The sequence below is a fragment of the Antechinus flavipes genome, chromosome 4 (genome assembly GCF_016432865.1).
Source record: "Antechinus flavipes isolate AdamAnt ecotype Samford, QLD, Australia chromosome 4, AdamAnt_v2, whole genome shotgun sequence".
Taxonomy (NCBI): domain Eukaryota; kingdom Metazoa; phylum Chordata; class Mammalia; order Dasyuromorphia; family Dasyuridae; genus Antechinus; species Antechinus flavipes.
The window spans coordinates 18,499,682-18,613,598 of record NC_067401.1 but is presented as its reverse complement, the minus strand read 5'-3'; the positions used below and the strand labels follow the sequence as shown (position 1 = coordinate 18,613,598).

At 42.8% G+C, this 113,917-nt stretch overlaps 1 protein-coding gene across 18 annotated transcripts; it reads right to left on the bottom strand.

Moving 5' to 3' along the window:
- Positions 1 to 17,277: 17,277 nt before the first annotated feature.
- GTF2I (general transcription factor IIi) lies at positions 17,278 to 103,713 on the bottom strand. Of its 18 annotated transcripts, none has more exons than XM_051991978.1 (36): positions 103,188 to 103,712; positions 80,353 to 80,456; positions 78,204 to 78,342; positions 75,044 to 75,178; positions 73,938 to 74,121; positions 73,752 to 73,780; positions 72,651 to 72,702; positions 72,310 to 72,350; positions 64,615 to 64,692; positions 56,471 to 56,530; positions 54,496 to 54,552; positions 52,441 to 52,503; positions 42,367 to 42,465; positions 40,689 to 40,754; positions 39,381 to 39,564; positions 38,029 to 38,087; positions 36,330 to 36,401; positions 35,236 to 35,419; positions 33,862 to 33,920; positions 33,549 to 33,620; positions 32,753 to 32,936; positions 31,760 to 31,818; positions 31,321 to 31,395; positions 29,515 to 29,613; positions 29,009 to 29,074; positions 28,592 to 28,775; positions 27,866 to 27,918; positions 26,925 to 27,062; positions 24,495 to 24,572; positions 24,134 to 24,217; positions 23,421 to 23,604; positions 21,386 to 21,414; positions 20,556 to 20,597; positions 19,876 to 19,917; positions 19,287 to 19,362; positions 17,278 to 18,165 (listed from the first exon to the last, which is right to left on the bottom strand). In XM_051991978.1, exons 2-35 carry the CDS (start codon positions 80,449 to 80,451, stop codon positions 19,304 to 19,306), a joined length of 3,108 nt encoding a protein of 1,035 aa, XP_051847938.1. In that variant the 5' UTR covers positions 80,452 to 80,456; positions 103,188 to 103,712; the 3' UTR covers positions 17,278 to 18,165; positions 19,287 to 19,303. The 18 variants fall into 18 exon arrangements, with proteins under 18 accessions (XP_051847938.1, XP_051847935.1, XP_051847934.1 ...); XM_051991975.1 differs by having other exon boundaries at positions 17,278 to 18,170; positions 103,188 to 103,711; XM_051991974.1 differs by having other exon boundaries at positions 19,287 to 19,365; positions 103,188 to 103,710.
- Between the last annotated feature and the right edge of the window lie 10,204 nt (positions 103,714 to 113,917).

Below are 113,917 nucleotides of genomic sequence, written 5' to 3'. Positions count from 1 at the left end.
ATTGGGATGTGGGGGGTTAGAAGGAGGGACCAGTTATTGGACAAAGTTTCTGTAGCTAATATTTTTGCTTAATTGCTTTTTGTTATCACAAGGTAGGATTTGGTCTGAGAAATGAAGTGAAGAAAAAAAGGCAGCAATAAAAAAGATAAAAGGATCCTCAATATCTTCTCCCACCATGTTGGAAAACATGGTTCCAAAACATTCTAGGGTATTCTTGAATTTTTCTGAGACATCCTGAGATGAAAGAAGAGTTAGGGAAGGGGGTCAGGATGAGCCGTCCTGTGGGACGGCTGAATGGTTATAACTTGTGGACTTTAACTGCTACCTTGCTCACGCTGTACTCCACTCCATCCTCCTTTGTGGTCTGGGGGGTCATGTTAGGTCCTTGACTAGTTTGGCTAAGGGAGGGATGAGAGATGAGGACATCCTTCTGCCAATGCAGGTTACAATCTTAGGGAAACTGAGTCTGTAAGTGATAGAGCAGAGTCCTAGAGCCAGTATGTGTCAGAGGCAGGCCTTGAATCCAGATCTGGCTGGCCTTTCCTAAACATCCTGGTAATCAAGTGTAAAGAGGGGGGCAGAGGAACCCTCCTTCCCTCCCAGCCACTTTTTAAAAATTTTTTATAACTTTTTATTGTCAGAACCCATGCCAGGGTAATTTTTTACAGCATTACCCCTTGCACTCACTTCTGTTCCGATTTTTCCCCTCCCCCAGATAGCAAGCAGTCCTTTACATGTTAAATAGGTTACAGTATATCCTAGATACAATATATGTTTGCAGAACCGAACAGTTCTCTTGTTGCACAGGGAGAATTGGATTCAGAAGGTAGAAATAACCCGGGAAGAAAAACCAAAATGCAAGCAGTTTATATTCATTTCCCAGTGTTCTTTCTTTGGGTGTAGCTGCTTCTGTCCATCTTTGATCAATTAAAGCTCTCTTTATCGAAGAGATCCACTTCCATCAGAATACATCCTCAAACAGTATCCTTGTTGAGGTATATAATGATCTCCTGGTTCTGCTCATTTCACTCAGCATCAGTTCCTGTAAGTCTCACCAGGATCTCTGTATTCCTCCTCCTGGTCATTCCTTACAGAACAATAATATTCCATCACATTCATATACCACAATTTACCCAGCCATTCTCCAATTGATGGGCATCCATTCATTTTTCAGTTTCTAGCCACTACAAACAGGGCTGCCACAAACATTTTGGCACATACAGGTCCCTTTCCCTTCTTTAGTATCTCTTTGCCTCCCAGTCACTTTTGGCCAACTCCTGTTGCTTGTCACTTAAATGAAAAGTCAATGACTGAAACTTGGATTCTGAGATTCAGCTCAATGAAGAATGGTGGCCTTCCTCCCGGGCACTGTGGAACCAGTGGAGAAGGGCTTTCAGAATAGAAATAGAATAGTCCCTTGGTTCTAGATGATCATATCCTAGATCTAGAACTGGAAGGATCACTGCTCTAGAACTTGAATGAAGCATCTAGTCCCACCTAGCATTTTACAGATAAGGAAACTGAGCTCAAGTTATCTGTCCTTGGTCACTCAGGTGATAAGTGAAAGAGGGGGATTCCACCTGAGATTCTGGAATCTTAGGGTCAGACATCCCCTCCCTTTAAATATCTGACCTCTCTCCTAAACACTTCTTGCTCGCCCCGGCCAAAGAAACTTCTTCCGGCATGCCTGCACTGGTCTGCTGTAGCCTGCCTTATGGGAGATTGGGTTTCAAATTCTCATGACTGACAAGCCACTAGGAAATTCCCCAGGGCCAGGCAGGTGATGGTGAGGGGAGGGAGATTTTCAGCCACTTCTGAGAGCCTGAGGTCCACTTGGGGAACAGGCTTGTGAACAGGGCAGGAGAGCAGTGGGGACCCAGGGAACAGCCATGCTCATTGTGGGAGAGAGGTGGGCTTAGCCTGGGCCGCCACAGAGTCCTATAGTCCCAGACCTGAGGGGCTCTCTATGGAATTAATAATGCCTCCAAGCTCTCTGCAAAGCCTTCTACCTTCCCTCCTCTAAGCCTTTTCTAAATGACCCATTTGGCTAGACGCGCATCTCCTTCCTACCCAGCTCCCATTTCTTTCTTTCTTTCTTTCTTTCTTTCTTTCTTTCTTTCTTTCTTTCTTTCTTTCTTTCTTTCTTTCTTTCTTTCTTTCTTTCTTTCCCTTCTTTCTTTCCCTTCTTTTCTTTCTTTCCTTCTTTCTTTCTTTCTTTCTTCTTTCCCTTCTTTCTTTCTTTCTTTCCTTTCTTTCCTTCTTTCTTTCTTTCTTTCCTTCTTTCTTTCTTTCTTTCTTTCACTTCTTTCTTTCTTTCTTTCTCTTTCCTTATTTTTTAATTTTTAAAAATTTTGATAATAGCTTTTTGTTTTCAAAATTCATGCAAAGATAGCTTTCAACGTTCACCCTTGCAAAACCTTATGTTTTAAATTTTTCTTCCTCCCTTCCTTCCCCCTCCAATAGATAGCAAGTAATCCAATATAGGTTAAACATGTGCAATTCTTCTAAACATATTTCCACATTTCTCATTCTGCACAGTTACTTCCTTCTTTTATTTGCCTTCTTTACATGATGCTTCAGTAGCTGCAGAGAGATGGTTAAAGAGCATGGTCCAAGCTTGCAGAACAGGAGGAAAATGGAACGGGGGGCATAGAGTTGGGGTGAATCGATCTATCCAATCAATAATCATTTCTGAAGCACCTAACATATGCCAGACACCTCACCAGGTTTTAGAAGATTCAGAGACAAAAATGAAAAAACCCTCAGGGAGTTTACATTCTGCTCGGGAATAGAGATGGGCATCTGGCTGGAGCAGTGGATAGAATGCTGGGCTCAGCTTTGTGAGTTCAGATCTGGCCTCCGACACATACTAGAACCCAGAGAAGTCACTTTATTCTGTCTGCCTCAGTTTCCCCTCTGTAAAATGAGCTGGAGAAGGAAATGGCAAAATGCTCCAGTGTCTGTGCCAAGAAAACCCCAAATGGGATCAGGAAGAGTCTGACATGACTGAAAGGACTAAATAACAGCGTGAATATGGATATGAATATGGGGAGATGAGAAGTTGGGGGACAAAGAGAAATGGGAGCAAAAAGGCCTTTGGGCCTAGGGCTTAAGCGTAGAGGAGATAAGAAATGGGGAATTAACCTGAAGGCCAAAGAGGAAGAGACTGAGCAAATAGAGAGGGTCAAATGCTGAATGGAGGCTGCAGTCTCTCTTCAGAATGTTGGTGTCCTGAGTCTACCCAAGGTAAAGGCTTCTCTGATTTTATTTTGGTGGCTGGAGAAGGGAGGAGGACCCGAGGGCATGGGTCTGCTGGATATATGGCCAACCATTCAAAGCCGCCATAAGGAAAGTGCTGCCATCTTGTTTCCATAAGTGTCTTATCTGCAGCCAGCCCAGGGGATGAGTGTGAGCACTCGGGGGTGAGGAGAGGAGGAAGGGGAACTGAATAATCACCCCCACAACCCATCTCCCCTCATCCCCTAGTAAAATCCATCTGGCTAGCTTCCCCAAGGGGCAAACACTCAAGCTCTAAACCTCTGATCAAGAGAAATTCTTCATTTATCAGTTAGTCACCCGAAAGTCCTCAATAACCTTCCAAAGAGAAGCACTGGCCGGCCTCCTGCGGCCTCTCCAATTGGCCAACTCCTTTATTATTTTTATGGCATCTTCTGCTCTTACATCACTATCATTGCTCACTACCTCTCTGCCCAAGCAACTGAATCATTCCTTGGAACAAAGGACAAAAACCAAGCAAATCTTAGCAAGACGAAGTTAACATGTCTGTTGAATCTGACACTACGCGCACTATCCCACACCCACAGTCCCCGCCTCTGCAGAGATCACAGGGAAGGACGTTATTTCTTTGTTCTTCAGAAGTTTGCATAAGAACCCCGAGGATCATGAGTTTAGAGCCAGAAGGGACCTCAGAGGTCATTTAGTCTAATGCCTTCATTTTTCTTTTGAGGAAATCATCTACAATCTTGACTTTTTTAAACCTCCAGAGCTCAGCACATAGTGCCTGGAACACAGTAAGTACTTTATAAAAGTTTCCACCCACTCCCTCCCTTCATTTATTCTTCTTATGTTATACTAGCCACCTAATTGTAGTGGTCTTAACAGAACTAAGTGGACAGTTTTTCTCTCCCATTTCAAATTAAAGACCCTTTGGGGACACACTAGATAGACCTGGAGTCAGGAACACCCAAGTTCAAGTTTTGTCTGACACTCTTAGTTGACGGACCCTGGGTAAAAGTCACTTACCCTCTGTCTGCCTCAGTTTCCTCAAATGGAAAAATGAAGACAATAAGAGTACCTACCTCCTAGAGTTATTATGAGGGTCAAATGAGAAAAAGGTGCTTTGTAAATACAAATCTTGAAGGGATATATGGATGCTGACTGTGTCACTGCAAATGTGAAGGGTGTGAATATGGCAAAGTGCTCATCCTGCCTTTATTTTAAGGCAAATCTTGGTCTTGGATGCCATCTTCTTGATTCTTCATTTCCCTTTCTCTTCTGAATTCCTTAATGTCAATCATCAGAGTAATGAAAATAATCACTGCTCCCCAAACTACTTCCTCTCCCTCCCATCTCCCTTAACAATGCTCTCAAGCTTCCTTCTGGTGGGAGCCTTTGTTCCAGCATGAATCACCAGATTCGTGGGTAGTGGTCAGGAGGGGCGATGCTCCTGTCCTTTCACGTCGGAAGGCCAGCAGACCGCTGTTTATACTGGGTCAGCCAATGGCTGCTCAGCAGTGAATCACAAACTCCCACTGTCCTGCTCATCTTCCTTTAATCATAATTTAGAAAATAGACAGGTCATTCCTAGCCGCTGTGTAGTATTGTTTATATGCTTGTGGGTATGGATGTATATATGTGTATATGTAGACATGATTTAGATTATCATTGATAGATTGTGTTCCTACAGCAACTCTGTTTAAAAAAACCCAGCTCTTTCCCTGTCCTTCCTTCTTCTCCCCAGGGAATCATCTCTTAGAATCATTTTAAAAAGAGAGGAGGGACAATTCAGCAAATAGACAAGTCTGAGAGTATATTTACTGCTTTTCATCCAGAGTCCCCCTCCTCTGCAAAAAAAAAAAAAAAAAAAAAAAAGAAAAATAAAAGAAAAGAAATAGGTTTCTCTTCTTCTCTTAGGTCATTTTAATTATGGAATGATCACTTTAGGTTTTTTTTCCTCCTTATCCCCCATCCACACTGAGCACAGGAAGCTAATTCCTCTAGAAATGGTCCAACTTCCTCCTCTATGGAAAAAAGACTCATGCCTTAACTCCAAAAATGTTCATTCAGTAACCTTTCTTTCTCTTCCATGAGATCAGCAATTCATGCAGACTTTATCCAAGATAGGAATAAGATCTATGGTCTATCTATCTATATCATGTATATCTATGGTCTATCTCTATCATGTATGTCTATGTCTATATAGCTACATTTACATCTATATCCATATCTATACCCATATCCATGTCTATATCTAGCTCACATCTCTCTATATAAATCAACGTCTGTGTCTCTATGGCCAAGTTGATATCTCTATCTATAGCCATATTCATTTCTACATCCACATCTATAAGTAGAAGTATGAGTTAAAAACAAGTGAACTAGAAATCATGACGTAAGAAAACAAATTTGATATTAGTGAGAGTTGGCAGGATGGGACCCTGGAATGGAATATAGTTCTAACAGAGAACGTTTCGTTTGAAAAGGAGAGAATAAATAAAAGAAATGGTAGATTAGCGTTGTATAATAGGAAAAAAAATGCTTTCTTATGAGCCAAGAAAGGAAATGGGATAGGCAGGATTTATTTGAACATCAAGGAGGCAAAAAAAAAAAAAAGGGGGGAGGAAGAATGTTGTGGAGGTATTGTTTGCGTTATGATGGGTATCATGTCCATTGTTCTGTTTACTATGCATAAGTTGTAGACATCTTCCCATATATCTCTGAATTTTCCATTCATCTCTTCCAGCCTTACTAACTGCTCTGGGACTTTAACTTTCCTCCCCTTTTCCTTACTCTAGTTTCAGAATTATAAACTATGATCAACTCAATTCTGCCACTGTTCCTGGACTGGGTGTGTCAATCTACTTCCCTGTGACCCAATTTACCATTCTTTAACTTTCCAAAAGAAAATACCTTTCCCTAGTCAGTTGTCCACATCTTATCTTCTCATAGTTCTCTGAATTTTCCTTTCATCTCTGCCATAGCCTTACGAACTGTGCTGGGGCTATAACTTTCCTCCTCCTTTCCCTACTTCACTTCCAGAATCATAAACTATGATCAAATCAATTCTGCCACTGTTCCTGGACTGGGTGTGTCAATCTACTTCCCTGTGACCCAATTTGCCATTCTTTAACTTTCCAAAATAAAATACCTTTCCCTAGTCAGCTGTACACATCTTATCTTCCCTTATTTCTCTGAATTTTCCATTCATCTCTTCCACAGCCTTACTAACTGCTCTGAGGCTTTAACTTTCCTCCCCCTTTCCCTATTCCCGCAATGGAATCATAGACTATGATCAAATCAATTCTGCCACTGTTCCTGGACTGGGTGTGTCAATCTACTTCCCCATGACCCAATTGACCATTCTTTAATTTTCCAAAATAAAATATCTTTCCCTAGTCACCACTTCCCTATGTATATTGACTAATATATTAAAAATATGATCTACAAAATACCCCTCCACCCCATTTGTGTTAACTAGATCATTAGAACATAAGCTCATTGACATCAGGGACTATCTTTGCTTTTGCATTTGTTATCCCCAGAATTTAGCATTGAGCTTGGCATACAGTAAGCACTTAATCAATGCTTTTCCCATGTTTTTTTCACAATAATACTCCATTACATTCCTATAATCTTGTTCTTTTAACCATTTCATCATGGATGAGCACCCATTTTATCGTCAGCTTTTTGCTAACCCACAGAATGGTGGTATGAATATTTTGATATGCTTTATATTTTGTTTCTGTCTTTAACTTCTTTGGGATTGCTGAATTAATGGGTATGAACAGTTCAGTCACTTTTCATGTAGAGTTCCAAATTAAAATCCAGGGTGATCAGTGCCAGGTTATACCAAACTAATCTCATTCCTTCCCCGCCCTCCCCCGGCCAAAGGGTAATCAGACTAGTGGGTCAGGGGATACTCTGTAAACAAACTATGCTTTGATTTCAGCAACACATCTGGCAAAGTCTTTCATACTAATCTAAGATAAAGAAACATGGACTAGAAAATATCCAGTAAAAGAAAAAATAGTAAAGTTCTTCTAGAAGAAAAGTCAAGAATTTCAAGGGAATTAATGGAAAAATACTAATGAAGATGATCTAGCTGTGCCAGATCTAAAACTGTTTTATAAAGCAATCAGAGAAATGCAAATTAAGACAACTCTGAGATACCACTACATATCTTTCAGATTGGCTAAGATGACAGGGAAAGATAATGTGGAATGTTGGAGGGGATGTGGGAAAACTGGGACACTGATACATTATTGGTGGAGTTGTAGACAGATCTAACCATTCTGGAGAGCAATTTTAAACTATGCTCAAAAAGTTATCGAACTGTGCATATCCTTTGATCTAGCAGTGTTTGGGCTTATATCCCAAAGAGATCTTAAAGAGGGAAAGGGACCCACATGTTTATGGCAGCCCTTTTTGTGGTGGCAAGAAATTGGAAACTGCTGGAAAATGGATGAATAAGTTATGGTATATGAATGTTATGGAATAGTATTGTTCTATTAAAAAATGATCAGGGGGCAGTTAGGTGGTACAGTGAATAGAACACCAGCCCTGAAATCAGGAGGACCTGAGTTCAAATCATAGCTGTGTGATGCTGGACAAGTCACTTAACCCCAATTGCCTCAGCAAAAATAAATAAATAAATAAAGATCAGCAAGCTGATTTCAGGGAAACCTGGAGAGACATAAACTAACGTGAAGTGAAATGAGCACAACCAGGAGATCATTGTACATGACAACATCAATATTATGCAATGATTAATTTTGATGGATGTGACTCTTTCCAACAATGAGATGATTGATGCCAGTTCCAATGATCTTGTGATGAAGAGAGCCATCTATACCCAGAGAGAGGATTGTGGGAACTGAGTGTGAATCACAACATATTATTTTTACACTTTTTGTTGTTTGCTTGAATTTTATTTTTTTTCTTTTTCTTTTACTTTTTGATCTGATTTTTCTCGTGCAGCAAGATAATTGTATAAATATGTATGCCTATTTTGGATTTAACATATATTTTTACCATGTTTAACATATGCTATCTAGGGAAAGGGGTAGAGGGAAGGGAAAAATTGGGACGCAAGGTTTTTCAATTTAAAATATATTTTGAAAATAAAAAGCTTCAATAACTAAAAAAAATTAATTGTGGGGAGGCGGGGGGAAGAAAATATCTAGTAGAGAGTTTGGATCTGCCAAATAATCCTCGAAGGTTCCATGCCAATTTGGAAGAAAATTCCTACTGGACTGCCACAGGGATCAGCCTTTGACCTTTTGCTGTTCAACATTTTGTTTAATCAATAAATAGAAAAAAGACATAGAAGGAGTACTTGTCAAATTTCCAAGTGACCCAAAGCTGAGAGAGATAGAAAATCTGTTGTGTTTCAGAGGCAGGATCCCCACGGATTTTGATAGATTTTTTTTCTTTATAGAAATCCACTAGTGGGGGCTCTCCTTCCAGGGGAACACATTGGATCTCGTTTTTGTTTTCTCCTCCTGTATGACTCTCATCCGTAGGGTTCTGTAGATGCTCCATGGAGGCCCGGCTCATCTGCTAGGTGGGCCCTTCCCCTACATCTTTGATCTAGGATCCATATACTCATGTCCCAATGTAAGGCACCCATGAAGGATGTGCCTTATTTCTTATATGACTGGTCCTCCTTTCTTGGCTATCTATCTCCTTGATGGCATCTTTCCTGAAGTTGTTCCCAAGAACTTTTTCCTTGATAATAAATTCCTGCTTACCTCATCTTACTTTAATAAACTCTCCCCTACCCCACACCATTTTACTGCATTTGCACGACTTGCCTCATCAAAACAAACAAACAAAAATGATAGATGACAAAGGCAGGGATGCTTGGTGGCTAGCTCTCTGTGAGGATCTAAAAAGTTGTCAGATGGTAGATGGAGTACATTTGTTCTAATTGTCCCCAGAGGAAAGATAATTCAATGGTTTCAAAGAGACCAATTTAGGTTTGATTTTGGGGAAAAACATGTTATAATTAGAATTATCCCCAAATGGAACAGGCTGCCTTGGGAGATCATGGCTTCTCCCTCATTAAAGGTGATAGGATGACAAGAGCAGAGATTTAAATCTAAAAGGAAACTTTGAGGTCTGTTAGCACAACAAATGGGGAAATTGAGGCCCAGGGAGGTTCAAGTGAAGATCTGTTAATCATGATGGGTATGTTGTTTGGTGATTCTGAGAATCCCCAGTTGTCTCCCAGCCGGCTTCGAGTTTCTAAATGTTTACAGATCAATGTGTAAAATATCTTTTTGGTTCTGTGGTCTCATCCAGAATATCTCCCATACTTTAAACAGAGACATTGCTTAACAGAAGGGATCGTTCTCACGCATCTCCTTACCTTCCTCCTCATCATCAGAGGCAAAACACAGAGAGCTCCAAGATTTGCAAAATAGATTTTTGCAATGGGTATAATAATAATGAGTAGATTTGCAATGGGTATAATAATACCCATTATACAGATGAAAAAAATTAGGCAGACAGCTCCATGGACATTGTTGGCTGCTATGATCCACAGAGTGATAAAGAGTCAGAAATGACTGAATGACTAAACACCAAGGGTGGCTAATGCTGGAAATGTGCCCGTGGGAAAACCATGGGGGTCTCGTCTCACTAGTGCCCCCCTCCTGAAGTCTGGCTTTCCCTACTGCCACACACTGACTGCCATTTCCCACCTCCTCCTTTCCCCGCCTTCCCCAAGTGCCAAAATTCCTAGTTATGGCTCTAAGACCACACCGTGACACTGTGACAGCAAGGGGACAAAAGGGACCGCCCTTCATGCTTCTCAGCAGACTCTTAGCAAAAGTGATTTGGTCAGCAAAGATCCCTCCTCTAGGACAGCCTGAACAACTGAATGAAGGATGGAAAAACCATTTATTAAGGTGCTGTATATGCTGAAAATAAAGCTATAAACGTACAGACAGTCCTGGTCTCAAGGAGCTTCTATTCTAGTGGGAGGTGTATGTGAGCTTAGACACATATATCAGCATGTGGGGTGGGGGTTAGGGGAGTATAAGGAGAGTGCTTTGATTTGGAAAGTTATAGGGATGATGAGGGAAGGCACAAGGAAACAAGATGCTGACACTCACTCCAGGAGCAAAAGTCGCGCTGATGTGACTATGGTTCCAGAATTCAAAGCCTGGAGGTTCTTGGAGGACAAAGCCAGATGAAACGACTGGGGAATCGAGGGGAAAAATCGAGGGGAAACTTGGTCGATCTCTCTAGAAATTATCAGAACCTGGAACACAATAGATGTTTAATAAGTGTCTATTGAATTAAGTTGGATGGACTTTACTCTTTGGTCAACTGAGTGATGAGTTTGTTGAATTAACTTATGTTGGTCCCTAGACATTAGACACACACAGTCCTGATGTTCTCAATGGAGCCTTTCCAGTTTCAGCCATAATTTGTACCAAAAAATGTTAGAATGGCAGCAACTTCAGAGGTCCATCAGTCCAACACTTTCATTTGACAGATGGGGAACCTGAGGCCCAGGGAGGTTTAGTGATCACAAATGGAAGAAATGAAAGAAGTGAGATTTGAAGCCCAGGTCCTCTGACTCCCAATCTCTTGCTCTTTCCACTTTATCCACGTTCTTCTGGCCAGGGACCTAACGTGACCCTAGACCACAAGGAGGACGGAGTGGAATACAGGGTAAGCAAGATAGCATTTAAAGCCCACGGGTTATAACCATTTAGCCGTCTCACAGGACCACAAATAGCCCAGCGAGCAATTGTTGTCAGCTTCCCTCTGCCCCAACTTGATGACTTCAGGCCCTGAGGATGTATTGTAGCACCCCAAACAAAGCCTGGAAAATCCCCAGGAGTAGGTAAGACATGCTCAGACCTATGGGCTGGTCAGGCTTAAGGCCGTAGGCTGATGATTAACATCTGGCAGACTGTTTATTTCTCCTGACTTTTCGGCCCCTCATAGGAACGGTGACATAAGTCCGGAAACCACAGATTTCTATTTCAGACTCAAAAGTCTTTGGGCGAAGAGGGAGGGAAACTCCTGCTGGGCTTGAGGGAGAAAGGCTCCGGTCTCAGGCCCAGCCGGCTCTGACCCATAATCGCTTGGTCCCCGCTCCTCTCTGAGGCCTTCGGTTCTCTGGAGATGGTTTCCATTTATGTGTCATCCCTGGTATACGGATGGTATCATTCCCTGGAATACTGCAGAGCTCAATACTTAAAACCCATAATCACGTCCCAAAGGTCCGTCCAGCTATCCACAGGATAATTAAGCAGGGCAGAGGATAAACCGCCACCTCTCGGTCAAAAGGTGGGAAGCATGTTTCATGATCAGTCTCACAGAGTGGTGGTCAGCCATTCCATTCATGGGAATTCTTAAATTTCTCCGCCATTTTTCTTTCTACTGTTGCCGTCGCTGTATAAACTTCCTTCTGAATCAGACTTGTAAGGACTTCTTCATTTTCTTTTAGCTAATCCTTTTCAACACTTTTTACAACATGATTACATTCATATATCACATTTTGTCCAGACGTTCTCTAGTGGAGCCCTCCCCTTAGTTTCCATGTCTTTCCTACAACTTCCAAGATTTGCAAAATAGATTTTTGCAATGGGTATAATAATGTAGATTTGCAATGGGTATAATAATACCCATTATACAGATGAAAAAAATTAGGCAGACAGCTCCATGGACATTGTTGGCTGCTATGATCCACAGAGTGATAAAGAGTCACTAAAGAACTATTATGAACGTTGTTGTAAATATGGTTCCTTTTCTTCTTCTTCTTCTTCTTCTTTTTAATCTCTTACGGGTATTTTAGCTGGCTCAAAGGTTAATCACAGTTTAAGGAACTTGAATATAGTTCCAACTAGCTTTCCAGAATGGTTGGACCTATTCACAGCTCTATCAACAATGAATTCTTTCTGTCTTCTCATATCTGTGCCAATAGTTGTTTTTATTTTCATTATCTTTGCCAATATGACAGGTATGAGGTAGAATCTCAGAGTTCTTTTTAATTTGTCTTTCCCAATTATTAGTAGAACATTTTTTTTCATGACTATTGATAACTTCAGTTTCTTTTCTTTACAATTTCCTGTTTCTGTCCTTTGATCATTAACCTATTGGGAATGGTTCTTGTTCTTATATATTTGTATTAGTTCCCTATATATCTTGAATATAGGATTCTTATCAGGTATGGAATTTGCAAAGATTTTTTTTCCCAATCAGTTGTTGCTCTTCAGATGTTCATTTCATTGATTTTGTTTGTTCAAAAGCTTTTCTACTTAATGAAATCAACACTATCTATTTTTTCTTCTGTGATCATCATAATCTCTCTCTCTCTCTCTCTCTCAAACACACACACACATTCTCTCTCTCTTTTCTTGGTAAGAAATCCCTATCATCTATACTTGCAAAAGATATCTTCTCTATTCTTTTAATTCAGGATTTCTTAATCTGAAACCTACAAATCCTTAAAAGATTCATAGATAAATTTTAGAGTGTTTATGAACTTATATGGGAAAAACAATTACATCTTTATTTTCATTGACTTCCAAGTAAAATTTAGCATTTCCTTCAATGATTAATTTTCTTTTTTCTTTTTCTTTCTTTCTTTTTTCTTTTTGATTAAGGCAATTGGGGTTAAGTGACTTGCCCAGGGTCACACAGCCAGGAAGCATTAAGTATCTGAGTCACATTTGAACTCAGGCTCCTGACTTCAGGGCTGACACTCTACCCACTGCGCCACCTAGCTGCCCCTTTCTCCATATCTTTGTAATACACTTTATCCCCTTTCTTCTTATTCCTCTGACCAATCCTTCTCTGTTATTTTCTTGGCTGGATCTTTAGCCACCCAACATTATTGTTTCATGCCTACTAAACGTGGGGGTCCTTAAGGCCCAGTCCTGGGCCCTCTTCTATTCTCTCTCTATACTTTCTTCCACGGATTCGATTATCTTCTCAATGATGATGACTAAAGCCTATTTACCCAACCTCAGCCTTTCCTGCTATCTCCAGACTGGCGCCTCTCAGTTGCCCATTGATCACCTTAAAGGGGATGTCCATCGGCATCTTAAACTGAACTCACCTGTGTGCCCCCAAGCCACCCTCCTTCCGGATTTCCTTCTTCCTGTTGAGGGCACGGCCATTTTCCCAGTCACCCAGGCTGACAACCTCATCCTGGCCCCTCGTACCCATTCACTGCCAAGTCTGGTCCATTTTGCCAGCTTAATGCCCTCTTACCTTCTCGGACACTGCCGTTACCTGGTGCAGATCTTATTACCTCACGAGTCTGCTGCTCAGACTGATTTCCTTCCCCACCTTCTCCCAGAAACCTCTGCCAATTCTATTTGCCTTCATTCTATTGCCTTTCCTCTGTTAATTATCTCCAACTTATTCTAGATTTAGCTTACTTGAACACTCTTATTTTCATGTTGTCTTCACCATTAAACCGTGAGTTCCTCAAAGTCTAGGACTGTCTTTTGGCTTAGTCCTAATAAATGCTTGTTGCTTGACTGACATAATTCAGTTCTAATGCACTTCTCCATCATTATTCCCACTCCTCCCCTTCAGATATCCCACTCTGTCGGACCGCTCCTTGTCCTATCCTGAACACTTCAGCCCCACACGCCCTCCTCCAGGAAACCAGAAAGCCTTCCCTCGAGACCCAACGTGAGACCCAACTGGCCTCCATGATGACCGCTCTCATCTTCCTTTCCTCAAATTCTCTCTCCTGGATCCCTACCACATATGACTCTGTATCTCTGGGTGTGCTTCTACATTGTGTCCTACCGGTTTATTTTTATTTTTGCATTTACAGGGACTCGCAGTGTCTGGACAGAGGAGGTACTTCATAAATGCGTGTTCATTATGGTCTTTTCATTTCCCCCACCCCTTTGGCCCTCTTTAAAAAGCTGCATCAGTCTGTCCTTCTGGCTCGTCATACGTCACTCCTCTTCCCACGCGTGACTATCCAACCTCTCGGTACCCAGCGCTCCATTTCCCACCCATCTTTGTGCCATCTTGGCTCTCCGACATTCTCCCTTCTTCCTTTCGGCTCCCTTCCTTCAAAGTACACGAAACCCCCTTCCCTGATTCCACCTGCCAAGGCCCCCCAGCTACCTCTCATTCAGTTTTTATTATGTATTTATTAATTCATGCTTTGTTTTCAGAGAACCAAGGTCATCACAGGGCGGTACCTTGACTTGCAAGAGAATCGGAGTTAAGAGAGGCGGTTGCACAAACCCGTCAGCCCCTTCCTCCTCCCAAACTCCAGCCCAGTTAGCAGGGGATGACCCTGGCATCCTGGACACCCGCCAAGCTCTGAGGCCCCCCAGCTCGGCCTTCGTGGCTGGTGGGATAAGGTGTCCTCAGCGCCCCAGAAGCAGCCCTTTCATGCTTTGGGGTAGGCCGCGCCCTCACTCACTCCGGACTGGAAGCCTGCTGGTCCCCTCACGGGGTAGCCCATGGCTGAGGCCCCCGCCCAGGTGACGGCTTCTCGGAGCTGCAGGTGAGAGGTGGGCGGCAGAGGACCACCAAAGGTGGAAGAGCGTCCTTGAAAGGGAACCGATGCTGAGCAAAGGGAGCAGAACCAGGGGAACCTCGGACCGGCAACAAGATCACGTGATGCTCACCTGGGATGGATGGGGCTCCTTTCAGTAATGGGGTGATTCAAGGCAATTCCAATAGACTTTTTTTTTGCTGAGATAATTGGGGTTCAGTGACTTGCCCAGGGTCACACAACTAGAATCTTGGCTTTTGACCATCAGATGTCATATTGATATAGCACAACCACAAACAATTGGCCAGTGCTCACAGGCACTAAAATATCCATTGGCCCGATTAAAGAAGGTGTTTGGGGGCGGTTCGTTGGTGGCAGTGGAAGAGCCCAAGCCCTGAAGTCAGGAGGACCCGAGTTCAAATCTGGCCTCAGACACTTAACACTTCCCAGCTGTGTGACCCTGGGCAAGTCACTGAACCCCGACTACCTCAGGAAAAAAAGGTGGCTGACAAGAATGTAAGCAACGGCTTGTCTAGGAGGCAGACTGAGGTTGAGAAGACCCCCTTTCCTGGAGGACTGTTACCCACCCCGGTGCAAATGGCCCCAGCACTAACTTCCCCTTAAGAAACCCCCTTCAGGAAGTTCTGGTCTGCGAATGTTGTGGAACGTGATTGTTCTGTGAGAAATGACCAGCAGGAGGATGTCCGAGAGGCCGGAGAGGCTGACAGGGGCTGATGCCGAGGGACGTGGCAGAACCAGGGCATGACACACGGCCAGAGTGACCCGTTCTGATGGACGCGGCCCTTTCCGAGGCGATTCCTGGCAATTCCAACAGACTTGGGACGGACAGAGCCAACGGAACCCAGAGAAAGGCCCGTGGGGACCGAATGGGGCCACAACCCAGCAGTTCCTCCTTCTTTGTTGCCCTTTGCGTGCTTTTAATGTCTTTCCCTTTTAATGGGATTTTTCTTGGGCAGCGAGATGTGTAACCGCGTACAGAATTGCGCGCGTATATCGGGTTACTTGCCCTCTAGGGAGGGGGAGGGGGAGGGAGGAGAAAAAGTTGACCCCAAGGTTAGCGAGGGGGGGGGCGCTGCTCACCGAGGTGCCCATCACCGCCCGTCTGCCAGGGGGCAGGGAGTCCGATAAAAAATAAAAGGCCCCGCCCTCGGGGAGTCCGTAAAAGGGACCTGACGGGTTGGATTTGTGGATCCCGAGGGAATGTACGTGAAGGGCTTGAAAACTCTCCGGTGGCCGGAAAGTCCATTTCCTGAAAACAGCCCGGGGGGGGGGGGGGGGGGGGGGGAGTGGCTCTTCCTCTTTCTGAATCAGCCGCACGACTTCCTCCTCCCCTCTGAGAGCTGGGCAGTGCCCCCCCCCCTTCCCCCCCACTCACGCTGCCATTCAGAGGAGCCCGACCTGTGCGTGCCCGGGGCCCGTTCCCCGCTCCTGCTGGGGGCCCCGCCCTGGCCTCCCCTTTGCCCAGTGGGCCGGGCGGCACAGCGACCCCTGGCGGTGCACGTGCCCGGCCTCTGGGTTAGGCCCCGGAGCCTCAGCTCCTCGGACTTGGTCTCGTTCCGCCGCCGCCGACTCGGGGTCTCACCGCGCCCCGGCTCCCAGCCTTCCGTCTGCAAACTGGGGGCAGGGCCTTTCCCGGGGCGCGCGCGAGCGGCCGCACACGTGGGCCTCTTCCAGGACCCCTTCCCCCCTCCCCCGGGCCTGTGTAACCGGGAGCCTTCCGCAAGGAGCCCCCCTGCTTCCCGCAGCCATGACAGCGGTTAGAGGGGCGCCCAGAGAACCGAGCTCCTCCGGACAGCGGGGCTCACGAACTGGCCAGTTTGCCATTCCCGCCGTTTTCTGGGCCAGGGACCGGGGCTCCGGGGGGCTGGGTCTTGCCTGGGTCACGGGGCTCGTGAGGTTGGGTCCCCCCCCCCGCAGAAAGTAACCAGTGCATTCAGTGGAAGCTTGGGCCACTTCCAATAACGGCCATCGGCAACGTGACAGCTCCCTGACGGCCGGGCTCATGGGGGGCACCGGGGCTTCCTGGCCCGAAGGCCATTCTCTGCTCGCTCCCCCCTCCCCGGAGCGCCCGTCTAACACCTGGAGGACAAGTCACCAGGTCCTGACCCCAATCATTCTAGCGCTGCCCCGGGTGGTCGGTAGGGCAGCCATCTGGGGTCTCCCCATCTCTGACAATGGCCTGGCTCGTCCCCAGCTGTTGTCTAGGCTCCAGGAGAGCTTCCCCTCCTCCCCACCCTCAGCTTTTCTACTCATGGGGCTGGGGGGGGGGGCGCTCCCAATTTATCTGGCAAAGGTTGATGCTGAAATTCCCGCCTCTTCTCTGAAGGCCCCTCCCCCTCCGCCCCCAGAGGTGGACAAGGCCGGGTGCAACAGGAAGTGCCCTCCCTCACCCCCCCCCACACACACTAGGTGGGGAACAGCTGACCACACCTGCCCCCAGAACATGCTCACATACACTCCCCCCGGTGTCTGTCCCCCAACCCCAACCAGAGAATCATGAACACACTTTCGGAAAAAACGAGTTAGTGTGTGAAAGGCATGGATGAATTTTATTTATTACCCTATATCTACAATTTAATTTGAGGTAAAATATAAGCAACACATTAAAAGGTCTATTCTGCTACCATGTCATATAATTTTCCATTGTGAATATTGTGGCAAAGCTAATGAAAACTCTAAACCATCACATTTTCTAGCTTTTCATAGAGCTGGTATCATACAATTTTTGTTTGTGAAATTTCAACACATTTAAAGTTTCTCCTACAAAGTGTGGGGAAGGTATCAGAGGATGCGTAATTAGCTTCTAAACCTCTTAGACATGACACTGAAGCCCCTCTTTAACGCTGCTTCGGCGGCAACCTTTGGGAGAAGACAGCAAGGCGGGCGAGCTGGTTCTCATGGGGCTCCCGAGGGCGAGACCCCACCCAAGCTGAACAGCCCTCCCCCCACGCCACTCAATCCCAGCCGTAGCAGGTCACGCTCCAGGGAGGCTCCAGCGCTTAACTTAGCTTGCCCAAATTTCCATACCTGATTTAACTGTGCTACTATTCGGATACATCATGCACTCTTTATTTGGACAAAAATAAGTAAAATGGGAAGAGGGCTCATTGTTATCCACACACTGAGATACTGACCTCTCACTAACTGTCAGGTGAACCAGATGGCTTTATTTATGAAAAACATGAACCGTGATAGATAGCGTAGGAAAAAGTCCAGTCAAATATACATATACTATTGTCCACTCAGCCGTTAAAGGAGAAATGGGAACCAAAAATCAGTGAAATGATTTTTCAAATAGAAAAACTAAAGAACTGAACGATCGTCGGAAGGCGTTTTCTTCACTGCAAAGCGGAGATGGATCCAGCTGGAGAGATCTTCCCGTGGCTGGAAAACGACACCATTTCTCAAGTCTGTGCTGATTACGTAAAAAAAAAACAAAAACAAAACAAAAAAAAAAAACAAAAACAAAAACAAAAACAAAAACAAAAAACAAACAAAAAAAAAAAACCGATGAGATTCTTCCGGTCCTTTTTCCAGCACTGCTGCAAAATCCTTAGAATAGATTCCAAAGTAAACCAGCCATTCCAAATCTACAGTCACTCTGCTCTTTAATTCAATTCACAGAACTGCTGAAAAAGTAGACATTTCTATCTAAAAGTAGAAAAAAAGGTTTGTATAGAAGGTAATTCTGTTATACAATTATATTACACAGCTTCGGCTGTAACAGTTCCGGCAAGCTCTTCTCAACCACTGATACTTTTAAGCTAGAGAGGGAATAAAAAAAAATCTATTAACTTAATTTCAGGAATTTCACCTTCATCAAGATGACAGTTTGAAGCGAGCCTGAGACTGTCTTGTTTATCACGGCCATTTCAAGCTTAAATCGGGTCCGAGACACAGATAGATGCTCGGCAAATGCCAACTAAATCCCTAAATCACTTTTTATTAATTACACCAAGGCCCAATACTTTCAAGAACCATCCCCCAAAATAATTAAAACTACAGGATAAAACACCGGCCTCCTGTGTTCCTAGCCAGCACTGATGGGGAGGGTGGACCCAGGCCATCCTAGCTCTGAATATGACTTATCATCTTGTGGAGTCGTTGAACTTTTATTTGGGAAGGGGAGAAGATGCGGTTACATTTCTGTAAGCACTCGCCAACTTAGCGGAATCCAAGCAGAGTCCACTGTGACTCCCCAATCATTTATTGGAAAAGCCACAATTATTCCTTTCATCCCAGAAAAGCAGCTTCCCCAGAACTGCATTACCGGTGTTTTGGCTTAGCCATTCGACCTACTTAGGCCTACCTACCTCTCCCTTCTTTCCATCTCCCTTACAAGGGGAAGCGGTCAACCCTGCCCTGGGGTCCAGCCACATACAGACACCGTAAGGCCACGTGTCTGTGTTTCAGGCACGTTCTAAGTGAGACTCCAGCTGTACTGGACCGGTCTCCAAAAGGCCATGGGCACGCCCTCTGAGAGCACCCCCAGCCAAAGGCTTTTTCATCCCACACATAACAAGTCATTTACCCTAGGAATGAAGAGGTCTACCACGTTGGATCTGGTTCCTGTTTGATCTGAGAACTTCCTTCCGTTTCCTTTATATCTACTAAAAGAAGAAAACTATAGTTACTTGAATAATGTCAGGAAAAGACAGTGTAATAAATCAGCCCACCCAACACAATAAGCACTTAATTTCAAGATATAACATAAAAAATGTCAATATGCTCAAAAGTCGTATCATCATCAAGGAAATAACTGCATTTCTGTGGCAATACAATCAACTTATCTTGCTTTGAATGTTTATTTATAGAAAAAATGTTCTGGATATAGAAATTCACTGTCCAACTAGTGCCAGAGTTTTTTGCTTTTACAGCTCATTTAGGATCCCTAAAATTTTTCAAAGATAAAAGGGCCCAAATGAAATTACACAACCCTCCAGGAATCTTAGAAAATTTTATAAAATGTAATTTGTACAAACAAATAATCTTCATGCAGAAACAAGAGAACAACGCAGTCATTTGATTCTACTTAAATATCTCTCCCCCAAAGACAACACCCAATCCTCTTTTACTAATTAAGAGAGGGCACAAATTCCCTTCCTTATAACCCTGAATACCTTCTGTCACAGGAACCTCCAATTGGGCTGGATCAGCTGATTCTACATGGAAAAAAGAAACAATTTTTTTCCTAATGTCTTTAAAGGTGATTTTACAATAGCTATTGGATAAGAAGTCATGCATGATACAGCAGATTGTAGTGCCTTTACAAAGATGCACTCATAGCTAAAAACAGGCGGGACAGAGCACCCTTCTCTCCTTCATAAGAACTTCTCAGCATCATAATGTACCATATAACCACCAAGCCCTACATGGAAACCTCACTGCATTGGTCACCACTGAGAAAGCAATGGGGAGCATGGAGAAAATGTGACCAACTGGTTTGTTTCCAACACTCGGTCCCAATCTGCACGTAGCCCCACCACTGCCTGTCCTAATGGACACTAAAAAACATGCACCCCACTCAGTCCTGTCCCTTTCCCACCACATCTCCCCCACGTTTTGCAGCTTCTCGCTGGGGACCCCCACGCCGCGACTGCTACAACTTTAGGCCAGTTCACTAGCATACAAGTGTCTGAAAAAGTCTCTCCTGGACACCCAGACTAACACCCAAACTTTGGGAGCTGATTTCAAGAAGCAAACTGACACCATCTGCTCTCGGCTGGGGCGGAGAGGAGGAGGGGAGGGCTGGATTTCAGACGGTCTTGGCAGATATAATGGCTTATGTTGCTGCACATACCTTGTATTACTGGGCCTTCGGATTCGGTTTGATCAACCAACTCTGAGAAAATAAGTGACACGGCTGGATGAGTTTAAAAGAGCAATCATCTTCAGGGCACAAAACCTGCTCCTAGCTAGTCTCACTTTTGACCTCTTTGGCAGAGGCGTGACATTTATGCAGGCATTCAATGAGCCAAAATGGAAGTGGGGCCCCTGTCCCCACACAGCTGCTTGAAGGCTCTAAGATCTACTGGGATCATTAGAGGTACCGACACGTTTAATGTGAACATGGCCAACTAAACGTTTCCTAAGTAACAACCAGCCACAGATTCAGAACGCACACAATGTCTAACAAATAAGCCACAGCTGTCCATTAGCTTACAAGTTTTTATGAGCTACTGTATTAATCCTAATCATACTGCAGCATTCCAGACTGGTAAGACAGGGCCCAGCATTTTCCATGTGGGTTTGTCTAATCAATTAGACTATTAAATGAGCATCTGATACAAGGAGCTGGCACTGCAGTGTAGATGGGCGGGGACTGCTGAGTCTCGCCCTTCATTCTCTTGCCCCACCCACCCAAGATGAATTTCTGCGTTTTCCCTAGGGTCTTTGCCTAAACTTTTCAGTGATGGTCAAGCTGTCAGACTGGTCTTACCAGTAAAACCCAAGCAATCGGAACACACACACCGTACAGAGGAGGAAGAACTGTTTGGGGGCTAGGGCTTTCAACATCCTAGGGCAGAGCCAGAGGAACCATGACCCAAGGGAAGCGCCCCCACAACGATCCGCTGAAGCCCCAACGCCAACCTCATTAGGATCCTTCCTAGGATCTCATGAAATACTCACGGTTATTAATGACAAGTCCTGGAAAAGGTCTGAAAAAGAGAGGCACGGTGCTTTAGGTTTCTTCCTGCAGGCTTGACCATATCCCAACTCCATTTACTCAAGCAGCAGCCATCACTGCCTGACACCGCTCCCTGCCTCCCCTCCACTACTGATCCCAATCCAAAGTCAGAGTCAGCCCCCTGATCGCTTCCGTCCCATGAGCACAACCATCGTTTATTTCTGGCACCCACAGGGAGTACCTCAAATCATCTTCCTCAAACCTGGGGGCTGACATCAGAGATTAGTAGGGAAGTTAGTGCACAAAGGCAGGCCCAACAATCAGAAGTCCCGGCTCCAGGCCTTACTCTGAGAGTCATTTTGAGGACAAAAGCCAAGTTACTACAGATCTAAGGGGAAAAGTAGGATAATGTGTGTGCTTCCCAGGGACAGGCCAGATGGAGGCAATTCAGCCATGGGTCTGGACAGCCTAGAAGAGGGTCAGAATGTGGTGGGGGGAATAAAACACAAAGATGGGAGCAGCCGGACGAAGGAATGAAGATTCAAACAGATTTTGCAGGGCTCAATCCCACAGAATGATAGATGTCTTTAAATATGTCAAGAACTATTCATGTGGAAGAGAGAGAAGGCCTAAGGTCGGACTGGGAATATTGGGGATGGAGAGGGAAAGTCGGGAAAAACCTGGTCATAATGAGAGCTGCCCCCAAATAGAACATGGGACCCATCTCATTGGAGATCACCAATCAGAATCTTAAAATCCATTTTGGGGGCAGATTGTAAAATAAAATTCTTTTCAGAATTGCCAAAATTCTTGGGAATAAATTAGGCCATGGCCAGTGATACTCCTTCCAACGTTCAATTCTGTGATTCTAGTCACTTCCCATTCCTCTTTCTTTAGATACTTAAGACAAGGAAGGACTTTGTGAGTTGATAATTACCCAAGACACTCATGAACAATCTAAAGCAAGTGGCTCCCTCAGGTCCCCCAGGTACAATAGGTGGAAGTAGGGAAAGGGTCGGTGGGTGGGGTTAAGGCCCATAGCCACTTATATTCCTGCCAATGGGTCAGGCTGGGCCAATACTGATGGTGTTCAGGAGAATCGGAGTAGGAAAAGGCACAGGATGGCACAGAGCACGCCAATTCTGAGGCCAGCAGACCAGAACGTGTCCCAAGATCTGAAGCCATTGAAACAAGACGCTGTGGCCATAGGGGTTGGGGAGGTTTACAGCCAGCCCTGGCGGCAGCAGCATTTTGCCATAAACCCTCGCCCACCCCCTCTCCCATTCTGCTCAGAGCACCAGATACGAGAGGCTCGCGACTCTTCCCCATAATCCAGATTTCCAGTCGATGCCCCACTAACCCTGTACTGTACTGGCGAGGACAGCTGGTTCAAATCTAGCCCCACTTACCAGCTGGGTGACCCTGGGCAAACCCCTTCTGTCTGTCTGTCTCAGTTTACTCCTTTGTAAAATGAACCGGAGAGGGGACTGGCAAACCATTCCAGTATCTTGCCAAGAAAACCCCAAATGGGGTCAGGAAGAGTCGGACACAAGTGAACAACAAATTATTTGCTGGTCCATCACTCTTCAAAGGCTCAGCTGGTCCCATTGGACCTTCAGAATTATCCTCCTCTCAAATGCTCCCTGCCCCATGAACCCTTGCCTCTCTAGCGAAGCCCCGTTCCCCTGAGGCCCTCTTAGACATTCCCAGGCACCTTCTCCCAGGAGCCCTTTCCTCCGCCACAGCAGGGGCTGCTTTGTGGAAGAGTCTCTTATCTGCCATATATTTCCCTGGACTAAAAGTTCCATGCGAAGGAGCCGACCCTAATCTGCATTTTCTATCTGCCTCAGGCTCTGCAATGAGGGGAGCAGAAAAAATTAACTTCATTAAAGCTTCTGCGCTTGGCGAAGATGCCCTGTGCCTTCCAAGGGGTCAGCTTCCCTCAACTTCCCTGAAGCAGAAAGTTTTGCTGGCAGAACTCACCACTCCCTGTGGATCCTCCTTAGGACAGTTACCAGAGTTCTCTAGGAAACTTACCTAATGACAGTGAATTTGATAAATTCTGCTGAATCTAGGATCCTTCTCATGGAGCTGATTTCCAGGTAGCTGGGGGCTTTGAAGGCAACCCCAGGAGGCATCCCATCGACAACCACACAGCCAGGATTGATGGTTATCTTCCTGTATGGGACTTTCACAGGAAAGCCCATGCCAATTGCTTCACCTGGGACAGAGCACACAGAAAGCTTTTACAATCTCAAAATAAATTTATCCAGCTTTTTCCATCAAGAAATCACCTTCAATTTTCAGTCAGATTTTTAAAGACCATGACATGTCACTGAAGTAAGACCCTCCAATTTGTATAGTTGTATATTTATATGCCAAAGACTTAACTGAGATATTACAGAGTGAAGCTTTGGTGACTAAAGAGAGGGTCTTGCTGGTGCAGTGGAGAGGACATGGGCCTGGAGGTCAAATCCAACCTCAAGTGGCCCTGAAAACCCCCCAACTCTGCCTGCTTTATTCCCCTCAATTACAAAATGGAGACAAGGGCTGCAACCACCTCCCAGGGTTACTGCTAGGATTAAATGAGGTGTTTGTAAATCAATGCTTTTGGAAGGAAAGAGTCACTAATCCCTCCCTTCATCCTCCCCAAGAGCAGCCTGGATTAGGGAAGACCCAGGAGCCTTGGGCCCATTAGATCAATCCCACAGGCACCCTCACCAACCTGGTTCCTTCTAGCAAAGACTCACCAAATTTGCGGCTAAAGAGATCATTCACTTGTTCCCGCAGCTGCCGGGCCTTTTCCACTTTTGATAGTCTTTCACTCTCATCATCTAGAAAGATTTTAAAGGAAAATTCAAAGCCATTAATGCACACTTCTTCACAGAAAGAGTTTGGGCCAGGGTGAGACGTTCCGATTCGCTCTCTACTTCACAGTCCACCCTGCTCCAGGACTCCACTAGTGGCAAGTCCAGCTGGGCATGAAGTATAAGTTATGCTGAACAGGCTACTTGAAAAGCCCTGTAGGCTGCAGCACTGCCCCCAACCGCGGGAGACCTAACAGCATAAATGAGTCTCACTAGGAGCTAACCGCTGCCCAAGCCATCATACCTGGAATTGTCACCTGGATGATGTTGAGGTCTTCCACCCCTGCAGCTGTGGTGGTGACATTGGCTGAATTCATTTTTCCTTAAAAGAGAGACTTCGCGTTAGACCAGGGCAGGGGCGGGCACCTTCACCCCAAGCTCCCCTCCTCGGGCCAGCTCTCCCTGTCCAGACCATTCAAGATGGCACAGAAGGAAAAAGGGCCTTCCTTTTTTGTCTCTCACTTGACCAAGAAGATCAGTGTGCATGGAAGTACTTACTGAAGTGATAGATGAAAATGACACTTTCCAATTCTAGAGAATGAGGATTTCTCATTTTGATTCCATCTCATTTTATCAAAGACTGAACCTCCACAAGGTCCCACCCTGAAGCCTCACCCTGCTCTGGAGGGGACCCTGGACTCCAGAAAGCCATATGAAGTTTTGGCAGCTTCTGCCCCACTGCCACAACTCAAGCCTTGGTCCAAGCAAACAGACTCTTGCCCCTTTTCCAAAGATCACGTGAGGGACACCTGGAGAAGCCCACTCATCCTCAGAAGGCCAGCCCCATGGCAATCCATGGAACAAACAAGATCCAAAGGTCCCTCGGTCCTGTGCAGCCCCTTCCCTAAGGCTTCTGCAGTAAGAATACTGAAAGCAGCAGAAAGAGGGAGGGGTTGCTAAGGCCCCTGGCGCTTTAAAACTGCAACAATTTAACATGACGGTTGGCGCCCTGATCTGTGCCCGGCGATGACAATTGACCACACTAGAGGAACTCAACCTAAGTCTTCGATGCCATTTCCTGATAAACCAAAACACAGAAGGAAGCTGCAGAAAAAGGCTGGCTCACAGGCTCTCCAGGGAAAGAAGAGAGGAAGTCAGCCTGATCCGGAGCCCCAAGATAACAGGAAACATCCCTTTGTGGAGCCCTGGCTCCTTTCCCACTGTCCTCGGGGCTCCTAAGCTCATGCTGATTTTTTTTAAAGAAGTCCACGGAAAACAAAATGGCCACCTGTGTACCCCACAGGGTAAAGAACCTGGTAAGTACCTCCAAATGAAATCACTAAGATCGCTGTTACTAGTGACATCTACGCAAATGGCAAAAGCAGACCAGGTGAGAGCAGTGAAAACTACAGAGCAGAAATGGAGCATGAGAGGCCAAGGAGGGTGGACCAGACAGACGCCTCACACGTGCTCATCAGGAAAGAGCCAGGAGGTACATGGACACTTCTGAATCAGTTTTTTTTTTTTTTTTTAATGACAGGATATGACTTCTTACTACTGTGGGAGTTTTTCCTTAATTAGCCGTACACATAATCAATCACCACTGTTAGAATAAAGATAAAAATATAGAGCAAAAAGAAATAAAAAAGGAGAAAAAGGAATTAAAAACCTCCAAGCTACTGACAATACAAAAACAGGAATGGTAGGAATGCCAAAGATATTATTACAACTGTGCCCACAAGCTTATCCAATATAAATCTACTGCTCTTAACAAGGCAGACCAAGTGAACCTTACAAAATCCCACACTTCAAACGGCAGCCGAGAAATAGGAGCAGCCAAAGGTGACGCTGTTTTTGCATGTGGACTTGATTATAAAACCTTACACAGAAGGAAAGTATCAAAGATCACGAGCAATAGATACTCATAAAACAGTGAGAAGCAGGAGAGGGAAAAACCAGTTTAGGGGGGAAAAAAAAAGACTGGGAAGAGACCAAACAAATAAGCAAAGCCATTTTAAGGGCATTTCAGGATGAAACTGGAAAGAGGACAAAAAAGAGACCAAAGACAGAAAATGGCTACAAAGATTTCTGTATAACAAACAAGGGAGAGCAAAGTCACCATGTTTGGACTGTTGAATACCACCCTTTTGGATGTGGTTTTAGAGGATGCATAAATGGCACTGAAGGAAGGAAAGAGAGAAGCCGCTGGATTAGGCCATATACACACAAAGGGGCTCCTGGCTGGAGGCCACATCATTCTGAAGGATCCCTTCTGGAATTATCTGAAGGTGGAGAAGATTCACTAAAGGTGTAGAAAAAAGCCCAAAAGACAATCTTTTTATCTATTCCCCCAACTCTATACAATGGCTGTGAGATTGATAATCTATGCACAAACATACATAGCAAGGGTGTGCCTGAAGAGAGAATTAAAAAGGGAATAATCAGAATTTTGCAGACAGTATTCTACAGCAGACCTTATTCCTACCATTACAAAATAAGCTAAAAAGAGATAAAGAATATTAAAAATCCCACTGGGCTATTTGCTGTCTAAAAAAGCATTTGTCTGAGTAGAGCAAAATGACACCTTAAAAGCTCTCCTCCAATAAGGCGACTCTCGTGTCAAAATTAGTCAAGATTCTTTAAAGGATAACAGAGATAACCCTGTTTGACCCCCTGATCCTTTTCTCAAGTGAAGCATGAAAGAGGGAGATGTATGCTCGCCAAAGGTGTTCACCAGTGTTATGGAGGAGATCCAGCGCAGAGTCCGAAGTCAAAGAGGGATTCCCTATAGATGGTGAAGTCCTCCAGATTGGTCCTTTTTGTGGGTGACATTGTGGAGATTTCATCAAGCCCGAGAACACTGCAGAGCCTCCTAAATGAGATCCAGAATCACTCGAAAGAATTTGGCCTAACCATCCACATAAGAAAAACCAAGTGGATGAAGAATTGACGATTATCTAAACTATATTATGCAGCTGAGTGGAGAACTGTTAGAACTCATCTCATACTTCTCTATTTTAGGAACACAGATATACATGGACATATATATTGGCAGACACCACAAATGGACATCGAGCTGGACTGAGAACCGAGTGACAGGAGAGCAGGCGGGATTGCCTTTGGAAAACTGCAGCTGTTTTAATGCAGCCATACTTCTCCTTGAAACAAAGGCCTGTGACTTTAATACCCATATTCTGTGGCATGGCTACACGTCGTGCAGAGAACATTACGGTCTCCCAAGAAGTGGAGCTGAGAATCCCTCCAAGGCAACGGAGAGGCCCTCGGGAGGCGTGAGCAGGCTGCAGGACACCCCAAACAAGGCATTGTGATGGAGAGGGGGCATACAGGATGTCAACAAAGAAACCCAAGACTCAGAGACAGGAGGGGCTGCTCATATGGCTGGAGCAAAGAATAGGGGACAGCCCATGTCTTTTACCCATATGCTCACCAAGTCAAAAGAGGCAGAGGAAGGCCCCAGAAGGGTGGGCAGAAACAGCCCTTGGGGGAAGGACCGCATGGAATGGGCAGACCCTAAGGAAGTGTGATCTGTTTCAAGGGAGGGAGTTCCCTGATCACTAGGATCACAGATCCATCCGAAAAGGACTTTTAATCAGAATCTCTGTAACCTGGATTGATAACAAACTCATCAAATGTTCTTCCTTGGATTATACTTACTTGGAGGGCTTTTGGAAGTGCTTTCTTTAATGGCAGTTTCAAACATCTCAGGCCTAGAGATGGAGGTAAGAGGCAATTTTCATTAGTAACATGACACTGAAATGACCCAAACAGCAGCAAATTTTAACCCAAGGAATTCCATGTTCCAAAGACTCAAAATACACACGACATCTTTCCCGCTGGTCATACAACTCAATTATCTCTAGTAGTGAAAGACTAGGGATATTATGCATAAGTGAAACCTAAAATTTAGTAGTTCAAATTTTCAATTCTTTCAAAGTCCTCTCTCCTCGATCACACAACCAACAAATTAGTTAAATAAGCATTATGATTTCTCTCCTATGTCCAATGTTAATGTACCTTCAAATCTTCAGCAAGAATTCTTGCAAAGGGGCACAATTAAAACAGACCTGACTGCCCAATCTGAATTCTAAATTGTTTAAGGACTGAAGAGATGTTTACCCAAATTAATTTTCCCAAGAAGCAGATACCCAAACTAGATGCCCACAAACAAGGGGCAAAGCCTATGGGAGGAGCCCTCGCCCGTCACTATGGGGAGGAACAACTTATGGGGTATTTAAAGAGTCTCAACCCATCGTTTCCCACTGTCTAAGCCCGACCTCTAGCATCCGACCTAATGTTTTAGAAAGCAGGCTGTATGCCCTACAGGAAGTTAGCCAGAGCACGCCCAGGGGAAGGGGGGCAGGACCAGCCTCACGCCCATACTTTTTAATGATGAACTTGATCTTGGCTTTATTTCTGAGAATCTTCTCCAGTCTTGGAATGCCGAAAGTTGATGGTCGTCGAAACGGCACGCCCTCCGGTAGGCCTTCGACGTAAAAGTCTTCGGGGAAAGATTCAAACAGCGCAAACGGCACCTTCACAGGGTGCTTCAGGCCAAGAGCCTCCCCTGAAAGACAACAGGAATTTGAGCCAAGCCTCGCCACACGGAGCCCAGGCCACCGGGTCACAGTACGTAGAAATGGGGAGAGGGCCTTCTAGACGTTCTGGGGTTACTGAGTAAAGGGCTTCTTTGGGTGGCTGCTCTCCTGAGGTAGTGGCACCTTAGGACATCCTAGGACATTCTACTACTGAAATTCTCAAAAGCCAGGAAAAGCTTACTTAGCTTGAAAACATACTTACCACACTTTTCATTAAAGAGATTTTCCACCTTCTGTTTGAGGTCTGTAATTTTAGCATTCCAGGCCTCTGCGAGAAGTAAAGAGAACAACAGCATCGTTAACACGGCAGCTTCGCTGACCACGGGCAAAAGAGTCAAAAGCATCCAAGAGAATAACAATGTCTTCCAAGGACATTTAGCATTTCTAAAAAAATCTCTGTGTGATACAATCTGGAGCTTTTTCTACTTTCAAGGGCAATAGCAACAAAAGCAGAGGCTTTAGCACAGTCTTCACATGCCATCTCAAACCTCTCAAAGAAAAGGCTATCGTGATACCTTTTATTTTGTGTGTGTGAAACAAGAACAAAAATGAGAAGACTGTCTAGTCCCAGAAGTACGTGGTGTGAATTTAGGTCAAACAGAATTTTTCTAAAGACAAAAGCCCAATTAAGTGATTCTTATTCAAATTTCCTTTCATTTCAGAATTAAAAATTATGAACTCCACAGAAATAACAGAAAAAAAGCTTACCAAATGAAAATTCTCTCCCTCGAGGCTTGAAGGGAGTATTGGAACCATTGGTCTGAGTCGGAGTTCGAACACCTGTAGTTTGTGGCTTATTATTAGGACCTAGAGATGTATAAAGATGATTCACCAAAGGAGTATGATACTAAGGAATAACTGTGAGAGGACGAGGACTAACATACATCATGAACTTTAATAGCACAGTAAAAATACATTTTAATATTGTACTTCTCTCACTGGGGCCTTTACTGCCACAGGCTGTCCTCCAATGTCCCGCTGCCCCCTTGAAGAGAAGGACCTTGCCTTGTCCTTCATCAAAGAGACTCCCTAGCTATGTGGCCCTGGGCAAATCTTGTCCTCTGCCTGCCTCAGTTTTCTCATCTGTAAAATGGGGGTACCAGAGGCCCCTCCTGCCAGCAAACACTCCCAACATGGGCTCGTGGCCCTCCTCCACTTGGCTGATATCACCCAGGAACCCCTCCCATGAACAAGAGGACTCTTTGACAAGGCAAATGGGCCCAAGTGGCTCCAATCCTCTCAGTCCATTCTTCCCTCATCCATCCCTTTATTTCGGAGGGCCCCAGAGTTTTCTGGCTGACTTCCTTCCCTGGCTCTGCTTGGTTCTTCCCCATTAGACTACAGAGGGCAGACAGGCACTTGCCCTTTCCCCGGCCTGTCTCCCCAGGAATAGCACCGTCCCAACATAGAGGAGCTTCTCCCCTGGCCAGCCATCACCTCCCACCTCTCCTCGCACCCGCTCCCTTCTGCCTTTAACGACCTCTAGGGTCAGCTACTGGCCTCAAATGCTAAACGCAGGGAACAGGGACTCAGGGCTTCTGCAAAATAGAAAGATGAGACGATTCCTGGACACTCTGAGGTCCAGTCCAGTAAAGGGCAGTTGGATGCATTAGGATGGAAGAGGCTGAAGGTGGGATCTCGGTGGGCAGCCAAGGACTGCGCACCTTGGGGAAGTATCCAAAGACAGGGGAAGGTCAGGCTGTGGGGGAAGAGGGATAAATGGGGGGCAGGGAAAAAAATGAATTTTCTTGGCAAACAAACTTCTCGACTTAAATTTAAACAAACATTTCTTTTTTTTTTTTTTTTTGCTCAACTACACCCACCACCACTTTCTGCCTAAGTAAGCTAAGTAACCAAAATTGTCCAACTCTTTCAAGTTCTTTTTTCTAAGCCTTTATCTGCTCCTCTTTCCCAATTCTCACTAGAAAAAAAAAAAAAATCACTGAATCACCACGGGTAGAGTTCTCTGAAAATAGCCCTGTACATGCTGGCCCGCTTCGGCCTAAACCCTAGGTCCCCCCCTTTCTCTCCCCAGCAACTTGCATTTCCAACTGAATTATGACCACCATCTAAGAGCAGAAACCCTGGCAGGTGATGGGGCACACTTCACCAACATGCTGGGGGGCATTTCTACAGCCCAGAGCTCCAGCAAGACTTCCTTTCAGCCTAGACTGACACAGTCCAGTCACTCTTGGACTGGCTTTCTCCAAGAGCTCCTCAAAGCCCTGACTTGCTAGGTATACAATTTAGGGAAAGATCACCACCCTCAGAGAGGTCAGCAGGCCTTGCCCCTGGAGGAGAAGAGCCCAGCACCCGGGGGGACAGCCATTCTGCCTCTGCCCTCACTCCCAACATTGCCCTCTCTCTAGGCCAGGTGAGCTGGGCTCAGCCATCCCCCCACCTTGCAGGAGATGTGGGCTCAAGCCCCTGCCCCATCCCCTATCTCTAGGAAGCTCCCAGAGCTCTTCCTAATCAGACACTGCCCAGAAAGGCTGGCCAGCAGCACGCCCTCACCTTCCACGGTCACCTCGATCTCCGGCACCTTGGAGTTGCTGCCAGGGCTCCTCGCTCTCTTGGAGCTCTGCAAGGCTGTAAAGTGGAAGAAGCAGACACTAAGCAGGATGTGACCCACCAGGGATGTGCAGAAAACAGCTTGTGACACCCCCCCCCCCCCCAGGGACATGGAGGAGGCAGCTTGTGACACCCCCCCCCCCCAGGGATGTGAAGGGGGCAGCTTGTGACCCCCCAGGGATGTGCAGAAAACAGCTTGTGACCCCCCCCCCCCAGGGATGTGGAGGAGGCAGCTTGTGACCCCCCCCAGGGATGCGGAGGGGGCGGGCTACTGCAAACAAGGCTTCAGCCGAAGACTGAAAGAAAAAGGGCCTGGTGCAGTCATTGGTCGGGGCCCCAATCCCTAAGGAGGCCTCGGAACCAAGGAGGGCCACTCCCTTACCTTTAGTATTGACTTTACTGGCCATTCCAGGAGGTAAATAGGAAAGAACCAGCTCTGGCCTACAAATGACAAGACAAGGTCAACTCCACCATCCCAACCCAAGCTCACGCCACCAGGGCCATGTCATGAGGCCCCAAGCTGGAACACATGACAGCATTAGGGACTTGCCCCCATTCACACACAGCCAACTGGTAGCCACCTGCACTCCCACTGGCACCTGGCTCCCAGGGCTCTCCCCGGAGCATGCTCACATCACTGAGGGCGGGCCTTCTAAAAGCCCATGTGCAGGCGCCTTCTCAGGGAAAAGCTCCCTTCCCCCCACTTCTCTCTATATGTCCCTGAGATTTCAGAAATGACCAAAATGTGATGTAAATGGAAAGTCTTCAGGGCTTTATATGTTGTAATTCATTTTTCCGCATCGTAATGAGTTTTTGGCCTTATTACTTGTAACAGGATCCATGAAAACACTCCTAGAATTTAGCTTCATACGCTCAAACCACCTACAAAGCATATACAACAAACATTTCTTCTAGCCAGGCCCAGAGCTATCAAGTTCAATGCCGATCACTGCTGAAATGTGAAGGAAGGCTACAATTTCCTAGAATTCTGACAAACAGCTTTCTTTCACCCTTAAAATTCAGAGACCCAGGGTTAAGTAAGCTCTCTCTGGGAATCATTAGTCAATCATTAAACCATCAAAGGCTACCAAGGATAATGGCAATCGTAACAATAATAAAGGTCTGGATTTGGATCATATCTTTCACTCAGTAATTCCAATGTATTCCTGAGAAATCTGTTAAGCTTTCTTGATTAAATAGATAATTCTGGGGAGACAAGGTGACCTCGTGCTCCAACGAGGACACCTGAACAAAGGCTGGATGTCAAGAGCGATGACAAAGGCCCCAGTGACAAGGCAGACCTTTCAGCGGTTATGGCGGCACAGTCTGGGCCTGGACACAGCACGCTTGGCAGAGCAGGCTGTCGGGCACTTACTTTTTAACCACAAACTTGATCTTGTTACTTCCACGGACAATCCTTTCGAGCCGCGGAATTCCAAACCAGGTGGGACTTCGGAAGGGGATTCCTTCTGGCAAGCCTTCCACGTAGAGGAACTCAGGATTGGATTCAAAGACTGGATATGGGACCTTGACGGCCTCAGTAAGTCCAAGAGCTTGAGCTACAAATCGTGGAAGAGAACAATATGCAATGTTTTAGTTCAAGCTTCCCCCCTGTTTTCTTGTACTCACAAATGTTCCTCCAAAATTCCTTATGGTCTATTTAACAAGACAGATATATGGGACCATTTTGCCTCCATTTTTTCTTCACACCAAAAACTATTACTTCTTTCATCTTCCCCTCCCCAAACATATCCAAGCTAGCAAAAATTCACTTTGTGCCCTGTTATTCCTTTGGAGATGTTTTTCTGCTTGCATACTGCAGACCAAACCCAAGCAAAAGCAGAAACATCAAATGAATTTGTTTTAAGTCAGAATTCGATTTTTTTACTTGCAAAACATGACAAAACTGGAAATATGTATAAAAGAATTGCACATATTTAACCCATATCACACTGCTTGCTGTCGTAGGAAAGGGGGAGGAAAGGAGAAAAATCTGAAACAAAAATCTTACTCAAGTGAATGTTGAAAACTAATCAGATATTTGGAAAAACAAAATACTATTGAGTAAAAAAAAAAAAAAGAAAGAAAGAAAGAAAGAAAGAAAATGAGAATCTGAACCTTGACTAAGAGTGGGGGCTTCTCATATTTGCTTAGTCATTATCTGAACGTACCAAATTTCAAATTAAAAATCTCTTCCACCTGCTTTCGTAGTTTAGTAATTCGCACATTCCAATCTTCTTTCACTAAAAAAGCAAAACAAAAAACTAGTTAATGATTTTTTTCTGCTTATTATTATCTTATAACCAAACACACATGGATTTCAAAAGGTCTGATGAGAACTATTTTCTGTGCCTAAAATAAATTTCTGATCATATACTTTGATCCAAAGATATCTGAAAATCAAAATAAGGACAAAACTGAAAGGGAGAAATTAAATAACTTGGGTGAACAACATACAAATACAACCCTCGTTAACGGTCTTACCTGGAGTATTAGTTCGAGGCTGAGTTATTTCCGGTGTGCTATGAGTCAGCAGCTCTGGTCTGTAATTTTAGACACATCAGTAAATTATTTGTGAAAAACAAGAATGAATTTTCAAGGAATACAGCTTCACTATAAAACCTCTTAATGCAACTATATATTAATCACTGACTACAGGGAACACAATGCTAATAAAATAGATCATTTGAAATTTAGGTTAAATTTCCCTTTTCAATCTAATACCCAAGGGCCTGGGAAAGGACAAGAGTTGGGGGCACCTCAAGCCAATAGATTATACATCAATGGAAATGGCCTGAGTATTATAAACAGAAACTCTAGATGCCCCAGCTGAGGCCAGCCTCAGAATGAACCTCTCCATCTCTACTGAGATAGTTCCAAGGTGCTGTGAAGATCACCTCGCTCAGTCCACTCATTTGATAAATGTAGTATCCATAGCTGCCAGCGCAGGAGGCCCATCCCACTACCTAACCCTAACCCTAACTTTGTGATCTGCCCAAGGCTGACCCAGGTCTTCTGATGTCAAAGGTTCTGCTCTTTCATTCAGACCACAATTACTCATCCATCTTTTAAGGGGCAGTCCCGTGCAGCCTTCTTTGAACACCCCTAACCCCTAGCTAAGGAGTTCCCTCCAACCCCATTTTCACAAATTGTATCCCCTCCTACCTTACACTTGGATATTAAACTTATGCCAAAACCTGTATGTACCTGACCTGATAGGCAACAACTTAATATCTGTCTTTGAGGCTCCAACAACTACCAAGACCTGGACACCTGACAAGATTTATTCCTTTGATGATCTCTCTTTTATGAGGGGGAGGGGATGAAGGCAGCTAGGGGTTGTCCAAGATCCCACAGCTACTAAGTGTCTTTGAACTCAGGTCCTGCTGACTCCAGGGCTGATGCTCTAATTCACAGGGCTCATTTTTCAAATGATTTTTCTTTCTAAAGAACTCATTGTTATGTGAAGGGTTTAATATTTGAGACTTTTTCTCATTTTATTGAGAATTTCTTGAGACTCTCTCAATCTCATTTTGATGCACTGCAGTGACACAGCCAGGAAGGACCACAGAGGATCTGAAGGGACTCCCAGCTCCCTTGCCTCAGCCACCACCAGAAGGGAACGCATTTCCTCCATTGGGCATCAGAGAGCAGCTTCCCTTCTGTGTCACATCTGTAACCGCAGCATGGACGTGGACAAGAGCTGGGACCAGCAGCCACTCAAAGTCCCAAAGTTTAAAACTCAAAGGAATGGCTGAGACAGAGCCCAGGGCCACAAACACAAATACACCAAGGGCCTCCCAAGGCCCACAAAATAAAGCTTTTTTTTTTTTTTTTTCCACCCCAGGATTAACTTACCGTTTGATTACAAATTTAATTCTGTTGCCCACTTGAATGATTTTTTCCAGTCTGGGGATCCCATACCAGGATGGGCTTCTAAAAGGAATGTTTTCCGGGAGCCCTTCCACATACAGATCATTAGGATGCGCCTCAAACTTCTGGTAAGGCACAGCCTTGGCTTCAGTACTTCCCAAGGCCTCAGCTGCACAAACAGAGAAAATCAAGAGCGTCTGTCATAAAACCCCTTTAGCAACAGGCAGAATATTCTCACAATGAAAACTAAGTCAATTTGGAAGCTAAGTCTAATGATCACAGTAGTCACCATGCAGACCCTGCAGGGGCATACGGCACCCAGAGACATACTACAAGGGGGACGGTGTTACTGGACTTTCTGTCCCCGGGCCCCCAAAGCTCTCCCTTTTCCACTGTGACCACTGACCTCTCTGGCTTCATCCAACCCGGGACAAGAAGCCTTCCCTGAGCCCTCTTTTAATCATCCATTGTCACGTCTATGCCTTGTCAGTATATGGTAGGTTTCATGTTGTGTCCTTCTCCCCCTCCCTCCACTAGACTAGACTAGAAGCAAAAAAATTCTGGAGAGAAGGATTCTTTTTTGCTGAGGCAACTGGGGTTAAGTGACTTGCCCAGGGTGACACAGCTAGGACGTATTCAGTGTTTGAGGTCAGATTTAAACTCAGGTCCTCCTGACTTCAGGGCTGGTGCTCTACCTACTGATTCCTTTTTGTCTTTCATAATATTCCTAATGTTTAGCATATGGCAGGAACTTGACCAACTCCTAAATCTGATGGAGTGCAGATACTGGAAAAGCCACTGTTTAATTCCCCAAACTTTCTCAATTTGTTGATTTAATCTGAACATGATTTTCAAGTTTCAAAAAAAAATTCAGACATTATATGAGAGGTATTGTTCTGTAACTAGTGTTTCTACAAAGCATTAAGGCAAAGAAACTAAATTAATAGAAATGACAGAAATGGATAGATTTCTCTCTCTCTCTCTCTCTTTTTTTTTTGGGGGGGGGGGGTTCACAAGATCGCTAACCCTTCCTATGAAATTCCTTTTAGGCAGAATCTAACCCACAGCTTCGTGCTTACCAAATTTTTTGCAGAACAGCTGATCTACCATCTTTCTTAATTTGGTGATTCTGGCGTACCATTCTTCTTTCACTACAACAGTAACAAGGACAAAAAGACAATCATGGAATTGTTTGTTTTTAAAAATGATGGAAACTTTATTTATTGGAGGCATCATTTTTAAGCTATCTCAGGCCACAACAATTTATCCTGGGTTATATGATGCTCTTAGAGTAAATATTCTTTAGAAAATGACACTTCACAACAACCACTGAAAACCCACCAAAGTGATACAACCCACAAAAATGATCATCTAATACTCCTGGAAAAGTCCTTCCAATTAACTGTATAGCTTAGAACCCAATGCTCATGAAACATCAGAGAGTAAACAACTCCAGGGTTGCTTATTTTCCCCAAAATGAGCACATTCCTTTGCCAGGCACTATCTTGCTGAAGCAACCAGGAAAGCTCTTCCAGGAGAGGGGGGGAGAGGGGTTCTTAATTCATTAAGCTGAAGAAAAGGGCTACTCCAAATGACTTCACTCCGCTCACTCATCAACTGATTCCTTTCACTTTTGTCAATTTTTACCTTCCTAAGAAACCAGTAACAACAATAATAAACAACCTTCTTCTTAATAAGAGCAGCTGAGGTGTCCACAGCACTTCATAGGTGACAGGTATTGCTCCTACATGGCATCTCACTGGAAATTCACCCCTACTTCCCCAAAGATAACACCATTACTCACAATTATAGCTAAAAACCGGAGGGTCAGAGCAGTGATCAGATCTGTCCCAGGTCATACAGACTGGGGAATGGGACAGAAATTTCTGACTGACTTGTGTCCTGTACTCTACTCCCTAACATGTGGCTTCCAGACACTGAACATCCATTTCACTCTGGAACAAGCAGATGCTAAAGCAACTCAACCAGGACGAGCTAGGAACTGGCATTGCCTAGATCCTAGAGATGGAAAAGATCAAGCTGAGACCCTTTCAAAGGACTCAGTTCCTAAGTAGTTAATCTTATTAGTCAATGAGTTAACCAGCTCAGCAACCACCTTTGGAAAAAACAATCAACTCCTTGAGTGCAGTTTCCAACAGGCAGAAGTACTGGCGGGATGAGGAGGCAGGGATGCTCCGCCAGCCACCTCCCTTACTCACTGGTCATGGCTCTCAAAGCTCAAAGAACGCCTTGCCTCTTGTTTGCCTCTTGTTCCCCTCTTCTTCATGGGAACCATCATTCTTTTACATTTGGGTGGCCACTCACTGCCCACTCACTTCACAGTACTAGGGCCAACCCTGCTGGAGGCACCATCTTGTCACTGTCACCAGAACCAACCAGGTCGTTTTCCTTTCCTCCTGCTCCACTTTCCCACAAGCAGCTGCCCTGAATCCCACCTACCCCTTCTATCTCACCCTCTATATGTGTGTCTGCTGTCTTCTCCCATTAGAACATAAGCTCCAATTTGAGACACTGTCTCATTTCCTATTTCTGGTATGCCTAGTGCTTTGTCCAGGACCTGACACAGAGTTTAATAAATGCTCAATACTTCTCTATCAAAATTTGGGTGGAAATGCAAGATATGAGAGACTACTATATTAGATGTACCCAGATTAGGATAAGAATAAAAGTGTTCCAAGTATTGGCTATTCATTAATTCATGAAAATCAAGGCTCAAAAATACTTTTTAATTTGGCTTAAGAAACATTAAATTCAGACCTCCTGAAGTTGGTTTTTCTAGCTGTAAGTCTTCTCGTGTTGAATTGAGAAGTTCATGTCTGAAAGGTAAAAGGAAATAACTAATGAACAAGGGAAATTCACAAAATTGATAAGGCTTCTCCTATACATAGTTATATATTAATCCAGGGTGAGTGTGCTATCTATTCGCTATGCCATCTAACTGCCCTTCAGCAATATGTTTAAGTCATATTCTAACTATCTACTTTTTAGCCTTGTTTATTTTCACTAAATACCCCCTTAAAATCAGTTTGTACCAAATCAATCTATTTAGGTCAGAATTTGGATCAACTAAAGACAGACTTGTATGCCACATTACTTGTATGAACTGAAAATGAGATTTCATAGAAAAATTCCACCAGATAGATGGCCTTTGCTCTTTATAACAAAGAGATGATTCAGGCCAATTCCAATGGTCTTGTAATGGAGAGAGCAGTCTTCATCCAGAGAGAGGACCATGGGGACAGAATGTAGATCAAAATATAGTATTTTCCTTTTTTGTTGTTGTTGTTGTTTGCTTGCTTCCCCTGTTTCAGATCTTTTTTTTTTTTTTTTTTTTTTTTTTTTGTGCAGCATGATAAATGTGGAAATACGTGTAGAAGAAGTGATGTTTAAACTATATTGGATTACTTGCCATTGGGGGGCAGGGGGGAGAGGAGAGGAGGAAGAGAAGGAAAAATTTAGAATCCAAGGTTTTATAGGGATGAAAACTATCTTTACATGTTTTTTTTTTTTTTTTAAAGGCTATTATTAAACAAAACAAATAAAAAACATTATTTTTTAAAAAAAGAAAATTCTATCAGACCTTTAATCATTTCCATTAGAGATCACCCTTAAGCACCACAGGGAAGTGGTAAGCTTAACAAACCTTAAAGATGGTGAAGAAAGAACAAAGCATGAGATACTACTAATAGGAACTGATGAGGTTCAAAATGGTTTAAGGAAAAAAATGGAGCAGACAAGATCTATATCTCCATCATTAATGTACAAAAATCAGCCTTTTAGGCAAGAAAAACACACAGATCCATCTTTGTCCCAAGGAACATCTAAGCAAGGACTGGATTCCTCTGTATAAGAGCTTGACTAAGAAAGCCCTTTATATACATTACCATCAGGTTCAAGAGACGACTCAATGAAGTGAAGTGTACAAATAGTTTGATCCCTATTTTGCTGATAAACTGAGGAGAAAGCTCTAAATACGCAAAAGGCCTGGGATTTGAATCCAAGCCCTTCTAAAATACAGATTTAATTTTTTTCAACAATGATTTCAATAATCAACTATAACATGCATGTTACTGATTAAAAAGAAATATACAATTCCAGACAATTCTTACTTCTTAATCACAAACCGAATCCTTTCTTTTGCAAGCAATATCCTCTCCAGACGAGGAATTCCATAAGTAGATGGTCTTCGAAAAGGAATTCCTTCAGGCAGGCCTTCCACATACAAGTCCTCAACATGGGACTGGAAGAGGGGGTAAGGGATGGCCACCGGGCCTTTGGCTTTTATAGCTTGAGCTTTAGAGAAAAAGAGAGTCGGGTCAGAAGGTATAAATGCACAGTTGTCTAAAATCATTAAGAAGGAAGACACAAGTCTTTTGAAAATCAATCACTGTTGGGAGAAGATAGGCAGGCTGAGCCTATTTAATGCCAAATTATCAGTTTTAGTGGCTTTTATGCAAAAATAAGTGGTGTTCTGGAGTCAAGCAGATAAAGTCAAAGTTTTCTGCTGAAAATAAAGCACCAAGTAAATAGTATAGTTACCAAATGTATTTAAAACAAATGTATTGTTTTAAATGTATTTAAAATGCCATTACACATGAAGTCAATATGTAAATATAAACATTCACTTTAATTTTTAGATTTTTCCTTATTTTTACTTAGTGGGACAAAAGCAATAACCAATAGGGAAAAATAAAGATTGGGAGGATTGTTGAAGAAATGACTTAGCTGTTCATTAATTCAGAGTTTCATTTCAGACATTCAAGTACTAACAGATTCCATTTTATTATGAGGCCTGCTTATGCAAATAATAGTAAGCAGATTTTCAAGCTGAAATTAATCTATTAATGGTATTTTACTTTTAGATAATGTTTATTGTCAACAGTCAAATGCAAAAGAAAGATTTCTCTGATTAAAAAATGCTAAAATAAAGAAGACTGGCTGTGGAAACCACCAGCTGAGGAAGACGGCAAAATTCTTTGTTGCAGATTAACTGTTTCTTAGGTGTGAAGAAGACCCATAAAAAGACAGTAAGATGTTTGCATCCCTTCTTCCTTCAAAGACTCTCTCATATGAGCTTTCCTCATCTTCACCAGTCTTGTAGCTAATACGGGAAGCAGCCCATTTGCCAGTGACTGTAATAAAGACTCATCCCAATTCTCAGTTTTCAGCCCTGGGTGAGAGTGGTCCCAGCGCAAGGTAAAAAGCAATGGCCCAGGGCTGCCAGACAAATTACAGAGCCTACATAAAAATCAGTCTGGGTGGCTCAGACCCTCTTAAACTTCTCCCACTTTTTTTACACAACCCCGGGAACACAGGTACATGAAACAGGTCTACAAAGCAACATTTACTGACAATAAACCTTAAATTCAAGATTCAGTTAAGTGACCACAGTTTAAGAAGCTTTGACTTCAACGTACCATATTTTCTTTCAAACAATTCTTCAACTTGTTTTCGTAGATCAGTAATTCGAGCGTTCCATTTCTCTGAAAATAGAGAAACGTTTCATCAGAACAAGAGAGAACGAACCCCTAACCAAGTCTAGGAGACTAAGATGGCATCTCGTCTCCCTCAGATGGAAGGGGAGCCTGTGTGCTAATCCTGAAGAAATCATGACACCTCCTCAGCCTACAGATTTCTGCAGCATTTTCATATGGCTTCTATTTTTCTATAGGTGAAAAATGCACACAGAAAGGACTACGGCATTTGTACAATGTTTCAAAAGTCCACTTTCATGTGGCAATTAGAATTAGATTCCAATTTCCAAACTCCCAGGCCAGGTTTCTTTGTAATTAAGCCATGTGTTTCTTCCTGTGTTAATGTACTTAAAAATAAAAAAACTGATATGGCCTACTTGGCTAATACATAACAATTTCCAGTAAGAAAAGTAACAGGAAATATTTAAAATATTCTTCCTAAACTTGTGAAAATGCCAAGATCGTTTTTTAAAAATGCAAAAACATGCTATGCTAAGTACATGAATGCTTTCCCTTCAGTCACTTCGACAGGAATGTCATTTATCAAGAAGCAAAGCATTTGTTATTTAAAAATTAGAGACACAAAAAGCAGAAATTGTTTTTAAGTTGAATGGGACGATTGACTCCATTTAGAACAGTAACTTCAAAAAGATTTAGCTGCATGTAACATACCCAGAAAGAACCATGACATTTTTTGGCCACCATTACGGGCCTTACAATGCAAAATATACAAATTTAACAGCTGATGCTAACTAGGAGAAACCAACAGACTTGAGAATGGCTGTATTTTTACAACTCCATAATGCCTTTCTTTCCTTCACTACTAAATTTAAGCTAAATTCAAGTCATATAGAATAGTAATCCTAATAAAGACTGGTAAAGAACTAACAAGAAAAACTCTTACAATTTATATGTAAAATGTGCTTTTTAATAAAAGCAGATTTAGGCCAAGAATAATACTGGATTTTCAACATTGCTTGGAGAATCTTTTCTTAAAACATATTTCACTTCAAAGATTTATGCAAAGGTTACTACTTTGGGGCTATGTGTGCCTAATAAGGCAAATTGTCCAAAGATTACCATTTGAATGGAACAGGACAAAAGCCAAACCATTCCGGTAAATCACCACAGCTCCAGGCCACATTAAAGGAGTGGGGTTTCATCCAAAAGGAGAAGGTGCAATTGGGCAAAATCACCCTCTCAGGCTTCTTCACAGTGGTCTCCAGAGAAAGGGCCAGCTCTGGTTGCCATCACTAAGACTGATCAAGAACAAGAGGCTCCTCAGCCTTCAATCCCTCTCCCAGGTCAGATGTACAAATGCCTACACTCATTTCTACCTTAGATTTTCAAGACCTAATTTTTACTAGGTTGGCAACTGCCTTTTGGAGATCCCCAAATGCTTACAAAGCTTTTGTTGCCAGCAAGTGTGCTCCGACACATGGGGACCTTCTCCAGCCTCTACTGTGAAGGAATCCCAAAGATTACTCTGCACCAATAGCTTATTTTGAGTGGGTGGTTCAGAGAATTCTACATATGCTAAATTCGCTTTTTTCCCCACAGCCCAAATAAAGGACAAGAAATTAAAAGGAAAATCACATTCTAGTTTTAATGTAAAACTTACCGAAATTGAATTCCCTCACTTTTCTTTTTCCAGCATTGGCCGCCTCATTGACTGGCTCAGTGTTCTTTGGTTTCTTACTAGGTGGTGAATAGTCATCATCTTAAAAGGAAAAGGGAATAGTCATTGCTGGAAATGTCCAGAAATTTAGAAATCCAAGGATAATAAAAAGGGGTCCACACTTTAAAAACTATCAATCCATGAGAAAACATGCTACTTTTGAAGGTGTTTCAATGCAGTTTTAATTGCATTTTTATTTTTTATATTTCATAGGAATTTTTAGAAGCCCCCCCTCCCCCAAGTCTCCAATTCTCCTGCATTGGGATTATGAACTTTCAATAGTCACACATGGTCAAATCTAGTTTCCTGACAGTGGGCCCAAAAAAGGGTTACAAAAACACTGGATGACAATGACGAGCAACTAAAGCTAACATCAGTATTTTTTAGTCATCAAATGGAGCGCTGATGTACTAATGATTATTGGAATTACTGTTTTCTGAACAGATGAATTTTCTGAAGAGGCAGACCATAAAAGAAACCTTCTGGGAGAATGACCGATCTCATAACTTTTGCAGAGTAGAGTAACTTTAATAATAATCTTATCTAAGTGAATATCAGCAATTATTTTACTATTTCTCCATCACTTTTTTCTCATTTTAAAAACCACAAATGTTTTCCTACCATGCCAACGAATGCTCTACTTCAATGTTTAAATAGCTGGAGCTAAGCCCTTGTCCTTTAGAAGGCTCCAGTTCCTGTCCTACTGAGATGGGGGTTCACAATTTTATGAACCCCTGGCACAGTTCCTCATCCAGGCCTCAGGGATCCCTTTGCACTGTGAGGTCTACGGTTCCCAAGTTTACTTCAAAAAAGTCCCCTTTTGTGGATGGAGTTGGGGAAAGGCCAAGTACTCAGGAGAACCCACTGAGCTTTATACCAAATGGAATTGAAATACTTGGCCACAGCAGGTATATAAAGTGATTGACAACAGTTCTATGTGCTTGTACATAAAACATAACTACAAAACCAAATTTTCACTTTTGCAGACAAATAGAAGCAAATCTGTTAACTAGACTATAGTGGTATTTAATTGACCAAGGAAGTGATGAATATGGACTAAACAGAATAGATGTAAAAGAAGTTAGAAAGGCGTTCGGGGCAACTCTGCTCCACCAGTACCAGGACAAAAATATCATCCACAAATAAATTAAAAAGCCTCCGATTGGGACCTTCGGAGATGGGGAAAGCTCTCCATCTCTCTAAAGGTAATATATTCATTTTTTGGAGAGCTCTTTTTCTTATATTAAGCCTACCCGACCCACCAACTTCCAACTCCTGCCCCGCCCTGGGGCCCAAATAAAATAAATCTAATCTCAAGATCTCTGGATAGCCTTTCAAATGGCTGCCAGAAGGCAGGCCTCACCAAGTCCTTTCCCCTTCAGGTTTCTTTCTCAATAAAAGTTTCCAACTTGAAAGATGAAATAAAAGATGACCTCTAACATCACAGCAAGAGTTTCTGAATAGTAATTTCCCAAAGGAAATGATTGACATCGGATAGTACTGTTAACTTCTAGGAGTAGGTCACCTGGGACCTGGGGGCAGGGTTGTCTCCCCTACCCCATCCTCACCCTTCACTCTTCCTCTGGCCTCCCCAACTCTGTAGCTTCCTCCTCTCCAGGCAACTACCACACTCCCACAGAAAGGAATTACATACATTCCTCCCTACTCCCTTGCCCCTCAGCAATCTCAGATGAACAAAAGAATTTTTTGTAAATTCCCAGTTTGGTGGGTAAAAGAAAAGTTCACAGGAATCATAAATTAGCCAGATATTTCTTAAAAATCAATGAGACAAATTTTAAAATCACAATTCATCTCAACATTTAAAAGGGTCTTTTTACCTAATCTAAAATTCCTCTCACCTCTAAACTGTTAAAAAAATTTATAATTTAATGGTAACAATCTAAATTTTTATAAATCTAAAGTAACTTGATAGGAACGGGGCTTAGAGAGAATTAAAAGACATAAAATGGCTTATAGAGGGTTTAGAACTCCCAAAATGGTGGACTCTTAAGAAACACAAAGGACAGGAGGATCATGAAATGACAGTGGCAGGACAGCCCAAGGTCACCACAGAACTCTCCATTCAGGTTTAAATTTGCCCCAATTTGAGGTCAAGAAATTGCTCTGTGGGGAAGGAGCAGAGGAAGAATCTGGTGAGGGTTCCTTTCAACTTCTCTGAAAAAGACACTGTTTACTGGCCACTGAGTAAAGCCAGAGAAAAAGCAGGGCATGAGAACAACCATCTCTTCTACTTAGAGCTGTCCCCAAGTCTACCCCGCAGTGACATACTTTATCTCATTTAAAATACCCTGGGGAGGAATATGAGCTAAAGCAGACAGATTGTATTGAAAACAAACATTCAAGGATGACCTCAGACAAGATTGTATAAGAGTAACAGACATTTTCTTGGAAAAGGACAAGAGACCCAAAGTTCACACATGCTAGAATGGGAAGAAGATCTAAAAGAATGTGATAATGAAATGCCAAATGACATTTGGGGTGTTTAGGGCTAGGAGACAGGTTCCACCCACTAATTCTGGGAGTCCCCCAAAAGTCTCCTCATCTTACTGTTTTTCTGGGTTTCATCAGCTCCCATGGATTTGATTGTCACCTCTATGCTGATGATTCTCAATCTACTTTTCCAACCCAACTTCTTTCCCAGGTACACATCTCCAAATGTTCATTGAACTACAAATCCTGGAAACTGAATATTATCTTTCCCCCCACAATGATGGAGCATCATCATCCTTCCCAGTTACCCAAACTCACAACCTCGCCATCATTCTCTCTCACTTCCCCAGACCGCTCCTAATCAATCTGTTGTCAAGAGTCTACATCTCTCATTTACATCTGTTCATCTTCTGACATTGCTGCCAGCCTGGCACACATCTTCACCACCTCAACCTGGACTGTGGTACTAGGGAGGAAATGAAACCCCTGCATCCAGTCTTTCCAAGCCCGATCCGAGCTCCATCCCCTAGGAAAGTGATCTAAAGCACTTCTGATCCCATTTTCTCTCCCATTCCCCTTTCAATAAACTCCAGCAGTTTACTATTTGCTTCCAAGATCAAATCTAAAAATCCTCTATTGGATGTTTAAAGCATTTTCTGCTGTACTGGAATCCTTTGCCCCCTCCTCTCTTTCTCCTGGTCTCTTTAGTTACTTTTAAGACTCAACAAAAATCAAGGTATTTCCCAATTTCCTTAATGCTAGTTCCTTTCCTCAGTTGATTTCCTCCAATTTCTTAGTTCTTTATACACAGTTGTTGACATGATATCTCTCCCATTAGACTGGGAGCTCCTGGAGAGGAAGAACTGGTTTTTACCTTTCTTTGTATTTCTAAAGTGTTTAGCACAAGGCCAGGTACATTGCTTTAAAAACCCTGAATGTTGATTATATGACTTTTATATGGACAGGTGATTCATCTATAATTATCTTCTTGGACAGCTGGGAGAAGGGGTACAGAGAATAGAAATGACTGGCCCCTGGTCCAAGAGCTAGAGTTATGTCAAAGATGGGCACTGAGGCCAGGCCTTCTTGACTCCTTGGACAGCTCTGTTCACTAAATATTACTGCTCCAATCAAAGAGCAATTGAGTCTTCACTTGAGCTGTAAGCATTAGTCCAAAGTGAGCTGTCTATATTAAAATATAAAAGGCCACAATTCCCTTGATTTGGTAGTAGGCACAATCCCAACTTTTCCCTTAGAATGCGCATCAGCATGTCAAAGCAGGAATTGTTCAGGAACAAGAGGCTATCAAGAGGGTCCGCTCTCACCACATAGGGGACTAAGAAAATTTCACAACCCTTTCAGAAAGTCAGAAGCTGCTGATTTCTCTCTTGTATAAGCTTTCTAATAATGTACCAAAGGCCTGCATGACCTTTGCAATAATCAGATTCAGGTGTTTTGGGGGGTTTTTGTTTTTAATGACATCTGTGCTATATCTCAGGGTTGAGAACAGCATTTTGAAATGAGAAAAAAAATTGCACATTGCCACAAATTCTTCTAAGTCAAAAATATACTATCTTTAACTCTTGAGTAATGAAAACCATGGGTTCGGTCACTACAAAGTATTTCTCAGAATCAATTTTTTACTTTCAAAAAGGTAAGGGACAACAACAAAATGAAAATATGTTCCAAACTCCAAGTTTTCAGGCATGCATTTTTTACATTTATCCATATTCACAGATGAATGTTAAGAGACAAATTAAAACAGACCCTTCTAGTTGTTCTAAACAGATTTTTAGCATATTTTTAACTCAAATTTTCTACTCATTTTTTGTAAACAGTCGAAAGAACATCTTCATATTCTCAGGCCCCTCAAAAACTGATAACTATCATTCTGAGGTAAAATGTTTCTTAAAATCTTATTTTCTCAGCTTGTTCTAATCAAAGCTTCCTAGAAAGCCCTTCATAATGTCATAGAAATTTGGAGATGGGAATGAAAGAAACCATTACAGAGAGCATCATACTTGAGGCCAACCAAAAGAAGGGCTGCAGCCACAACTGTAATCACATGAGAGACCTGGGAAGTAACCTGAATCTCCAGACTTCTTCTCCAATTCGATTTCACCAAATGTGAAGAGAAAAAAAACTTTCTGATGAATGATTGCTGATTTTAAGTGTCATTGAGTTTACTTTATAATTTAAGACAGGGGCACAGAGCTACCAGGAACAAGGTAGGACCAACAGTTCATAGAGAAGAGTCTCCACTGACACTTACTAAAATCCTTAGTTCCAATTACCTTCCTTTAAAAAAAAAAAAAAAAAGTAGAAAAATAGAGGGATGGAAATAAAGTTATCTCAAGAAACAACTTCCCTAATTTCAAGATTACTCCAATAAATCTATAATTGGATCACAGCCAGGAAAGACTCTAGACTGTGATTCCAAACAAACATGTCTGTTCTGCCTTTGAGTCCATTTCTCTCCATAATGAAACTTCTGTCACAATACACTCATATTAGTAGAGCAAAAGATTTTTTTTCCCTTCCCATCATGTTATTCATATAAATTCTTCAAGATCATCTCAATACTATGTGTGACATAGAAACATCAAGTTATAATTAAAATGAAATGCAAAATGTAACATATGGTAGTGAAATATATTTGACATTGTAATCATTACAAAAATCAGTCAATATTAGCTTGTTCATTCATACTTTTCCTGCATCTTTCAAAAAAAATGGAAGATTTTTTTTCCACTGTAATTGCTTTCAAAGTCTGAAATCCTCTGAAATTCTCATTTTAAAAAAACCAACTGGCTGTGTCTTTCCTTGATTGTTCAGCAGCTGTAGAAACGACAAACACAGAATTCTCAGCAACTAACAACGAAATTATATCCATCCTAACTATGAACTACCACAAAAACCTTTCAGGATGAGGGTTGCCATATCATAAATACAGCAAATATGCTATCACATGCATCCTGTTCACTTATCTTGTCTTCCGTAGCAGAAGGAATATGGATGGAAACTACAACCAAACTCAATTCCTTTTTGCACACTTCCACTATTCAGAGTAGGAACAATGGGACTCCAACTGTTACTAGCTCCAATGAATGTGACACGACATCCTCCTCTTCAAGTTTTAACCAAACGAGTGGCTTCTTTCTAGCTAATTTGAGAAAGTGTGCTCTTCAGTATGACTGCACAGCTCTGACATGCTTAAAACCAACTGGCAGACTCAATTTTGAGAAGCTTATGACAAGGTGACTGAAGAATGCAGTCACTTTCCCCCCTATTTTAGGCAAATGCACTCTAGAAAGGCTGACCAATCACTGCAGGACTGGTGTCAGAGGTCCTCAGGGAGACAAGTCAAGACTTCAGCACACATCTGTCCCCACTAATGGAAAAATAAATCAACGGACACATTTTACTGACAGTGGCTTTGCATAAAGACAGTATATTGTTGACATCAACATTAAATGCATCTGATGAAGTTTCCAAATAAAAATTGGTGAAATCTCCCAAAAGGGTTTTTTTAAATGTTGAACTTATGAAATTAATAAGCTATTAGACTAGGATTTCTTTCTGAAATGTAACAGGCTTTAAAACATTCTAAGATTTTAAAGAACCAAATATTTTATGTCTAGAGCTAGGGCAGACTTTGTCTAAACAGTGTCTCATGCTAACATCAGCTGTATTTGATGGCAAGTGTCCAGAACCATTTTGCTTAGGTCAGCAACTTGGTCTGGCTGGCCAACGCCAACTCAAGGCCAGCACTGGGCCTTGGAAGAGGTCATTTTTAAAGATCAGTGAAATTCAGAGCTGTCACTTGGGTCACTACTGGTACTAACTGGACGTGAGACTGAGTAAACAACACAAGTGTTCTCGCCCGCTCATGACCAGCTAATTCAGGATTCGGCTAGCTCCTTCGGCTAGCTCCCACGGCCAGCTCTCTGGAGATGGAGAGCCTGTCACCAAAGACCCAGCCAGGCCCGATGAGGACGGCCAGGAGCCGTTTGTGGCCAGCTTCTGGGGAGTTGCACCTCCAGGGATGAGATCCAGGTTCTCCTCACCTACAGGGAAAGGCCGACAACAACGAACACAAAAGCTGAGAAATCACGTCAGGGTATGGAACACGAAGGCGCATGCGCTTCCGGACAGGCACACCCCCATATGGAATATGCAGAGACAACCAGCTCCTAGGAGGCTCACAAACTGAGCTGATCTCATGGGACAACAAACTCAACTCGTGACATCAATCAGACTACATCATACAGATCATAAACACTTGGACACCCACATATACTGTTTCAATCTTTAAGCATATGAATGGGACTCAGAAAAGTTTTTGCTTTTGTCTTCTATATAAACTTGGAAATAAAAACAAACATGTTTTAGGTCTTTTATACCAATATATGCATTTATAACATCAGTATAACAACACATTGATAGCCCAGGAAGATGGCAGCCATCAGTTTAAAAAACAAAACAAAACAAAACCAACTACTTACAGAAACAATAGCACTGCCACAAATCTAAGAACTCACTAATAGCTGGTGCCGAATATTAAGTTCCATTCTGAACACACGTATACACAAAGTAAGGTTTCAGCAAGTTCTAACAAATTCCTTTCTGGAGGACCTCATCCTTTCCCCAAGTAAGAGTTTGCAGTCCTTCTGTGGACTGGATGGCATCCCAAAAAGCCAGCTGTTCTCTTACTTCAAGAAGCTGAGGTCACAGCTTCTATTGACAGCGGTGACAGGAACCTCCTTGACATGTCTGCCTCCTCTCAGGTCAGTCTCCACATAGTAAAAGAATTAGGTCAATGGAGTTGTGCCTTTACCACCATTAAACCCAAAAGGCTTACCGATGCCTCGGATTATTAAAACAATAAACTAAAATGCACTCTATTATTCACCCCCCCTTTTTAAAAAAGATCAATCAGAAATGAAAAGGAGAATATAATTCAGATTTATTTTAAGTCCTTTCTTTTTTAAAAATACTAAATCAGTTTGTGGAATTTAAGCTAGTAAATCAAAATATGTGCCACTTGTAGGACTAGTTCAGCAATTTTGAAGTTCAAAAACTTTAAACTTTAAAAACTAGCAACACACATGTTTAATTAACCTCTATCAGTTTGCTTGCTATCTAGGAACGAGAGGAAGAGGGAGAGAAAAATTTTGGACTGCAAAGTTTTGTAAAGTGAATGCTGAAAACTATCATTGCATGTATTTGGAAAAATAAAATATTGTTTAAAAGTTGGCAATAGATTCAATTGGTCATAAATTAAAATTTTTGACACTGTTAGAAGAGTGAAAAGAAGAGATTGATGTGACAAGTAAGAAAGTGCCCAGAGTTGTAGGTATTGTAGCCCACACTCTGGGAACGCCCTAACTTGACTTGGGATGATGGTCACAGCTTATGGACACAGGACTGGGTTTTCCCCACCTTCGGTACCTGCCCATGGAGCCCTTTCTTTATAATTTTAAACAGCTGCTGTCCCACAGGAGCAGGCTCTACATAATAGGTGATTTCTCTTCCCCTCTATTATTTTCAGGATTCTCCTTCTTGACTCTTCCCCAAACCCTGAGTTCAGAGTTCTGGAGGGATCTCCCTGGTAATGGAATACACTCTCAGCTTCGGATTCCAGTAAACAAGGATATTTGTTGTTAAAGATCAAACCAAATATTAGCTGGAGGCTGATCACTAAGTGATAAATATTTTGGACACGGCAACACGCCAGAGTAATTTTTTTAAAAAAAGGAATGCCTTTTGGGTTTTTCTGGGCAGGGGAGACTGGCCTAGGATCACATGCTACTAAGTATCTGAGGCTAAATTTGAACTCAGATCCTTTAAATTACCAGTGTTCAATTCACTGAGCCATCTAGCTGCCCCAATGACAATATTAAAACTTGCTCTTAAATATAGGTATTTGTCAATAACTGCTTACCAATGCTTAAAATTTGTCTTTTTAATTATGAACCAAAGAGCTAATGACAATCTTTGAGGGGTGGTTGTGGTGGGGAGGAGACCAGAGCTGGATCTGAGATCCCCTGGGGTACTGAATTTCTGAGGAGGGAAGGTCTTTCTCTCTAAGGTAGCTACCAACTGTTTACTCTACTTACAGTCTTGGGTAGGGCAAAAGGTGGATCACAGCTAACTCCAAGGAGCAGACCCTGAGAGGAAACCTCCTTAATTCTGGGGAGCAGGGAGGGCATTTTGAAAGGCAAGAGAGCCTGTCATTGTGTACCATAAAGAACAAGAATATATCTAAGGTTCTCTGATAATATAATGTTAATTATACATTTTTCTTAACTACTTGTTAAATAAAGCAAAGACCCCCATCTGGCTAAGTTCCAAAGTAATAAGACTGTTTTTAATGATGGCTGGCTAAAACTTTCATTCAGACTGGTCGCCTTGAATCTGTCTAGATGAAGTGCAGTTTCACAGAATGTTAGAAGCATGCAGAACACAAAGCTGAACAGGGAATTCTGAGACCAGGAACAGTGGGTGTTAGGGGGAAAAGGAGACACCGAGGGAAACAATGTCATTTGGAGACAAAGCGCCTCATTGGTCACTTCAAACTCATGCACTGGAGCCTAGTCTAGGCAAGCCCCTGCCATCTGAGTCCATCCTTCTGGAATGCCGAGCCTCCTCAGCTGAGAACACAAAGACCACACCGGGTTTCTGCAGGCCCCCGAGTTGGGCACTTTTTCCTCAAAAGGCTCTCTCTGCCCAGTCATCAAAGCGCATGTACATGCACAAGCCCAGCCATGGGGACAGCACAACTGTTGTCACAGCCTCAACCTCCGTCAATTTGGCTCCAGGAACCCTTAGAGACCATTTACCAAATTACACAAAGATAATCATCTGTGCCAGAAAATGATGCACTCAAAGTGACTAATTTTTTTTTTTTAAATCACAAATCTTTTAAAGGGTACAGTAAGGTTTTTGAAAACTTCTCTGAGCTACAGCTATGAGTAATATTGCTTTAAAAGAACAAACATGGGGATTCATCTTATGAAGTAGACTAAGGAAAATATTACAAAATGGAGTTTGAAAGAGATATACATATACATCTCTCTCTCTCCTCACTAATTTAAAAATACTTGAGGGGGGCAAGAAAATTTCGAGAAAATCCATAGAGATTTTGCGTCTGCTGCAGTATTTGCAAAGGTTGCATGCAATCATTTAGTGAACAACCAAAATTTCTTCTTAGAAAAAGATCTCGGATTTCCCCCTTTTTACGCTACATTAAGAGATGGAATGATTCGGTGAAGTATAACCTAGTCATGTTTTGGGTTGTGGTTAGGATTTTGGCTTGTTCAAGGGATGGTTTCTTTTAGGTCCAACCTGTGGGCCAATGCCAATTTGCATGGCGTAGATATGAAAATCCCACAGCATTGGAGTGCACTTATGGCAGCCTGTGCTTAATCACACATACACACTTACAGAGTTAATTTTTTCCAAACATCCTCTAAAAAGAATGAGATGCATATTTCACAATGTGAACGTGACAGGTCTTCTATGGCTAGAGTCAAATTGTTGAATTAAGGCTTTTAGACAACTAACCTTCAATAGTCACCTCAACTTCAGGGTCCTCACTTGTTTCTGAAGGGGCATGCTGGGTAGAATCTTGAAAAAAATAAAATTCTAAAATGACATTCATTATTAAGCATTCTCCACATTTCCCAACATTTTCCAGACTTGATAATTCAAACAGCAGCCTTGCCTGACATTTTCATGTATTTTGTGCACACTACTCATAAAGTTAAAAAAAAAAAAAAAAAAAAAAAAGCCTTTTTAGAGGAATAATGGGGGAAGACGGGAAGCAGAGATTTTCAGATTCTAATAAATGAAGAGATGCCTTCATTAAGTCAGCAAATTTTTATTATTGTTTATATAGGAAGGAGATAATCGTAAGTATTTTCCCATTGTCACCACATGAATACTAGGGCTATAAAAACAAATCTTTCTACCTTGTGACTTGTTATTTTCCCTCTAGTCTTTCTTTCATAAAATAAGAATGATTTAATGTTATTCAACTTTTTTTTTATGGCAACACATTATAATGTCAAGAAAGAAGAATTATGACAAATACATGTAGTGCCTCTAGGGGGAAAAAAAGGCTTAAATAAATGACAGTAAAATAAATAGCATCAAGCAAAATGTTTAAGGACCCTGTGGATATTCCAGAGCATGACTAGTTAAATTCAGATGTATACAACTGCACTCCTCCGAAGAGAACTAAATACAAGTCAAATTCCATTATAATGAAATCCTGCCTATGCATAATGAGAGAGAACCTTTCCAGAAAGCCTATAAATGACAGTGAATGACAACATTCCGACACAATGAAATAACTTCGGTCCCCCACTTTAAGTTGATTATAATGGTATCTGACCTGTATGTTTCCCCCTCTGGGTCTACACTGGCGCGGTTTCCCTCAGGGTCAAAGTCTAGATACTTTCATACATTTAAGAACTTAACTTCCCCTCCCATGACCTCACTTGGCCATGTCCTTCTCGTTAACATGAAAGCACGTCAACAGGAAGAGCCTCAAACTACTTGAAGAAGGCGCCTCTTCCAAGTGGGTTCTCCCTGCCAAGGAGTTGGGCACTTTCCCCCAGAGGGTTGAGGAGTGTTGGAAGAAAGAGAAAAGAAAAACAAGGAAGCAAAAAAAGGTGAGGATGTCAGAGCAAAACTGGCCTCTTTGTCCAAAAATGAGTGACCCCACAGGCCCCGTTTTCTGGTGAGAAAATGCTTAAGAAAAATTGCAGTGAGTCGGAGACGGCTGCCAGCAATTGAGAACGAGCCTGGACGCCGCCTCTGGGAGGGAGAGGACCCACGGATGTCCAAGAAGAAACTCTCTCGACCAAAAAATTAAAACATATCATGAAGAGACTATCAGCAGCCTTGGAAAAGGCTCATCACTACGTTGTAAGCTCAAGAAATCAAACCAACTAAAGGGCCAAGAGAAAAAAGTGAGTAATTGAACTGTTCTCAAAGTGGTAAACTTCTCAATTGTTTATCTGACAAAGGACTTTTATGTCTCTGATATGTTCTTAAAGGTTGGGAAATCTCCTTTAATCATTTTGTCACTTACATTCAGAAATCATTCTACGATTACAGGAAGATCTAAACATGATGCAAAAGGCTGAAATATGGGGGAAAGGGTTCTTTCATTTAAACTGTCTTTTTTCCAAGAATTTTTAAATCCAAGCCTATCAGATATAAACAGTTCTGGTTTAGGTATGTCCCATTATAACTGGAAGATGAGCTAGGTGAGCAGGGACAACAACAGAAACATTAGAATCATCAACAAATTTCTACTTACCATTCATTAAGCTTTTCATTCCCAACTTGCTTAAGTGGTCCTATATTCTGTCCCCATTTAAGATCAGAATATTGACAGATTAGTTATGTGACCTGTACCACAGTCAACCAGAGATGCTAGAACTAGAGCTCAGCCTGTTGCTGAGCAGTCAGGCTGGAAAGCTACCTTTAGAGTCAAATCTTTGACATCTGAAGGCAAGGAAGTCTCAGGCAAATCATCAGGCAAAAACAAAAAACAAAAAAAATTTTTTAAAAATACAATTTTTTAAAAAAGCTTCTCATTTTTCTAACCTTCCACTGGTAATTCCATCTCTGTTCCTTCATTGCCCTCCGAAGAGTGATGGCTTCCTAAAATGAAAGTAAACACTCTATAATAAAGGGATTTAAAAAAAAAAAAAAAAAACCACTTCATACCCTAAAAATGCAGTTATAATTGCAATGCAAATGACTCAGAACCTGCATGCAACTTACATGTGGAACAAGTATCATCTGGTTTGTGTTTCAAAATTAAAATTTCCCTTTTTACTGCTATTGTGAAAAAATTTTATTAACTTTTTTTTTTTTTTTGGTCACTCATTCTCTACCTCCCCACCCCAAATAGGGAAAAAATTGCTTCTGGTTTGTGAGTTATAAAGACAAATTATTTTACTTTTTGATGGTAACTAAAACTAAGGCCAATTAATTACGAATCAATGCTATACTTTAAAACTATCACGTTTATATTCCTAAGAAACGAATATTCATCATCTGTCAAAAAAGAAGAAAAACAAACATCTTCTTCCTTTGCTCAGAGTGAATCCCAGATGGTAAAGTTTAGGGTTGCCATGTTTTCCTTTAGAGGTGCAAACCTTGCCTGGTATATTCTCACTCTCAAGGTCACAGAGGACATTGCTACCCATTGCAATTGCTACCCAACACTTTCATCAGTGACATGATCTGAACAAATATACACAGAACCCTCATGTACCTTAAGTGTAAATCACAGAAATGAAAGCAATGTCTTGTTCAAGGCTGAAATCAGGACTCTTGCCATCAGGAACAAATGATCTCAGTGATCCAACAGGGGAAATCAAAGAAGGAGTGAATAAATATAAGGAAAAACCCTTTGAGTCACCATCTTGGTCTATCCCCTTGGCTGTGCAGAGCCATCAGTCACGTCAAGGCACCATATGGCCCGGGTCATTTAGTCTAATGCCCTCACCTCTGCTTTCTGTTCTTGCTTCATTCTCAGAGCTATAGCCCTAGTCAGACACGCTTCTATATATGGACTGTGTACGTATGTCCGTTAGATAGGTGGGACTATGTATACATCTGTATCTGTGACTATGTATATAAATTGGGAAAGTCCAGTCTACTTCCCCTCTGATATTTTAGAACACTTGCAATTACCCCTCTTAACATCATGCTCCAAATCTGTTCATTTCTTCACATCTCATGTGATCCACAAGTGATTTCAATGCGAACTCCCCAAACATGTATTAGCTCTTTCCAACTCCTGATGCACAGGGGAGAGATGGGAAAGATACACGCCCACTAGATTCAAGTTTGTTTGAACTCTGACAAGTTAGTGACAAGTGAGATACTAGGTTTTTTGGAATGGGGATAGTACCTAATGATAAAGTTAAGAAGAGCAGAATGGGCTTTATAATGGGAAAGGAGGAAAAAAAATTCACATGTCAACTCTTTCCTTGCTTACCCTCACAGAATTATTATGAGGAAATAAATTAAGAAACAAAAATCTACTCTTGGCTCCTGTGAAAATAGGGCTCTCCTATAAGAGTCAAAAATCAAACACTTGAAAACGATAAAATATCTGATTATATGGAAACTTAACAATCAAGGTAATGATTTGTAGCTGATTTGAAACATTATAATTATCAATATTTACACTTCTAACAATACAAGTACCAGAGTTCCATCCACACCAATGTAGAATATAAGATATAGATATGTACATTCAAAAAGTGTGGCCCTTTATCCAGAAAGACTCATGAGGTTTTACCCTATGAAAAATTAGGATAATACGTTGAAAATACTGGTCCCATTCAAATTTATTTCTATATACCTGAAAAAAGTTCTAAGATGCTTCCTCAGTATAGACAAGCTTTATCAATAGTTAATCAAAATAAGTTCAATTTTTCCTTTTCAATTTAAGAAATTGTAAAAATTCAAATGGTAATATTATAGCACAGTTTATGCAATGTAGAAATTGAACATTAAAATATTAACACTGTTCTCTTTGAGAAACAGAAGAGAAAATATATACCTTGAAAAGGCTTCGAAAGGGGGAGTTTTTCATCAACACCACCAGTTTCAGAAGGGCCTGCTTTGGAATACAAAGATAATAACTTAAACTGTAATCCCAAAAAGTCTCTTCTGGATCATGTAAGTCAACAAATGCATGGTTTTTATGTGACACAATAGCCTTCTCATGAAGATAAAAGGCAAAACAAAAGAAAAATAAATGGATGCATGAATGATGTCAGTCCATTGAGTTATATTAATGGAACAAGTACATTCAGCCAAATTCATCCACAGAAACAGTTAAGACAATTTCTAAGTCCACACATTGTGACAATGAATGACAAGAAGACATATGGTGTGAATGGAAATGATACATAAAAGGATTCAACTAGATAGAGTTAGTTTAAATAAGGCCCAAGTTGATTAAAGCAAAACATTTTTTTCTCATGCAGATAACAGGAAGCAATAAAGTCAAACACAACACTGATTTATTCCTTCAAAATCTTAATCTTAAACAGCCCTAAGCAGATTGAAATGTTGATAATGTTAAGTGAAAAATCTCAAATGAATCAAAACATGTCAAACCAACAATAATATTGTTTCCTTTTCTAAAAACTATACCTTTTTTTGTAACGCAATGGACCAATTTCCTTTCAAGTGCCACCTTCTCAGAAAATACCTTTTAAATTTAAAGGACCCTTCACAAAATATATAAAATTCTCAGCATTCCACTTGTTTAAAACACCTACAAAAGTTATAATAAGGGACAACTAGTTGGTATAGTGGATAGAGCACCAGCCCTGAAGTCAGGAGGACCTGAGTTCAAATCTGACCTCAGACACTTAACACACTCCTAACTGTGCCCCTGGGTAAGTCACAATTCTAATTGCGCCTCAGGAAAAAATAAAATAAAATAAAAAGTTATAATAAACTAAAAGCCCTGGCTTTTAAAAGGCAGTTTTTTTTATTTTTGTTTTTCAACGAGGGGACAGGTAGAATGTTAGTAAAGAGTGTGGAGAACTGCCATGGTGGAACCCCTCTCCAGCAACAAAGATCAGCAACAACTCTATAACTTCATGCAAGGTTAAATGACTTGATTATGGTCCTTCAATTAGTGGCTGCCATAGAACTTAACCCAAGGTCTTCCCCTCCTGTGACCTTAGGGTTACAGTTAGAACTAGAAGAGTCCAGTTAGTCTAATCTTCTCAATTTTATAAATAAGCAGGGGTTCTTGGCTGGTGGCCACAGACCATAGACAAATTACAAAGAAGTCTGTGAACTTAAATGGGAGAAAAAAATCTTTACCTTTATTAATCTCCAACATGGAACATTTCCTCCAAATATTTAAAACCATTATTCTGAAGACTCCATAGATGTCACCAGACCCATGCTACCAAACAAGCTAAGATATTTAATAAAGCTTAGGGGGAGGGGAAGAAGCAACCTAAAAAAATTGTTAGCAAGCAACAACTGCTTCAAATGGAGGAAGACTCCGATTATCCCAAATCTTTTCTATTTGGAATTCATCTGGGGAAAACAAACAACCCAAGAGGTACAGAGAGAGAAGGGAAATGTAGACTATGAAGACAAGACTCAGAAAGTGCTTATTTAATGACTTAAGTTATCTCATTTGGTTTCCATGAAAAGTCAAGATTTTCTTTTGGTCTAATTCATCTCAAAAAAATGTTTATCCAAAGGTGGATACAAAGCTCCAACATAAGCAAAACCCACTGCTTATTCTCTTCCCCCATTTCTGACCCCTTTCTCCCACTTTCACCAGCACAAAATATTGTCAACCAGGGAAGGTTTCCAGGGACTTGACCGCTTTAGGGAGAATGCACCATAAGAGACAACAAGAATACTGAAGCATGCGAAGACATCTCAATTGATGCAAAGCGAAGTAAGCATGATGCCCCAGCAAGTGAAATGGAGAGAATAAAAGTTCTTAACACTGAAGATGACATAATGGCATGAAAATGCCCCTCCCAACTTTTTGGACAAGTGGAAGCTTATGTATTTGGAACTCTGCAGATGAGTGGGGGGAGTGGTTGGGCTTTTTTCATTTTTTTCTTTTATTCTTTGCTAAAAGATATGATGCTTAAGAGTGAAGAAAAAAGATGCATAACAAGAAAGAAAGGTGCTAAAGAATGTGCTAAAATAGTTTTTAAATTGGTATTAATTGAATGAAAGATTCTTTTGCAATCAAGATACATTTCAGAGGCAGCTAAGTGGCTCAGGGCCTAGAGTCAGGAAGAGCTGGGTTCAAATTCAGATTCAGACACTGACTAGCTGTGTGATCCTGGACAAAACAATCTCCACCTTAATCAAGCACATAGCTCGTGGCATTTTGTCCTTAGCCACAGATTTTCAAAACTGGTTCCAATTCTTGTCCTTGTTTAAGTGATTTATACTAGAGAAAATTTCTCTTTATTACACTAAGCTTGTTTTAAAGTTGAAGATCACTGAACTCTGTCTCATTTTGTGATTGTCTCCAATTATAAAGTATGTATTTAGAAGGTCACTACTAGAAAAATTTGGCAATACGTGCTGACATCTGGGTCGTGAACCAGATGAAAAAACGAGCCAGCTCCTAGTTCTCTGCAGCTTCCTCTTACTTTCACAGTGATTTCTGGCAGAGGCTGAAAAGAGAGAAAAGGAACAAACCCCCAGGTTCCTCCTTTGTCTGAAAGCTTCCATTTTTTGGTGCCCAAGTTTGGTGTAACAGTGGAGCTACAGAGAGCAGAGCCTGAAGTCAGTAAGATTCTTCTTCCAAGAATCCAAATCTCGCCTCAGGTGCCTCCTCACCGTGACCTGCCTGAATCACTTTAGCCTGTTTGCCTCAGTTCCTCCTCAAGTGTAAAATAATCTCCGGAAGGAAATGGCAAACCACCCCAGAAAACCCCCAAAGAATGAATCCCAGGTCCTGGTAAAGAACTTCTCAGTGAAGAAAGTTCAGGGTCTCTCCTCAGAGGCCAACAGGAATGGGGGGACTTGGAGGACAAAGGGCACAGAAGGCATTATGGTGCACTGCTCCCAGGATAAGCAAGGAACTGTGGGAGGGCCGAGTCTTTTTGGAAACAGGGAGACAGTTCCAACCTTAGTTGTTTGTAAAGAGCTTCAGGCGCCCCCAAATGCTCCATCAAAGGAGGTCACAGATTCCTGGCTTCTCCCTCTTTTGCGAAGGCCCGCTGGCAGGTAAAACGCAAAGGAGCCGTGGAAAGAATTTGTATGAGGGAGCTACTTATGGAAGGAGCAGTTTAAGATTTCTCTCATGAGACCCCAGTGCCTTCATCTACTGAAAGGAGCAACCCTGATTTTGCTCACAGAGTTTTGTCTGAAATGTATGAAGAGCTTAAGTACTGCACCATATGTACTTAGGCCTCCCGCTGTATGCTTTCCTGTCTGGTATAGAGTGGGAAATGCCATGACATTACTAAATGTGTGAAAAAGACATTATTAACTTATTGCTACACATAAAGTACATTTAAATACTGGGATCAAACTTACTTTCAAGATTAAATAGACCTTTAGTAAAATCAGAGCGAGACTTTTATAAGGCCAAAAAGAAAATTTCTATATTTGTAGCCAATATTCTTCTTGATCACAAAGATATAATGATTTAACAAAACCAACAGTTTACAAATCAGGAGTCGACCTTACTTTGTTTCAGAGATCCTTTTTTGGCAGTCAGGAAATAGATTCCTTCTCAAAATATGTTAAAGCCATAACAAAAAATACATAGGCTTTCAAAGACACCAAAGATTGATGATAATAAAAGTGTAATTTGTTTCCTTCCCTTCCCATCTGAGTTTATAGAATCTCTATCCAGAGTTATATTAGCTTCCCAGTATTATGCTTACACCCACTATTGCTTTGCCTTTCTGAAAACAGTTCATTCCACAATAACTTAGCAAACATCTACTCCATGTAAGGTATTGTAAAGAGCAGACCAGAGTTTACCCTCTACAGAGCTGACATTCTATTGGGAGGAAAAGCCCATCCACAAATAGGGAAAAGGCAATTCCTAAAAAAGGATGGAGTAGAAGGAATCCCGGAAAAGATTTTGGAAGGAGGGATATGAGTTAGATCCTGAAATAAGAAAGCAGTCTAAGGCAATGAAGAAGAGGAAAGGCAAGGATCCCAGGTCTACTCAAACCTAGGCCACCAAGAAGATGTGGTAACTGACTGGGCATAAAGGTTGAGGAAGAGGGAAGAATTTTTAAATAACTTTTGCTAATAAAGCAGAGAGTTGGCTATGTAATCCAAGTCAAAAGGACTGATAATATGTAAAAACCATCATATAATTTTTTTTTTTAAATTCTGCTTTGATTTATGAGAAAAAGGGCATCCCAAGAAGTAATAATCTCACAAAGCCACAGATATTTTTAAAAATCATTAACACCCTAAGGAACAAAAAAAGATATTTGCTTCATTATTATGTATACTCAAACTTCAATCTAAAATCAGAATCAGATAAATTTTTAACCAGGTAGAAATACAATTTTTTAGTAAAGATCACACCTTTCAAGTTGGAAGTTAGGTGACCACGACCACATTACTGGCATATCACAAAGCATAATTTTATGAGACTGGGATTCTCCATGGTCGTATCAGGACTGCTGGGGTTAGGGGTGGAAGGGAAGACTGAAAGACTGTTTTCAATAAGGAGGTACTAGGAATGACTGGACAACTAGCCCTGGATATACCGGCTGACTCCAAATCCAGTGTTCTTTCTACAAGAAGATCAAAGAAGAGGTGTTCGGATGACTAACACCAATGCAAGACCAAAGGTCACTCTGGACACGCGGGAGACAAGGCCGGAGGGAGCCGGGCCGTGGGGGAGTTCCACACCAGAGTGGGGGAGCCCACCGAGAGCCAAGCAGCTTCTCCGAGCTGGCCTTTGAGTGACTGCAGAACTTCCAGGCTAGAGGGGATCAGGAGACCCAGACTAATCAAAGAATGAGGGAAGAACAGTTTCAAAAGACAGTGACTGAACAATCGTGTCTAAGACTGCTCCGAATCAATGACAGAAATGAAAACACGCCTGTTCTCCCTCACAGGAAGAACACAGAGATAAAGAGATCAGGAGCCAACGTTGGCAGGAGAGAAACTGGCCCCAGAATTCTGACGGAGGAGATAAAAATGACCAGCCAGGTGTTTAATGGGCCTATAATCTAAGGAGGTCAAAGACATCAAGAGCCCAGACCTTCCCAGCAACAACCTGCCAACAAAATGGGTCCTCCGTGATTGAGGAAAAGCTGAACAAATCGTGGTCTATCAAGGCAATGACTATTATGCTGTTAAGAACTAGGGAATTCAGAGAAACTGGGAGGGCTTGTGCTGGAGAACTCACACAGGACGAGCTCACAAGGGGGTCAGAAAAGCTCAGCTCTGACACGGTGAGGTCATTTGGACAATCACCACCAGTAAGAGGCAGAAGCCCTCATCAGAACACCCTGGGTTACTGTAATGACCAATAAGGGCCCTGGGGAAGGGATGAGAAAGCCCCCTGCTCCTTGCAGTAAAGAGGATAGAGAAAGGATAGAGAATGTGCAAGAGTCGGTCCCATCCATGGTCATTTGGGTTTTTACTTAACTATTTTCTTTGGCAATAGGGAGAATTTGTCTCACGTTGGCAATGATGACTACGTGTGTTTATGAAAAGGAGAAATTTATATCAGCAATAATTGTTGGCAAAAACAAAAGGCCAATAAAATTTAGGTGATGGGGTCCAACACGGTCCGGAGTTTTGGGCAGAGGGAGGAAGTCATTAATTCTCCAACTACCTACCCTCTCCATCTTTGTGAAGATATGGTAGAAATAAATCTCCAGTGCCTCTTGCTATTCCACAGGGTATTACTTACCTATTGTAGTTGTTGATGTTACAAGTAATAACCTCTACTTTTTTGCTCAGGTCTTTCTCATTTCTAAAGCTTTCCTACTTAAATTCTATGATGACTGATACAAAGAATGCATATTATGATTATGAAACGTGTTTTATGAACACACAAAATAAGCACGGACAGAATTACAGTACAACCAAGAACACAGTACAGCAAGACATATTTATGCATGCATACCTGCAAAGTGTTAGCATTTTCAAAAGAAAGGAATTCATTAAAAAGTATAAATGAAGCACCCAAACTATAAACAATGGTTTATATTAGCATGTAAATACACTTGTAAATTTATTTAGTGAAAACCTTCCCAGCCAGCAATTTTCACCTGGGGATACTTCTGACTTTTTAACTAGCTTCAGGTTTTTTAAAAGATTAAGTGAGACTGGTTTGCTCCAGTTTATAAAATCAGAAAAGACAAATTATCAGTCTCCATGTGTCACCTACCCACGACCCAGCACACTCCATGTACCTAACTAGAGACTCCTCTTGGAAGCTTCAGCTGAACCTAGGAACTTAGGCTGACAAGCACATTTTCCCTAAGATCACAGCCCAACACTGATAATTATGACCCAGTCTCAACCTCTTACACCTGGCAGAATCACAGCACATTCTTGTACTTATTTCTCCACCCAAAATCAACCTTACACCTTCAACTAGAATGCTTTAAAAAAAAAAAAAAAAAAAACCCATAGAGGGCCGGCACAAAGCAAAACTCAGCCAGCACAGAGGATGAAAGATGGCTCCTGTCCAGGCTTTCCTGGGTTTCTAGTTAATTAAAGAACAGAAAGTTCTTCCTGTCTGCTGTGCAGGATTATTAAAGAAAGGTAAGAATTTTCACTCCCCAAATTATCAACCAAACAACTTCCAAAACATTTCTATCACATAACCTTTTTCCTTTTTTCACAGATTGTGTAAGATACTGCAAGAGGTAGAAAAAACCAAACATCCTCTTCTTTGATTATTTTTGGAGGGGAAATGCTCCCATTCCATTTGTTAGAGCCCTCACTCCAAAAAAGGGAAAATTAAATAAGATTGGACATGATAAAGAAAAGCAGCAAGCTCCAAAGAACTCGGAACACTCTTTGGAACCTCCAAGTTTCTCTGAACTAAATTTGCTTTTTTCTCCTCCTACCAGAACTGATAAAAACAAACAAAATTGTCTATTTTTGTAACTATTAATACCATAATGTTCTCTTCTGCTATTTTTCACCATATATTTCAGCTACATTACTGATTAAATCAGCCTCTTGTGAGCTAACCTCCCTTTATATAATTGCAACTGTGGGAAAATCCAAACTGAGCTACAAGATGGTTTTAAAAATCCAACCAGTTCCTAAAATTGAGACCAGCCTGTATCTGAAATTCGGAATACAAGTAACAAATAACCAAGTTTGGACAGTATATGCAGCACAACAATTAATCACATGCACCAAGTACAAACTGAGCTCATGAACTTCAAAAAATGTTAATAAGCAACTAATTTCTGAGGTTGCAGAACTTGAATAAGTTCACTGACTCCACAAGCATTTGATTAAGGCCAGCCACTGGGGGTGCAAAGAAAAAGGCTCATCCCTAGCTTCAAAAACCTCTGTTCTCTCATACCCAAGGTTATTCACGGGCAAATGTTATTAGAGGGACACAAACAATTTTAATGCAGAGAAATGTTAATTTTATTTAAATGGTTACCAAGCCAAGTCATTCCAAGGGTCGCTCCTGAAACATAAACAGCTTAGCACACGATCAGCTGGGAGATCTTGGACAGAAAAACCACCCCCACCCAGATCATCTCATAATACAACACCCTTTTAAAGGAAAACTTTCCAAAAACAGAAGGCTCTCGGCCAAGTAATATCTATAGCAATAAATGCACTCAGATCAACAGATCAACAGTCTACTCATTTCTAATCAATTCCTTCCCGATTCACGAAAGGAGCGATTAAATATAACAAAAACTGGGGCTTTGAACTAGCTTTTTATCTGTGCCCCAGATCTGTAGATGATGCAAGTTACAGCAGATGAAAGGACAGTGAAAATGTCTTTGGGGCCCGCTACAAAGGCATTTTAAGGAGAAACAAAGGCCCCCAGACTTGGCCCCCGAGTAGACAAAATGCACTGTTTTAACCCACAAATGATGGGCACCCGGGCAAGGGTCGGACAGGAATCCTCCTTCTCTGCCTCCAAGTCCCCACTTTACCCCCAGCTTTTCCCCGATTTCCACCAGGAGGGTCGTGACCCCATCAGCGGCCCCAGCTTCCAGGGGGCTTTACCTTGCACATTGTACTGGTAATAGTCGGGGTCTTCCGATTCCTCTTTCACCGTCACAGCTGCCATTTCCAAAGAAATGCCTTTAAAAACAAAACCAAAAGCATTACCAATTTTCCCAGCAGCCTCCGCAACGAGGGAAGATCCTACTTTTCCACCATTTCCAGACCCAAGACCAGCTTAACTGACAAAATCAGGCCCCGAGAGGGGTCCCACCCTTCCCTGCGGGTGGGGATTTGCTCCTGATAAGCTGCAGCCTTAAAAGTCCCCAGTTTTGTTCAGGAGACAAGAAAGGGGAGAAGCTCCTTCAGTGCCCGCCTGCTTTCAGATACTTTTTGGTTAAGCAGAGAAAACTTCGGGTGGGCCCGGCTCCAGCCGCCTGTGCAAACGAGCTTCCTCAGCAGTTAGGCCCCGAGGCCGGCCTAGACTTCCTCCTCCTCCTCCCGGCCAGCAGGAAGCTTACCCTCCAGAAGCTTCCAGTCTGGGGCCCCTCCCCGTCCGTGAGCTCAGGCAGCTAACCAATGGAGACTCTCAGCCCAGCCTTCCCTCCTCCCATCCCCTCCCCCTCCCAACATCCTCACCCAGAAGTCAGCTTCCTGGGCTGGAGGACCAGCCTGCCCCCTCCCCTGAACCCCCGGGGCATCTGTGCTCCAGCTTCCCAGGATCCCCTCCCAGCCCCAGCACAGGGGGCCCCCTCAGGCTAGTGCCCTTAGTGTTTGGGGTCCCCAAGACAAGGCCGCAGCCTGTGCTTCCTCCCCTTACTCTCAGGCCTCTCCTGCCCCCTTTCCCCAGCAAGCTTCTCGGGAAATTTTTAGGACTTTTCCCCCCTGGTTCTTCCTGAACAGGGCCTTGAAGGTCCGGGTTCTAAAGGAGGGATGGTCTGGAGGACGTCTCCTCGCCTTGTGCCCCAGCTCGGCCCATCCTCTGAGCTTCCCTTCTGAGTGCCCGAGCTCCTCTTTGCAGACCCCAGGCTCTCCAGGGGAGGCACCTTGGAGTGAGGGATGGGATGGGAGAGAGGCTAGTCTGGCAGGTTTAAACCTTACACAATCTGGGTGGGTCAATTCGGCCTCCATCCCTTCCCCCAGACCCTGGAGGGAACTTTGCCCTGCAGCCCCACTCAGAGGCCCTCCTCAGAGGCAGTAGCTCCATCTCCACCCCAGGATTCCCCTTCCCCACCCAGCTTTCACCTGCCCCTCCACCCCACCCCAAGGGGCAGGACACCCAAGTGAAAGAAACTGCCTGAGGCTCCCAAGGACCACACGTCTCCCACGTTGCCTAAGGCCCGAAGGAGGGGGCTGGGGCTGCCAGAAAATCCACTTTCTTTTTAAATGCCTGCTGTCCTCCCTGGGCCGGCCTCTCTCCACCCATGTGCTCCAGGACTGAGCACAAATGGCACTAAGTGCCCCCCCCCAAAAGGCCCTCTCCCTCCACGACCAATTAAGGACCCACCACCCCCAAAAGCAATCTGGAATAGTGGGGTGCTGGGGCTAGTCACCCCTTACTTCCTGATCTCTATTATTCGGCATTCAGCTGAGCTTTCTGGGTCTTGGGGCAGCCTGGCCTAAAATGTCGCCTCTTGCCCAGCCAGGAGCTGTTTCCTGGCTCCCACCTGCCCCAAACTCCAGAGGAAAAAAGTTTCCCTTTGAAACCACTCAGCTGCCCTGGTGTGGTGAGTGAAGGTGGATCCAGGAATCCCAACCAGAGTTCCCAGTCATGGTCTGCAAGACCATCATGTGGAAGCGCTATGGAGGTGTCCAGTCACTGGCCTAATAGGGCTGGCCCAGTGCTACTAGATCAGTATTCCCAGACTACCTGGTCTCCCCCAGAACCCGACCCAAACCCACCTCCCAAAAGGGTCTACTGCTTTCTGGATCTTTAATCCTCCTTCTAAGTTTCAAAAAGTTCCAGGAACCCCAAGGACTCCAAACATGCACCCAAAATACAAAATGGAATTAATTGCAAAGAATGGTGCAGAATTTATTTCTCTCATTAAAGCAGGGGTCCTCAAACTTTTTAAATAGGGGGCCAGTTCACTGTCCCTCAGACTGTTGGAGGGCCAGACCATAGTAAAAACAAAAATTTTGTTTTGTGGGCCTTTAAATAAACTTCATAGCCCTGGGTGAAGGGGATAAACGTCCTCAGCTGCGGCATCTGGCCTGCGGGCGTAGTTTGAGGACCCCTGCATTAAAGTAAAACTCACTCACTAGAACTTACTGAAACTCCTAATCCCCCGAGTTCTCCGACTCTACTGAAAACTTGCTTGTCAATGCCACATCCCTCCTGGGCTCAAGCACTTAGTAGGTCTCTCACATCTTTGTACAATAAATACATACATGTTTTCAGCAGCAGAAATGATGTGAAGGAGAAAGGTCCAACTAAGATTACAGGGCTGACAAACCTGCAAAACCATAAGGAGCCTGGGTGCATCCCTATTGTATGTAAGAAGCCTTGTTAAAATGGTCTAAGATAACAATAAAGGGGGCACAAATTTTGCTCGAACTTAAATGTTTAAGAGAGAATCCTTAAGTAGGAGTTAGCTATTTAAAAATGTGGTGGAAATTATTAAAAGAAACCATGACATAATCTAGATTCCCAGCTAGTGAGAAAACACTAGGAGCTTTGACATTTAAAGTTCAAATATTTTGTTTAAAAAAAATATATCGTACTGTTCCATGAAAAAGCAAATTATCTTAATTTAGCAATAATCTACAAGGCTAAAATAAAGAGGGTGGGGTGGGACTGTGGATATGGGTAAATATCTCTATACATTTTAAAATATTATAAAGCTGACTTCTAAAATACTCTCCATCATACTGTTGAGTCATTGAATTCCTGTAAATCAAACAAAAGTCTTTTATTAACAAGCACCTAATGGGTACAGGTACTGCATTGTCTTTCCCAGAAACTTTTATTTCGTATTCAATGGTATTATTAAATAGAAATCAATTCAATTTGTTCAGAGAATGCTGTTTCAAAGGTGGACAAAAAATACATTTGAATATAGTTTATATCTGTTTAATTGATTTATTAATTGATTTTAATTAATTTATTTAATTTATTAATGTTCAAGAACCTCTGCTCTCAAAGAGTCCTAAGCAGAGAAATAAAGTTAACCACCTGCAGGAGCAGAAGGACATATAAAGAGCAGAACTCAAGAGATATCCATGTTCCACACTAAGATGTGCAATCAAAAAAATGAGGCTGGTGCTGCTCCACATTTCTTCCTTTGGGAGGGTTTGGGAGGAACGTGATTTGTAAAGGACAAAAAGGAAAAGGCAGATGGGAGGAGGCGGACCACTGCAGGCATGTGGAGGATGTGGAGAAAAATGGGCCTGGGATGGAGGTGGGAAAACTAGCGCATGTTCTGTGGAGTGGGAAGGAAACCGGATCAGTGGTGGCCAGATAAATGCACGCTTCCACTGAGATCATGACCCCGAGGCAACAATCCCAGAGATGGCTTGTCCTTCACAAGGGAAGTCCCTTTGCTGATTCACAGTTTGATTAAGAGGTCACCCCTCACCTCTCTGAAAACCAGCGATCCTAGGGTACTTAGGGCAGCATGCTTCCTGGTTTTCCCCTGGTTTCCTTTGGGGGATCCCCACAAACAGCCACAAGCTCCCCTTCTCCTCATGCAACAAGTATAAGGGGGAATCCTCAAGGTGGGTCTGGTGTGCCCATGGAGGATGAGAATGAGGTCTCCTATCTTTTCATTTCCCTTTGGGTTGTCATTTTAATTCATATATTCTAGGACGTATAGTCATCAGCAAAGAACAATAAGAGCCCGAACAAGAATGGGACTAAAGCTTTTGAGATGCCGAGAGCCTGACCTCACTTGCCAATATCCTTCCCTCTCAGGTCCAGAAGGCAATGGCAGCTCATTGCAAGAACGGCCAAACGTTCAGTCTGATGAAGCATTTGTGACCAACTATCTGCGTGTTACTGGGGACAGGAAGCTTTCAGCTGTTTTTTTAAAAAAATGAATGTGAACCACTAAGACCCACTGCTCTAATTTCTGTGGAGTTCACAGGATGAGCTGAGAAGAATTGATATCCTCTAGCAGGGTTCTTGGACTTTCGGGCAATTTGGTGAAATCAGTGGAACGGTTATCAGAATGATGTTTTAAAATACATAAACAAAACATAGGACTGTACATAAAATAGTTATTACAAAAATAAAATTATTAAAATACTTTAAGACAAATTCACAAAATTCCTAAGTCCCTCATTATATAGATAAGGACACTGAAGCATGTAAGTTAAATTCCTTTCCCAGAGTTAAGCTCTGAACTCTTATATTCTAGAGCTCAATTCAAGCAATCTATAAATAGAAGCTTCAGGAAAATCTCACACAAAGGGATTTTTGAGATTTTTACCCATCTTTCAAGATTCTAGGAAAATACACTGCACTTCCTCTTCGAAGGAAGTTCTTTTCACTGACATGTTATTTATGTCTTATATGATGCTGATATACTCTTCAAAAAAATGTTTTAAAATTCTTAAAAGAAACGCTAAATTTCTTCTAGACAATAAATTATAAAAATGGCAGTGTAATTTGTTTCCCGTCCACGTTCACAAACCATGGAAGCCAAGCAAAAGATCCTTGCTTCAGGTTATGAATGAGACTTCTGTCTCCTGTCCCCTTCTGTGAAGGTACAGACCTGAGCCTACCAGCTCCCCACCACCTCCTCATGTTCTGAAGCTGCCGGTAAAGAAACGTCTGCATTCGTGAGAGCTGAGCTCTTGCTCTGTGCCGTTTTTAAATGCCGATCGCAGATCTTCTTTTTCAAAGCACCCTGGCCTCTGATCCCCCTTTAGATTTGATCCTGGAGGACCTTTTGGGAACTTGTGTTACCCTTGAAAAGCAGAACGTTGTCACGAGCTGGCGCGCCTGGTGTATGCTTCCCCTCGCTCCTGCACAGTACGGCTTGGCTCAGAGGGACTCACGTTCAGACCCTCTAGGTTTTTCACCTTCCCGTGGGTTTTGCCAATGAGCAGCAGGTTATTTGGGAGGCTTGCCTCGGCCATCTTATAGCGCAGTCTCTTGGGAAATGTGGCTTTTCAGACTCGTCTCATTTCTTCACTCACCATTTTTCAGTCAGCAGCTTCACAGAACAGGTCAGGTTTGAGATGGATCAGATTCCCGGAGCTGCAGGAGCTACAGAAACCATCTATTCCAACCCCAAGTGGACAAAGAATGTCTTCAGTAACATCCACCTCTGGGAAAGGGGAAGAGGTCACTCTTCTGCTTAGAAAGCTCCAGGAAGAAGAGACCGCCTCCCCATCCAGAATCAGTCCGTTTCTGGTTTTTCCTTAGGTCGAGCTAAACTCTGCCTCTCTTCTGTAATTACAGAGTGTCTCCCGTCTTCTCACGTTTATCTGTGGCCTCAAATTGATCTTTAGTCTGACCTCTGCCCTACCCAGGACTGCTGACTGCAGCCCATTCTGCAAGAACCGCTCTGTGCAATTTCTTCTCTTAGTGTCAGCTTCCTGGCTGGTGGCAATGCAGGACCATGGACTGAACAGTCATCTTGTCCAGGGAGTAAATGACCCACATAAAAGCCATTCTCAGTTCTCAGTGGGAGGAGGCTGCATTTGCCCCTCGGGCTCTGGTTTGCCCACCCTTGCTCTAATGCAAACCTCTCACTTTATAGGTAAGTAAACAGAAAGGGGAGCAAGTGAGCTAACAAAGGACAGAGTTGGGGTTGAAGAGCAGGTCCTGTGCCTAAATCCAGTGCAAAACATTTGATCAAGTTTCCCACACATATCATTAATGCTATGAACTTCCAACTACTTGGATGGTAAAGAGTAATCCTAAATGTTTACATGTTGACTCAGCAGGGGCTCGGAAAAGTCCCAGCAGCCTGTGCTTGGTCTTCTGCCATTTAACTCTAATTGGATAAGAGAACTTAAAAGCGTTCTCAACAAATCTGCCAATGACAAAGGCCTGGAGAGGCAAAGCTATGACACTAAATGGCAGTCAGGTTTCCAGAAGCTGACTTACAAGGAACAATGTAAGGTCTCACACTGACTTAAAGCCAAGCTCCTGAAATACAACATGGAGGAAGGAAGCCTGCGCACAAAGCAGCTCATCTGCCAGAGCTTTGGGGCTTGGTGGCTCCCAGGTCAGGGGGCACCACCTCAGATGCACTGAATGAGCTACGGTGACCAGGAATAAGGAGATAAGACTAGTCCCAGTTGGTCCTGGTCCAAAGTGCAACAACTACCGTGCCCAGTTCTGAGCCCTCTCCACCTGCCTAGGGAAAGCTCTTGAGGCTCTTGGGGATCAGAAGAAGAAACTGTGGGTAACAGAACCAGGAAAAACTTGGGGAAAAACATACTTGTCTTCCAGTATCTGAAGAAAGGCCGCTGCCAGGAAGAGGAGAACCAGAGGCAGCAAGAAATGATGGAGGAAACACTGGGCTCAGAATGAGGAAGACCAGGATTCAAAAATGCCTCATTGGATTACTCTGTGACCCTGGGTTTGGGGGGTTCTCTGGCTCGAAGGGCAACTTCCAACTAACGCCTGGGACTACAAGGGAGGAGGGCCCTCCTGAGAAGGGAGAGGCTTCCCTCACAACTTAAGGGCTTCGCCCACTGGCAGGTTAAAAAGAGCCTTCTTGTTCAGGTGGACTCGCTAGCCACGGGGGTCAAATTTTCCTGACCCACCTTTTCCTTAACAAAGTTAAGTGAGGCCAGGTAGGAGCTGGACCAGCAAGGACAGAAGCGGTTCATTCCCTTATTATATATTACAGAGGCAGCACGCCTCTGGGCACTCACCAGGAAAGGCCACAAGTGGCAGCAGGAGGCCGGGCAGGGATCCCATTTGCTAGGGCACCAGATAAATGGCGCGAGTGGTCCCCCAGCAAAAAGCAGCATTGGGGGGGGAGGGAGAGATACGGGCAGCATGGGCCCCAGGGAGAGGGAGCAGGGCAGGGAGCCCCCGTCTAAGTCTCCTTTTCATGGTGCTTTGGGAGGAACAGACCAATGCTATCATCTCAAAGTCATCGGTAAAACTTCCAAGGTATCAGCTCCTGGCGGATGTCCTGTGGTCTGTCTGCGGGTCTGTCTGCGACTGTGGAGGCCTGGATTTTGTGCTCCCGGGACCAGAATCATGACAGCAACACCTTGGAGGTTCCCCCAGTTGTGCACCCACATATGAATTGTGGTTAATGTCTGATGACTTTTAAGTTATGCTCCTTGGATCTTTGGGCTGGTCTGTGCATGACAGGGAGATCCCCCTTTGCAAGCTTATTTCCCACTAAAACTTCCTGACTGAAAGCGAGGGGTGGAAAAGGGACAGAACAAGATGCAATTTTAACACAGATGCTAGAGTCAATCCAGGATCACTGGTGAGGCCGCTGGGTGGCAAAATGGACAGTGACGGGTGTTCCTTCTTCCTCGGCCACTTAAGAGCAGTGGGAGGCTGCCAAGCTCTGAACCTCCCTCGGCCACAGCCCCCTCATCTATAAAAAAGGGACCAAGAACAGGTCCACCCCTCAGGACTGTTCGCATAAAATCCAAGCAGGCAATGCATATAAAGCATCTTAACCTTCATACGTGCAATGCTGTGACATCATGTCATAGATTCTTCTTAATACCAAATGAATGCATAAAAAGCACAGCCTTTCCTCTGAATGAAAAGAGTTGTGAAAGTATTTTTTTATATTTTAGTTTTGAAAAATCCTAATTAATCATACATACCAGAATCTTCAGTTGGCTCAGTTTTCACTTTTATAGGACAGCTAAAAGAAAAAGAGATAAGAGTAAAAACTAATGAATGAATAATGAAAAGCAACTTTATTGGCACCTGGGGACTACCTTCATTGGATTGGTCATAATAGTGCACAATGCCAAGTCTGAAATTAAATATTAACTTGAGAGCATTTGTTAGATAAATATTTTCTATGAAAAATGTTAAAATTTTTCCCAAAATGTTAAAAATCTATAAATCTAAATTACCTTTTTAATACTGTTATTCAAAAAACAAACAAACAAAATGCAACACTTTTCCACTGGCTCAAGTTCGAATTAATAATCCTTACCTTCCACCTGGGGATGATATTCTCGATCGTTCTGAGTCAGATGCACGACCACCTGGAAGAGAAAATAAAAGGGGTTACACTGTCTTATAGCCATAAAATTGATTTAAAATTTCCCAAAGCACTTGATAATTATTAAATGTGAGCATTTTGTAGATAAATGACAGAAGCAAAGTTAGCAAATGAAATTGTAATGATCCCTAAAACCTTGAATCACCTGGCTCTAACTATCCCTGCATCCCCAGCCCTTGCCTCTAAACGGCAGCGGGGTTTCCAATGAACCCAAGCTATTTTAAGAATATATCCTTGCAAAGTCATAAAGCTCAACTCGGTTCTCATTAAGGGACAGTTACTGATCACATTCCTGGATGTGGCTGCTAATGTTATAACAAATAGAGGGGATTTAAAACAATGGGGAATGGGAGAGTAACCTCTCCCACCACAACTAGCCCAACTAGCCTGGCAACAAGTGTGCGCAGCCTCTTCTCAGTTTTCACTCTGAACTCCAAGGGTGAGAATAAGTAAGAGTGAAACCTCCCTCCCCCATAAGACATTGCAGCAAGAGATTATTTTGCCAGGATAAAGTGCCTTTCGTCATTGTGAGGAACAAAAAAAACGAAAGGTTATTCTGTTTCCTCTCCCTTACAGATGCCTTTCCTCACAGATTTCTTACTCGGCCTTTCTTAAGCTCCTTTATGACATCAGTTTAAAGGTAATCTGATCACCAATCGTTAGAGCTTCAGACCTAAGTAGAAAAAAGCTTACTTAAAATAATGCCTTGAAATCTCAAGAGTCCCAAGCTCTTCCACATATAATCTCCCCTCCCCTCCCAATAGCTCTAAGAAGTGGAGGAGGGTTAGTAGTCTTATTTTATCTGTGGAAAAATGAGGGACAAGCAACTCCCTGGAGAATGTCAAGTCTGGCCGAGCTGCCAGGAGGCCTCAACTTTCCAGATCTTCCAGGTCCTATTCTTTCCTCTGCAAACAGTGGGTCCCAGCAACAAAGATTTACAAACATCTTTTTAAAAGCCAGAAACTGAGGAGAAAAGCATGGCGCTGACTCGGCACCCAGACTGACAATCTTTCCGAATAAGGGACCACTTACCCATCTGCTTCTTTGGCTCCAGGAAAGGTCTGCATGAAAAGAAAGAAAAGCATCACCAATATTATCCACATGGTTAAATACTGCCGCCTTATAAACTGAACATCATTACCAATGACAAGCTACAAGAAAGAACTCTTAGAGGAAGCCCCATGGCAGACGGCTGAAGGAAGCACAGGGTGCTCTTACCTCTTAATGATGAAAGAAATCCCTGCCTTGTTCTCCAAAATCCATTTCAGGGTGGTGACATCATAGTTCTCTGGGTGTTTGAAGGCCACTCCCTCAGGAAGTCCCTGCACTACGACAGCTGACTGGTCCCTCAGCATCTTCTCATATGGAACAGGTACCACTGTGGACTTGCCTAAAGCTTTTCCTAGGGGGATAAAAAGGGACAAAGACCATAAAAATCTACCAGAATAAGTTAAATATCTGCAATAGATGTGAATAAGAAACACCCAGAAATCGGGAAGATGCCCCCCATTCCCAAACAAAAGCTGAATGTCGGATGGTTTGATACGAATCACCTTGGGATCGAAGACGAGGGCAACAGCTGGGAACCTAGCAGTCCCCAGTGGGAGGGCCAGACCACTGAGTGACAGCAGAGTCCTGCCGGGAAACAAAGGCATGCCAAAGCAGACACACTCCCAAGGGTTAGGTACTGGGAAGGCATCTTTCTCGTACCCAAAAAACTACTGGTAAACGCGCCCTCCAGCTGAAGAATTAAATTCCTAACATGCTCCAGAGCCTGATCTAGAGCTGGAATCCCGCTCCCAGAGGCAGGCTTAGCATTCAGTCACAGCAGACGTGGGGCCGTGGACCCCAAAAGTACTCTCCTCCAAACACCGAGCCTGGGCTAGCCACTTGCCTGCCTTGTTGGGGGCTTCTCGGGCCACATGGCTGGCTTGGCCAAGTCTGGATGCAGTTTCACCCTTCAAGCAAACAACAGATACCTCTAAGAGGTGCTTCTGCCTAGCAACATAGACCCCAAACAGCAACAAAGGTAAGATTCAGAAATGCAATTGTTTACAGACAAGAGAAGGACCAGATCTTCCACGATGGCATAGATAGAAAATCCGTTCTTCTTCAAGATTGTTTAATTCAGTGCCTGCAAATCAATCTCTTAAAATGGTTTTCTTCACAAAGTTTACAAGATAAACTTAATAGTTAAAAACACAAAGCATCTTAAAATAGTTGCCTGCTAAGTAAAACTGTCTGTGCCAAGGGCTTACTGTGCTTGGAGGAATTGTGGGGTTGCTCAAAAACGGTCAACATCAGAAAAGCTACTCAGTGTTTACCATAGCAAAAGCAGAAATAGTCCTCCACTGTTTTTCTAAGAGTTTCGATCTCAACAGCATCAACAGTCGTCCTATTCGGGTGGGATGTGGCTCTCATCTTGTGAAGCTCTGCTGCCTTTTCCCCTTCTGCGACACCTGCAATGACATATGAGGGATGAAAATCTCCTTGAGCATATAAGAACACACACACACACACACACACACACACACACACACACACACACACTGCAATCTAGTCAATATCATCTCAAATTGGGGAAGCAGGTGGAGGGAAGGAAAAGAAACAAAACCAATAACAATAAGCAAAAGTTACCTAAAAGATGGTGAAGATATTTTTTTAAAATGCTCTAAACCACTACAGATCAGAGAAATGCAAATTAGGACAACTCTGAGGTACCACCTCACAAGTCTCAGATTGGCTAAGATAGCAGGGAAAAAATGATAAATATTGGAGGGGATTTGGGAAAACTGGGATATCAATATATTGTTGGTGGAATTGTTAACTGATCCAACCATTCTGGAGAGCAAGTGAAACTCTGCCCAAAGGACTATCAAAATGTGCATACTCTTTGATACAGCAGTGTTTCTACTGGGCTTGTATTCCAAAGAGATCATAAAGGAGGGAAAGGGACCCACAAGTGCAAAAATGTTTGTGGCAGCCCTTTTTGTAGTGGCAAGAAACTGGACACTGAGTGGACGCCCATCAGTTAGGGAATGGTCGACTAACTTATGGTCTATGAATGTTATGGAATATTATTGCTCTATAAGAAATGATCAGCAGGATGATTTTAGAGGGGCCTGGAGAGGCTTACATGAACTGATGCTGAGTGAACTGAACTAGGAGATCATTATACACAGCAACAACAAGATTATGTGATGATCAATTTTGATGGACTTGGCTCTTTTCAACCGTGAGGTGATTCAGGCCAAATCCAATAGACTTGTGATAGAGAGAGCCATTTGCAGAGGGAGGATAGCGAGGACTGAGTGTGGATCAGAACATAGTATTTTCACCTTTTTGTTGTTTGTTTGCTTGTGTTTTTTTTTTCCCTCTTGATCTGAATTTTTGCATACCATGATAAATATGGAAATATGTTTAGAAGCACATGTTTAATTTATATCAGATTGTTAGCTGTCTTGTAGAGGGAGAAAAATTTTGGAATACAAGGTTCTGCAAGAGTTATGTTGAAAAATGGCTTTGCATGTATTTGGAAAAATAAGATATTATTAAAATAAAAAGATGGTGATGAATATCATGGTAGTAATCTTAAAATCCATAAACTAAAATAAATATTTAAGAAGTATAGAGAAATTTTAAGAATTTGGCAATGGGAAAAGATGTACAAAGACTTTTCTCAAGAGGCCTTCTCAAGAATTCTGCACTTTAATCAACCCTGATAGAAAGCAGCTTCAGGACAACACACACCTTCATCAAAACAATTTTCAAAGTAATGGACAATCTATGTACCCAAGAATTGCATTGAATAGTCCATGACAACATATATTCTGGAGTATTTCTCTATGAAATCTAATCACTAGTAAGTGGAAAAAACTATAAATGCCAACAAATAGACAAAGAGTCAAATCTGCAAATAAGAACAGCTGTCTCAGTGTTTCTTTCCCAATTCTAATGGGTGGAAAAATACATAACTACCCAGGAGAAGAAGAAAATGATGTAAATACAGATGCCAAGAGGAAAAATCCTCGCTGTGTGGGTTTAGATGGAAATGACACATAATGAAGTCAACACTAAAAATGTATATATAAAAACCATCAGGCAAAAGTATCTGCCAGATCCCATCATATCATAGAGTTACTGTTACTGACATGAAATGCATTTAATATGCTACTAGAATTCTTGTTAAGTTCTGTAAAAAAGGATTCTAGCGTCAGGAGGATCTAAATTTCTATCAGGCCTCAGACACTTAATACTTCCTAGCTGTGTGACCCTCGACAAGTCACTTACCCTCAATTGCCTCAGCAAAAAACAAAACAAAAAAACAAAATTTAAAAAAAAAAAGGATTCTAGGGCTAGCTAATTAGCTACAAGTATTAATGATCTGCTAATTTAAAAAAATTACTTTATTAAAGCTTTTTTTCCCCAAACATATGCATGAATAATTTTTCAATACTGACCCTTGCAAAATATCTTGTGTTCCAGATTTTTCTTCCCCTTGCCACAACCCTCTCTCCCAGATGGCAAGTAATCAAATATATGTTAAACATGTGCAATTCTTCTATACATATTTCTACAATTATCATACTACCAAAAAAATCAGATCAAAAAGGGAAAAAATAAGAGAGAAAACCAAATGCAAGCAAACAACAACAAAAAGAGTGAAAATGCTAATGTTGTGATCCACAGTCAGTTCCCAGGGTCCTCTCTCTGGGTGCAAATGGCTCTTTCATCACAAGATCATTGGAACTGGCCTGAATCATTTCATTGATGAGAAGAGCCACGTCCATCAGAGTTGATCATTGTATAATTTTGTTGTTGCTGTGTACGATGTTCTCCCGGTTCTGCTCATTTCACTTAGTAACAGTTTATGTAAGTCTCTCCAGGACTCTATGAAATCATCCTTCTTGATCTGCAAATCTTAAGTCATCAAGAAGCTACTGTCTTTCTTATTTAACAGGAGGTCTCACCTTGGAGTCTCCTCCCTGATAATGAAAGAGATCCCAGCCAAGTACCAGAGATAGGCTGTTTGTCATCCTGGACTATCTCCATCACAATTTTTTTGTTCCCTACCTTGTTTCCATAGAACTCTCAATCAGTCAGTACCTGATATATGGCTCTCCTTTAATAGAATTTACACAGAAAGAGAGAAACTACAATAACAACTCATAGTTATCACTACCATATGGCATATTATAAAACTTAGGTTTAGATACTTCTGCTTACCTTCAGGCTTTTCATATGTTAAGCCAGCATGGGGGGAAGGGAAGGAAAGGGGATCTTAGGAAATACTAAGCCCCAAAGTCATATAACCCCTTTCTTCAGACTGTTATATGATCATCAGTCTCCCAACACCCAGAATTTTAGTCATTAGCCATCATAGTACTCTCTCCTGAGATGGAGTCAAGTACGAAAATGCTTTTAAAGGATGAATGCTGAAATCCACAATCCATGATGTATAAGAGACATTTTATAAGCACTTACAGTATTTTACAAAATCCTTCTGAAAATCCTTCCTGGTGTTGACAAAAGCCCGTCCTCGTTCAGTACCCACAACAAACACATCTGTCTCATACACGGCAATGCAGGCTACCTCTGCCTTCGATTTGGCAAGTTCCTTACACTAAAAGGAAAACAAAAAATGTCTTCAGATAAAAATCACACACATACACAAACACACATAATTACTGAATCACAAAATAACTACATGATTCCCTGTTCCAACAATAAGAAGAATTTTATATGTTCAAGAAATAGTGGCTACTTTCCCCCCCATGCTTTTATCGCCTACAAAAGCAATTTCAAATTTGGATTGGGACATCTTAATTTAATATCCAAATCACTACTGAACATGTTAATTTTTTTAAAAATGGAAGTGAATAACTTAAAAATTGAATTTAATACGTTATAATTTATAATGGATTAATGATATTTATTTATAATTTTTAATAATTTATGCTTTGTGTTTATTTTAATAAATAATTTTTACTTATTCTTAAAATAATTTTTAATAAATTAAAAGATAAATTTTAATAAATAAATAATATTTATATAATAATTTATAATGAAATTTTATTCTTTTTGCATACCTGCATGAGACACTTTAGAGTTAACTAAGCCATGGCTAAGAACCATGATCTCAAACGAAGGCAACAATGTACTTACATATACCTCCTTGTCATTACTCTTAAGTCATCCTCACAATGCAAACTTTAAAGTTTCTAACTAGCTATCAGGAGTGTTAAAATACTACCCCAGTAATGGCATAGTAATAATGCAGCCATACTCTCATTAGGTCCACATTCAGGAAAAAACAGCATTTTACAGGACAGTTCAATTAGCAGGAGAATCTGAGGTCATAGATTATTTCCAGCTACAAATCTAGGTACAGATGAACCTGAAATCTTGGCTTCAGTTGAACATTCTACATCAGGCACCTAAATGAAAAAGCAGTCACAACCCCAAAAACAAAGGTGTTCAAAGGATACCTGATTTAAGTTCCCGGTTTCCTAAATGACAGAAATGGGAATAATGATATTGTCCTTAATTTGAGGACCTGAGTGGATGCAGACTGAGTACAAAAAGGGTAACTTTTCCAAGGTCCTAGGAGACAAGGATACTAAAAGAAAGACTCCTCCATCCCAGTGTCTTATGACCCAAGGCTTGTAACATCTACAATAACTTTGTGAACAAGATGTTTTTGTAAAACTTATCTTCACTTCTACATAATTGCCAAATAACTCTGTTACGATTAAAGTTATCCACAAATAAGGTTCATGTTATAAAATAAACAGCATATTCAGGAAAATGCTGTTATGAATTCTTGAAAGCCTTTTTTTGTTGTTGCTGAGAATTTAGCTTGAGAGATGTATTGAGTTATAAAATCTAGATAAAGAAACCAGATGAATTAGGGAGAATATGGAATCAGACTGTTTTGTAATATTTTAAAGCCATATAATTTGGGGGTCACTCATGTTAGTTTGTGAACATCTCAGTACAAATGATTAAACCTAATTCTTCTTTATTCTGGATCAACTATTATTTATAAGTCTGAAAGATGTCACAATCAGATTGTTTACGATCCTATCATAATGTGTGTGATAAAGATGGTAGAAAAGAAGTGGTAATGTGTTGTCAACTTGTCAAGAACTATAATTACCCAATGTGATTGAGTAGTGGGTAATTTTTTCACATGAGCCTGGAAAATAATGCATAAATTTAACTATTACAACACATAATTATGTTAAAACCATGAAAAAATAGATAAAGAAATACTACAGTTCCATAATAGACAAATTCAGATTCAAAAAGAACTTTCAATACAAGATCAAAGTTAACACAAAAGTGAATTCATTCATTAGTTTAGAAAAAACTCTCAAGTAATAAGAACACTCACAGTAATAACAAAATGAATACTAAATGCTAGAAAGTAAATGAATGTACAAGTTTAAAAAAAAAAAAAAAAACAAGATCACTGCACCTTTTGGGAAAAAAATAAAATTACCATGATCCAATAATGAAACTCAAGTGGGCCATCAAACAGTTGCACTATTGAATCTCACAAAAATTGAATCTAATCAATGTGTCATGGAGAGAACACTCCCATATACAGGTAATATTAGTTTCATCTTACCATTGACTCAAGGGCTGACATAAGGAATGTGACCACCATTCTGCTCTCTGAAGATTCTTCGTCATCAACTGATACTGTAGACATTGCAACTTGCGCCATAATTCCTGAAATGGAAACAAAAAGGGAAATGAATAAGAAAGTTGAATTACAATGGCAGAGGTAGGCGCCATATTAGAAATCATCATTTTATACATAAGGAAAGTGGAACCCCGGGAGAAGACATCACTTGTCTCCAAAGTCAGACAGGAAACTGTCACAAATCAGAGGACCAAAGGGAGCTCTGTGCATATCTGGTTATTGTTTCCTGGATTAAGAAGCAATGTCCCAAGACCTATTTTACTTTCCTTTTAAGGAAGGACAACCCACCCCTTGCTCTTTACTGAAGGTTCAGTCTTAATTTAGGGGACATTTTGTTCCACATTCCTTCCCACAGTCAATTGAGAATGGGGTAGAGCATATTCTGGGCTCAAGAGAAGCCCCAATTTCTCCCTTCCCTCATCTACCCAAGAACTAAGAACAAAAACAAAAACAAAAAACCATCCCCAAGCGTATACATGAACAACATCTGAAATCATTGTGGCCGGCACTAAGGAAAATTCAACAGAAAGTAAAAAATCCAGATGGATCTCAAGCCCAGCATTATCATTCTGCAAACCAATTTTTTATAAATTTACCCAATTTCTAATGGATTAAAACTCAGAACGAAAAGGTTTTCCAATCCCACTCTCCGACTTCACACATAAAAAAAGCCTGAGGCCTTGAGAGGGGAAGTGACTTAGTTTGGTTGCAATTTTTTATCCCTATCGACAAATAATTAAATACTCATAGAAACTTAAAACTTATATATGAAAATCTACCTAATTTTATTAGATATGACTATGTGTAACACTACATTATCGTAGAGCAACCTTAAGAAGCATTTTGTTTCAGAGCATGATTCCACCACAATAGCAAAGATCAAGTCATTGGATTACACGTTTATTAAGTGCTTTATACCTGGCATAAAATGTCATGGAATTCTCACAAAGGAAGACGGGTATTATTATTATCCCTATTTTACAGTTGAGAAAACTGAAGCAGAAATATTAAATGGCTGGCCCCTCAGTCATACAGCTATTACATCTGTGAGACTGGATTTGAACTCAGGTCTCCCTGACGCTGGACCAAATGTTCTAAGATCTGGGCCCCCAGTAGACAGCCCAGGGAAGTCCCTGTGAATACCCTCTTGTTTTTTCAGTGAAGCATGAAGAAGAGTTCTTAAGGATGCTGTGAGGCCTGAAGGAGAGCAGCTCAGGTGGGTCAGGGAAGGAGAGAAGGGAGACCATATAGTCAGAAAGGAGGGGGGAAAAGGAGGGAAGGGGAGAGGGCCCAGAGGGTCAAGGGGAGGGAAAATGGGTCATGGAGTGGTACAAAAGAAGAAAAGCTTCCCATCAAATAAAAGCACGCTGAAGCTTATCAACAGGCAAGAACTGCAGGGAGGGACGGCAAGACCAAGTAAGAGGCCCTAAGACTGGAAACTCCTCAAACGGCCCGACCCCTGGGACACCGGCTCCCACTCTGCCTCCTTTCTGAGGGCAGAGGCCGTGGCTTCACCTGGGATCCCCTTCGTGCGGATGCCTTCAGGGGGACATTTCCAGCGGTCTCACCCTGGCCTGCAGGGCACAGGCTGCCATCTTCCCACCCCTCTGGCCTCTGCCTCTTCTCCCTTCCCTTCAGCCCCTCAGTCCCTCAGTCCTGCTTATAGCACTTCCTCTTCACATGGGCCCTCGTCATTAATAATCGGGATGCTCTCCCCACTTTCCCCCCACCTCGCTCCATTTCCACAACTGCCAATCTAACTGCTAAAGCACCGAGATATCCTGGGCTGCCTCCTGTCCCAGGCCAGCTCCATAGCCTGGCACCCTGACAATCTCCAAACAGCAGACAGTCCCTGAGGGAGGGCACGGTTTCCTTGGTTCCCTCTGACACACAGGGCACCTAGCCCTTGTTCATTGATGTCATGGGAGTCACTGGGGGAGGGGGCGACGCTAGGAGGCATTGTAGAATGCCAGGCCCGAGTCGACTTCTTCTTCCTGAATTTGAATGAGGCCTCAGTCAACTAGGTCACTCTGAGCCAATCACTTTACTCTGTCTGCCTCAGTTTCCTCTTTTGTCAAATTGTTTTATCATTGCCAAGAAAACCCCAAAAGGGGTCATCAGACGGGACTGAAAAAATGATTAAAAAAGAAACAAAATTCAAATGGATTCAAATTTTACTTTTCATTCACTAAAAATATTCTCAATAATGACAGTTATTATCCCAAAAAACTCAGAACATTTTTCACAAAACTAGACTAATTTTAACTTCAATATCTCCAAAAAATAAGCACATATGTTCCTCCTTGATAAATGTAAGTGATTTTTGTCTTGGTTAAAAAACCAAGCCAGACTAGAGTGACAGGGAAAGATAATGCGGAATGTTGGAGGGGATGTAGGAAAACAGGGACACTGATACATTGCTGGTGGAATTGTGAACACATCCAGCCATTCTGGAGAGCAGTTTGGAACTATGCTCAAAAAGCTATCAAACTGTGCTTACCCTTTGATCCAGCAGTGTTTCTATTGGGCTTATGCCCCAAAGAGATACTAAAGAAGGGAAAGGGACTTGTATGTGCCAAAATGTTTGTGGCAGCCCTGTTTGTAGTGGCTAGAAGCTGGAAAATGATTGGATGCCCATCAATTGGAGAATGGTTGAGTAAATTGTGATATATGAACGTAATGGAATATTATTGTTCTGTAAGGAATGACCAGCAGGATGATTTCAGAGAGGCTTGGAGAGACCTACATGAACTGATGTTAAGTGAAATGAGCAGAACCAGGAGATCATTATATACCTCAACAACGATACTGTATGAGGATGTATTCTGATGGAAGTAGATTTCTTCGATAAAGAGAGCTAACTCAGTTTCAATTGATCAAGGATGGACAGAAGCAGCTACACCCAAAGAAAGAACACTGGAAGATGAATAGAAATTGCTTGCATTTTGGTTTTTCTTCCCGGGTTATTTATACCTTCTGAATCCAACTCTCCCTGTGCAACAAGAGAACTGTTCGGTTCTGCACACATATATTGTATCCAGGATATACTGTAACCTATTCAACATGTAAAGGACTGCTTGCCATCTGGGGGAGGGGGTGGAGGAAGGGAGGGGAAAAATCGGAACAGAAGTGAGTGCAAGGGATAATGCTGTAAAAAATTACCCTGGCACGGGTTCTATCAATTAAAAAATATATATGTGTATATATATATATATATATTTTCCTATGCAACAGAAACAGTGTCTTTAAGATATAATTTAAAAATATACAAGGCATTGCTTAATTTGTAACTTGCTTTTCTTAAATTATGAATTTCTATGGCTTTGAAGAATAAGGTCATTATGTATCATTATACAATTAATTAAAGTTACCTGCTGAGTTTCGAAAATAAATAAATTAATTAATTAAAACAAAAAACAAAAAACAAGCCAGACTCTAAGCCACTTAAGGATAGGGCTTGTCTTTTTTGTTATTGCTTTGTATTTGTATCCCCAGTGCTTAGTACAGTGCCTGTGCTGAGTAAGTATCTTAAAAATGCTTTATCTAATCAAAAAATTAAAAAACAATTTCAAACAAAAACCAACCAAAGGTAAATCCCAAGTCTTCTAGCTACCGGCCTAACATGTTCTTTCCAGTTCCTTCAAGTCTCTTCTTGGGGAGCAATTTATAATATGACTTAAACCAAAACAATATCAAAGGCACCATGGTTAAGAATATGAGATTGTAATTGTAAAAGAGAACTGATCCCACCTCCATAATCTCGCTCCCATCCTCTCCCCCACCATGGCCCACGTGGCCATTCATCTGGACTTTAGCCAATAAGCTCCCTGCCTCCCGTGTGCCCCATGATCCGAGACCGCCTCTACCACACTAGGGCTAGACGTCCTGGACAGTGCGCCGACCATTTCCCCTCGCTTCCTGTATGCTAAGGATTCTCAGATCCACTCTGCCTCCCTCCCCCCTTTCCCCTCTGACCGAGTCTCTGAGTCTCACAAAAACCGTTGGGTCCTTTCTCAGAATGCTTCAAACACACAGAATAAAAATAAAATTTATGTTACATTACCAAAGAAACCAATGAAATTTTTTAAGTCACAGATCCAGGTTAAGAACTCACTGAGAATTAGTTGTTGCCTCCACGCCCAGGGGCTTCCCTTAGTCTGCCCCATTCTGCACCCTCAGATGGCCAGCCTGCCCTGCAGGTCTACCTCCTACCAGGAGAGGGGGCTCCAGGAGGGGAACAAGGGTGCTCTGCTCATTTTTTGGTCTCTCAGGTCTCAGCATGGAGGTAGACAACATCAAAATGACTTCTCAAAATCCCAAGTATCAGTTTACAAAAACATTCTTATGACAGGGATATCATTGTATTATCTTTAATAACTGGAGCCTTGATGTTAAGTTTAATTTCAGGGGTTTGGGTTTTTTTAATCATGACTTAAATGGCAGGCCCTCCATCCACGGAGACCAAGTCTGACACAGCCATCCAACTCAAGAAATTATGCATGTGGTTCAGCAGAACCCAACGCAGGAGACAAGTTTCTGAAAAAGGGGATCTCCCAAGGACATAAGAAAATCCTGTGGCCTGAGGAAAGTTCATTGGGGTTGGGAGTAAGAGAAGAACTGAACCCAAGAAAGGTCCCAAAGCAATGAAGGCCACTTGGCCCCATGAACTCCAGTTGAAATGCCCAATTTCAGACTGAGAAATTTTCCCATAGGGCGTATGATTTTATAATGAAATGCTGTTCAAATATAAAATTCACTCCATTCAATGAACCTAACCTCCAAAACACTACCCTATAACTTTCAAAAAGATCACCAATTTTCTGATTGTTTTTTCCTGTAACACAAGCCCTTCTCAAACTTAAGTTTTGCTACGTTCCATTTTTAATCTCCAGTTTTCCGTAGCAGCCTGTAAGTTAGAAGGGACCTGGAAATCAGGCACCTTTTAATGGAGAAGAATCCCGGCAGGGCCCGATGTCGGATGCTATCTGGTACACCCATAAGGATGACACTTGGACCAGCAACGCCAATGAGTTCATAGCACCCTCATCCGGCCTAGCTCACACATACTAAGAGAATACAGGTCAGTCTAAAATGCCACATTTCCTATGATAACATTCACAATTATTTATATTTTTATTTCAATAATTATTTTATATTAAATCTCACAAGGCTATGCTGAACATTTCTAAATAAAATGTGAAATGAAAAAACAAGTATTTCTACTTCTATTCATTTGATTCAGTCTTTACATTTCCTTAGAAGGTGCTCAATGTATTCCGATGTTCAAGACGGATAGCTGGTTGCTCCAAACTCGCATTTTATATTAGAAAACCGTTGCTCCTATCAGCTGACTACAGCAAAAATTAAATCAGAATCCATTTATTTTTTAATTGACCATAGATTTCTAGTAAACAATTTCCTTTTTTAAAATCACTTAGGAGGTGTTTCTCTTTAACATCTGGGAATGTTTCCCCTCGCTTAGAATTTCCCAAACTGGAGCCAGGCCTGCTGCCCTTATGTGATTTTATCCAATTGGCCAGAGGATGCTTTTGGCTGTGTTCCGTCTCTCCTCCCCTGGATTTTTGCAGAGCTTCTCAGTCTGATATTTCATTCTCCCCCCATCCCCTGGGTTGGCACAAAATGTCACTCTATAGTTTCTTATTTTATCATTCATTTGCCTATATAAATGAGACCCAGCAGGAGTTCGGCAGAATTTGATATCCGTGCATAAGATTCAATTCATTTAATAGGAAATTTGGGGAATTCGTTGTTTTTCCTTTCCTGCTGTAATTTTCATCCTTGAAAATATTTTACAGCACTGCTATGGCACCACGCTATACAGAATAAACAACTGGGTCAAAAGAAAAAAAAACCATTGACAGCGCTAAAACTTCCCAAGCCAAGCCAAGGCCAGCTGAGGCCCCAGCGAGCAGGGACAGGGAGGGCCTCTGTGCCGTCTCCCGGCTGGCAGAGGGGCAGCTCTGGCAGCCAAGGCGGCCGACGGTTAGAAACAAGCCTGGGTAGTGCATCTCCGCAGTCCATAAAAGTAGACAGAGGTGGGTCCTGGCTTCCAAAACTAAAGCTACACCACCTTATGGTGGCAATAATTAATAAAAGAAGAGGGTCGAGGGAAAAGTCTCTGGGATGCAGCTGTGCCCCCCAGGGGCCTGGGGCATCCCATCCCATCAGGGCCAAGACCACGAGAGCCCTTCCTGTCCCTGACAGATGCACCTTTAAGGTTACAGGGCCCTGGTGGCTAGAAATTAGGGGACCCTGTGAGTCGGCAATAAAGTCTCAAGACTCAGTTCATCCAAAAAACAGGGTCCTGGAAAGCACTGGGTTTGCCAAGCCCCTCAAGGGTCACGTACATTAAATCAACACATAGGCATCCTCATTTGCTGATTTTTGGTTTGTTTTGTTTTAGCAACTGGGGGTAAGTGACTTGCCTAGGGTCACACAGCTAGGAGGTGTTAAATGTCTGAGGCCAAATTTGAACTCAGGTCCTCCTGACTTCAGGGCTGGTGTTCTATCTACTGCGCCACTTAGCTGCCACGGAGATGAGTATTTTCAACAAAAATAAATAAAAAGGGGCAGCAGAGAGTTTCTGTGATTTGCCAAGAACCGTACAATAAATAGCAGAGACAAGACTACAATTTATATTTCCAACTATTAACTGCCTCTCTGAGAACAAGGCAAATAGTGACTAGAACGCCCACCTTTGTGGTCCCTCTATCTCTCAAGCCACCATCCCAGGACTGACGCTTTGGTGGTCTAGGAGAGCGCCCACTTGGCAGGTTGGGAAGCCTAGGCCGCAACCTTGACTGGCATGTTCTAGCCAGTCAAGCCAGAGCAAGTCACATGTTCTAAGCCCTGCAGGTAGAAGGGGCACCCTAGGTATTACCCAGTAAGTCAATAAGGGTCTTTTAGGATACCTCTCTTGACTTTTTAATTAACTTGTTGATGGGGGGGGGGGCGGAACTATCAAATTTGTGTAATTATGCAAAGTGGCTGTAGTGGCAAATGTTGGTCAAACTTTATGAAAAGAAAATTATTCATCACTCCTAATATATCCTAAAGAGTCCTGATTTGCAAAATACTGCTCAGAAGAGATTACTTTACCCCCAAAACTTAAGTGAATCATTCTCCTATCAACCACAACCAAAATAGCACATTCTATTTTTAAAAAAAGGGTCAGTTAAAAAAAAAAGTTTTAAAAGCACATTTGTCTTAATGAATGTATTATGTTGGAAAGCAGCAGTGACAGGCACTGAAGGGAACACAAACCCCCTTCTGTGATGCTTGGGAGGGTCTTCACAATGGCTGAATTTAAGGGACAACAAATTCAGTAAAACCTGGGACTATTCACCTCCTGCAAAATAGAAGAGCCCCTTTTGGCCACTGGGGAGTGAAGGGAATTGAATAATGCTCTGCAGCCTCATTCAAAGGCCTCCAAGTCCTGCAGCTCGGGCCACACAAGAGTCTTCGGCAGACTGAGAGCCTTCCAGTTTTCTCAAGTAGCTGGAGTTTTCAATATTCAATCAAAACCTGCACTGGTTTTCAAGGAAAGCCTTTCTGAAAGTCAAAACTTCAAGTTTCCTTCATGTAATGAACTCTGCCTTCCCTTTTCTGAAAAAAAAAAAATTAGCGATACGGAATTCAGATTTAGGATCGATAAATCCTGTCTCTCCCAAATCAACAATATTTAGCTCCTACTTATAGCATATGTTTAGGCTTTAAAAAAAGGGGTTAGGATTCCAAATGGGGAGACATTGGAGACACCATTCCCAGGCCAGTGACTACTAGATGTGGTCCAGTTCTGGACTTAAAAGTGTTAAAAGGCCGGACGTTCAAATCCTGGCTTTGCATCTTACTCCCTTTATGTGACCTTGGGCTCAGTTTCCTTCAATGTAAAATCATAGTTGGATTAGATGGCTTTCCCAGGCCCTTTTAAGTTTATGATCTAAATTTATGATGAGGGGAATAGTATGTAAACAAATAGAGGCAGACTAAGTTCTGGGGCCAGGACAAGTCCTTTCCATTTTGGTCTGTGGGCAGTGGGGGACAAGGAAGAACTCTGCATAGAAATGACTTATCAAATCTAAAACCCCTTAGTCCCACCAGAATCGAACAGGACCCTTGGTGGGTTAGCCGCTAACATCGAAGTCGCACAAAAACGTGAAATGAGGCTCAGGGTGTCCCTCAAGGCTGCTTCCTGAACTGCCATCCCTTTACATCCAGACTGCTGGGTCTGTGTCCCAAAGACAAGGGCCCACATGTGCAAAATGTTTGTAGTAGCTTTTTGCGATGACAAAGAACTGGAAATTGAGGGGATGCCCATCGGATGGGGAATGGCTGCACAAGTTGTGGTATATGAACGTTAGGGAATGCCTCTGTTCTATATGAAATGTCGAGCAAGTGGATTTCAGAAAAGCTTAGAAACTGGACTGATGCCGAGTGACATGAGCAGAACCAGGAAAATAACGTACGGAACAACAAGATTATGTGATGATCAATATGATAGATCTGGCTCTTCTCATCGATACAGTGATTCAATAATTCCAATAAACTTGGGATGGAAAATGCCATCTTCATCCAGAGACAGAACTATGGAGAATGAACGCGGACTGACGCAGACTATTGTCATCGTTTTTTCCTTCTTGTGGTTTTTCCCTTTTGTTCTGATTTTTCCCCCCAACATGAAATGATTTCATATGGAAACACATGAACATGAATGTATACATATAACCTACATCAGATTGCTTGCCAGCATGGGGAGATAAAAAAAGAGAGAGAGAAAATTGGAATTCAAAATCTTACAAAAATGAACGATATATTTAACATATTATAGGACTGCTTGCCATCTAGGGGAGGGGGTGGAGGGAGGGAAGGGAAAAGTCGGAACAGAAGTGAGTGCAACAGATAATGTTGTAAAAAATTATCCAGGCATGGGCTCTGTCAATAAAATATTATAATTTTTTTTTAAAAAAGAAAATTATCTTTAAGGAAAAAAAAAGTGAATGTTGGAAAACATTTTAAAAGCTACCTGCTATGTTCTTTTCTCTTCTTCTGGATACTCAGTCAGTAGCATTGGTAGCTCCTTTGAGCTCAATCACCACTGGGAGGCCCAGACCTGGATGTCCAGCTCAAAGCTCTGGCACTGTGCCAGGCAACCTCTCTAATTGGCCACTGGGCATTTCCCACTCCCTGTTCCATAGACATCTCCACCTCAACATACTCCAATCCTTCCTTCCCAGTACCTCCCATTTCTCCCTCATCTCCATATTCAATCAGTTCCCCTTGCTGGTGAATTTACTTCTCTGATAGATTCCTTCTCTACACCTTCTTATCTCTCCAACAGACTACTGCGGGTTTCCCACCTCCAGGCTCTTCCTAGTGCTGATGTCCCTAAACCCCGGGGCCATCTCACTCCAGCAGTTCAGCGGCTCCCAGATCAACATGTGCATTACACACTCCTCTAACTTGGCGCCTGAAAGTGCTGTGTGTGTCTGTGTGTCTGTTCTGTGTCTCTCTCCATGTCTCTGTTCTGTCTCTCTCATTTTAAACCAATATGTCTGTTATAAGGAAAGGTTTTTAAGGAGGAGGGGGTCATGGGGAGAAAAAAAAACCAATGAAATCTTTTTTTTTTAAGGTGCCCTAATTGAAGCTTGCTGTTTCACAAACAATCCTTTTTCTCTGCTGCGTTCCAGGCCAAACCCTGCACAAGGGGTCGCTCCCCAGGCCTGGAAGGCCTCCTTCCTCACTCCGAGCCTCCCCAGCTGAATGGCCTCTTCCGTAAAGGGAGCTCCAATCTGGGAGCTGTGGGGGATCAGCCTATAGGACTGCGATACCTTTTTGGTCACTTAGTTGCTAGCATCTGCATCCTGTACATTCTCAGGTGTACATATCACCTTCCCAAGAAAATGTAAGCTCCATGAAGGCAGAAACAATTAGGACTCCACATTCATCTCTGCGTTGCTAGCTGCTAACAAGGTTCCCATGCATATCTAGTGCCCCCTTTCTAGAAGGCTGATTCCCCATGAACAACAACATTTATTCATCCTCACTACATCTCCCCCAATTTTTCACATGTTATTACACTCATACAGGCTTTGTCAGCAAAACCGCTCTTCCTGGAACTTTTTATCTCAGGAACCTCAATTATAAACTCTTAGAAGCAATGCACACTCAGTTATTTGTGTGCCCCTTAAGTCTGGATTAAAGTCCAGGATGAAGCTGCGGTGTCCCCAGGTCGCAAAGGCTGGGCCCTGCAGCCCAAGCTCGGCACCTGAGCTGACGGAAAGGATCATCTTAGGCTTATTATCATCACCAGAAAGCTGCCCACAGCAACTCAAGAAAACAGTTCCTGAGGAGAATGGGATGGCTAGAGGTGTGACTGCTTTTCTGGAGGCTCTTCCAAAAGCAGAAAGTCAAATTCTGCTGTATTGAAGCAGATCACCTCTTCGGTCCTAGAACAGTTTTATATGATAGCCTTTCAAACAGCTGTTCAATTAAGTATAATTATAACATGAAAAATATTCTAAAAAAAATATTTTCCCAATACAATAATTGACATTATTAGGGGCTGCAGATAGACAGATCTGGAGTCACAAAAATTTGAGTTCAAATCTGGTCTCAGACACTGACTAGCTGCGTGATCCTAGTTTACTGTTTGCCTCAGTTTCCTTATATGTCAACTAAGCTGGAGAAGGAAATGGCAAACCACTCCAAAATCTCTGCCAAGAAAACCTCTAATGGGGTCGTGAAGAGTCAGACACGACTAAAAAATGACTCAAAAAAAAAAAAATCCTGACATGCTTAGTTTCACAATGTTTCAATTCTACAATTATGTAGTATAGAGGAGGTTTTGGAATCAAAGAAATTGAGTCTGAAACGTGACTGGTATAACCTCAGTCAACTGACATGACCTCTTTTCACTCTCATTATAAAATGAGAGGACCCGCTGGTCGTTGGTAACATTCTAGGAGAGTCCTGTCGTACCAGCCAGCCAAGGGCTGGAGAGACAAAGCCTCACAGCCTGCCAACCCAGAGGGCGGGAAGGGGGGAGCCAACCTGAACACCGAGAGGTATCCACGGAGCGGCTTCAGGAGCAGCAGCAGGAAAGTTCTTCATTAAAGGTGTTCCCAAAACAGGCCTGAACAAAGCCAGAGATTCTAAGGGACAGACGGAAGGCAGGATGGAGGCTCTGGGGTACGCACAGATGTCAGCAGCCGGAGAGCTGAGCTCGTCTGCCAAGAACACTGAGTATGGGAAAGGAAGGAACACGGAACCAGTCTGCAAAGGCCGGGAGGCCCCAGCTCCTGGGAGATTCCAAGGCAGGGAAGCCTCATCCATTGTCTTCCAGACTCTCTGACCAGGCTGGGGATGCCCTGGCCTTGGCCTGGCTATATCCAAGGGGAAGTTTCCAACCAGAGACTCAAAGCAGGAAGCTCCAGTCCAAGAGGAGGACAGATAATGTGGGAGGAATCCCCAGTCCTGGGAAAGTCTCCTTCCCCCAAACCACTCTCCTTCCTGAGCACACAACTGTGTACAAGCGGTTTTGCTAGGCTGCTCTTCCTTGTTACAAGAAAAGTGCTCTGTAACTCGGGGTGACGGGTATGTGAACCGGGGGAAGACCCATTTTGGGTTTTTTTGGTTTGTCTGTTTCATTAAAGTCATCAATAAAGCTTCCCCACCAAAATTGGAAACTGATCTGATGATGGGGAAGGAGGGAAGGGGGAAGGAAAGCATCAGGAAAGGAAAGCTGATAGTCCCTTCAACAAAATTAGACAATGGATTTGGGGGGAAATGATTAGTTTCCTTTCATACACATCAAACTTGAGATGCTTTTCAGATATTCTACTAGAGTTATCAAGATGGCACCACCGGACTGAACTTCAGGAAAGCGAGAAGATTCTAATACGTCAATCTAGAGATCCAGGAGTCATCTAGAGAAAACAAAGGAACCCCTGAGATCTGCTGAGAACACCAGAATGAATATGGGGGGGGAAGGGTCCCATAAATCATGTGGGGCAAACAAGGAAGTCAAAGTGAACTGGATTTAAAAAAAAAAGATATTCCTTCTAATATTTCAGTCAAGGGTATTTGCTCAAAGAATGAGAAGTAAGGAACTGGACAAATTGGGAATGTCACAACGAACAGAAGCAACCTCCTAACCATGGTTTGTTAAAGTCTATTTATAATCATAGATAGAGCCATCATTTCCCATGAATAAAACCAGTTTCCCCTAAAGATTCATGTCACACAGAAGATATTTGGGTTTGTGTTAGAAATAGTTCTGGGGAACATAAAAGAACAAGGCTGACCGGCACCACAAAATCCTTTAAAATGGCCATTGCTAATCACAGATCTATTAGTACATCTGGATGGCAATCTAAGTCTATAGTCATTAGTGGGATAAGTGTCTCAGATTTTAGAGCATTTAAAAAAAAATCTTCTAGTATTTAGTTTCCTGATATCTACATTTTTTTTTCATATCCAGTGAGAAGATGCAAATGAAGATCAACAGTAATCTAGATTCCAAATACCCCCTCCCTTTTTTAATCTTTTTTTTTCTTTTGTGAGGCAATTAGGGTTAAGTGACTTGGTCATGATCACACAGCTAGAAAGTGTTAAGTGACAAGTGACCGAGACCGGACTTGAACTCCATCTAGCTGTCCCTAGATTCCAAAGCTCAACCCAAATCCCAGTAGCCTAATGAAAAGTATATGCCAAAGGAAAAAATTCCCGCTTCTGGGGGAGGGGGGATAAGGGAGGCTTAACGAGCACATTTCCAAATTATCATGAAGACTTATGAGCATGCACCCTTAGTATTACCGGGAAGCATGACTTCCTGATGCTCTTAGGCATACTCACAAAGCACCTCCCATTTTTGTGTGTATATTGGGGGGGGTCTTTAATCAGCAGCAAAACAAATCTAACCACCACCTGAAAAATCCAACTGGGCTTTTTTTTTTTTTTTTTTTACATTTGACTATTTTGCCCCCCCCCCTCCACAAAGATGTACATTGTATACAAAACAAAGTTGAACATGTATGAGAACACTAGTCTTTTCTCCATGTATTTCCCTACATAATTGTGAATACACGATGCAGTGTTTAAAATGTTTATCCTAAGCTGGCCTCTTAGCCGTTCCCAACTAAACCTTTCATTTCCATTCTCCGTACCCTTGCACTAGCTGCCTCCCATGCCATGCTCACCATCTCCCCCTCTCCCATAAGCCTTCTCTTTCTCCAAGACTTATCTCAAGCCAATCTTCCCTGATCCCATACCACTACCTAGTGCCCATTTCATGTTCTCGCTGCCCTCTCAAATTAAGTTGCTTTATATTTTACCTTCAGTTGTTTTTACATTACCATAGCTGAATATAAATTATCTGAAGTAAGCCTAGAATCTAATAGGCAGATCTGCACATAATAGGCACCTACTATTTGCAGAACTAAGTTTGTTCCTGTGGTATGCAAGCAGGGCAGGCTTCTCAGCAGGGCTTAGGGAGGAAGCAGCCAGGGAAGCAGAGGACCACAAGGAGGCAGGCGTCAGGGTGGCAGCACAGGGGGTTCTCTAACTGGTCAGTAGTCCAACTGGACTGAACAGAGAACAAGCGCATGGAGAATCCGCTCAAAGAAACAAGGCCCTGGCACACAGCCCCAGTCCAGGAAGGCCTCAGGGTGCCCATATAATTTAGCTGGCAAAAGGTGGCCATCCAAAATCTTCCCAGCCCCCAGAGGGTGGGTGAGCGAGCAGAGGCGGCAGAGGGCCTAAAACAAAGCCTCAGGAAGCTCTTCCTGGCAGCTCCCTGGGGGCTTTGAAGTCTGCTCTGGTTTTAGTCAATAGAGGGTCTTTCCAGAGAGGTACAGAGAGTAAAGGGTATCCAGCCTCTTCTGCATCCCCCAACACAGAAACCAAAAGGGCTCCCAGAAGCTAAGGCCTGCTCTGCTGGCTAAAGCTGGATTCAGGTCTTTACAGGGGCCCAGGAGACAGAAGGCAGCAATGACCCTGGCTAGCCTTGGGAAATGTGCTACAAACAGGAAGAAACCCAGAAGGGTTCCTAATGGCTAAACTCAAATACCTTTATCCTCCATTTTTAAAACGTTAAGAGTGCCAAAAACAGAATTAAGAGAAACTCAGAGACAAAGTATAAGGAATTGGGAATTACTTTATTCAAATTAATAAAAATTTATTAAGCACTTATAGTTTACAGAATACAATGGCAGACCCAGGGGGAGCTATGTTCCAATTTCTGCCCCCAAGGACTCCTGGGAGTGTGATGGTACACAAATAACTAAAAGAAAAAACATTAGCTGCATTAGAGGGATATAATCAAGTTGTCACTTGATTAAATTAAAAGAAAACTTTACCCAAAAATTCAAACTTTTTTAAAAACTATTTTTTCATTAAAATCCTTTTTATTTCTTCACCCCACCAAGAGGGGGAAAAAAAAGAAAAGGAAAACCCTTGTAATAAATCTTAGTAGCCAAGCAAAGCTACTGTTGTTACTGGCTGTGTCTAAAAATGTCTCAATTCTGAATATTTATCGTCCTTGTGAAGGGGTGAACAGCCTTCTACCTCATGAGCCCTCTGGCAAAAGGACTAATCATTCTTTAATCTTTCAAAATTGTTCATTTTTGCACTATTTCAACAAAACTTTGCTAAGCCAGTCTAATGGCTGCAATGCAAACGAGGTATACAAATGGACAAATTAAAGTCCAGGCTCCTGACACATCAAGCTGGCTCAGGAGAAGGACAAAGGAGGACCCTGCTAAGGGCTTTAGGAAGATCTGAAGAGGTGGAGCTCCATGGTTCCTAAGAGCTGGTAAGATGAAAGAAAGGCCTCAGATATCCCCAAGCCAGTCTCTTCCCTTACAGGTGAGAGAAGTGAGGCCCATTAAGGGGCCGCCCAAGGTCCTGACAAGACTCCCATTTCTGTGGTTCTGAAGGTAGAGAAGACCAGCTGAGCCCAGGTCTTTCCTGCCTCCAACCCTAAGGCTTGTGCACCAGAAGGGCGCTGGTATTAGCAGAGGCCAGGATTTAATTCTCCCACCTCTCTCTTACCAGGGGACCCTAACTACGACCTGGTCTGCTCATCCATGGCTTGGGGATTGCCCTCTGACAGGGCTGCCCCAAGGCCTACCCGGTGCGCCCACCTCTCTGACCTCCTTCACTCTATCACTGTCCTTGGTTTCCCAAAAACAACTGGAAAAACCCTTAGTTCATCGCTTCCTTCCCCCTCTCCTCATAGGGGATAAAAGTGGAACCCTACAAAGCCCTGTCTCTGCCCCAGATCACCCCGATGGAACCTTCCAGGGCAAGCCTAATCCCAGAGTCCTTCCCAGCCCCAGGTGTGGGCTTTTACTGGCCAGCCCCATCTAGCAGGCAATAAAACCCAAAGCTTTTACTTCTAAGGAAGATTGCAGAGATCAGTAGTCAAAGCTGCTACATAGACTATAAACAAAAAGGAGTAACATTTTCATTCAAATTTGTTCTGACAGTTCAACTATCTCCTGAGTGAACTAAATTGTGCTGATGTTTCTCTCAGCTTAGAAGTAGCATCCTGTAAATATGGCACAGCAGGAGGGCAAGTCTGATAGTGGATGTAAAACAAAGGACACGGATTTCGGTAGATAACTGCAATGAGAGCAGAGCTTTTCTTTTTAAAGTTAGGTTATTATTCAAATCTTTTCCACATATCAACTTATCTTTTCTTAATTTTTAAAAGATTTAACATTGCAATAATACTAAGGATGAAAAATTAAAATCAATTATTTCAAAAACCCCAAGTTTAATCAAGGAGGATAAAAATCAATGACTTTAGGGGGGCAGGTTTATAAATAGGACTTAGTAGGCCATTAACTCATTTTCGAAATACGATCACGTTAATACTTAACTGTTAAAGAAGAGCGAGCTATAATATGAGCATACAACCAAAATTCCTCCTGAATAAAGAGAAACCATCCAAGAAAGGCATTACAAATCAAGAATCAGACTTAGCCAAGTGATTGAGGACTTTTCTCACTGGATGCCAAGGTCCTGAAGCAGGTTTCTGAGAGACCTGGGGCAGAGGGAAGCAGCCTCCAGCTCTGGCTTCTTACACTAACTAGTTTTGCCAGGCTGGGCTATGATAACACACTAACCATGAGCTAGTGTTACTCTGTAGATGATTCACTGGTTATTTAGTAGTCTTATTGGAATGCTGAAAGACAATTTGGTTACCTTTTATTTATCCAAAGTCATTGTAGCAAGGACTTGGTGACAACATACAGAACATGCAGGCATCCGCCCAGATTCTGCCTGTTTTCACGAGATCTCCTGCTTCCATTATTTTGGAAAAACAGAATAGATGACTTAATATCCCCAAACAAAAGAATAAAAGAATCAGAGCTTTGAAAAGAACTGTTTATACCTTTTGAAATTCAATAATGCCTTCAATAAAGATTAGAATTTAGTGGTCTGAGTGAAATGAACATTGCATTTAAAGTCAAAATATACTTGTCACTTACCCGCCATATCTGAGCCCACCCTGGTTCTAACAGTCATGATGACTCTGTGAGGACCAATAAAGTACTTTGTAACACTACATCACTCCATGAAAACAAACTACTTATTAAAGCACGTGATAAGCACACCACTAGCTATTTACTCTTATTTAATATTGACTTGCCTACTTTGTGAAAAATGAAACTTATCCACCTCTGAAATGTCAATGTGTAGATTCCATAAAATAATAATATGCCATGGTAATGGAAAAATCAATTATATTCCCTTTTCTTAGCGATCTAAACAAAATCATCACAGATTCAAAATAAATTTGTATAAATTTTTACAGGCTAAAAGACTGACTTTATATTTGTCAAGAAAAATCAGCACAGAGAATAAAAGAAAACTCAAAAGCACAGAAAAGTAGGATAGTTTTGAAAATGATATAGTATTTATATAGTTTTTCAAAAAAAAGCTAACTATGAAATGGAGATTCATGATTTCATACTGAATCTTCTGTGTTACATTGTATACGCAGAAATGTCTTTTTGTATTTGTTTATATGAATAATTTTTTAAAGATTGTTTCTAAGCTGACATAAGGGGTCTGGTCTTTCCATTCCTTAGCAATGATAAAAATGATTTATCTATACCAATGGTTTTGAATTAGTAGTACCAATAATTCAAAAAGACACTAAACCACAGACCTCTCCCACTGATTTAAACCAATGAATAATGTACCTAAGATTATGAGTTCATGTACATTAAAAAATAATTTTCACCCATTTCTATATAATCTTATGAGATAACTTTCAGAAAACTTCATAGATGATATCTTGTTTTCTGGTCCATTTTTACAAAATCCTTCCCAATTGGGATCTTCATTTATTTCAGCATCTTCCCTATCTTCATAGTCAAGAATATGCCTCTGTTATAAGACTTGCAAGTCATAAACTCGTGGTGCAAATTATCCTGTGCACAGCCTCCCCTCCCCCAAAGCCACAATTCAGTCATTCCTAACATCAGCTTCCCCAAAAATGCTACCATTTATGACTCGGTGACTTACCTTTGCTGCTGTCAGTGAACAAGCTATGGTACAGACAGAAGAGAAACAGATCTGAAGTCAGGTGGGAACCCGGGTTCAAATTCTGGTTCTGTTCTACTCACTACCCTGAATGATCTAAAGTAAACCACTTTACTTCCTTGAACCTCGGTTTCTTCCTCTGTAAAAGGAGAGGTTTGGACAAGAAAATGTCTAAGGTCCCTCTCAACTCTAAATCTTATGATATTACTGTGGGGTATTCTTCTAGTTAGGACGGAACACCATCACACCATAAAACCTTAACTTGTCTACAGGAGTGTAGATGAGGGATGTTTCTTACTTTCTCTTGGCTCATTTGCCCATTGCGTCTGACAACGAGGATATGTCTACATTTAGGCCCAGAAGGCAGGCCTGGGAAATGCAAAGGCCAGAGGCAGCCTGGGCCCCAACTGGGGGAAGAGATCAGTAAAGAAGGAGGGGTGGCCTGTTAGCAAAGGCTATTTATTTAACAAACTGACCTAAAGAATGAGCCTGGCAAAGTTAACTACTTCTATTAAATATGAGAAAAGCACTATCCTTGTCACAGGAATAGAATCAAAAGCGGATAGAAATGCAAGACGTATTTTGTAGGATCCTAAGGTTTGAGAAGTTCCTTATCCAGTCCCACCTCTAACAATGCAGGTGAATAAATCGAGTCAGACCTGTAGTGATTCCCCCAAGGCCCCAAATCCCACGTGCTCCAGGTCCTTGCCAGGAGGACACAAAGCCTCCAAACCTCCGAAGCTGCCAACTGCCCTAGATAGGCCTCTCCTATTCAGACAGACCTTGCCCAAGCCTCCATCCCCCACCTCAGACAACACTTTCAAAAGGTGTTCAAATCCCCTCCCATCCCCAAGCCAAAAACACCGTATCACTGAGAAGAGCTATAGCAATCCAAAGGAGGAAATAAGGGGAATGCAGGTATTTTCCCCTATGGGATTTAGACGTTGTTCCTATTTGCTAATTCATTGTGTAATTGTCAACTAAGAACAGAAGTTAGATTCTTGCCAATCCCCCAACTCCAGTGACTTTCAGGAGAGTAGCTGTTGTTAGTCTCGTCTGATTCTTTCCAACTCCATTTGGGGCTTTCTTGGCCAAGATACAGGCGCAGTTGGCAATTTCCTTGTCCGGTTTATTTTTCAGATGAGGAAACTGGTGCAAATGGGGTGAAGTGACTTGCCCAGGGTCACAGAGCTAGTAAGCTGTCTGAAGCTGGTTTTGAAACCAGGAAGATGAGAGACTTCCAGACTTTAGGCCCTTCATTCGCTCCACTGGGTCACCTAGCTGCTCTCCATCAAGCATAAGGACCGACAAATGTCTAAATTTATATCTTCTGCCTCACAGTTTGAATTGCATGAAATGGGGCTCTGTTTGTTGGCACCAGTTCAATAGTTAAGTCTTCAGAACTTGCAGTTCAATCTCCAGGCTCTGAAGGAAACTAGTTTTGTTTTGTTTTTCTTAAGTAGATTTAATTACCAAAAGTAGGTACTTCTGTTACACACAGGCCCTGCGTAGGTGTACGTACACACACACAGGTTCAATTGCAGTCCCTGCACGAGTGATCCCAGACCTCCATCCCACCAGGCAGAGCCTCTCCCTTGTGCCATGAGATGCTTCCAACACCATGGCCCACAGAGGCCCCCCCCAAATAAGTGCACCATGGGCCCCGCCCCCAGTCTGCAGCCTCCCTAAGCTGCTGCCAAGCCTTATTTCTCACCTGTCTGAATGGTTGACAGCCCTGTCAGTTCTGCCCTCAGAACCTTCCCCCACAGGCACAGCGGCGAGCGGGGCCTTCCTATATGTACAGCACCTGGACTTACTGCCCAAGGGCCCCCAGTCACTCCCCAAGATGCCAGCTCTGACTCAGTGCCTCGCCTCCCCTCCAAGTGTCTTTCTCTGCTCTTTCTGGGGCAGATACAAACTCCTCCGTTGGACACAGAAAATCCTTCCCAATCTGGCTGATGATCCATTCTAGTCCAACTGGCCTCCATGCTGTTCTTGACAAACTCTGCCCATCTTTGCCCAGGACACATAATCCTTCTTGCCTAACTACTTTGTGTTCACTTAGGATCAAAGACTTAAACCTGGAAGTGACCTCAGAGGCCACTTAGTTCTTGTGGCTCCATTTTATAGGTGAGGAAAGTGAGGCAGCATTTTGCCCAGGGTCACATAGCTAGTGTCTACTCGGGATCTGAGCCAATCTTGAATCCAAGTTTAGTGCTCCTTCCACTAGAACATTCTGCCTAGGGGACAGTAGCTGAGTACTTGCAGAATTGTTGCACTTACCCACAAGGAGTTTCACCTGACTAGCAAGCAGTTGTTCAATGAGACTGTTCAACAAGAAATAAAGCCCTGAGGTGGCGGCAAATGGTAATCAAAGGAGGGGCAGGGGCATTTCTGGGGGGCAGGTACCTTTATCAAGACAAGGAAAATGAATGCCTGGTTAGGAGAACATCAAGTAGGTCAATCTGGTTGGAAAATGGAATGTGTCAAGGGTGGTAAAAATTTCAGTCAAGAACAGCAGCTGGCAAAGCTTTAAATCCCAAACAAGTTGGAATTTACTCCTAAAAGGAATAGGGAACCAACCAGTGAAGATTGTTGAGCAGAAGAGGGGAAGGTCAGATTGTGCTTGAAGACAGCTTTTTCTGGAAACTGTTTGGAGAACCCCTTGGCGTGACGACATTTCTACTAACCCTAAAGTTGGAATTCGTTATAATTAGGCATTGCAATGTTAGTTCACTTGGCATCTTAAGGGAAGCCGAATTTGAAGAGCAGAAGGTAATAATATAGCCTTGCCCCTCCTTTACAGATGAGTAAATAATGACCCTGAATGAAATCACTTGCCTAAGATCACCTAGGGAAAATAAGGACGCTGAGCCCCAAGCTTTCCCCTTTCCATCACACAGGTTATTTCCAGTGATTGCTTGAAGAACGAAGTGTTTTTCTAAAATACCTATAAAATTCTCTGCACAAGATCTAGGGGAACCCAAGTCAAGAAGGGCTTGGAATGAGGCCACTAAAAAGGGTTGGGAACCAGCACCACAGGAGAGCACACACAGAGGGATGACAGAGGGCCTCCATTCAAGTAGTTCCCAAGCCAGTTGTATTAATTATCTCCTGAAAGAATTACTGACATGTTTCATCCATCCCTTTATGCCCTCTTTGGAACAGAGAAATAGTCCCAAACTCCTGGGCTTCTATCATGCTTTTAGCTATGCCTGGTCAGTAGGCAAGAATAGGCAAGAAGGTCCAACAATGATTAAAAGCTAGAGAGAGGAAACAAGGGCGGGCCAGGAATTAAAGACCAGATTGTAGAGACAAAGGGGGGAGGAGGGGAGAGGGAGTGTGTGGAGGAGGAGGAGAGAAGGGAAGACAAGGCAAGAGTGAAAATCCCAAAGGCTAAGAGAGAACTCGAGGGAGTAAGAGGGAAACCAGCATTTCACTTCTAATTTAGGTACATATAAAGAACATTAGCAAAACAAACAAAACCACCAAAAACCCCTTCTTTTTTGTTTTATTCTCCAAAGCAGCAAAGACATGAGCGTGTTGTAGTTTTTACAGATAATCATGATCAATCAAGAACATTTGGTTTTTTATGGCACACCATATAAAAAAAGCAAAATGTTAGTGCATAATCAAATGAAGGTAGGAAATTAATAATTACTTGGAAGCCTCTAATCCAAAGGTCTATCTACACCAGTTAGCACAGGCTGTGCTATCGATAATTGCCAATAATTAGCAGGAAAAGCTAAGTGTCTAATAATCACCTCAGCTAGGGTTCATCAATAGCCCCGGGCTGTGGATCAGGCTCCGGCGGACACCTCCATTTTGTGAAACCACAGAATTGAAAGTTTATCACATCCTGCCATCGCCCCCACCCATCTTAATCACTACCAAAACAGTTCCCAGGAGTGAATGGAAATCCCTTCAAACTTATCAAAAAGATTAAAGGACTTTTCCTACAGGAAGAAAACGAGAAACTCCCCGTCCTTAATCCCTCTTCCTCCCGGGACTCACTAAGAACCCCTCTAGGCCCAAGGTTGGAGCCCCGCTTCTGAGGGGGGCGAAATCCAAGGATCCCGGACCCATCTCCCCTTATCCCCCCACCCCGGCTCTGCAGGGCGAGACAGTGTAGAAAGGGGAGACTGGGAAAAGGGAGGGGAAGCCTCAAAAATCTACAAAAGAGGCGGGGCTTTGACGGCCCCCGGCTGAAGCCCCACTCCCAACTCTTCTCTCCCCACAGCCTCGGGGCTCCTGAGGAGATGAAGAGGGACAAGGACCCCCACCCCCTCCATTAAAGAAACCCGGGTCCGGGCCCCTGACTAAGGAGAGCCGTCCGAGCCGGGACGAGGCCGGACCAACTCAAGACCTGGGTTCAAATTCACACCATTCACGGCTCCCTGCCGCGACAGCGCCCAGACGGTCCCACATTACACGGGGAGAAAATGTCTTAAGGCCCTTGGAGGACCGCTCTATCTCCCGGCACTGTCACCGGCCTTGCAGGACCCGCGGAGGACAATGGCCTCTACAGGCCCCACCTGGCAGGGGGAGGGGAAGCGAGCGGGACGGAGGCGGGGCTACGGCGGGGCGGGGCTGACACCTTCACCTAGCCCGGCGAAGGCGGCGGCAGCAGCAGAAACCCCGCCCCCCGGCCCCGCCGGCCAATCCGGGCGCGCCGCCGCCGAGCCTGCGCTCGAGTCCCAGGACAGGGCCCAGCCGGCGCGCGACCCCAGCTCGGCCCCGGCCCGAGCTGAGAGCGCGCGACCCCTGCCGGCCCAGCCAATCAGGGCAGGGCGAGAGGCAAGGACACCCGCCCCACACCCTTCTCCCTACCTTCGCTCCGCCCGGCGCGCGCACGCAGGGCCCTCTTTAGCCTTCCCCGCCCCCAACCCCCGTGCTCCTCGCGCGCCCCCACTACCACGCGCGCGCCGCCGCGGCTCGCGCGTCCAACCGTCGCCCCTCGCAACCCCCCCGCCCCCGCCCCCACCCCGGGGCCCGGGGCCCGAGGCGGGGAGTGGGGGGGGAGAGAAAGAGAACCGGCGGCCACCCCCCATGATAATCATCACCTCCGTTAAACCGCCCCCCCCCCCCCCCGTGTCTGCCCCGCAGCAGCGGAGGAGGAGGGGAAGGCAGCCCCGGGCTAGGCCAGGCTGGGCCCGGCCGGGCCGAGCGGGCCTCGAACTCACCCGATGCAGCAGCGGCCGCGGCAGCACCAGCAGCAGCGGCAGCGGCAGCGGGGACGGCGGGGACGGCGGCGGCGCCGGGGAGCCCCGAGGCGCGGAGGGAGGATGCGGGGGTGGGTGCGGGGCGCCGATCAGGCCAAGCCGGGGGCGGGGGCGTCCGGTCTCGCTCGCGGGCTGGCCGGTCCTGCCTGCGCCTGGGGCTGGGGCTGGGGCCGTCGCTGTCGCCGTCGCCGCCGCGCTCCTGTCACCGCCGCATGGCCGCCCCCGGCAGGGCCCACGCTCCGCGCACGGCTGGCCTGAACGCCCGAAAGACGGAGAAGCAGAGCGCGGCAGGCGGGCGGCGGCCGGAGAGGGGGCGCGCGAGGTGGGGGCCCGCGGCGGTCTGTGGCCCCTGTTGTCCGCTCTTCTCCTCCTCCTCCTCAGCTCGTTTTTTTTTTTTTTTTTTTTTTTTTGTTCCTAGAGAGCCCGCTGCGCATGCGCGCCCTCCGCGCCGCCCCGCGGGAGTCGTAGTCTTCCGGGCCTTGCCCACCAGGCCGAGGGCGGCGAGGCTGGACTACGACTCCCAGGGTGCACCGCGAGGGCGAGCCCCGAACTCGGGGACGGGGCGAGAGCGAGCGGCGCTGGCCCGCCCGGACTAGGGCTGTCAATGGAGGAGCGGAGCAGGAGGAGCCGAGGACGAACATGGCTGCGGCTGCCGCTGCTGCAGCTGCACCTGGGGCCTGCTCGGCTGCACGAGGAAGGGGGGGGGGGGGGAACAGGAGAAGGGGGAGGGGAACCCCGGACTCGGCTCGGGCCGGGCCTGAGACCCTTGCGCGGGCGCCCCCACTCTCCACGGTGCCCCCAGCCCCGATTACCGACACAAAAGAGCGGCTCCCGTGGCTGCTGGGCTGCGGGGGCCTCCCGGGCCTTATGTGCCCACGCCCGCCCGACCACAAAGAAGTTTAAAAAAGAAATGAAGTCCAGCTTGGATGCTGTTAGCCAGCCTGAGCCGAGGCCCTGCCCAGCCTTGTCCTGGGCTTGCAGATCCCGGAGAGGACGGGGCAGCCCTGCCCCGGGCTTGCAGATCCCGGGGACGACAGGGCAGCCCTGAGCCGGGCTTGCAGATCCCGGGGAGGATGCGGCAGCCCTGTTTTGTTGTTTGTGTGTGTGTATGTGTGTGTGCGCGCGCCCCGGTCTGCCCGATCTCAGACGGGGCTCAAAGAATGGTCGGACGGAAAGAACTGCAGTCCGCCGGGGCAGTAAAAATCTGGTTAACGATTCAGGTTCTGGTGGCCGAATAACCACCCAGACCTGCTGAGCTTCAGCCCCTCCTTAGGGGAGCCGACCCTCCCTCCCCAAGCCCTCCCAAAAAACTTCAGTTTTGAGATGTGTATTTTTGCGTGCAAGACTTGAGCATCCGCATCTACACAGAAGTGATGTAACAATATCTTCCATGTAACTGTCTTCCATGACGCAAAATTGGAAAAGCTTTAAACCCTAGAAAGCTTGAGCTTCATCCTTAATATGCACTTTACGTTACACAATGAACATCTCAAATCCTCTCAGTTTCTCACTCTGTAAAATGTATCAAGTGATGTCTCTCCTCCTCTCAAACTATGCAAACTCGAGTTGATAATTATATGAATTCGAGATATTGTTTAACTGTTACTGGTTGTCTTAAAATGATACTTAAAAGCTTTCACTACGAATTTCATACAGTAATCAAATTGTACAATGAATCAAGGATTCTCTTCAATATTAGATAAAATATGTCCATTGTTGTTTTAAATTGTAAATTTCTAACAGGAAAGCTTGCTTACATATTGTCAGTATCATATTTACTTATAAACACTATCAATAAGATGAGAATGGGAGCAGTGAAAAATAGAAACTTTCATTTTTATCTTTTTATCCCCCTGTGCCCAGCACAGTGCCTGGCATTTAGCAGACAGACCCTTCATAAATACCTGATTGTCTGGCTTGTCTAGGGTAGGTGGTTCCCCGTGGATTTAATTCCCAGAGGTTTGTTGTTTTTGTTTGCCTGCTTTTTTTTGTAACAAACTATCCAGTCTTAAACTGTTTTCACTACTCAAAAGTTCTTAACATCTTTGGAGGTAATTTCCATGCCTGCTCTCAGACCAAAGAAAGATACTGTCTGTTGTTTAAATGCTTGTTGCCGCTGATAGGAGAAAGCAGTGCTTTCTTGGAGTGTAATAAAATGAAACAAGGGTAGGCCTGTGCATTAGACATGAACTGGTGCTAATGTCGTGTCACAGAGAGATAATTGTACCCTTTTACAGAACTTTAGGGAGGCTGTCTTTCTGCAAAGATCAGTAGGAACCTTTCAGACTTCTAGAGGTAGCTGAGACAAAAATCTTCAGATAATTAGAATTGAAAAGTCGATTTGCAGAAAGATAAAATTAGAAACACATAATACAGAATGCGTTTAGGTTGATAACGATAGCAAATGTTGCACAAAATTTAGAAGAGTACACTTAGAGAATTGTTAAGCTGGTATTGTAAAGAAAATGAAAAAAATAGTTCTTAATATTAAAATATTTAATATTCACTTTCCTAGATGTATTAGGCTTCCTCTTAAACTTTCAATCTGCATGTATATTCCTATATATACCTTTATCTAAAAACGTTTTTTTCCTAGTGAGGAAAACAATTGTGGCATATTAAGCACCTGTATTTGATTATCATTCATTCTGCAAGCATTCACTGAGCCCCCTCCTATGTGCCAGGGATTGCCCTGTATATTGCGCTCTCACATCCTATGCTGGGGAAACACATACACAGAAAAGTAAATACAAAATATATGTAGATGCACAAATTTAAAATGCACACAGAAACCATTACAGTGGTGAATAATCAAAAAGTTTGTGACGAATATATTGCATTTGATCAACTAGATGGTACTGTGAGTCAGTGAATAATTTTCCCAGAGTTCGAATCTAGCCTTAGACATTTATTAGCTGGATGACCTTGGGCAAGTTAAGTAACTGCTTCAGTTTCCTCATCTGTCAAATGAACTGGAAAAAGGAAATGGCAAATCAGTCTAGTATCTTTGTCAATGAAGCCCCAACTAGAGTTATGGAGCATCTGAAATGACTGAATAAGAAAAATAACATGGACAGCATTTGAAGATTTAAGAAATGGAGAAAACAAATCAAGTATGGAATAAAAATGCTATCCTTCCTAGGCAAAACTCCAACATCAATAAGACAAACTCTTTGAATTGTTCCAGTAACAAGATTGGATTTTGTACTATTTTTTTCTTTCACCATGCCAAAAGAGACAAGTAGTCAACTTTAGAGGTGTAGTCTATGACTTTAGAAAAGGTAAAACTTAAACTGTCCAGGAAACTAGCTTTCTTAGAGCGCATTCTCCAAATCCCTGAGCTAATCAGTTACAGACGAGAAGGATATCACCCATCTCTGCTTTTGTAAGACCTTGTAGCCAAAAACCCTAATCAAGCTCAAAGATAAGTGCAGCTTTTTAAGTGGCTGGAAGAAAGGAGAAGACACAAACCAACAAGAAACAAGCAGGATGAGAATAAAAACAAAGGACAAGATGGCCAAGAGCCAGTCTGGTGTTTGAGAAGCTGCAGAGAGATTTATTTAGCTTTGAAAAACAGCCACTCTACCTTGCAAAAGTTACCTGCTTTCTCAGTGGATAGGGAAACTCAGCGACCCTTAATGAGGGTGAGGGAAGTAAACCATATTTAGAAGAAGTCAAATTTAGATTCAGGTCAGGAAAGCCAAAAGCAATCCAGCACCAATATTATCTCTAAAACATTCATTCAATGAACAAGACACTTTGCTAAGTGTGATGGGGGATACAGGTCGCTTATGACACGTCCCCTGTCCTCCAGAAGCTCACAGTAGGGTGGAAAAGACAAAAGGCATAATTAAAAAGCAAAGTTCACCAGAATAAATGCTCTAAGAACAAGAGACAAAGGAATAGGGAGTTTTGAGGAAAGAAATATTTCTATTTGAGGGATAGAGAAGGCATCTTTCCAGAGATAGCATTTGAGCTAGGCCTTGAAAAACAGAGACTGGCTGTCTTAAAATAAGTTGCTTAGCCCTACTGTGGCCCTGTCCCTCACCTCTTTGCAGATCAAACTACTCCCCAGGCCTACTTTAGCCTGCCCACTTCTCTCAGCCCATTCCATGGTGCCCTTTGGATTCTCCCCCACAAAAGTTATTCTGACAGACTTCCTTTTATCCTCACTCTCTGCCTTGAATGCTCTTTCAGCCTCTTTAATTGAAACCAGGCTTTCCCCTCGAGGATACCATAATTGGAATAACCCTCTCCTTTAGAAGCCTCTTTTTCTTAGTCCCCCAGACTCACACTACTCAGAGAAAGAAGGACTTATAGGTACTCTTTTAAATTCAGTTCAATTATCATTTGTTCAGCATCAAGTCTGTGTGAGGTACCAGGTGCTAGGAGTGGGGTTATAAAGACAAAAAAAGACATTTCACAAAGATCTTATATTCTGCTGGGTCAGGAGGAACAAGAAGTCTATAAAAGATTATGGCACTTAGTAGGCCCTTAATGCTTATGTTTATCTCATTGTATTGATTAAATATAAGAAAATTTAAGAAGCAAGACAGCAGTAACAACTGGTAAATTTGGAAACGCCTCCTATAGAAAGTGACACAACCCAAACTTTGAAAGAAACTAGGATTTCTAAGAAGTAAAGATGAAAAGGCAGAGCTTTCCCTATTCCTTACATCCTCCCCCCCCCCCAAATTCAAGCTCATTGGGATGAGCTGGTATGTCATGTCCAGGAAACAGCAAATTAGCCAATTTGGCTAGAATAGTGAGGAAGAAATGATGTGAAATAAAGCTAGAGTTACATTGTGAAGGGCTTTAAATACCAACCAAACATTTGTAACTTTCTGTCTTATTAAAGACAACAGGGAGTTACTGGAGCCTTCTGAGCTGGGGGAGTGACTTACTACAGTTTATATTTCATAAAGAATAATCTGACACTTGTGTTGAAAATGGATCAGGGAAACTGGAAGAGACCATTTAGAAAGCTATTCCAGTAGTCCTGGTGATAAGTGATGAGGACCTAGAGTAAGATGGTGGAGGTTAAGTGGAAGGAGACAGGAGAAAGTCTACTCCAAGTAGAATAAGTGAGATTTGAGAGTGCATTGCTGGGTATGGCTCAGAGGGCAAACTATATGACTGGCATGGCAGTGCCTTGGAGAAAAACTGGGAAGTTAGGAAAGGGAATGGATTTGGGGATAAAGACATTGGTAAGGCACATGGTGTCCAGAGGAGGGCCGAAAGGGTGATGAAGGATGAGTCTGTGTCATGAGAAATTAAGAGAGGTGAAACCTAGATAAGACCTGAAGAAGAGGAGACTCAAGGGCTTCTTTCCGGAATTTGAAAGGCTATCATAGAGAAGAAAGATGGATTATTCTTTGATCCAAGAGAGAATAAGTATTGAATGGAAGTTATAGAGAAGTCAATTGAGCTTTGATGTCAGGGGAGAAAATGTCCTAATAAGAGCTGACCCAGAGTGGAATGGACTCCTTCCTGGGAAATCTTCCAAGAGATTAACAGTCATTTGTCTGAATCTTCTAGTGAGGGTGCCTTTTGTTTATATTTGGACTGGTTGGCCACTAAGGTCCCATCCAATTCTCAAATTCTGAAGACTGTGAGAATCACCTACATAAAAATAATCATTGAACCCAGGAGAGCTGAAGAAATCATTGAGAGGATTAGAGAATAGAAAACTGAATTCAGGACAATGAGGAAAACCATTTTACATATAAAGAAACTGAGATCCAGAAGTTATTTGTGTCACCTTATTTGTTATAACTTGACAACTTTATCTTAAGTTTGAGAGCAGAGATTATGTCCTATGTCCCACCAGTCCTCCTCTCAGTTTATCATGCACTGCTTGGCATGGCGAAGTACTGAACAAATGCTCATTGGTTGATTTATAATTAGATTAACAATATTGTAGAATGAATAAACTTTCAAAGATGCACATATTCTGGGCTTTCACTGTTTATCTTCCTCCAAGAGGATGGACAAGGAGTGTATTGGCCATATCTGAAAAATCCACACAGAGATAAGGTAAAACTTATTGATCCCATAGGTAGAGGACTATTTGGGAAGTTAAGAAACCTGGAAAAAGTATAAAAGGAAGACACAAAGCCAAGTAAGAGAATGAATAATTCTTTAAAAATAATGGTTAGCACATTAAAACCCATAATGAGCTAAAGTTGGGCAAAGGAAGCTAAAGATTCTCATTTTCACAGTTCTCTCATATTCATTCTCATATACTCTCCCCCCTCATTCTCATATTCCTTCCCCCGCCTCTCCCTCTTTTTCCCTCACTCTCTCTCTCCTTTCCTCTCCCTCTCTCTCATATTCTCATTTTCTTTCTCTCTTCCTTCCCTCCCTCCCTTTTCCCCCTATACCGAAATAAAAGAGGATCAGAAACAGATAGGACCTTTGCTTGAGGTGAATGATTTGATAACTGACAGAAAGTTTCATTCTTATTTTACTTCTGTCTCCTCTGCCAAATAAAATGCCCTTTGTACTGGAAATTTTTTTTTTTTTTGGCATTGGAGCTGTGATTTCATTGGAATAGAGAACACCCACAGAGATTGGCATCTTCTCAGCATCATATAGTCTTTAGAAGGTTGCCTGGGGCACTGGGAAATTGAATGACTTTGCTCAGCCAGGATATTTCAGAGGTTGGATTGAAGACTTCTCATGGGAAAAGAGAAAATAAAAAAGACTAAGGTTGAGTTGTTACTCCAGAAAGAAGATGGGAGGAGAGCATCTGGCCGTTCTTGATGAGTTACCTGATCTAGATGAACTACATCCTTAGATACTGAGAGAATTGGCCAACGTGACTGCCGCATCATACCCATTCATATTTGGTAGATTCAGGAAAGAAAGGATGGTACCACAAGAGAGGCATTGAGTAAATATCCTGATTTCCAAAAAGGAGAAGAGGAAAAAAGTTCCAGTGAGCTTGATTTTATTTCTCAGGAATCATTAAAATGATGGTTGATGAACACTTAGAAATGGAAACTATAGTTCTATAGAGGCAGTGGGGATTCATCAAAACCAGGTCATCCCAGATTAACTTTAGTTCAATTGTATGAGTTATTAAAGTAGTAAGTGAGATGACAACCATAGATAAAGCTTATCTAAATATTAGCTAAGGTTAATAAAGTATCTCATACCCTTCTGGTGGTGAAAATGGAGAGATGTGGATTAAATCATACAGTTAGCTAGAATCAAAGCTCCTTAGATAGCCAGAGTTAATGAGTTAGCATTAAATCAATATGGTGAATCTATAGTGGATCTCCAGTGGAATACACTACAAGTATTTCCTTAGTTTCTTTGGACTTCAGATTACTTATCTGTAAAATGGGTGGGTGGGGGAGATGCTAGATTAGATAACTCTGAGATGGAACTCTTCCTTCTTCAGACATCATTTGGACTATTGTATTTAATCCCGAGAATCACACCTTAAGAAAGGTATTTGTGTTGATCTATGAATTATACTTAATTCTAATTTAGCCAATACCAATGAAGAAGAAAAATCACTCTTTGGTCTCTGAAAAAGAAAAAGGTATATGCTGGACAGCAAAGGCAACCAGAGTGGCGAAAGGCCATGAGTCCACATCCATATGAGGATGTATTAAAAGAAGTGGGAATGTCTAGGTAGGAGAAGGGAAGACTTGGGGAGCAATACAGCAGGTTTGTTCACGTATAAAATATCATGTGGATGAAGAAGGATTAGATTAGAAGGAGGCTCAGAAGGCAGATGCATTACATTTTCAGAGTCTACTTTAAGTTTGAAAAACAAGCACTATCCTAAAATGAAAAGAGATTTTTTTTGGGGGGGGGGGGTGTTGGAATCCTCTTTTTTTTTTGAAGGTCTTTGAACAGAAGCTGGCTATTTCCCCAAGGAAATATTGATTGGCTATTTCCTTGGAGATGTTAGAATTGCAATTCCTTTTAGGTAGAGGTTAGACCACATGATCTTTGAAATCCCATCCCACACTGAAATTCTGTGATTCTGCTGCTCGTGTTTTCTCCTTGGTTTTATAACTTAACTAATAGTTCTCATCTGAGCCCTCCCACTGATGCAAAATAATTCTTTTAAGTCTGATTCTGATGAGAAGGTGTTTGGAACCTTTTCTCTCCTCAAACCTCTCACATCTCTCCCATCCTTTCTGCTGAACACTTCATCTACTTTATCTTTTGATCCAGAGACATCTCACTTAGAAATATAACCCCTAGGAAAAGAAAAAAGAAAAAAAAAAGAGCTAATCAAAGAGTTCAGAACACTACTTTGCACATCTATTACTTTCCCCTGCCTCGACTCTCTGAGCCAGAGCTTCAGTGATTTATGGTCTGGCTGGCATTTCCCCTCCTGCTAATCCTTAACCCCACCAGCCAGTCTCCCAACTAGCTGAGCTCCACTCAAGAGACATGACCTCATGTTGATGTCATCCACTCTTATATTCCATAACTCAACAAAAACTTTGCACAAAAAAATTCAGATTAAGGCTACAGCCAGGTACTGCCTGGGACAAATGGCAAAATAAAAGATCTCTTGCTCGCCAGTAGCTTATTTTCTACTAGAAGCCCTGTGGGGTGGGGAGGGGAGGGAAGGGGAGATAAAACACTACTCAGGTTAGTAAACAGAAGTAATTTGAAGAGGGCGGAAGCTTTAAATGCAGAGGGATTACTTCTAGCTTCCTAGAAGGGGAGGACCTGAGCTGAGCCCTAGAGGCAGATAAAAAGCTTTTGAAAGGCTGAACTGAAGGGGGAAGGCATTCCTGGTCTGCCAAGGAGGCTTTTGCTCCAGCTTGGAGGCGCGAGCTGGAATGTTGAATTCAGTAAACAGAGTATTCGGATTTGCCTTGATTGTAGATTGCCTGAAGGGGAAAAATGTGGAATCAGACAGATTGGAGTCAGATTGCAGAGGGCTGATTGGGGAGTTTGTTAAACAGAGCTTCCACCTGTGCCTTGCATCCCAGTGAATCATGGCAGCCGAGTCCATTCAGTCTTTACTCTTGGTGACTCCATTGGGGCTTTTCTTGGCAGAGATATGGGAGTGGTTTGACATTTTTCTCCAGCTCATTTAACTGATAAGGAAACTGAGGCAAACTGAGTGAAGTGATTACCCAGAGTCTGAATTCCGATTTGAATAGTTAGGCCAGGCTCTTTGGAGTGATCTTTAATCATATTTAGAAGGTCCTGAAATGTTCCAGAGTTCACACCAGGAGAATTGATTGCATGCTGCTGGCTCTCCCTCTGGGGTCTCAGTTTCCTTTCTAAAATAAAGGCTTTAAATTAGGTTTTCTGTAATGAGTCCATCTCTCTCTTAGATTATAAGTGTCTGTGTTTACATAACACCTTAATGTTGGTAAAGCATTTTACAAAGGTTAGCTCATTTGATCCTCAAAACAGTCCTTGACATATTATCACTTTTATTAATATATTATTATTTTACAGATAGAGAAACTGAGGCTCAGAGAGATTAAAGGACTTGCCCAGGCTTACAGGGCCATCGAGGGTTGAAACAGGATTCAAAGTCCCATCTTTTTTTTTTTTTCTTCTTCATTTATTTTTCTTATTATAGCTTTTTATTTACAAGCTATATCATGGGTAATTTTTCAGCATAGACAGTTGCAAAACCTTTTGTTTCAATTTTTTCCCTCCTTCCCCCCACCCCCTCCCCTAGATGGCAGGTAGACCAATACATATTAAATATGTTAAAGTATATGTTAGATACAGTATATGTATACATGTCCATACAGTTATTTTGTTGCACAAGAAGAATCAGACTTTGAAATTATGTAGAATTAGCCTGTGAAGGAAATCAAAAATGCAGGCAGGCAAAAATAAAGGGATTGAGAATTCTATGTAGTGGTTCACACTCATTTCCCAGAGTTCTTTCGCTGGGTGTAGCTGGTTCACTTCATTACTGCTCTATTGGAACTGATTTCAAAGCCCTTCTTTTTGACTCCAATCCCAGTGTTGCCCCTCTGATTCCTTACATCTTTTGGCACTCACAAAATTCGAAGTCTCTCAGATGCATCGCTTTGCATCCTTTTAAATGCCAATTACTTTTCTCACAGCCCCTTCCCAACAGAGGGTCAGGAAGAAGTAGAGGTTTGCTCCCAAGGCCATTTTCATACTCCTTTAACATTTACCCCATGCTGCCTAGATCTATGGACATCCACTTCATCTCCTCCGCCATAACTAGTCCACATCATCTCCCTCCCAGCCTCTTCCTCTTTTTAGTTCCTCCATCTTATTTCTCATAGCCCCATTCTCCAAGTGCCTTTGCTCACCCCCACCCCCAATACACCTTCATCCCCTCCCTGGACACCAGCACCACTGATGTGATCCTAGCTATGTCTCTGGCGATCCTCATAACTGTAAGGAAACTGAGGAAATCACAGTTCTTTCAGCCATTAGCTAGGCCATCTAGATGCCCGAAGTGAATAGAGACCCGATCCTGAAGTCAGAACCAGAATTCAAATCTGGCCTCAGACGCTTAATCCTTCCTAGCTGTGTGTTCCTGGGCAAGTCACTTAACCCCAATAGTCTCGGGGGAAAACATTTGGAGCAACTAGATTGGATGTAATTTCTCATTTAGAGTTCGCACTGATAAAAGGCAACTGGGTAGCTCACTGGGTAGAGCACTAAACCCGAGTTGAAATTCAACCACACATTAGCTTTGTGACCCTTAA

What these genes read in the sequence shown, in the direction of transcription:
- GTF2I (XM_051991974.1), bottom strand. Translation starts at nt 80,451, where the DNA reads ATGGCGCAAGTTGCAATGTCTACAGTATCAGTTGATGACGAAGAATCT. An exon ending in GGAGCCAAAGAAGCAGATGG is followed by an intron (nt 72,703 to 73,751) that starts GTAAGTGGTCCC and finishes TTTCTCTTCCAG; the next exon opens with GTGGTCGTGCATCTGACTCA. An exon ending in ATCAAGTTTGTGGTTAAAAA is followed by an intron (nt 31,819 to 32,752) that starts GTAAGTGCCCGA and finishes TGTCATTTGTAG; the next exon opens with GCCAGAGCTGGTTCTTTCCT.